Consider the following 144,179-nt stretch of genomic DNA (forward strand, 5'->3'; position numbering starts at 1 on the left):
GACAATGATTGTCCCCATCAATGATATCATTGAATGTCAAATTCATACAAGAGAAAACTGACATTTACATCAGAGATAATGTTCATGACTATAAAATGATCACATAAGTTTCTCAGATGTTGTTAGCAAACATTCATATACTCATATCCATCCACATATTGAATTTTCAGTTTTTTTATCACAAATAAATCACAGCATTCTAAAGGACACATTGCTTTATTCATATAGTTAGAGATAATTCTGGTGGTATAAATGAGTTTGTTGTGGAAAATGTCATAGTGATTTTTAAGTTTCAAATAATAAGTAACACTTTAGGTAGATGATAGATGGATTAGATAGATGATAGATAGGAAATTACAATGTAAAGTTCAGTTTTCACATATGTTAACAACTCAAGATTGACCCCTTTTTTGTTTTCAGTCTTCTACGTTTCTGACAATGAATCATTTATTCTCTGATTTTAACATATAAACCATCTTTTACTCACTTCTTTTATCTTCCATATTCACTAGTCCCAAGAGGTATTGGATTCTTTACTTTTTGGTATGAAATGACTTAACTGTATTGCTGAAACCATTGTCATGGTTCAGTTCCTTATCATTTTTAGCTGTTCACACCTGGATTTTTACAAGAGCCATAAAATTGACCCTCTGACTCCAGGACCTGTCCTTTTCCAACTGATGATGCAAATTCCTATTGATCTTTCAAATTCTTTCTTTAATTAAACCTTCAAGGATTTAAAATTTTTGTTCTATCTTACCACATATAAACTGATTTGTTTGTTTTATAAAGATTTTGGGGTCAGGCCTTTTCCTGATTAGCTATTCTTGCTCTAATATTCCACAATTCAAATATTAATTTCAAATCAATGGATTAATGAACAGATTTTTTCTTTTTTTTTTTTTTTTTTTTCTGCTATTGAATCTCTATTAGTTCTCCCAAGCCTAGAGATAGATACCTTTCATAGAACCTCTGACTGGTCATATATCATTTCCTACTTAGTTCTTCTCAAACACTAAATTTCTATTATTCCCTTCCCAGATTATACTAGTTTAACTTAGTCTTAATCATAAGTGGTCATCTTTTATCTTATCAGTTAGTGTCATCCCATAGGTATTAATCTTATTTCTTCATGAATCTTATAAAATTATTTAGTATAGAAAATTATTAATGCTTACTCTAGAGAAAATCACATGGGTGCTTCTGAACATCAAGATAGCCAAAGGTACAAGGTTCTGACCTGGTCTCCTATCTTAGCAGTACCATAGCTAATAAATTACCTTTTAAAACTCAATATTCTTTGAGTTTCTACTTTGTGCTGAGCACTGAGACTTCAATATTGATCAAGATGTATATGACACTTATTCTCACATATTTTATAATGTAAATAAAATTGTTAAGAGAATGAGCTTTGGCATTAAACTGTTGGCATTAAATGTTGAAATTCCAACCTTGTTATTATTTTAGAAAAAGTTATTTAGTCTCTTTAAGTTTTTCCTTTCTTACCTCATAAAGTAGGCTTAATGGCATCTTTCTTATATGGTTGCTATAATGAATACATGTAAATAGCATATTCCATTGATTCCTAGAAGCTCCTCAAATTTCAGTATCTTTGAATGTTATGTATAATCAGTGAAGTTTTTTGATTATATTTGATAGTGATTTCTATACAAAATAAAGGTATTCCATATTCCATGATATAAGGTAGTATATATTGAGGCATTACCACAGAGCCTGAAACATGATATGAGTTCAGTAAATGGTAGCTATTACTCATAGTTGGGAGAAAAAAAAGACTGTCAAACAAATTATTAGAGTAATATATAATTAACAGAAAATTTTTAGAAAATGGAAAGCCAAGAGAAACCCAGTGTTACATGAGCACATTGTAGAGCACATAATCTGTACTTAGGGAAGCTTTTCAAATGTTGTTAGCAAATATCTTCATACTCATATCTATCCACATATTAAATTTTTAGTTCCTTATCACAAATAAATTACAGTATTCTAATAAGCATGAGACATGTGACTTTTAATATAATAGATGACAAGATTTAGCATGAAAAATAGTAACAAGCACATAAGACAAAAGGAAACAGCATGTGCACCCAGAGGGTGTCATGTTTAAATTTTTTTAAAAAAATACAATTTAAAAATGGGAAGAAGACATGAATAGACATTTTTCCAAAGAAGACATACAGATGGCAAACAGACACATGAAAAGATGTTCAATATTACTCATCATCAGGGAAAGACAAATCACAACTAAAATGAGATATCATCTCACACCTGTCAGAATGGCTAAAATTAGCAACACAGGAAACAACAGGTGTTGGTGAAGATACAGTGTAAGGAGAATCCTCTTATACTATTGGTGGGAATGCAAACTGTTATAGCCACTTTGGAAAACAGTATGAAGTTTCCTCAAAAAGCTAAAAATAGAACTACCATATGACCCAGCAATTGCACTACTAGCTATTTATCCAAAGGATACAAAAATATTAGTTTGAATGGACACATGCAACCCAATGTTTAGAGCAGCATTATCAACAATAGCCAAATTATGGAAAGAACCCAAATGTCTATCTGCTGAAGAATGAATAAAGAAGAGTTTATATATATACCATATGTGTGTGTATGATAGAATATATATGATATATATATGAATATATGATAGAATGATAGAATATATATATGATAGAATATTACTCAACTGTAAAAAAGAGTGAAATTTTGCCATTTGCCATGAAATGGATGGAACTAGACTGTGTTATGCTAACTGAAAAAAGTCATAGAAAGACAAATACCATGATTTCACTCATATGTGGAATTTATGAAATGAAACAAATGAACATAGGGGGGAAAAGAGAGAGGCAAACCATAAAACAGACTCTTAACTATACTGAAGACTGGTGCAGGGGAGGAAGGTGGAGGGATAGGAAGATGAGGATTAAGGAAGGCAATTGTTGTGCTGAGCAGTGAGTGTTATATATAAGTGATGAATCACTAAATTCTACTCTTGTAACTAATATTACACTATATGTTAACTAACTAGAATTCCAATAAAAACTTGAAACTAAAGAAAAAAATCAGCATTGCTGGAGTATACTGACAATTGGTCAGAGATTAAGTTGGAGAATTAAATAAGCATCAGGTCATAAAGGATATTTTAAGTTGTTTTGATGATTTGCAATGTTATATGACAATACTGGGGAGACATTGAAGTATTTTCAGAAGCAGTGGAATTGTGACAGATAACTTAGACTCTACAGAGCTTAATTACTTAACTGCCTACTACTAGATTATGGCATAAGGCATTATCTCAATATGAGTATTATGAATTTCTAATCTTTTATGAGAAAAAATAAAAAGCACAGGATTTAAAAAATAGTTTCTCTGCATTGAGCTTTAACCTATATTTTTCAACAGAAATACGAGTGTGTGTGTGTGTGTGTGTGTGTGTGCATCCTCATTTTATTTTGGTAAATTGCAAGCTCTGATGCAGTAGCAGGATATCAAAAGAAAAGAAAAGAAAGGCAGAATAAAGTTGACATGCCTACCTTGAGTTCTTTTTTCAAGAAACTCCTTGAAATACATTTGAAAATCATTACTTTTGAATTCCTTAACCTCTCTCTAAATCAAAATTTAGCTCTGACCTCATTTCATTCTCTGTTCCCTAAAGCATTCATCTTATGTCCTTTGATCATGGAATACTTATTAAACTGTGTATATATTTTTCTTACATTTATTGTGTACATGAAAGTGTCCTAAATATGACCATACAAAATTATAACCACACTTCACAGAAAATTATACAAATGGAAAGGCACAAAAATTCTGTTTTTATATTCTCTTTTCTATTTCTCCATGTTTTTCTCTTTCTAGATCCCTAAGAAAGGTATAGATATAACCAGGGCGATTTTGTAAATGACACTGAGGAAGATACGAATCACAGCCTTCTGTGCTGTTCTTGGAAGTATTTATTTTCCAGCTCAAAGAATGTGACCTTGAAATTTTTTAATAGACAAGATGATTTGCTGAAAGATTAAGAAAAATCATTTAAGAGCAGGTAGAGTATTCATAGTATCTGTGGTTTATGCCTGCCTACAGGTTTTTAAAAACTACAATATTTTATGGAATGTAATAATTCCCATATTGTACTCAATGATTTGGTCAGTATGGGCAATTAATGTAAGCAGAGGACCACAAAATCCAAAAAATGTATGGGAGGATTGAAACTACCAGCAGCCCTGAGGTCATTTGGAAATCACTAATGACATAAAACTTTGGTTTTTAATATTTTCATGGGCCCCACACAAGTTGGGAAATCTAAATAGAGATAACAAACAAACAAGCAAACGAAGAAACAACTATGGCTTCTGGAAGGCAACCCCCTAATGAAAGGATAAAATAGAAAAATAACTTTTCCTAAAGTTGTTGTATCCATAAACAAGATTTGACATTTTAGTTTTTGACAAGTTTGCCCTCCCAGAAGTTTGTTATCCAAATTCATACCATTCAAGTCTTCTGGAAATCTTTCATCTGAGAATATATTTTAGACTGTTTCTAAATTCAGGCACCTGGGAGAAACAAACATAAGTCATACCAAAGATATGAAAGAATTTCTTAGATAATGATTTTTTAAATTACAAAACATATGGCTTGTTATTAAGCACAAGCATTAATGATCAAAAAAAGAAACAAAAGCAATAGAGTGGGATTTGCAAACACTTATATGAAAACTACCATATACAGAAAAGAAGCATTTAAGTGTTAATAGACGGGCAAGTGGACATCAATAGATTAAGAAACAGACTATAAGATACGACCCAGCAAATTGTCAGCTACAAACAACTAGCCTAGCCTATGGGTGACCCCCATTGTGGAGCTGCACTACATTGATGGCATTACAGGCACCTGAAACCCTGAGGGAAGAAGAGCAGAAAAAAGAGGTCCTGTGACTCCCATGCGATAAACTCCCGGTTTTTTCTTGGTGCTTGTTCAGAGGATGTGCCCACTAGCACAGTACTGCACTGAAGGGCACAGGACTATAACTTGGAGAGGAACCTAGCTTTCAAGCCAAAGGACCAGGAAAAGCATCCTCTGGGAGTCAGAGTGTGGGTGAGGGTATTTAGTGTATGAACCAACAGAAGTTCAGTTCACCCCTGAGCTGTGCATGTAACAGACAGACTCAAAGTAGTCTAACAAAAGCTCTAAAACATGGACTGACGTTAGAACCACTGCCTAAGAAGCTGAGACAGTCTATACAAAAGACTCTCCGTTATCAGATTTTAATAGGACCCAGAGACTTCATAACATAACAAATATATCTGAGACATAATCCAAAACTCATCAGCGTGCGAGGAACAAAAACATTCTTAAAGGAAGAGATTATCAAGATAAAACATACACTCTTAAATAAAAAGGAAGGTAGAAATTGTCAGAAGAGAAATAGAAACAAAAGCCAAAACACAAACAAATGGATATGTACCAAACTATCCGCAATACCTGGATTGCTGGATGCTACAAGCTGTAAAACATTATGCAGGAAAATTAAAGAAGACCTAAATAACTGGAAAGATATATCACATTCAAGGTTGGAAAGATTCGATATTGTTAGGACACCAGTTCTTCCACAATTGAAAATGTAAACGATCTAAAATAGCCAAAATACTTTCTTAAAAGAGCCAACTTAGAGGACTTCAGCTAGCTGATTTCAAGAATTGCTCTAAACTTCAGTCAAAACAGAGCCAGATATTTTCAAAAAGTTACATATTTGATTAGTGGAAGACAATTAGAAACCCACAAGTAGATTCTGACATATTTGGTGCAACAAAAACTATATTTTTATATGAATAAAAAATTGACTCTTAACCTCATATCATACAGGAAAATTAATTGGAGATGGATTATTGACTTAATTGTGAAAACTAAAACAGTATCATTTCTAGAAGGAATCATAGAAGAAAACTTTTGCAATCTTGGGGTAGGCAAATATTTATTATATAGGACTGAAAACATACATATACAAAATTAACAAAAGGGACTTTATCAGAATTAAAATACTTGCTCTTTGAAATACTTTGTTAACAAAACATAAACTAAAGAAAAATAATGGGAAAAATAATTGCAATATGAATATCTGTCAAATAGATGTATACAAAACATATAAAGAACTCTTGGGGGCTCCTGGGTGGCTCAGTGGTTTAAGCGTCCAACTTTGGCTCAGGTCATGATCTCACGGTTTGTCAAGTTTGAGCCTCGCATAGGGTTCTGTGCTGACAGCTCAGAGCCTAGAGCCTGCTTCGGATTCTGTGTCTCATTCTCTCTCTGACCCTCCACCACTTGTGCTCTGTCTCTCAAAAATAAATAAATGTAAAAAAGAAATTTAAAAACTCTTGAAATGCAGCAATAACACAAATAACCCAATTTAAAAATAGAATATCTAAACTGTTAAAAAAAAGATATATGGATAACAAATAAGCACTTGAAAAGATGCTCAGTACCATTAGTTATTAAGAACATACAAACATAAACCACAATGTTTATGTTCTCACTAGACAGTTAAATTTTTTTAACTGACAATAAGAACTGTAGGTGAAGATATATAGCAACTGAAACTCTCATGCACAGTGGGGGAATGTCAGATGGTACAATAATTTTGGTAAACTTCTTGGTTAGAATATAAAGTAAAGGGGTGTCTAGGTGGTTCAGTTGGTTAAGCTTCCAACTGTTGATTTCAGCTCAGGTCATGATCTCATGGTTTGTGAGATCAAGCCCGGAGTTGGACTCTGCACTGACAGTGCAGAACCTGCTTGGGATTCTCTGCCTCTCCCTTGCTTGAGCTCTCTGCCGCTCTCAAAATAAATAAATAAACAAAAAATCAAATACATAAATAAATAAAACTAAAGTTAAACACACATGCACTATATAGTTCAGCCATTCCACTTCTAGATACTTCCCTGAAAGAAACAAAAATATAGTTTGCCCTTGATTAATGCAGGAGGCTAGTGGTGCTGATTCCCCACATAGTTGAAAATCCACCTACTAGTTTTGACCCCCCAAAATCATAACTACTGACCAGAAGCCTCACTGATGACATACACAATTAACATATACTTTGTATGTTATGTGTATTATATACTGTATACTAACAGTAAAGTAAGCTAGAGAAAAGAAAATGTTATTAATAAAATCGTAAGGAAGGGATGGGGTGCCTGGGTGGCTCAGTCGGTTGGGCGTCCGACTTTGGCTCAGGTCACGATCTCGCGGTCCATGAGTTCGAGCCCCGCATCGGGCTCTGGGCTGATGGCTCAGAGCCTGGAGCCTGCTTCCGATTCTGTGTCTCCCTCTCTCTCTGCCCCTCCCCCGTTCATGCTCTGTCTCTCTCTGTCTCAAAAATAAATAAAAAACGTTAAAAAAATATTAAAAAAAAAAAAGAAAATTGTAAGGAAGGGAAAATATAATTACAACATCATACTGTACAAAATCCATATATAAGTGGGCCCATGCAGTTCAAATATGGGTTGTTCAGGAATCAACTGTATATATGTCCACTAACAATACATAAATATGTATTACTTTATGCATAATAGCCAAAAAAAAAAAAGGAAACACCGAAATGTTCATCAAGGGTGAACGGATAAACAAAATGTAGGATATCCATCCAATGGGGTACTTACCAATGGAAATATTGAACTACTGACAAATATATGTATGAGCATGAAAAACATGTTGAGTGAATAAAAGGCAAAAAAAGCATATGTGCTATATGATTCCATTATTTATGAAATTTTAGAAGTTAAATTTGCCCATTTACAAATTCAGCTGATTCTGGGTTTCTTAGTAAATATATAAGTGCGAAAAATGCTAAGACATTTAAAAAAATGAATTAAGACTTTACTTTGCTAGATACCATAGTATATCATATAGCTATAGATATTGAGTTAGTATGATAATAGTTCACAAGAAGGAAAGTAGATCAGTGAAATTTAAGTAAGGTCCAGAAATAGTTCCATGTAAATATGGGATTGACAATTTATGAAAGTGACATTTAGTATCAAAAGTGAAAGTATATACTATTTATTCAATTGTTCTAAGAACAAATGAAAAAATAGGATTAAGAATGGAGTGTTGAAAAGGAAATAAGGTTATAGTCCTGCCTCTCAGATTATACAAAGTAAATCCACATCAATAAAGTATGTAAGTAAATAAAATATTGAATGATTGAATTTTAAAATTGGACAACTTTTACAATTATTAAGGTTACAATGATTTTCCAAAAATGACAGGAGACTAAAACACAAAAGGAGAATTTGGCACCAAAACTATATAACAATATATATTTTATGATAAAAGACAGCATAAATTATATTAAATGAAAAATGACAGGATTGAAAACTTTTTCATAGTGCCTGACAAAGTATATCTAGAGTCTATAAATAGTACCAAAAATCAATAGTGAAAAGCCAAAAAAATTTTAACTAAAAAAAGTTCTGAAAATATAGAGTCACTTACATGTTAAGCCAAAATATAATTGTCTAATCTTTCCTGAAAAATTCATAAATTCAGTTGTTGCTAAGGGATATCAGTAAGAGTATATAGGCAAAATATTAAGAAATATTGAAAAGTAAAAATAGTGTGGGAAATTATCTCACACGTAAATGAATGCTGAAAAGTGCTAAAAAGTATCAGCAGGGTGCTTTGGTGGCTCAGTTGGCTAAGTGTAGGACACCTGCTCAGGTCGTGATCTCGCAGTTAGTGAGTTTGAGCCCTGTGTCTGCTCAGGGGAATGCTAAGCCTGCATGGGATTCTGTCCCTCTCTCTGCCCCTTCCTTCCCTGTTCATTCTCTCTCTCTCTCTCTCTCTCTCTCTCTCTCTCTCTCTCTCTCTCTCTCTCTTTCTCTGTGTCAATCTCTCTCTCTCAAAAATAAATAAGTGAAACACTTAAAAAAAAAAAAAAGGAAGAATCAACCAGCTGTTAACATTGGTTGCTTGTAGTGAGGTAATTGGGATTCGGAGGGACAGGACAAAGGGGCCTTTCTTTTTAATACTACCACAGAATTGTACTTGCTGTTAGGTAGTTCTCAGAGAGGGAAAAGCAGCAGCCCTTAAGGATGATGAATATGCATCCATTTTTGGGTAAATTTACCACTGTGTATCATGTAAATATTTTTCTATAATTTCTCTTCTGTGATCATAAATTAACAGAAGCCAAGGCGTGTGTGTGTGTGTGTGTGTGTGTGTGTGTGTGTGTGTGTGTGTGTATTTGTCCACAGAGATTGATTGTCTGTTTTATTTTTGTTTTTGTTGTTTTACTTTTAATACTCGCAATTGTCTCCACATGGTATATTTTCCATCCAAAACCGGCCACAGGTTTGTACTGGATCTCTTCAGTTTCCAGTTACTTTGCTGTTCCTTAAAATAAATTTCTGGGTCTTTTTTGGTTTTAAGCACGTACTGACATTCATGACAGGCAAGCATAAGGGTTAAAATAACTGTATTCACACATATTATATATATGCGTGTGTATGTGTATGAATATTTATGTATGTGTGTATGTATATATGTATACTATTATCTATAGATAGGTACTTAAATATGACGATAAGGTTTCAAACCATTTAAATGTTCCCAGTTATTCTGTTTTTTTTTTTTTTCCTTGATGACCTTTCTTAGGTGGTACTACAAAATTCCATCCAGTACTCCCATCTTGTGACTTATCAAATCATTTTTTGCTTAGTTCCCCACTTTTGTTTAGGTCTACCCGAAAATTCTACCTCAAAGACATTTGTATCTGAAGCAGGTCTGATAACATAAGACAGGAGACATGAATGGCCCAGTTATGCTTTTCTTTTCTTTCTCTTTTTTTTTTAAACATTTATTTATCTTTGAGAGACAGAGAGAAACAGAGCATGAATGGGGGAGGAGCAGAGAGAGAGAGGGAGACACAGAATCTGAAGCAGTCTCCAGCGTCTGAGCTGTCAGCACAGAGCCCAATGCAGGGCTCGAACCCACGAACCATGAGATCATGACCTGGGCCAAAGTTGGACACTCAACCAACTGAACCACCCAGGCACTCCCTAGTCATGCTTTTCAAAGTGGTTGCACAAATGTTTTCTCTGGGACTGTTATTTAATTATTTTATTTCATTTTTCTGTTAATCTATATTCAACTTTAAAAGGGAAATTTCTTCATAAACTTGAAAACAAAAAACCATATACACCCACAGGGTTTTAGGCACAGTTTGGATCAGGTTTAAGATCTTATTTATACCAGATGCAGCTCTTCTCTAACTTTTGAGGATAAATGCTAAAGAACTGAGGTTGACTTAATAAATAAATAGAAGATGTCTTCATGCCAAGAGAAGGGAAAAGGAGATTATGATTCATTGTACTAACACAGGTTTTCACTTGTTCAATTAATGGTATGGAATGAAAAATTGAGTTTTTTATAATAATACATAGCTAGGTCCTGTAATTTTAACAGAAATTGAACCATAGGTTAGCACCACATTTGCAGTGTAATCAACTACTTGGTTTTAGCTAAACAACATCATCTGACATAGCAGATTAGTATTATTACTTTTAGTTCAAATTTGAATATTAGACATTTTACATTTATTTTGTAATTTTTATTTTTATAATTCCTTTGAACTGTAAGTATGAGCTTATAATTCATCTTAGGTTTATACATATTCAAATAAAGTTAATACAAAATGATTTAAGTTAAATGTGGGAGTCCTTAAGAAGTCCTTCTCAAATGGATCTGCACTTGTACCTAAGAAACACTTCGGTGGTTCTTTAACTTCTTAGTATATTTTTAATCAACTATTATGTTCGTTCTACTTGACACTTCATCTTCCACATTCAATAGTATACTGGAGACCCAAATTGAATTTTGCAATACATGATGGTTGGAGGGATGATCTTAATTGCTTCTGTGAAGACTATATGCCATTCATAAAGCTTTACACTCAATAGCATTAAACTCAACCACTTAATGTATGCACAATAAGTATAGTAGTGTGTTAAAAATAATAATAATAAAAATAAGTATTTTAAAAAGTGCCTTTCACATATTTTTAAACAAGAAGAAAAAAAGGAAAGTTTATTGTCATAAACAATGTTCATGTGGAATGAAGTAAAGATCAATGATTAAGGAATGCATATGTATTTTCTTGTTGAAAATCAGTAAAATAGGCCATTGGGAAACTGGTTTATTAGGGATCTTTCATATTAATAAATTTTATTTGTCTAACATAGTATCTTTCTGTACAGAGTTGGAAAGAAATGATTTAGTATTTAATTTTAAGTATTTAAAAATTCACCTTATTGTAAATGTTACCTATATTTGGTGAAACTTAATTAAAATTTTAAAATTATAAAACTTTTAGGGGTGCCTGGGTGGCTCAGTTGGTTAAGCGTCTGACTTCGGCTCAGGTCATGATCTCATGGTTTGTGAGTTCGAGCCTTGAACAGGGCTCTGTGCTGACAGCTGAGAGCCTGGATCCTGCTTCAGATCCTGTGTCTCCCTCTCTCTCTGTCCCTCCTTGCTTGAATTCTGTCTCTCTGTGTCTCTCTCAAAAAAATATAAACATTAAAAAATTTTAAAAAACACTTTTAAATGTTACAGGACAAAAATTTTAGATCCATGATTTTAAGTATTTCAAACTTCACAATTAGTTTAAAATATCAAGGATACCAACTTTCTCATCTGCCGATTTAGAAACATTAGGAGAATAGGTATTTTTATCTACAGAGCAATATCAACTATCATTCTCATTCAATTTAAAAATGTAATAAGCAAAAATATGAGGGAAGAAAGGTTAATCCTTTATAGTGAGCAAACTTAGCTTCATGAACAATTTACTGTATCATTCTTATTTTTCTCTTTTGGAGAGAATTGGTGAAAATTTATACACTAATCTACTAAAAGACTTCTGAGAAACTGTTGTAGTAAATAGTCCCCACAGAATTAAATAGCAGCTTTACAGATTCTAAGACTACTTTCTTAACCATAGTCCCAGAATGCAGAGCAAGGCTGGCTGTCTATTGACCATTCTTCCCACAGGTTTAATAAAAGATCTATAATATCTTTGCTGAGATATAAACCACCGGTTTAGAATAAGTTTTAGGAGACCATGTCAAGTCTTTTGACCTTTACTCTCATTAAAAATATTTTAATTTAAAATTATTATATTTTATAACACATTTTAGTGTTATAAATTAATAATTTATACATGTGTAGAAAATAATTCCTACACATTTTAGTGTAGGAATTGACTTTTGATTTTAAAAATCTTGGAAAACATTTAATAGAACTTTTGTAAAGCACCATATGATATAAAGACATAGAAATTTTTATTTTACTTATGATTTTTACTTTTAAAGTACACACTAACAGTAATCCCACTATTTCCTCCATTGTTGAACATTTTATATTTTACAGCAAAATGTGAGATCATAAACACTTTGAGCAAAATTTCATTCTGCCACAAGTTAAATATTCTCTTGCTATCGTAGGTACTTTCCTTGCTTTACTAGTTTAGCTTTTTATTTTAAGAAAAGTTTTCATATGAACAATTTCTAATAGACTTTCAGATATACAGCACTTGTTAAAAATTCATGCCGGCCAGAATACAAGAAGGTCAGAAAATGCCTTTGAATTTATGCCATGGTCTTTTCGATAATTCATTTGGGTTTTAAAAGGGAAATTCCTCATTAAGTAAAGGACCTAATGCTTATTAATTTATATGCTTAAGCAAGGGACACCACTAATTCATTTATTAAATATCAAAGACCATATGTTTTCACCCCTTGTCCTTGCTTATTGATTAATTGCCTTAAGCCAATATAGATGAAAGCAGAGGGGGGGAAATACAGTAACCTAGGTAGATTTCTGATCTCATTTTTTAACCTAATGAAAGATGGCACTTCTTTACATTTCTTTTCAAAAGCCCAGATGCTACAGTTTAAAATGAGTTTTCTTGTGTAAGTGTGAATTTTTCAATACTTGAGAAATGTGGTGCAATCACTTAGATGCAATGGAGATGATATGAAGAAATGGAGGAAATGAATGTTATAGAAGCAGTAATCCACTATGGGATGTCAGTTCTCCAGATGTAAGACATTGCTCTTGGATACAGTTAATCCATCAGAACATGTTGCTCAAAGCATGCTAACTGGCACTAATAGATGTTCAGGAGACAAGGAGGGGAGGCGGAATGGGAAGAGCTTTTTGATCAAATCAGGTAGAGAAATACCGGGTAAAACATAAACAGATTAGGAGTTCCTGGGTGGCTTAGTTGGTTGAGCATAGGACTCGACTTCAGCTCAGGTCATGATCCCAGGGTCATGGGATTGTGCCCTGTGTCAAGCTCCATGTTGAGCTTGGAGCCTGCTTGGGATTCTCTTTCTCCCTTTGCCCCTCTCCCCATCTCACACTTGCTCCTTCTAAAAAAACAAAAACACGGGGTGCCTGGGTGGCTCAGTTGGTTAAGTGTATGACTTCAACACAGGTCATGATCTCATGGTTGATGAGTTCAAGCCCTATGATGGGCTCTGTGCTGACAGCTCAGAGCCTAAAGCCTGCTTCAGATTCTGTATCTCCTTCTCTTTCTGCCCCTACCCTGCTCATTCTCTCTCTCTCTCCCTCTCTCTCTCAAAAATAAATGAATATTAAAAGAAACTAAAAAAAATAAGTAAATAAAAATAAAACAAAGACAAAAACAAAAACCAAAACCGGGGAAGATAGATGGTTGATGAAAGACAGATAACTAGGTGGGTAGGTAGGTTGGTAGATAGATAGATAGATAGATAGATATAGAGATGTATAGATACACACGCACACACACACACACACATATTTCTTTCCTGGAAGGTTGGCACGTTGTGTGTGTATTTGTGTTTGTTTGTTTTGCTTATGTTTATCAATTAGGTTACTTGCATTGCAAGCAAGAGAAAGACATTGCCTAAATTAAGCAGAGCTGGAATATAATGAAAGTAGATCTTATAGCTCACAGAACTGACAAGGATAGAGAATAAGTTTGGAAAATATAGAAGCAAGGATTGGGGTGGTAAGAATTTATGAAAAGTCTTATCAGGAAACCAAGGTACTGCATGAGCCCCAGTTGTTTTTGATTGACTGTTTCAGTCCTTGAGACATTCAGGTTAAGTTTCAGACTCAGAAGAGATAGGCTTCAATCGGTAGTTTGGCTTACATATTCACCCCTTTTATAAACAAAGGGCTCCTTTTATTTATAATCCCATCAGGACTGCACAATAGAGGAGAAGTAACTGTGGAAAATAGATGAAGGTGCTGTTTTCCAAAGGAAGGGAATTCTGGATAACCTTAAATATAATGAAACTCACTACAGTGTAGGGATCCCAAGAATATTTTTACAGGTGTGTAGAGAATAAGTTTAGGAATTTCCTAAGTTTGCACCAATGGGTTAATAAAGCATAAAGAATTATTATTATTTTTTTAAATATATGAAATTTATTGTCAAATTGGTTTCCATACAACACCCAGTGCTCATCCCAAAAGGTGCCCTCCTCAGTATCCATCCCCCACCCTCCCCTCCCTCCCACCCCCCATCAGCCCTCAGTTTGTTCTCAGTTTTTAAGAGTCTCTTATGCTTTGGCTCTCTCCCACTCTAACCTCTTTTTTTTTTTCCTTCCCCTCCCCATGGGTTCCTGTTAAGTTTCTCAGGATCCACATAAGAGTGAACACATATGGTACCTGTCTTTCTCTGTATGACTTATTTCACTTAGCATCACACTCTCCAGTTCCATCCACGTTGCTACAAAGGGCCATATTTCATTCTTTCTCATTGCCACATAGTACTCCATTGTGTATATAAACCACAATTTCTTTATCCATTCATCAGTTGATGGACATTTAGACTCTTTCCATAATAAGCATAAAGAATTAGAAAGCCATAGGATGTACACACCCTAGTTTGGGTAAACAGGATTGGGTAAATAAAATTATGTAAATGGAGCACAGGCCCCCAGTATAGGTAAACAGGGCAAAGGCCCCCAGTATAAGTAAATGGAGCAAAGGCCCCCAGTATAGGTAAAGTGGGGCAAAGGTCCCAGTATAGGACAAAGGTGTAGGAGTAGGGAATCTCAGGATGAAAATATCCAAGATGAGGTAAACAAGATTAGGTATTCAGGGCAGAAATGCCCCCCAACTTAGTATGATAGCAGAAAGCTGCTTTCACAGGAAGGAAGGGCCAAATTAGGTAAACAGGTAAATAGGGCTGTAGAGGGCTGCAGGGGGAAGTAGCCAGAGAACAGAACTAATTAGCAAAAGAAAGGTGCATGAGGGAGTATGCTCTGTCTTTCTTGTCCCCTAGGCAAGTTTAGGTAAACAGAGGTGGGGCCTCATGTCTACTACAAACAACCTTCTTCCCTGTGCCAGGATTTTGTTTTGTATTGACCTAAACCCCTGACACCGCATATCTTCAAAACCCCCTTTCCCTCACACCCATGAATTAATGTTCACGATTTCATTGTCTCTTTGTAGATGCCCATCACCACGTTTGTAAGCCTTCTGATCCTAATAAAAATGAGCAAGGACCCTTACTTGGGGCTCTTGTCTTCTCCCAGACATTAGCCTCTCTTGCATTTTTAATCCTGCATCCTGCTTTCTTGCTGGACAAGAGAGAACTCCAGCCCCAGAGTCTACAACACAGGTGTTGTTTCTTAAGTTTATTTGACATCGAAATTTTATTTTTGTTTTTTTATTTTTTCAGAGCATCTATATGACAAGTAATGTTTTAAGATATTGCCTGAGGATAGGGCTGCCTTATAAGCACAGTTCTTTTGATCACACTACAATGTCAGTGGAGAACATATTTGCCTAAATGAATCATTGCTATTTTTACAAAAGGTCTCCCTTAAGACTAAATCTTTCGAATACCTGTTTTTGTGCATAATATAGGTATGCACATGTGTAAGTGGGTAGGAGAGTGAAATTGTCTTTGTCAACTTGGGCTGCTGTAACAAAATACCATAGACTGGAGTTACTAAAAACATGCTATTTCTCACAGTTCTGGAAGCTGGAAAGTCAAAGGTTAAAGTGCAAGCAGATTTGGTGTTGGGCGAGGTATGACCTCTTGTCTTCTAGTCAGCTGCCTCTTCATTGTGTCTTCACATGGCCTCTCCTCAGTGCATGAGCAGAGAGAACTTTCCTGTCTCTTTCTCTTTTTATAAGGAAGGGTATCAATCCCATAATAACCTCATCTAAACTTATTTTACCTCTCAAACCTCCCCCCCTTCAAATACTGTCACACTGATGAATAGGTTTTAAGATATGAATGAGAGAGGAATACACATTCAGTCCTTGACAAAAATGGTCTATATTTTTTGTGAAAAAGCAAAGAGAGATTCTGTTTTAGAGGCTCTTTTACCAAATATGTATCTTCTACACTTTTTAAATAAAGAGTCAAAAGAAGATGTGATAGTATAATAATAGTAACTAACGTTTATTAAGCATTTCCTATGTGCTAAGCCTATCTTGAGCATTTTACATTCGTTATTCTATTTAGTTATCACAACAACCCAATACAGAATATACTGTTACTAATATTCTAACTTTACAGATGAGAAAATATGAACACAGGATCACATAAACTAATAAGGTAGAGAGCCATAGAAGGACTTTTTATTTGTGAATATATAAAAAATATCTTATTTCAGTGTTTATGCTTTCTCATTCATTTATTTAAATAATATATAGTGAAAATCTAGTGAGAGGTATTGATAGTTTTAAAGACTTAAATGTTACCATTCTGTTTAGGATGTTTGCATAACTATAGAGTTTCACTGGCAAAGACTTTGCTTGAAAGTGTATTTATTAAAGTAATGGAAAAAACACTTTGTCAAACTGTGTATAAAAATTGTTGTGGCTTTTGGCATATATTTCTGTTCACCTGATTTATTAGCCTTTAGAAATATGCAAAATTAAATATGTGCAACTGACACCTTTGTAAAGATTATGGTTAATTCATTTTACAATCACATCTCAGGCATTTTATGATAGCTGGATGACTTAAAATCCAATGTGAGATATAGATTTTTCATGCATTCCATTTGATTATGGTCACTAGGTCCTGAGCCATGGAAAGAACATATATTTCCTGCTTAGTTTACTAAGGCAATATTTATATATAGTTACCTAGAATTTGAAGTTTTTTTTGTAGGGAAATGCCAAAGCTTATTTCTCTTTCACAGCATGTTATAGATTTCAAAAATAAATGGAAGTCATTAAGGAGTTATTTTCAACAATCTTATATTTCGTTCATTCAAAGAAAAAAGAACTTGCTTAAGGCTATCATTTCTAAAGCTAGTATTGTGACATATTAATAAGTTCTGATAGATCTTAAGGCACTCCTTCAGCTGCCAAATATAAACTGTTATAAGATGGTATAAGGTGTACTTTTTACCTTTTATATATACATACATGACTCTAAGTTCAAGTTCATTAGTTAAGATTGAATTGCTTATGACTTGAAAATTGACAATGTATATTAAATTCTATTGCAAGGCAGAAAACACACTTGTACATTTTTCATAGTCTGTGGCCATATGAAATAGAATATAGGAGGATAAAGGTGATGAAAAATATATATAAATTGGCATATATAACGATTTTCTTCCAGAAAAAAACAACTGCTCATATTAGAAAAGGATTAGAAGTCGCTTTTTATAATTTTATTTCTGGTATTAAGTACTTTCTTAATTTTAAATTCCTTGCTCTTCTGAACTGTATTTAAATAAATTCTTGAACTGTAAGGAATCTAATAGGAAACGTCCACTGTTGGCTATTCTTCCAGCCCCTGAACCTTCACTATTTCTCAAAAGAAGTACCTTTCCTTTGGTTAAAAACTTCTAGTTGTAAGAGAGGCCCTTATCTTAAGGACAAGTCATCGTTGCATGTGAACAATTAGAGGCTATGTTTGAAAGTAGATCTTAGCCTACTAAAATATTTTCTAGTTGTGTTCACCACACCCACACAGAAATCTATCAAAACTTTTCTGGCATGAGAACCCTTCAATATTTGAAGATGATTATCATGGATGATGGTCATGGACACATTTACTTTTCACACACATTTACTTTTCAAGTTAAAAATTTCTGACTCCAGGCGACAGGGTGGCTCAGTCAGTTAAGCATCTGACTTAGGCTCCGATCATGATCTCACAGTTCATGAGTTCGAGCCCAACATTGGGCTCTGTGCTAACAGCTCAGAGCTTGGATCCTGCTTCCGATTCTGTGTTTCCCTGTCTCTCTGCCCTTCCCCCACTCATGTTCTGTCTCTCTCTCTCTCAAAAATAAGTAAAAACATTAAATTTTTTTAAAAGAGTCTGGCTCATTGAATCATTTTAAAAAATATCTCCACCCTTCAAAATCCTTTTTGTCCTATTCATTTTTCTTTTGACAAGCTCTTTTTTAACAATATTAAAAAAAATCTGACATCCTTCCAAATCCAGTATGACTTGAGCAGAGTGAGAATAATACATATTCTGATATGGTGACTATTCTTTTAATGCAGCTAACTTACATTGGGGATGGTTGTTTTGTTTAAGTAGCCACAATACTCCAATGGTTCCTATTGAACATGCAAACTGCTAAATTCCTACATATGTTAACCCATGAATTGCTCAGCCACAAGACCATTATCTTGTACTTTCAAAACCAAATCTTTAACTCAAAATCCAGAGTCAGCCTCTTTTCCTCTATTTAACATTATCATTACCACTCTAGTATTATAGTTATTTTAAAAGTAGACTTTTGTCATGTATTATATGTTGTTCCTAATATCATGACACAGTAATTTTTAAGTCAGCCTCCTAGTCACATCACTAATAAAGATTCTTTAACTGCCAAATGGGAATTAGACCATATAGAGCACATCACAGTTCACACACACACACACACACACGCACACACACACACACACACACACACAGCTTTAGATATAACTTGGGCAATAGTTTAACCAGATAGAAATCAAACTACTATTATATAGCACTCATTAAAAAAAAAAAAAACTTTCTGTAATATAATCAAGATTTATTAAATGCCTTGCTAAAATCAGCATTCAGCATGTTTGTGATCTTACCTAAATTATTAGTCTGCAAATTGTTTCAGAAAATGAAGTTGGATCTAAATATTAGATAATTCATTTTTTAAGTACCTTCAAGCATTTGCTAATAATGTATTCTACCAAGTGTGTTGTTCTGGAGCAGAGTTCCCAATGTTGGCTGCGTATTAGAATCACCAGGGAGTTTGGAGAATATACTGATGTCCAGGTCCCTTCCAGATTAACCAAATCTGAATCTGTGCTAAAGGGGCCTGAGCACTGATATATTTTAAAAACTGTCCAGGTAATTCTGGTGGGTTTTAAAGGCATTTTTGCCCAAAACAAAGCATAATACCTCTGGCTCTCTTTACCCAAACTTCAAATTATCTCATGCTATACACTGACTTAAGTGATTATTAATTGAATAATTAAATGATATTAATTAGAAGACATTGAATCATTCCTTTTTCAATTAAAAAATTACATTCCATCAAGAAGGATGTCTCAGTCTGGTACTAGTGTTTATTTAACACTTGTTGTAACACTTGTTAAGATTCCTATTTTTTTAAAAAGAGAACTTAGACACAGTTTTGGCAGGCAAGAGCATCGACAAAGAGTTTTAAAATGTGATTTTAAAATTCATCATCATTTTCTATTAGTAGTGACACTTGGTTTCTGTTTGTAACCAAAACACCCTTCTTAAAACAAAGGTAACATAAGTAACATGAGTTCATTCCTTGGTGAATTGCAGGTAGAGACCACAACCAGGTGGAGTTGTCACACAAAGAAATGTTATTTGCAGCAAATAAGTAGGTCACAGGGAATTACTTCCAAAGCCTTGACTCCCTAATCAGGGTGAGTGGGTTTCTTTTATTTAGAGTTAGGATGAATATTCAGAAAAAGGAGTTTTGTCATCATATGTAGAGGTGGGCATAAGGTGGCACATACATTTTAAGGAATAATGTCTATGCATACATTGTATATTATGTTCATAAGGTTTGTGCTCCTCCTTAGGCAGAGATTTTAACATGATAATGAAGCAAAGGTAACTATCAGACAAGGAGAAGGGGCTATGGGCATACTCCAAGGGCCAGTATAAACTGATGGAGCCCTGGGCTCCTTATCTCAGGTAAGGAATGCAGGATCTTTCTTATTTTTGAAACAGCACTGGGAATTTTTACCACTGATTTATTGTCTCTGATACAGTTAGCTAGACAGCTGTTAGTCTCTGAGTTCCCTTCGTTCCCTTTAAATCCTCAACTATTGATATTTTTGCATTTCTTTTTAATTCTGACACATCCTAGGAACTTCTACAAGAAGCGTGCTTGGGCAAGTAGGGCAGAGATCACAGATCTCTGATAGCCAAAATGATTTCTCTGTGCCATGAAAGCTATGTCTGTTTTTCTTTTTCTGGAGACCCCTAAATCTTTCTGCTTCCACAGATACTGAGTACACAGATATGGGTGAAGTCCTGACAGTTAAGCAATTGACAGACGGTCGGGAAGTAGTAGTCCAGATTGCTGGAATTTATCAATTTATCTCTTCTTTTAGAAATATCAGGATGAGGGGCACCTGGGCGGCTCAGTTGGTTAAGGGTCCGACTTCGGCTCAGGTCATGATCTTACAGTTTGTGAGTTCAAGCCCTGCATTAGACTCTGGGTTGAGAGCTCAGAGTCTGGAGCCTGCTTTGGATTTTGTGTGTCTCTCTCTCATTCTGCCCTTCCCCTGCTCTCTCTCTCTCTCTCAAAAATAAATAAACATTAAAAAATTTAAAAAAAGAAATATCAGGATGATACTTTTCAGGTCTTTTTTCTTTAGGTTTCTCAAAACTGCATTCTGAATTGTCTGAAGTATTACTTAATAAGCTTGAGTATTTCATCCTCTAGGGCAAGAAATAAGGCTATGAGAAGGGTTCTTGCTGATTCTTGCTTAGTATCTTGTCTCCTAGGTTGGTGTTCAATGTCCCTTGGTCATTAGATTTTAGCTCAACATAAAAACATTGATTTTAGTTTTGTTCCAATTCAATTAACTTCTTAATCATGTTTGATTTTTTAAGTTAAATTAGGAATAGAAATTATCCCTCCCAGATTGCAATTTTGTGTTTTTTAGTATTATTTTCAAATTTTTCTGTATTTTAGAGTTTTATGTACTATAAGTTTATTTATCCACTTTAAATAGGATATTTTTAACAGATAACTCTATTAAGTTTTAGTTAATTTTTCATAGGATTTGAAATTTCTTTTCAGATCTCAAATCCTATTTTAGCTTGGAAATCATCCTATCAAGTGACCTTAATTTATAGGTAAAGAAATGAAAGCGAAGAAAATAGTAGTAAATAATTTGGCAATAAGAATGAAATACGGCCTTTTGTAGCAACGTGGATGGAACTGGAGAGTGTTATGCTAAGTGAAATAAGTCATACAGAGAAAGACAGATACCATATGTTTTCACTCCTGTGTGAATCCTGAGAGACTTAACACAAGACCATGGGTGAGGGGAAGGGAAAAAAAAGGGAGAGGGAGGGAGCCATACCATAAGAGACTCTTAAAAACTGAGAATGAACTGAGGGTTGATGGGGGGTGGGAGGGAGGGGAAAGTGGGTGATGGGCATTGAGGAGGGCACCTGTTGGGATGAGCACTGGGTGTTGTATGGAAACCACTTTGACAATAAATTTCATATTAAAAAAAAGAAAAAAAAAGAAAATAGTAGTAAATAAAAGCTGCTATTTACCCCACACTTACCATTGCAAGTATTTTACTAAGTGTTTTAATTTTATTATTGTACCTAATGTCCACAGAAATATAATGAGGTAGATATTATTTTTAATCCTTGTTTAAGAGGTTCATAAAAAGAACCCTCACAGGTCAACAGCTAGTATTTGGTAGACTGAATTTTTTTTTTTTTTTAATTTCTGCTCTAATCCTTATTTTTCCCTTCCTTGTTCTGGCTTTGAGCTTCATTTGTTATTCTTTTTCTAGCTCCTTTAGGTGTAAGGTTAGGTTGTTTATTTGAGATTTTTCTTGTTTCCTGAGGTAGCTATATACTTCCCTCTTAGGTCCACTTTTGCTGCATGCTGATGGTTTTGGAACATTGTGTTTTCATTTTCATTGCTTCCATGTATTTTGAAAAATTTTCTTCTTTGATTTCCTGGTTACCCCATTCATTGTTTAGTAGCATGTTGTTTAACCTCTGTGTATTTGTGATCTTTCCAAGTTTTTTCTTATGGTTGACTTCTAGTTTCATAGCCTTGTGGTAAGAAAAGAAGCATGGTATGATCTCAATCTTTTTGTATTTGTGGAGGCCTGCTTAGTGACCTAGTACGTGATCTATTCTGGCAAATGTCCCATGTGCACTTGAAAGGAATATGTATTCTGCTGTTTTAGGATGTAATGTTCTGACTGTATCTGTTAAGTCCATCTGGTCCAGTGTGTTATCCAAAGCCATTGAGTCCTTGTTGATATAGGTTGAGAATTTGAATCTTACTCTGTTATTCAGAGCCCAACTCATGACTACTGGAGTTCTTCCATCTCAATACTATAAAAGGCTGTAGATACTAGGCCTGCTGAATCCAAATCTGGCATTTTTACCATATAAGCATTGCTCTCCAGTTTCAACAGGGACTTCCCATATAGCCATGATACTTTGTTTTGATATTTCCCCTTTTTTCATTATAGTAATTTGTAATTAAAAAGAAAACAATCTCACATATTCATGGAACTATGTTGTTACCTAGATCAGGTTTTTTTTAACTTAAATTCTATTGAGATTCTGTGCTGAATAATGATTTGTTGGAGCAAGGGGCAAGGGGGCAGTTCTGTACATTGTAAGATTTTTAGCATCATCTCAAATGCTAATAGTATCCCAATAGTAATAGATTCCAATAGTATCCCCAAAATTGTGACCGTAAGAACTATCTTCAGACAGTGGCCAATATCACCTGGGGGTAGAGTTGCTCCCGGATGAGAACCAATGCTCTACAAAATTCAGGTCATAGGAATTATACATTTTTTCCTTTCCCAAAAGCTGTCTGTGTGTTCCCAAATCCATAGTGATAGTGTCAACCACATTCTGTTCTTTGGCAAAAGTCTTATAGATTTTTAGAAGGATGAGAAACTTTTTAAAGAAGCTATTATCATTTTACAATACCTCTTTCTCTATTTTTTCTCCATTTAGGATATTACATATTCATAAAAACATCCTTCAGTTTCTTTCTAAAATATTTGAAAGAGAACATTATTATCAAAGCAAAACAATCCAAGAATTGATCACATATTGAGTTTTATTTAAATGGAATTTCTTTTAAACCTTTTTACTAAGACCTTTGACTGAGTTATTTAGAAATACAAAGACATTTAGTTGCATTCTAAGGGCATTTACTAGTTTTTCTTTAGAAATCGTAGGTATCCACACCACTGTTTTCCTCTCTGTATTACTTGATACACATCATTTTATTTATTATTGACCTTTCCTCATGGCAATTGCCTTCCCTCTTGAGATTTAAGAATCTTGTTGATTATGTCAGTGAATGTCCTGAAAAATATGTCCTCTCCAGACCCATGAAATGCACTTTGTCACTGCAAGAGCTAGTGATTTTGTTAGCATAATTATGTCCAAAAGAACCAAATTCTGTCCTTTGATGTCATTTATGCAACCAGCTGTTCATTTCTCATAACTGCTTTTCTATTGCAAAGGTATGACCTTCAAATGGGGAACAAAGATGAACACACCACCTGGACTCCATGCCCTTCAATTCCCTACATAATATTTGACAGACCCGAGTTGTTTTTGTTTTTTTTTTTTTTCTTTTGGTAAGCTCCAGTATAATTCTCCTGTGTTTCAGCCCAATTGGGTAAAAGGTTAATGAGTTTTTGTTCTTAATCCTGTGTAAAATCTCTCTCACATATTAGTCCCATGTTCCAAGAAAATAGGCCAGTGCCTTGTCAACTGATTGGCCTTGAGTCTATTTGCATCTGGAAGAGAAATCACTAATCTTCATATCTGATCTCTTCTCACAAGTATTCTTCAAGCCTAGCCAAATTTCCAAAATTTTGTATTTTTATGTGAAATGTGGAATATTATGTATCCAAAAAACCAGATTTACTCTTGATAGAAATACCTTCAGATGGTATATAATTTCAGTGATTAAGAGAGAATTCCTCTCTGTCAGTATTTTGACTTTTTTGGCTTCCTTCTACTTATTGAGTAGTTTTTTTTTTTTTTTTCTCAAGGCTTGCTCTTTGGATTACTTCTTCATCCTCTCTGAATAAACTGACCCAAAGAAATTATTTAACAATGTCTCTTCTTTTTTATTATTTTTACAAGTAGTGTTTCCAACCTCATATTGGAGACAGACAGTAAGAAAGAGCTAGTATACATCCAATAAGTCCTTTGAAATGATTCCTTACTGTTCTTTACTTCCATAGATATGGTTCTTCACAGCTTCTCCAAGAATTTTTTCTTTCATTCATTCATTCTGCACCTATTTGTAGAGTGACTACTATGTTTCCGTTACTAGTCTAAACTCTGAGGATTTGGCTGAGAACAACATGACAAGAACCTGGTTCTCGTGGTGTTTACATTTAAGAAGAGATGAACAGAGGGTGGAATATAACCCAATACATACCGTAATTTCACATAGTGATAAATAAAACAGGATAATATGTGGTAGAAAAGTGTCAGGGTCCCCGGATGCTTAAGAATTCTGCCTTGAACATAACCTGGCCAGTTCTGTCTTCCTGATGACTTCTGAAAATGCATTAACATGCTGGTCAATAACACACCTTCCCTAATTCTGGAACAGCCACTCCTCCTTGAATATCAGCTAAAAACTCAAGAACCTCAAATATGAATATGAATATGTTTGTTTATTATTCCTGAGAGTTGTACCATTGTTGAAATTGATATACATTTCATGCATATTCAGAAATAAAGGTAAATGTCCCAGTGATTAAGAGAACAAACTTAAGTATCAGATAAAAATAGTTTGGTTTCCCTAGTGGCCACATACTAGTTGTGAGTTTGAACAAATTTCCTTACTTCTTGGAGCCTCAGTTTTCTCTCCTATAAACTAGAGCAATCCACTGAGCCATCTATGTCCTAGATTTAGAGTGAGAATAAAATGTAATATCTAACCTAAAGTTCATAACTGAGTACCTAGCATATGCTAGACAAAATGTGTGTTACCTCTTATTTATACTTTTTTGTTATGATACCGCCTTCATCTAGAAAAGTTCTAAGACAGAAATATTTACTTGCAGTAACAATAGCCCTTTGATTTTCTAGCAATCTCAGTTCATAAATTTAATTCCTTTTTTAAACTAGGAAGCCTGGCTTAGTTTCCTTTGGTTTTCTTTTTGAAAAATATTAATAAATTACAGATACTCCAAATACATGTGGTTTGTATATTGATAAACAAGTCTTGCTTTTCCTGTTTTCTTGTCTGGCAGTACTATCTTCTGTACAGATGATTTAGAGGCCAGATGCAGAGCAATTTGAGACGTAGATGCCACCTACTGTGAAGCAATTATTGCCCTGGAGGCTCTTATCATGCCTGGTTATAATTTTGTTATAAAGCAAACAAAGTTTTTACTGTAGAATGTTTATCAACCTGTAGCAACAGAGTCATTATGGATGTAAATTTACATGACCAGATTGGTAGACATGCTGTAATGGTCTGCATCATAGCATTCATGGTAACAAAGTCTAAAGTTTTCTCCAACTACATATATTATTAATAGAAGCTTATTTGCCAGCCTTTTTTTTTGTTCTTTTTGCTCAAAATGCAGAAAAAAATTCTCTGAAAACTCTTTCAAGACATGAGCCTAAATATTTCAAACTATTTAAAATCCTAAATAAAGAGTCTTAGCAGTAACATGCTAAGAAAAAAGATAAATATACAGAATTTTAGATAAAAGAGAAATTTTTATTGAAAAGGGAAGGAAATGAGGTAAGCTGAAAGATGAGTTGGTACTTTAACCACATAACATCTATAAGTCCTATCCCTGAAAATAGAAATATAGGCCAAAAAGATTTTGATTATCTTTCTGCTTAACCTCCGCCCATGGCAAGACAATGTGTACAAAATTTTGTAACACCATCAGATATACTACAAATTTAATTACTGTTTAAAGGAAAAAAATATGTATTTTAAAGGGAAAAGGGAAGTCTGAATTTTCCATTAACTTTTGGATAACTGAGAGGACACTGAAAAGAGAAATGCTATTAAATTTCAATTTAAAAAAACATATTTGTAAAAAAAAATAAGTCAAATTTAAGGTAGGAGGGGACTTTGAAATTTTGTGAGGATAGCATACAAAATAATTTTAATACAATATATGATTGTATGTTTTTATTTTCTACTGCTTATGAGAACATCAACAGCTGTTAGTAAAAAAAAAAACAGATTGTGGGGTGCCTGGATGGCTCAGTGGGTTGAGTGTCCAACTCTTGATTTTGTTGCAGGTCATGATCCCAGGGTCTTGGGATAGAACCCCACATCAGGCTCTGCCCTCAGCATGGAGTCTGCTTGAGATTCTCTCTCTCTTCCTCTGCTCAGTACGCTTTCTCTCTCTAAAAAGAAAGAATTAAAAAGGCATAGATTGTTTTCTGAAAGATTGAGTTTAAATGAGAAGTAATATATGTTGTAAGTTCATATTTCTAAACTTCTCATTTTACATAAACGGCAGGCACTTTTTTATGAGCAATATATTCAAAATTCCTAAAATAAAAAGTTAATACTTTTGGATGAAAAATATTAGCATAATTGTGAAATGAAAAACCAACATCAGCAAAGTCAAAATTTCTTAATATCAGCAAGACAGTACAAGAAGGATACTTAAACCTAAGTTAACAACTTGCTTCTCTGACAATCATTCATCATAAGGAAAAGGAAAGGAGGTGGGATCAGTAAAGAAATAATGAAGAAAATATGTCTAACCATTTTTATTTGTCAGCTACATTTCCTGCTGATCAAGCTGGCTGTTGTGAATGGCCAATGAGAATAAAATGAAGATTGAAGTGCAAGAAAAAAAATTAAGAGATTTATCTCCTTTTTTATTAGAACATACGGTGAGAATATAAAAATAGGGAAGAAATAACACTTGACATCTTTTTTAGCTTCAAATGATTTGTTTACTTTAAAAAGAAATAACACAGGGCTGGCATGTAAGAAGTTTGGAAATCACCACCTTATCCTAACAACAAGTAAACACTGAACAAATTGGAAAATCAACAACCATTCTTAGATCTATAAGAGAAGTGAGGTCAGATGGCAAACCCTAAATTGGAGAGACAGACAGGTGAATAAAAAGAATTACAACTTACTGGAAAAGAAACCCATGACTTGAAACCTCTGTGGAACCAGTGCAGGAGTAGAGAAAGCTGAGTTGTAATTGGTGAATTGTTGGAGGCTCAGTATGGTCAACTTGGAGTTAAGAACTTCAGGGAGATGGAGTCATGGAGAGCCCATACTCTTTTTTGAATTTTAAACTCTGGAGTTCTATCAGGTTCTCACAGTGACTATCAGAAAAAAATTTCCCTCAGGCTTCCTGAGGAGAGAGGGGATCAGTTTGAAATACATCAAAATATTTTTTTTAAACATGGTCTTCCTTTAGGAGAAATTATTTAACAGAACCTAACTGCTGGGATCTTATCACAGCCTCGCTGACCTGGGAATAGGGAAATATCCAATCCCAGTTAGACCTAGACATTCACTTGGATGAAGGTGAATACCCAACTCTACCCACTATAGCCATCCTGTCCCACCTAAGACGGGGTGGGAAGGGGACTGAAATGCACATGTGAAATTCACAGTCTAGAAGCACAGGCTTACTAAAAGGTACTGAGATCTAATCATAGGACTGTAGAATGGCTCTCCTCCCCCACATATTACCACCACATTATTAAAGGCCCATTTTTTAACCTGGTAAATCAAGAAAAAAATCACACCTGGATATCAAGAAAAAAATCACAGACATACTAAAAAACAAACAAACAAACAAAAAAACAGATTGAAGAGAAAGACTTTGCATCAAAACCAGACTCAGATATGACAAGAATGTTGGAACTTAAGACCAGAAATGTAAAAAGGCAATGATTCATATACTAAGAGCTCTAATGGATAAAGTAGACAGCATGTAAAAAAAGATGGGCAATGTAAGCAGAGAGATGGACATTTTAAGAAAGAACCAAAAATAAATGCTAGAGATCAAAAACACTAACAGAAATGGAGAATGCCTTTATGTGTTCATTAGACTGAGATGTCTAAGAAAAGAATCTCTGACCTTGGGATATCTCAGTAGAAACCTCCAAATATAATAAGCAAATGAAAAAAAAAAAGATTGGGAAATAAAAAGTTAAAATAATATCCAAAAAATGAGGTAACTACAAAAGATGTAGCATATATGTATTGTGAATACCAGAAGAAGAAAAAACTCACCAACCCAGGATTCTATACCCTGCAAAATTGTCCTTCAAAAGTGAAGAAGAAGGGAAGACTTTCTCATAGAAGCAAAACTTGAGAGATTTTGTTGCCAGTAGGCCTACTTTGTAAGAAATACTAAGAAAAGCTCTTTAGAAGGAAAGAAAATGATAAAGGTCAGAAACTTGGATCTATATAAAGAAAAAAAAAGAGCATTGGACAGGGCATAAGTGAAGGTAAAATTAAAATTTTTATTTGTTTATTCTTAGTTGGTCTAACAGATAATAGTTTGTTGAAAAATAATATCAATAGGGGCACCTGGGTGGCTCAGTTGGTTGATCATCTAACACTTGCTTTTGGCTCAGGTCATGATCTGACATTTTAAGGGTTCCAGTCCTGCATTGGGTTCTGGGATGGCAGTGCAGAGCCTTCTTGGGATTCTCTCTCTCTTCCTTTCTCTCTGCCCCCTCCCATTCACATGCACATGTGCTCACTCTCTCTCTCTCTCTCTCTCTCTCAGTAAATAAATAAACAAGCTTAAAAAATAATATCAACAATGTATACAATTATATATGCTTATGAGTAAATATTATATAAGTGTATATATATATATATACACACACACACGCATATATATATATATATATATATATACGCACACACATATATATATATATGCGTATATATATATATATATATATATATATATATATGCCCATTCTATTTATATTTAAGTGAAATGAAGGGTTGAAATGGTGCAAGGGACAAAAGGAAGGAATTAGGATTGTGTCATCATTAAAGATGCTCACTATATCTGTGAAACAGCATAGTGTTATTTGAAAATGGATGCAGATTAGTTGTAAGTGTATATTGCAAAATCTAGGGCACCTGCTAAAAAATTGAAAAAGAAGTATACTGATATACTAAGAAAGGACAGAAAATTTAATCATGTGGGAACATCTTAAGAAAGAATACCTACCAAACATCTACACCTAACTACCTAACTCTATATTTAATGGTAACAAACCTGAATCTTTTCTACTAAGATCAGGAACAAGGAAAGGATGTTCCTTCTCACCGCTTCTTTCCCACATCTTACCAGAATTCCTAGCTAACACACTAATACAAGGAAAGTATATGCAAAGTGTGTAAATTGGGGAGGAAAAAATAAAACTCTGCCTGTAGATAACATGATGGTCTATGTAGAAAATATGAAAGAATTGACCCAAAAAACTCCTGGAAATAAGAAGCTATTTTAGCAAGGCTATAGAATACACAATTAATATAAAAATGTCAATTGCTTTCCTATATATCAACAATGAAGAAATGAAGTTTGAAATTAAAGATATCATTTAAATTACCACACCCCAAAATGAAATACTTAGGCATAAATCTATGAAAATATAAGATCTATAAGAAGAAAACTATAAAAATCTGATGAAAGTGATCAAAAAAGAATTACATAAATAGAGAAATATTTCACCTTAAGGGATAGGAAGACAAAATATTGTCAAGATATTAGTTCTTCCCAACTTGATCTCTAGATTCAGTGCAATACCAATCAAAATCCTAGAAAATTACTTTGTGGATATTGATATACTGATTCTAATACTTATATAAAGAGGCAGAATACCCAAAATAGCCAGCACAATATTGAAGGACAAAGAACACAGTGTGAGGACTGACACCATCTGACTTCAAGGAATATGATAAAGCTACATCAATCAAAATAATGTGGCACTGGTAAAAGAATAGACAAAGAGATTAAAGGAACAGATTAGAACTGGAGCTCTCTAAATATAATTGACTAGTCTTCAAAAAAAGAGCAAAGGCAATACAATGGAGCAAAAGATAGTCTTTTCAACAAAAGCTGCTGGAACAATTAGGTAGCCACATGCAAAAATGTTAATCACAGACTTAAATCCTACACAAAAATAAACTCAAAATGGATCAGAGACATAAATGTAAAATGTAAAATTATAAAACTCTTAAAAGATAACATAGGAGAATATCTATGTGATCTTGGGTTTGGTGATGTCTTTTTAGATATATTCGTAAAGGCATGATCCATGATTAAATGAATTGGTAAGTTTTTCTTCACTGAAATATTTTTTTTCCCCTCAGGGCACCTATGTGGCACAGTTGGCTAAGTGTCCAACTCTTGATTTCAGCTCAGGTCATGGTCTCATTGTTTGTGAGATTGAGTTCTGTGTCAGACTTTGCTCTACCAGTGTGGAGCCTACTTTGGATTCTCTCTCTCCCTCATTCTCTCACTTTCCCTCCCCTGCTCATGCATTCTCTCTCTCTCTCTCTCTCTCTCTCTCTCTCTCTCTCTCTCAAAAATAAGTAAATATTTTTTTTTTTTTTGCTCTGTGAAAGACACTGTTAAGAGAATGAGAGGACAAATCACAGTCTGGGAGAAATATTTGCAAAACATATATCTAATAATAAAGGACAGATATCCAAAGTGTACAAAGAAGTCATGCTCAACAATAAGAAACAACACAATTTTTAAAAAATGGGCCAAACATCTTAATAGGCACCTCATCAAAGAAGATGTACAGATGTCAAATAAACATGTGAAAAGATGCTCCATATGCCATTGTGGAAATACAAACGAAAACAATGTGATATTGCTACACACCTATTAAAATGGCCAAAATCTGGAACATCTACAACACCAAATGTTGGCAGGGCTGTGTATAAACAGAAACTGCCATTCATTGTTGGTGGGACTAGAAGATGGTATAGTCAGAAGATAGTCTGGCAGTTTCTTACAAAACTAATCATACACTTACCATAATATTCAGCAATTGCACTCCTTGGTATTTACCCAAAGTCTACACAAAACTTATGTCTACACAAAAAGCTACACATGGAAGTTTATAGCAGCTTTATTAATAACTGCCCAAATTTGGAAGCAACTAAGATGTCCTTCAGTAGGTAAAAAAGATTAATAAACTGTGGTGCATCCAGGCAATAAAATATTATTCAGTGCTAAAAAGAAATGAGCTGACAAGCCATTAAAAGACATGGAGGAACCTTAAGTGCATGTTACTAAGTGAAAGAAATCACTCTGAAAGGACTGCATACTGTTTGATTCCAACTATATGACATGCTAGATATGGCCAAACCACTGAAACAATGAATAGATCAGTGGTTGCCATTGGTTAAGATGAGAAGGGATGATTAGGCAAAGCACAGAAGATTTTTTTTATGGCAGTGAAATTACTCTGTATGATACTATAATGGTGATACCTGTCATTATAAATTTGTTAAAACTCGTAAAGTGTATGACACCAAGAATAAATTCTAATGTAAACTATAGTCTCTGGGTGATAATAATATGTCAATTTAGGTTCATCAATTGTAACAAATGTACCAGTATGTTGGGGAATGTTGATAATGGGGGAAGATAAGTTATGTGTTGGGGTAGGGAGTATATGAAAATTGCCTGTGCTCTTATTTCAGTACTGCTACAACCCTAAAACCGTTCTAAAATGAAGTCTATTAAATTAAAAATTATGGGGGAAAATAACACCAGTTCTCCTCTAAATCTTTTTTTTTAAAAAATTATTTAATTTGAGAGAGAGAGAGATAAGGGGAGGAGAGACAAAGAAAGGAGAAAGAGAATCCCAAGCAGGCTCCACACTGTTAGCATAAAGACCCATGTCAGGCTTGACCCTGTGAACTGTAAGATCATGATCTGAGCTGAAATCAAGAGTGGACATTTTACTGTCTTGGCCACCCAGATGCCCTCTAAATCTTGATAGATACTAATCCACATGTTCTGTACTTAGTATAAGTAAAAGGCCAGCCACAAACAATCCATTTGGTAATGGCAATCCATTTGGTGAGATTACTTATACCATTATGATCTATTTTTATTTTGTTGTTTGTTTGTGAATAAATGACTACCCTTTAGGAAAAGACATAGCACATTTTCTTCTGGTTTAACTGGGGCCAAATTTACAGATTCTTTTTTCCCCCTCTAAGCTCTAAGAATCCCACTTAAACAGAAAGCTGAGAATGTCTGAAGAGAAGTAGCTATTCAGAACTCCAATTAAAAATGGATCTTTTTGATGTCAATGTAACAACATGCCAGGAAAACTGCTGTTCACCATGCTGTAAAGAAGTCTTGAAATTGACTTTATATTTTAATATGTATTGTTAAGAGTTGAGACTGATCAGAGATTTTACTCTACTTTCAAATTCACAGTTTAATGAATACTAGTAGAAGACATAAGACCCCTGGGTCAGAGACAAAGGATGACATTGGTCACAGCGTAGCAGGAAGAGACAGAGTGTCATTGTGAGGTTCCTAGCATTCCAATTCCCACAGAGCAATATGATAAAAGTCAAGTGATGCCAGCATATCAGGCAGATGGGATATATTAGACCTTTGCAAAGGTCTTTAGATAACCTGCAAAGATTTCACAAAGAGGGACTGCATATGAATTTGAGAAGCAATTCTTAAAGTGTGGCCCCAGACAAGCAGCATTGGTATCCACTGGGAACTTGTTAAAAATGCAAATTATCTGGCCTCACCTCAGACTTAGAACATCAGAAACTCTGGAGTGGAAGCTCAGCAATCTATGTTTTGAAGCTTCCAAATGATTCTGCTAGGCACTAAAGATTAAGAATCATTAAATTAAAAGAAAAAAATAAAAGCCTGATTCACGAACTTATAAATCATGGTTCTGCTAACATTTTATGAGATATTGTCATTTGCTAGAATAATTACCACAAGTATATCTTGAGTATAAGTGTGTTTCATTCATTCACTCATTTATTCATTCATAAACTTTTAAACTCAAGAACTATTAATTGAGCACTCGTTATGTGCAATAGTACACAGGCTTTGGAGATAGCAGTGAACACAAATCACTCATAAACTGCTGTAAAATACCACAATATTCAAATTCAGAGTTTTTCATGAAGTATCAAAGAATTTTAACTTACGCACAGCAACAAATATTTGAATAGTTTTTATCGACCCTTAACCATATATTAAACTTACCTAGGAAGCTTGACTAAGTTTAATTCTGAAGCCAGTTATGCCAGAAACTCTTGGAGCTGTGACTCTGTTCCCCTAAGTGATTCTAATGCAAGCTGAAATGAAGAAACACTCACTAATATTATCTTATTTAAATTGTTTGAGAGACCTTAATTACTGAATGTGATTATTGATATCCTCTGTAGTACGACATTAACCAATGTTCAACCTTAGTCATATTGTCATGTTGCTAAACATTAGTGCCTATAAATCTCCTCAGACTTTTTCAGTTAAAGTCCAAATGTTCTATAGAACAAAGACAGTCACCTTGAAGATTCAAAGAAATATTTCTTGTTTCCTACATCAAACACAAGAAGACATTACATTTACAGTAAGTTCAAATATCTTTTTAGAATATATCAATGTAAAATCAAGATGTGTCATTTCTAAAGAGGAAGGCAGATAAGATCTCTGTTGACATTTTTCCAGAAGTTTTATTTTCTTAAGTCATGCTAGAAGATGGAACAAGAAGGTAAGAAAGAAATGTTAAAATTGTATGAACTTAAAGGGGATTCCCATTGCAAAGGAAAATGAAAGTTGTGATTTTAGTTGCCTCTAGCAAAATTACCTTTAAGCATCTAAGAAACAGCTATATTAAAACAACTTCAGAAACAGAAAAAAATTCAGGAAGATTGTTTACACATGCAATGATAAAAAGCACTATTCTGGGAGTAAGAAATGTTAGTTTATTCCTAGCGCTGCCTTCACTAATTAGATTTAGAAGACCTTGTACATGCTTCCTGACCTGAGGAATTCTCTCTGGCATTCCTCATTTCAGTATCAGTGATCTATTGCCTCAATAACTGTGTGTGACAGACAACAAAACCTTAGTGGCATGAAGCAATAATTTATTAAGCTTATATGTATGAAGTTCAGAGATTTAGGGTAGGCGGTTTGGGTCTCAACTGGGCTTTCTTATATGTCTGAGAGTCAGCTGGCTCCAGGCTGGGGACTCAAGCATCTGTGAATCAGCTGGCTGCCAGCAGAGATGACTGGCCGCTGCTCCACACTCTTCTCACCTCTCTGGCAGGCTTGCTGGAGCATATTCTCATGTTGAAGACAGATGAAAAAGAGCAAGAGTACATGCTGGTGCTTTACAAGCCTTAAGTCACATGGAAGATTACTATAAAGTGACATGACAGAGTTCATAGATGAGGGAACGGCAAGAATGAAAAATTTTTAGTCTACTACACCCTAGCCTCTAACACGATTGTTAATTATTTCCACATGTAAAATACATTCATCCATCCCAGAGCTCCAAAAGTTTTATTTCATAAACTTCATATCTGACTAAAATCCAGATGTTATGAGGCTTTCTTTTGATCTGGACTTCTGTGAATGAAAAAAGTATGCACAATAGGTTCAGCAATCAATGGTCAGAAGTAATTCTGGAATTCTCTGGGCAAATATTCTCTCATATACAAAGCAGCTAGGCTATTCGTTGGCAAGGTCAGTGAAAAACGTGGGCAGATATTGGTTAAATGTACGTGAAATGTATAGAAAATAGAGACTGAGACTTCCCACAATAGTATTTAGAGAGAATCGTCTGAAGGCACTTTCTATAATAACTTTGTCATTTATTATATGGTGTAAATCTTAGACTACTATTCAATAACTTATTTTTTTATCAATACATTTCAAAGCATGAAATAATACTTTTCAATAGCAATTTGTTCAATAAAAATCAAAACTACATGTTTGGTGGGGAAAAAAAACACTTTTCGTTTTTAAATTTGATGATGAATGTATAACTTACACAACGTAGAGAGATGTCAGAATTTTCCATTTACCAAAGAGACCTTATGGTATTAGTGACTCTGTGGAAACCAGAAAACAGGAATTTCTTTCTTTTTTTTTTTTTGCTGAAAAAGCATCACAATATTTTATATAAAATAATTGCTATAAAAATGAAAATTGTAGATGACAATTTACTACCTGTAGCTTTAGAAAATGTATTTACAAATTTCTCTATGAAGCATGACTTTCAAATTTAAATAATTAGTTTTTGAAAATACATGTAATCATTTTCTATTTTAAGCTTTCTTTTGCACCTAGAAAAGTAAAGCAATAGTTGTTTGTTATTTGGTTTCATTAGCAGAAAAAAGAAATTACATAGATAATTATACCAGTTTTGATTTTATTAGTGTCACCAGATATTTTAAATAGAAATCAGTCAACTTAATTCTAAGAATTTTTCATCTAATTCATAAAAAAATTTTGAATGAGGCTTTAGGAAATTAATTTTCATGTATAACATATGAAAATATTATGAATAATACAGCAAATTAAGTTAAAATTCTCAAAATTTAGAATAAAATTGTTTACCACGGCGGGGGTGAATGAATTTGCTGGAGGAAAGGGTCTATATTGAAGAAAATAAATTGTTTTCAATGAGTAAGAAACTAATTGAATAGAATTGTACTTGGGATTGTTGTATTGTTATAAATCATTATTCTCCCCATGTGAATGATAGATTGTACTGATCAAATCAGAAGCTATAATTGTGAAAATTTTTAAATACTTATATACTGATATGTCTATGTATAGTTTATATGTTTACCTATACATAAGTAAATAATGATATTGCAGACATTAAGACAGATAAAAATAAAGATATTGTCATCAGAAGATTTAAATTAAAGAAGAATTTAAGAAACAAAACAGATGAACGTATGAGAAGGAACAAAGAAAAAAAACGAGAGGGAAGCAAACCATAAGAGACTATTAAGATAGAGGACAAACTGAGAGTTGATGGAGGATGGTGGGTGGGGTGAGCTAAATGGGTAATGGGTATTAAGCAGGGCACTTTTTATGATATGTAAGTGATGAATCAATAAATTCTACTCCTAAAGACAATATTACAGTATATGTTAACTAACTAGAACTTAAATAAAAATTCAAAAAAATAAGGAAAGAAAATACTACAGCATTTAGCTAGAAGAAAAATCACAGATTGAAGCTAGAAAAACATAGTTAAAAATGAAGAACAAAATGAAGTCAAATATGCTGCTAGATTTAAATAAATAATGGCGCTCTATAATAATGATGTGTTTTGTTATTGAATTATATATGTATATATATATATATTATATACACACACATTACATGTCAACATTAGCATACAGGTGGGTAATAGTAATTGAAAGTGAAATATTCAAAGGTATTCATACTGTCTGGGAGATAGTAAGAGTACAAAATTATTTGTCTTTAATAAATTCGTATAAAATTTTGTAATACCTATGTTTTCATTACAGTAAAAGTAAAATTTTGTTCCACTAAGAAGGTAATAAAATAGAAAGCAGAAATAATCATAATACTTAATCCCAAAGGAAAAAAAAGGGAGTCAAAAGTAATGATAAATATTTAGGACAAAGAGAAAATCAGTAGCAGGTCCTCAGAGTTAAACCCAAACATATTATCAATTACATTAAATGTAAACAGATTAAATATTCCAATTGAAATATAAAGATATATGGCTGAATACCAAAACAAAATCATATATATGCTGCTAGAAAAAGAAAACTTATAAATACTAAGGATATAAATGTTGAAAATAAACAGATATATACCAGTCAATACTAACAAAAACATAATTGGTTTAACTTTAGTGATATCAGGTGAAACAAACTTTAAAGCAGAAAGGATTAGTAGAGACAAAGAGAAATTTTATAATGGCAAAATGATCAATCCACCAAGAATATTTAACAATCCTAAACTTTTATGACACTAATATAACCCGAAATGTATAATGCAAAAATTAACGGAACCAAAAGGAGACATAAACAAATATACAAATTGAAGAAAGAGTTTTAACAGTCATCTCTGAATAAATGCAAATATAGGGAAGAAAATAAAATAATGCTCCTTTTACACACGACCTATGATACATTTTCCATTTTAGTACTTGTAGCTTTAAATTTATAATTCATTTAGCAGAGTTTATTAAAGTAAGTGCAATAAGCCAGATTAGGATACAGAAGGGAATACCACAGTCATTTTCCTTAAGAAACTTACAATAAATAGGGGGGATATAAATAGATTACTAGTTACCAAATAAAAAAATTTGCAGTTGTAGTGGAGGCATGGGAAAGGAGTTATAGGATTCAGAAGAGACACTTTATCTTGAGACAAGGAGAATTATTTCAAAATATGAAATCTTTCTCCTGAAAGAAGAGCAAAACCCTTTGAGAACAGTCATTGTTTCGCATTTATTTTGAATTACCGGTGTTGAGCACATCTGAGAACAGTTTTTCACCAGAAACAAATGGAATAAAGACTATTCCAGGAAGATACACATTGTCATAAGAGAGTGGGGAGCTTCAGGGATTTGCTGGTTTTATGGAGCCTGCAAAGAGAGAAAGAAGGAAAGTTCAGCTGAAAACCACTTACTGAAGAAATTCATATAATTAAGACCTCTTTAAGGTTAGGAGTTCTTCCAGAACATAACAAAAGGCAAGGAAAGATTCAGATTATCTCTTTTTGAAAAACATATTTCATAGGTCAAGTGTGGAAAAAAAAGGAATGAAAGATGGGCCATTTTACTATCAAGTATTGATTCCAGTAGAACATGTAGAAATTTTGAGTATTGAGTTTTAAAACTCAGGAAAGTGTTTAATAAGTACATTGAAAATTTTCCTTGATTTAGAAATGCCAATATTTTTCTTTTGTATAATTAATTAATTAATTAATTAATATGAGACACTTGTAGGTTCACATCTAATCCAAATTTTTGACTGAAATAAATTTTTGTTGTACTTACTTTAAAAACAAATATATTAAATAGGACCTGATCTGACAGAATCCCAAGCAGGCTCCATGCACAGTGCAGAATGCAATGCAAGGCTTGACCCCACGACTCTGGGATCATGACTTGAGCTGATATGGAGTCAAAGGCTCAACTGAATGAGCTACCCAGGTACCCCTCCTTTATTAACTTTAAAACATGAATATCTTTTGAATCAAAATTAGAAAAATACTTTATACTATTTCATATTGGAAAAATACATCCAAAATCATGACCTGGATTATAATTGACAAAATTACAATATAATGAAAAATTTGTACAGTATTCACTTATGTATTTTATTGGAAATTTACAAACATTTGCAAAGGTCCATAAGGTTCTCAGTGACAAACATAGTTATGTATGTTGTGAGGCTCAGGACACACCCAAAATATGGCGCCTTGGCATATTGAATTTAAGTTTGAAGTAGTGTCAGAAAATGGCAGGGGTGCCTGGGTGGCTCAGTCAGTTAAGCGTCCAACTTTGGTCCAGGTCATGATCTCATGGTTCGTGGGTTTGAGCCTTACCTCAGACTCTGTGCTGACAGCTCAGAGTCTGGAACGTGCTTCGGATTCTGTGTCTCCCTCTCTCTCTGCCCCTCCCCTGCTCATACTCTATCTCTATCTCTCTCTTTCAAAAAATACATAAACATTAAAAAAAAAAAAAAAGAAAGCAAAAGAAAATGGCAGAAGCAAGAAGGTAGCTTTGACCTCCTTCTCACCTTGCCTGTCAGAAAACCCAGCTGTGAGAGATGCCCTTTCTATAACCAGAGAAAAGGAGTACACTTATCTCCAAAGATGAAGGGACATCAAGAAGAATCTTATGAAACAGGCCTAACTTTCCTCCAGTTTACTGAATCTACCGAATACTCCTTAACCTGTCCAATTTATACACAACCTCACTCTCTTCATCAAACTTAGCATAAAAATACACAAGTCTGTTTCTTTGGGTCCTCATTTCCTTATGAAGTCTCCTGTGTCATGTGAAACTTATATTAAATAAATTTGTATGATTTTCTCTGTTAATTTGTCTTTATCAGTTTAATTTTTACACCAAGACAGGAACCCTAAGAGGGTCAATAGAAAATTTTTCCTCCACTACACATGGAAGACAAATGTGTAATGGGGAAGAAGAGAAGAAGAAGTACCAAAAAAGAATATCAAAATTAACCAAAAGATATTGAAAATAGTATCACATTTAATTCTGTTCATAAATTATAAATGCATCCTATAAATGTACTTCTTGTGATAGGATATTTAATTACCTGATAAACTGTAATGGCTACTTTGCATCAATAATCAAGTCAATAATCTGTGGTTTTTAAATTCCCTAAATGTGCATTTACAGGATATACTATAACAGCTCCAAGACTTTTTGGTCTACTGGACCATTGACCTGAAATTTACAAAGTCGTTAAATATGTATTTCCATGATAGGCTGGAAAAGCTTTTGCACCAAGTCAATGATCTGTTTCTTCAAAATGTTTAAGAGCATATTTACATGAAAGATCATGAGGTTTTTTTTTCTTTCTTTCTTTTCTGTAACAGCTCTTTGTATTTCCTTTAGAGCCAAAGGGTTATGTCCTATTTTGTCAGTAATGTGTGAAACAAAGATTGACACAAATTTTAATGGGCCCCTTGGAGATATTATCATACTAGTAGGATAATACTCCCATGTTTAAATAAACAGGCAGAGTATCTGTTTTATCTGAAATACCATAAAGCTCATATATGGGTCTGTCATTTTTGTTCCGTAGTGTATTTCACTACAGCACTAAAAATACTCAGCTAGTCAATATTCATAAAACTTTAAACATTTATATGCAGCCTTGCCCATGTCCATCAAATTATGTCTTGCTCAGAAATTTTGGGAGACATTTTTTGCATCTTTATTTATCTCTTATAAATATTACAAATATTTCTTTGTCATCAGTGGATTGTTTTTTTAACTCAACACCTGTCTTATTTATCTGCCAGGATTCATCTTCCTATACTAAGTGCTAAATAATTATTTGCTATATTTTGTTATATTAAAATACTTTCAATAAATTATCAATGAACTTTGTAACATTTGTCTCCATAATATCAATTTAATTTTATTGTAATAAATTATTCAAATTATCATATCCCTCTTATACTTTGTGATAGAAAATGTAGAACTACTTAAAAATTTTATTGCAGGTACTGATAGGTGAGGAGAAGTAAATTACACTGGCTTTACTCTTTTATTTTCTTTTGTTTTTTTAAAAAAACTTTTAATTTGAGTATAGTTGACACATAATGTTACACTAGCTATAGTTGTACAACATAGTGATTCGGCTTCTCTATATGCTCACCACTTTTATTTTTAAAAATGAATGCTAAATTAGACTGGACAAAAGACCTAAACTATTCCTAATTTCAATTGGGACTGGTGACTTCATTTTTTCTACTCTAAAAAGCCTTAGAAAAGGATCAAAGGGTACAAATATCATACAACACAGTGTATTTTGTTGACTGAAAGTTTTGTTTCATTCCTAGTTCATTAGAAAGTCCTTTTTGTTCGCTTTTAACATTTGTCAAAGACTTTTGAAATGTGTGTCAGCAGTACTATTTGTTTTATTATTTGTATCTGTAATGAGACATGAAATAAAAATAAGCAAAGCAAAAAAAAAGTTCTGTAAATTTTTAAAAGCTATTTTCATGTTTATTTATTTATTTTTGAGGGAGGCAAAGAGAGAGAGGGAGAGAGAATCCCAAGTACGCTACATGCTGTCGGCACAGAACCCAGCTCAGGGCTCGAACTCACGAACCCATGAGATTATGACATGAGCTGAAATCAAGAGTTGGCTGCTTAACCAACTGAGCCATCCAGGCACCCCTTGTAAAATTTTTTATTAAAAATTTTTATTTATGTTTGGATACCTGTAATCATTATACTGTTTATGTAGGAAATTTAATTTATACTATTTAACACTGAAATTTCATTCCTCTTATTATTATTCTATACCAGCTAGTAGAATAATTTTGACATTCAAACATTTAATGCAGAAAACGATCCAGGTCAATTGAAGATTTTTATGTTTGTTTTTTTTTTTTTCCCTGGGTTATAGCAGTTTAACATCTGTCAAAATTAGGAAGGCTTAGGAATCAAATGTGTAAGCGAGTTTTTAATAAGTGCTTTAAAAATAAAAGTGATTTTTAGAATACATAAATAAGTTTAATTAGGCCTCTGAATTTCCAGAGGCAGAACTGCTGATCTTTTGAACCCTCTGTTGATAAGCATCTCTAAACAGGTCAAAATTTGCCACACAATTATTTGGCAGTATTCCAGTACATGCATTTTGGAAAAGTGTAATATTGACTTTTATTTTTCCTCCTCTGGGTGGTAACATTTGAGAAGTGTGTTACATTTCTGTCAGTCAGGACCCTCCTATCTCCTATTTTATTTAAACTACTAAAGAAAGTATATATGACCATTGTGTTTCCAATTGCAAAACTATTTCTACTGGGCATGACAGTTATGCAATCTCTTTTCCCATTCTTACCACATAATTCCATTTCCACTTTTCAATTTCTTTCTTTCCTTCCTCTTCTAGTAGTCATGCCAGAAAACAGGTAATGGAAATTAATAACAGGGGTGCCTTGGTGGCTCAGTTGGATAAGTGTCCAACTTCAGCTCAGGTCATGATCTCACTCTTTGTGGGTCTGAGCCTTGCGTCAGACTCTGTGCTGACAGCTCAGAGCCTGGAGCCTGCTTCAGATTCTGTCTCTCTTTTTCTTCCCCTCCCCATCTCATGCTCTGTCTCTCAAAAATAAAAATAAATGTTAACAAATTAAATAAAAAGACGTTAAAAACAAAATGAAAAAAATCCACTGTATCTAATAATCTTTGTCAACCTAAAACTAGTTCAAGAGGCATTGTATTTATTTGGGATCAAACAAATGTAATTTGGGGTAGACAGATTTAGGTAAGAATCCAAATATTGTCTCAATTACCTGAGGTGGACTCAAGGTTTTTGTGGGGGAAAAAAAAGGATTTGGTAAATATTGGGTTTCTTACATTTTTTTTTTTTTTTTTTAGAGAGACAGAGTGTGCAAGTAGGGGAGAAAGAAAGAATAGGAGAGAGAGAATCTTAAGTAAGATCCACACTCAGCACAGAGCCCCCATGTGGGACTCAAGTCAGAGCTCAGTTCCACAGCCTTGGGATCATGACCAGAGCAGAAGTCGAGTCAGGCACTCAACCCACTGAGCCACCCACGTGCCCCTAGATAAGTAGTTTTTAAAAAGAGTTTTTGAAGCTGAGAAGCAGGGTTAGATTTTTTTCGTCATTTATTGGTCAGGTGAAGTGGTCAGTCGGCAAAAGTTCACTTTTATTGGTCTTTTCACCTGGATTTTCTCATTCTTGCCGGACTTCTTGGCATGTTGGTGGTTTGGCCCAGGTTAAAGGTTTACAAAATAAGAAGTGCAGGGCAGCTCCGTTAAAATGGCTCGTCTGGCTTTATTTTAAAAATGTCTCTACTTATGTCATTTTTCACAATCTTAAAAACTAAAATGTGTTTCCATCAATTCTCTTTTCTGGTGAATTTTATGGAGGGTGGATTCAATCTGTGGCAGGTGTATGCTCAGATCCACCCAGAATCAGTGGTTTGTCTCCCATACATAAGCAGTTCACCAAGCCTTGAGTGGATTCAGCATAAAAGTAGACTGTTACCTCAAGCCAGAAAAGAATTTTTTTTAAGTACTTTGCTATCTGCTGATAAAGGAATTCTGAGACTTTAAATCTTGCATTATTTATGTACTACACAGCCCATGAAGAAAATGATCTGCCATAGTATTAAGGATGAGATAATAAATTCTTTAGCTTTAAGGTAACAAAATAAAAAGGCGGTGACCTTTAGCTAATAATCTCTTGTAAGAAAGGTCAATAACTGCCAGGGAAAAAGAAAGGCAAGTTTTAAGTCTATTACTGAATAAAAAAAATCTAACTTTGAAAAGGTTTTGTTTTATTTTGTCAAATAGGAAATGACTCTGAAGTTGTAGTATTAATAGAGTATTTAGTGATACATACTTTAGTGAGAAGATATAATAATTAAGATAGTAAACTATATATTTGATATAAAAATAATTAGAAATAAAAAAGTTAATAAACCATGAGGTAGAATCTTAAAGATCATCTGAAACATGTTTCTTTTCAGAAATTAAAAAAAAAAAAAATTGCTTCTAAAACAGTTGGTAGAGGGGCCCCTGTGGCTCAGTTGGTCAAGTCTCTGACTCCTGATTTCGGCTCAGGTCATAATCTTCTGGTTAAAGAGTTCAAGCCCCACAAAGGGCTCTGTGCTGACTATAGTGGGCCTACTTGGGATTCTCTCTTTCCCTCTCTCTCTCTCTCTCTGCCCTTCCCCAACTCTCTCTCTTTCTCTCTCAATAAATAAATAGACATTTAAAAAATAAAACAGTTGGGAAAAATATCACAATAAATATAAGAGCCAGAATTATTTTTCAGTTTTAAAAATTTGAAGGCACTTTGAATTTTTTGATAGTTTAAAGGAATATTTTCTTAATTAAAGGAAAAAAAAACCCATATGTGGTCATTTGAACGGCAAGCTCTACCACATGAGCTTCTATGTGACCCAATGAGAGACAAACTAAACGATCAGAGGCCACAAGAGTAAAAGACATTTTTTTTTTTTTTCTAGGAGCATCAACCTTTTTTAGTTAGCTTTATTCATCTTCCTTTTTAATTCACATTAAGGTCATGTCTGTTCACAATCAAGCCAGTTGTAATTTCAGTAAAAATGACATAATCTATCAGTGGTAAACAAAAATAGGAATATATTTAATTCCTTACTTAAACTTTAAACTCTATCTACTGTACATAATATTATAAGGTAATCCTGCAGAGGTGCCCGGGTGGCTCAGTTGGTTAAGCATCCGACTTCAGCTCAGGTCATGATTTCACGGTTTGTGGGTTCGGACCCCACGTCAGGCTCTGTGCTGACAGCTCAGAGCCTGGAGCCTGCTACGGATTCTGTGTCTCCCTCTCTCTCTGCCCCTCCCCTGCTCATGCTCTGTCTCCCTCTGTCTCAAAAATAAATAAAAACATTTTAAAAAATTTAAAAAAAAAGGTAATCCTGCAAATCAAACACATTATCAACAGCAACATATACAATAAGGCAATATACAAATATACTTGAAAGATACTTGAATACTTGAAAAAGGAATAAATATAACCAGATACCCCAAAAAGAATTTTTAAGTATAGATGAACAATAAATTCAGCACAGATTGTCATGGCAGCTTCTATAAAAAGGGAAAATACTTTGGGTTAATGTACTCATTGTTTGTGTGAGAAAGCAGTTCATGTCTGTTCTAGTACTGAATTCAGGTGGGAACTTATTAAATTGAATCCATGTTTGGGGCGCCTGGGTGGCGCAGTCGGTTAAGCGTCCGACTTCAGCCAGGTCACGATCTCGCGGTCCGTGAGTTCGAGCCCCGCGTCAGGCTCTGGGCTGATGGCTCAGAGCCTGGAGCCTGCTTCCGATTCTGTGTCTCCCTCTCTCTCTGCCCCTCCCCCGTTCATGCTCTGTCTCTCTCTGTCCCAAAAATAAATTAAAAACGTTGAAAAAAAAATTAAAAAAAAAAATTGAATCCATGTTTTATAGTTATTGAGGAACATAATATATGGCATTATTAATGTATTTAAAAAAATTTAATGTTTACTTGTTTTTGAGAGAGAGACGTAGAGCACGAACAGGGGAGGGACAGAGAGAGAGGGAGACACAGAATCGGAAGCAGGCTCCAGGCTCTGAGCTGTCAGCACAGAGCCTGACGTGGGGCCCGAACCCACAAACCGTGAGATCATGACCTGGCTGAAGTCAGATGCTTAACTAACTGAGCCACTCAGGCACCCCTGCATTGCTAATGTAGTTTTTTGAAAAGATAGAAATGTTTTCAAAATGGAAGGTTGCATATCTTTTTGAAACTCTGCCCCATGACACGTTAGGGTCCTTACTGATTAGGGTATAGCTGCTAACATTGACATAGGTATTAATGTTGAAAGAGAAGCAAAAATAGACCACAGTCTCTTCAGTGACTTCTGAATTTATTTATTTTTTAATATTTATTTAAATTCCAACTAATTACCATACAGTGTAATCTTAGTTTCAGGTGTACATTATAGTGATTCAACACTTCAGTACAACACCTGGTGCTCATCACAGCAAGTGCCCTCCTTAATCTCCAACACCTAATTAACCCTTCCTTTATTTCACCTCCCCTCTGGTAACCATCAGTTTGTTCTCTATCGTTAAGAGTCTGTTTCTTGGTTTTTCTTTCATTTTTTGGTTTGTTTGTTTCTTAAATTCCACATATGAGTAAAATCATATGGTATTTGTCTTTCTCTGACTTATTTGGCTTGGCATAATACTCCAGCTCCATCCATGTCATTGCAAGTGGCAACATTTCATTCTTTTTTTATTTATTTGCCAGGCATGAAAACATACGCCAGTGAAGAACTTTACCTAGCAATTCTTTTTAAAATTTTTTTTTAATGTTTATTTATTACTGAGAGAGAGACAGAGCATGAGTGGGGGAGGGGCAGACAGAGGGGGAGACACAGAATCCAAAGCAGGCTCTAGGCTCTAAGCTGTCAGCACAGAGCCTGACGCAGGGCCCAAACCCACAAACCATGAGATCATGACCTGAGCTGAAGTCGGTCGCTCAACCGACTGAGCCACCCAGGCACCCCTACAAAGCAATTTTTTGAGGGAAAAAAATCAAGGGTTTTTACACCATTAAAAGAAGAAATTTGTTTTCTAGGTTTTTTGTTTCTTGCTAGGTTATGCAAGGCACATCTTGCACCTTGGATTGGGGTGAATGAATGCCTATTTATTTTTTATATTTAATTTATATTATATATATTATATATAATATTATATATTTATATTTAATTTATATAGTATAATATATTAATATAATATTATAATATATTAATACATAACATATATTAATAATATATGTTAATAATATATATCGATAATATATATAATATATACATAATTTATTGTCAAGTTAGCTAACATACAGTGTATATACAGTGTGCTCTTGGTTTTGGGGGTAGATTTCCGTGATTCACCACTTATATACAACACCTAGTGCTCATCCCAACAAGTGCCCTCCTCAATGCTCATCACCCTTTTCCGCCCACCCCACCCCCCATCAACCCTCAGTTTGTTCTCTGTATTTAAGAATCTCTTATGGTTTCACTCCTCTTTATTTAAAATGAGTACCTATATCAGTGTTTATGTATCAGCAAAGAGTCTTCCATGAGGATGTGTGAAGCTCTGCTTGTGTTTGAATTGTTCAAAGTACTTAGTGCCGTTGCTTAGAACCAGCATCCAGTTTTGATGTTTCCTAAATAAGTCTTGCTGCAAATGGAAGTTCTTTTACACAAGAGCTAGGAAGCAGTCTCCAAAGACTAATACAGCATGAAAGCAATCAGAGAGTAGTCAAGACAGAACCAAGTTATTGAAACTTTATCTGTTAAATTCAATGCTTGTTGCTATTAATAAAATCTTATGTATAATGTAATATATTTCTGTGTTGTCTTTCTTACAGCTTTCTATTTTATTTGATAAAGATTATTTTTTGTCCAAATACATGATTGACTTTTATTTTGTCAGATTTTTATTGAAGCATAGTATATGTATATAAAAGTGCACAGTCCCCATCAATGGACAATTACTAATCTACCTTCTGCCACTATAGATATGGTTATTTCTTATATGGACATTACATGTATATGAAACCATACATGCCCTTTGACAATACAGGAGTCTCTGCTTAGCCTTGGTCTCGCTTTCCACAGTTTCATTTCCCCTGGTCAGCAGCAACCTGGAAGCAGACGGCCCTCTTCTGGCCTATCTTCAAAAGGTCAGTAGTAGCCTACTGCTGTCTGAACGTCTGTGCCATTCACCTCACTTCATCTCATCATGTAGGCATTTTATCATCTCATATCATCACGTGAAGAAGGTTGAATGCAGTGCAATAAGATATTTTGAGAAAGACCACATTCACATAACTTTGATTACAGTATATTGTTATACTTGCTCTATTTTATTATGAATATTGTTAATTTCTTCCTGCATCTATTTATAAACTTTAAACTTTATCACAGGTACAGGCATACTTCAGAGATATTATGGGTTAGGTTCCAGGTCATTGCAATAAAGTGAGTAACTCAATAAAGTGAGTCACATACATTTTTTTTGGTTTCCTGGTACATGTACAAATTATCTTTACACTATACTGTAGTCTATTAAGTGTGCAAAGGCATTTTGTCTAAAAAGATGGACATGCTTTAATATTGCTAAAAATTTCTTACCATCATCTGAGCTTTTAATGAGTTTTAATCACTGATTGTGGATCATCATAACGAATGTAGTAATAATGAAAAAGTTTGTAGTGTTGGGAGAATTACCAACATGTGACAGAGACATGAAGTAAGCAAATGGTATTGGAAAAATGGTGCTCATAGAATTACTTGATTCAGGGTTGCCACAAACCTTTAATTTATAAAAAATGTAGTATCTGCAAAGTGCAATAAAGCAAAGCACAATAAAATAATGCATGCCTGTACATATGTTTAGGAAAAAGCATATATATATGGGGTGCAGGATTATTCATGATTTCAGGCATCCAGTGAGGGTCTTGGAGCATATGCCTCTCAGACAAGGGGGAACTACTCTCCCACATTGACTTGATTATACTGGCTTCTAAATATGTATTATCTGATATTTAGTAAGACAGACCACTTGCCCTCATTGTTCTTTACATGCTTATTCTTCTTTTTTTTTAAATTTTTTTTTAACGTTTTATTTATTTTTGAGACAGAGAGAGACAGAGCGTGAACGGGGGAGGGGCAGAGAGAGAGGGAGACACAGAATCGGAAGCAGTCTCCAGGCTCTGAGCCATCAGCCCAGAGCCTGACGCAGGGCTCGAACTCACGGACCGCGAGATCGTGACCTGAGCTGAAGTCGGTCGTTTAACCGACTGAGCCACCCAGGCGCCCCAACATGCTTATTCTTCAAGATAAAATTTAGTAGCACTTAATTTAATTCTAAAGATGAGAAAAGGTGTTGATTTTCTAATTTAATTATATTAAAGTTATATATTAACTTTGGGAAAATCGCTTTTTTATTGTATATTATTCACACCCAAGAAAATGATTTGCTTTCCATATTCAAATATTGTTTTATGTCTATCAATAAGATATTTGTAGTTTTTATAGATTATCATCCTCTAATATATTACTAAGTATTGTTTTATTCACTCTTTGATTGAAATATTTTATTTTCCAAATTTAATTCCTGGAGGTTATTACTATTAAAAATAAAAACATTGTTTTTTTAATATTAATAATGAATTAATTAATCCATATTATAATATTCTCTCATTATACTTATGTTAAAGGTGTGGGGTTTCTATTTGCAAAAATTGTACATAAAATTTACATTTCTGTATATAGAAAAGTGAGATTAAAATTTTGTGATACTATCCCTTTTCTAGACTCATAAAATTAATTAGGAGATTTCATCTTTCCTATTACAGATAGTTTCAATAGTATTTAAAGGTCTACAAATGCATTAAATATGATATAGAATTCATTTGTGAAACTGTCAGGTTCCAGCGCCTGTTTTAAGGTTGACCTTTACTCATCTTCCCATTCATAAAGGTCTTTTCGAGTTTTTTTTACATCTTCTTAGGTTTATTTTTATAATGTAAATTGGCTAGAAAGTTATCCATTTTCTTTAGGCTTTCCAATTTGTGTCTAAAGACATAAGCACTATATATGCATTGCACTTTAGGGTATGTCTTCCTTTTGCATTCCTAATCTATACTGTTTCTTTAGCCCTGAGATCCTGTTGGATTTATCTATTTCCTCTATCTTTTCAAAAGAAAAATATTGGATTTACCTAAACTTTGTATAGTTTGTTCTTGCTAGCATTTTAAATTTTCAGCTATATTCCTATTAATGTGTTCTTCCTTTCCTCTTTGTTTTATTTTTAAAAAATAAGTGGACAACTTCTTTTATTTTTATTATACTACTTACTACTAAAAACACTCATATCATATATTTTCCTATGAGTGCAGATTTTGCTGTGACCCAAAATTATGGTGTGGCATATGCCACTTTTTATTGCTTTCAAAATGATTTTAATGTCTTTTTAAATTTCTGTGTTGATCCAAATGAAATATGATGAAATGCTTCGTGATTTCAAGTGATTCAAAAAACATATTTAATTTTATTTGACTGTAAGCAGAAAATAACCATATAATTGTCAATTATTTTACTTGATCAAGATTATTTTTTGTCCAAATACATGATTGACTTTTATTTTGTCAGATTTTTGTTGAAGCATAGTATGTGTATATAAAAGTGCCCAGCCCCCCATCAATAAACAATTACTAATCTACCTTCTGTCACTATAGATCTGGCTATTTCTTATATGGACATTACATGTAAATGAAACCATACATGTTATTTTGTGTCTGGCTTCTTTCACTTAGCATATTTTAAAATTCTTCCATGTTGTATTATGTATCAGTACTCTATTCTTTTTCTTGATGAATAATTATATTCCAGTGTATGGATATAATGCATTTTGTCCATCTCATTCACTATTGATGAACATTATAGTTTTCAGTTTTTCCCATTATTTAAAATGCTCTTGTCAATACTTGTGTACAAGTCTCTGTATGGCTATATATTCTCATTTCTCTTTGATAGAAATCAAGGAATGGTGTTGCTGGCTCATATAGTAACATAGATTTAACATTTTTAAAAACTTTCAAGCTATTTTCTAAAATGGTTGTGACATTTTACGTTTCAATGAGCAATGTATGAGTGTTCCAGTTTCTCTACATCCTTGACAAAACTTGTTATTGCTTGTCTTTTTTTATTATTGCCATTTTACAGGGTGTGGTTTTAAGATGCATTTGCCTAATGGCTAATGATTTTAAGCAACTTTTCATGTGCTTATTAACCATTTTTTATATTATTCTGTGAAATGGCTATTCAAATAATTTGTTCAGCCTCTAGGTTTGCAGGACTGGTCCAGTACTGGGACAGGCCAAGAGCCTGGTTTCCAGGGAGTTTGGGGTTCCTGGGGCCAGTCTGGCACTAGGGCAGGTCTGGAGCCACTACCAGGCTAGATGTTGGGTCTGTGGGGACCATCCTGGTGCTGGGGCAGATCAGGAGCAGGGGCCACAGAGGTTGGTCTGGCACTGAGCCTAGCCAGGAGACTAGGTTTACAGGTGCCTACCTGGAGTCTAGGTTTGTGTCGGCTGATTGGAAAGCTGGGACTACAGGGCCCTGTAGGGGGTCACATGGTGCCATGGGAGTTAAAATGGTGCCAGGTGGGTCAACTCTGGGGTCTGTGGTAAAGTTGGCATTCATATCGCTATCCTCCCATTGGAAGGATGTCTCTTCATGCTGGGCTGCCCAGGCTTGGAGAGAAAAGGTGAATGGAGGTACTGTGAATCTTTCTTTCTTACCCTCCTTTTTGTATCTTTTTTTTTTTTTTTTTTTCCAATTTCAGTGCCGTAATCCCTGACCTGGAATCCTTGGCTCTTGTGTGGTATTTTTCAGTGGACATAGTTGTTCAAATTGATGTTTCTGCGAGGGCACTATCATTAGATAGTCTCATGCCATCATTTTGCTGACATCATTTACCTGCTCCTATTTTGCAAATGAAAAAGACTTCATTTTACCTTTAGTGATAGCTAGTAAAAACTGTGCAAATAGGCAATGTTATGGAAACATTAAGCTGAAGACACCTACATAAAATTCAGGTGGCAATCGCATTCAAGTTCTTGTCAAACTCATTCAGAAGTTGAATGACTAAAGTAAAAAAATTCCCTTACCACTAATTTCCTTATATCTTAGTCTAGGACACTAAATATCATCTTTGAAAAGACAGAGGCCATGTGATTCCAAAATGTTATATATTCTGTCCTTAAAATCACATTTTGCTTCCCTAAATGGAGAATATTATAGGTTAAATCCCATGGGACTTAAGAACTGTTATAATTTTTTTGTATTAAAAAATGTATTATTATTTCTAAGTTACTCTATGTTTATAAATTAATTTGTATGATTAAGTAAACAAGGAGATTTGTGGTCATATAACCAAGAAACTTTCATCTGCATTCTGTAATTCACTTTGTGGAGCATTCACATAGGGGTACAGACTTTACATACATAATCAACCGATGACATCCTGACCTGGGACACAGGCATGCCTGGCCTGTGACATATATAATACTATTGCCATTTTACAGCTGAGAATACTGCTCAAGATTATATAACTAAAGAGCTACCTTAATTGCTATATTATTACATATTTCTTTTGAAAAAAATGTAAAGACAAGACCAATTCCCATATTGTTAAATGTGTGGTAGGTAAATGTAGTAGGTAGTATATACAAGCAGTTATTGATCACCATTTTAAGAATTTACATTACTGAATTGCCAAAAACAAATGCACCTAATGCAATTTCTTGACATAAGGAAAATGATCCAAGAACAATAATACAGGGAAATTTAATAATTTCTAGCCAATTACATATCATTTTAAGATAAAGTTATATATTATCTAATTAGTAGTCGAATAATTCAAACTGAATAATAATGCTTTAATGATTATTATAACTTGAATGTACATTTTAACAAATTAATTACAAACAATTAATAATTAAATAATTAATACTAATAATGTTATGGACTGAATGGTAACCTCCCCCAAATTCATGTATTGTAGCTTAATCCTCTACGTGACTATAATTGAAGATAAAACCTTTAAGGAATTAAGTAAGGTTAAATGAAATTGCAAAGGTGAGGACCTATTCCAATAGAATCAGTATCTTAGAAGAAGAAGAAAAGACACCAGATCTGTCTCTCTCTCTCTCTCTCTCTCTCTCTCTCTCTCTCTGCACATGCATACAGAAAAGGCCTGTGTGAGGAACACAGCAAGAAGGTGGCTGACAGCAGGCCAGGAAAACAGGTCTCACCAGAAACCAACCAGCATGTTTATCTTGGACTTCAACCTCTAGAACTGTGAGGAATAAGTTTCTGTTGTTTAAGCCATCCAAACTGCGGTATCTTGTTATAGCAGACTAAGTAGACTAATACAGAAAACAGGGATTCTGTTTCTTATTTTAGCATATATATGATATGTTACCCAGTTACTTCGGAAGAGTTAGGCAAGATTATATTGTGGCAACATATGCCAAATTCTTAGTGGCATATAACTACAATGGTTTATTTCTTGATCATATTTCACAACCACCATAGGTTAGCTGAAGCTTTGTTCAACACTGTCTTTATTCCAGGCTAACAGAGCAACCCTATCAAAGACACTGCCCATTTTGTGGCAAAGGAATAAATAGACACGGTGAATGATGAGCTAGTTCTTAAAACTTCTACTTAGATATTACACATTTTACTTCTGTATACATGCCCTCAGCCAAAGTAAATCATACACCCACTGCTTACATCAGAGGGTCAGAGAAATATAATATTCCTACTAGGAAAGGGACAAAATATATAACTTGCCATGGTGTAGTGAGTCATATTAACCACCTCACCTAGCAAAATTATAACACTAGTTAAAATCAACTCTTCTCTAAATGTCCTTACTCAGGAGATGGTTGAATAAACTATGATGCTTCTACAAAATGGAGTATTAAAAAGCTGTAAAAAGAATTAAGGATATGTTTATGAACTAATGTGATATAGAATTCAGATATATGTTGTGAAACCAAAGCAAACTGTATATTGTGAAAAATAAAGTGCAAAAGTATGTCTTTTGTATGATATATTTCATGTAAGAAAAAAAGAATGTAAGAAAATATTCATGGGGTGCCTAGGTGCCTCAGTCGGTTACGCATCCGACTTTTGACTTCGGCTCAAGTCATGATCTCACGGTTTGTGAGTTCAAGCCCCACATCCGGCTCCGCTCTGACAGTGTGGAGCTTGCTTGGGATTCTCTCTCTCCCTCTCTCTTCTGCCCTTTCCCCACTCGTGCTATCTCTGTCTCTCTCAAAACAAATTAACAAACTTACAAAAAAGAAAGTATTCATACATCCACTTGTTTGTGCAAAGAAATACAAAAGGGATAAACCAGAAACTAATGAGATTGATTATCTGAAGATGTATGTGGGGATAGCTTAGAAAGAATTGGGTAAATGGGAATATGTTAATAGGGATGAAGGGAGGGTGAAGTTTCTCTGAGTACACCTTTTTGTAGAGCTCTGACTTTTAAAACCATGGGAATATTTCACATACCCCAAAAACAAATAAGTAATTTAAACCAACCACGATGTGAGGGAAACTTAAAATGGAATGCAAACAGTAAGAGATAAATTTAATTGTATTATAAATGAATAACATAAGCAAAATTAAGTAGGTGCAAATAAAAGAATTAACTTAACTTTGGAAAACCAAAGTTTATACGTTTAAACTTCATACTATAATGCTAAATTCAAAGGAATTGTACACAAATACTGTGCTCTAGTTAGTATTTTTCCCCACAAGGATACAAAGTAGCAACTCTGAAACTGCTTTATACATATAATAGGATCAAGTAAATAAGTAAATACCTTTTGGACAATGAGAAATTAGTTCTAAATGTGGGAAAAAAAGAGCTACACATATTGAAAGAGAGAGGTTAGAACAAACCCTGTAGCATTAAATCAGAATCGGAGACATCAGAATGAACTCAAGCTTTTACATACACACAGACACATAGATAGTAGTTACAGAAATAGATATTGTATTTCCTAGCACCCCCCACTGAAATGGACTATTAGCAATAAATATAACTAACACACAGATTTTGGTTTATAAATGCCATTTACTAATAAAAGGAACCAGAGATCTTGAAAAAAGTCTGATTCTAGGACTAAAGCAGAGAAAAATACAAGATGACCCTGATATATCTTATGGTTCTAGAAAGTAACAATATGCTCAGAAAAGAATACAGGCATGTTGGAATGACTCAAAGGAACTTACAGTGGCCAAAAATGGAACAATTCAATCAACAAAACATAGTATTTAATTGTATCTATAGAATACATTTTGTATATTTATAGCATATATTTATTATATACAGTCTGTTTATTCATTCTGATATAAATAATTAATTGATTAAATTAATGTGAGAGAAGGGACATCTCTTCTTTACAGTAGTACTCCAATTAGTAAATATGCAAGGAATGATGTAAATAGAGAGTCACCATTATGCTAATATCACAGTAACACTGCATACAAGAACCACTAAAACTTGGTGCTAAAGGTAGTGGGCAAAATTATGAGAAATGGGACTTTTATGTAATCTCAAGATATTCCCACCCATGGCACCTATTTACTGCAAAGATGAAAATACCAGGTTTACAGTGGAGAAACCTGGCAAACACCACCTGAAACAAGAATCAAAGCCAACATGACAAGTAATTTACAAGTCATGTTTATATCACGTACCACTAATATGATGATCTGAGAAGGCCATGACATCACTTCAGTGGTATTTTTGGCAAAAATACATGATCTCAGTCTGACCCTGTGAAAATATCTCGACTCAGGTCAAGAGATTATCTACAAAATAACTGGCCAGTACTGTGAAGGCACTGAAGAAGCACCCTTGTCTCATCTCAGATTCAAAGTCAGGATCTTCAAGTGTCCCTATAATGTTGCACAATCATCATGATGTGGGTTTTCATTCATTTATTCCCTCACACTCCTTGATGAATATTTCACCTTATCCTCTCTTCATCTTCTAAAAATTCCTGCCCCATCTTTATTCTCAATTTATGGTCTTGCTTTCTATTTCACTAGGAAAATCAAAGCCACCAGAAAGAAACTCCCAACATCATACATTGGTGCCTGTTATCATCTGATCCCACACAATTGCTTCTCTTGTGTTATTAGAGTTGAACTGATTGTGGTTATATTTAATGCCAAGCATTTGAGTTACACTGTAAAAAGTTCATTCTTTCTCGCCGACACTAGTATGTCATTAGTACTTTCCCATTTACTTTCTACATCATCAAGTTTTTTCTCTCAGCTGCATCATTTCTATGAGCAATTATCCTGCTAATTTACCTGTCTTTTAAAAAGTCACTTTGATACAACCACTTCTCTATTTCATCATTCCCCTTACAGCTAAATCCCTTGAAAAAAACTGTCAATAGTTTTGCTCTCCAGTTTCTCTCTGCCCATTGTCCACTGAATCCACTCCAATATTGATTTTGCCCCTATCAGTCCATCAAAATTGTTCTTGTCAATTCAGCAATGACCTCGACATTGCTAAATCCAATACTCAATTAATAGCTATCATAATACTTGACCTGCCTGTCAAGTTGATCTGCCTTCCTCTTTAAGAACTTTTTATTTTTTAATTGGATTTCTGGAACCACAAAATTATGGTTTACTTTCACTGTCACTGAGGTAAAATTCTGTAGAGTTCACCACACTATCCTTGAACCTCTTATTTTCTCTTCTGCATCATTTCATCCGTGGACTCATTCATCTGCCTTCATTTAAATAGCACCTATATGCTAATGACTCCCAAATACACATTTCTGTCCTGGCCTTCTCCCCTGAGTCTCTGACTGCCAGTGTATCTCTGACTGCCTACTCAGCATTTTGGATCTCAGATATCTGGAAGCTAGCATGTTTGTTAACTTATCTCTCCAAATCCACGTTATCTATTCCACTTAATGGCAACTTAATCTTTCTAGTTAGACAAGTAGAAGACTTGAAATCATCTTTAAATTCTCTCTTTTTCTCATACCCCAAATCCAATCCAGCATTAAAACATGTTTGGTTTTACCACTTCTCATCACCTATACTGCTCAATCCTGGTACAAATAACCTGGACCTACATTATGCCAAGAGCCACCTGAATCTCCTGACCATATCTTTTCACACCTACTGTCTATTTCTACACAGCACAGGGAATGTTTTCTTTAAATCATAAGTTAGATCGTATCACTTTAATTTGAACCTTCCAAAATTTTTGCAATGAATTCAGAAAAAAAGCCAAAATCCTCAAATGCCATAAAAACCCTTTATATTTTGACCTTGTTACCTCTTTGACTTCATCTACTATTCGCCTCCTCTTTGGTCTCACCGACTTTCTTACTGTTTCAGGCACAGATGTTAGCACCAACTATACATTGTGTTAGAAAAACATTTCCCATGTATCCTTATGACTCATATCCTTACTTCCCTCAAGTACTTATCAAACATATGACCATTTCTATTTGAAACCCTTCTAACACAGCACTTTTTGCTGTTTAACCTGATATATATGTTTTAACATAACATACAGTTTATTATTTTCATGTTTTTTGAAAGTCCTTCTTCTACCCACTACAAATTATAAGATCCATAAAGATGTTTATGTATTCCTTGTATCTCTACCACATAGAATGGTACATAGTAGGTGCTCAAAAAAATATTTATTTAATCAATGAATGAATGAATAGCCTCAGCAGCAGCATCAGTCACATTGAGACAATTTATGCTTCAGCCTTCTTTCCAGATAAAACAAATGCTCTTTTGCAGGTACAAAGTGTTGTGCAAATGAGTGATAGTAATATATTTCTCAGTAACTATTAATGTAATCCTCTGAAGTGACTTATTGATGATTTTTTCATTAGAGTCAAGATATACTATGGATGTGGATGATAAAACACAAACAACTAAAATTAATAACTTATTCTTCAGACTTTTTCAAATACTGTGTACATTCAAATATTGAAAATCATATTTTTAATAAGCCTACATGGGATATAATGGTTGTCTCCCAAGAAAGAAATATGGCCAGTAAGAATTACATTCCAAACAAGGTCATATTCACAGGTTCCAGGTGTTAGGATGTAGACATATCTTTTTTGGAGCCACAATTGAACCCAACCAGTAATAATAAAATTAGACATTCCTTGTTCAAAATTATTTTATTGTTCTACACCTTTTCTCTCTCTTTGCTCCTTTTTTAAATGTATATGTCAAAACCAAACAAATTTACTCACTATGATATTTCTTACCTTCAAAATTACTTTTGGACAGATGAATATCCTAAACCATGTAGTTTTCCTGTTAAGTAAAAGGAGAAAGCTTTTAAGCCTTGATGTAAAGATTTACATTTTTCGATACTGTTGAAATGCACTTTAGTATTGCTAGTAATAGCTTCAATTATTTTCTTAAAGTCTTTAAGGATTTCTCAAAGTACAGTAAACGCACTTAGGCTAAAGACATGTCCAAATGTATAAAATAGCCAGTTGAAGGCTGCCGGCAAACCTCGATTTAGTACGTGAAGATGAGCATTTGGCAAAAAAAAAGGTTGTGACAATGGCTGTACTGAAGAAGATGAAAGAGTAGTCACTGAGTAGCACAGTTTTAATGAACTGACCCAGCGTATAAAAAGATAATTAGAGTCATAATTAGAGAACAGTAATTCATACTGAAATTATATGTGAATACCTTACAGTAAAATGCTAGAGTTATTGGTGGAATCGATGCAATACTTTAAATGTAATCTAATGTTCACTGTTTTTTGTGAGCGAGACAAGACTAAAACACCTTATCTTCCCTCAAAGGCAGCACTGTGAGCAATGCCCTGTGTAGAAGCAAGTTTTTTAAAAAAAGAATGTTAGCTCTCAGGGATCAGCACCTGAGCTCACAGTGGAAGTTGGCTGCTCCTTATAACCTATAAATACAGTACTTCTGAAGAGTATCTCAGATACCCAATGCTACAGCTTTAAAGTTAGCCACAGTTTAAAAATATCCATTTTCATTGGGCAAACTCATTTAGCAGATATCATACATAGCATCATGATTTCGAGAAATCCTGATTATTCCCGCTGAAATCCCTTAAGCTTAACATGAAGCACACACTCTGACACCAAACCGTCCATAGCAACTCAGAGACGGATGCCAGAGAACATGCAGGTTGCTTGGGGCAGCAAAATCCACCACTAGGAATTAACAGAGACTATCTCATTTTCTTATTTAATACCAAAGAAACAGATTTTGCTTTTAACTTGTTCCTCAAACCCAGGCGATTTGTGGTTTCTTCTCTTTTGTTTCTGCTCTCCAATCCATTCTTCCAAATATATGGTTTCTTTATTAAACCAACATTTAATGAATGTCTACTATGTGCCAGGCACTAGGTAAGTAAATTACAAAGCATCTGATTTCACAGGTATTCATTATTAAATCCATACTGCTTTTGCTTATTGAGCACTTTACACGGTGTCCATTGTTTCATGATGATTAACTGGCTTAATGCTTACAACAACCTATGGGTTAGGGGGCATTAGTACCATCCCAATTATATACGTGAGAAAATCATGGCTTGGGGAAATTGAATAACATATGCAAATTCATGAATTCAGAAAGTGCAAAGCTGGCTTTGAGCCAAACTACCTGGCTCCGAAGGCAAGGTTCTCACTGACGGTGTGGTAACATTCTTTCAGCATGTTGCTCACACTGGCTCTACTATACTTCCCCACCTTCATATCTACCCTGATGTCAACTTGCTCCACAAAATTTACCTGTTTTATTCTTGATGGCAAACTGCTGGTGATCATCCAACAATAAGCTTGCCTTCTCTCTACAATATTTTCTACTTGTTTCAACTATTTGGTTCTCTTTTTACTACTCTAGAAAATTTCCACTCTCTGTTAGTGAATATAGTGATCCTAACAAGGCAAAAAAGGTTAGGATTTCCTCAGAGAGGCAGGAAGAGGAAAGATGGAAGAATGGTATTTCAATCAGAAGGGAGCTGAGCTGGTGAAAGTAGGGACAAGAAATATCATTCAAAGGTTGGGCAGGATCTAAAAAGGTAAGTGGTGTGAGATCTTATTTTTAGTGACAATTTTTGGGTAATCCACTTGGTCTAAATCAGATCTCACTTATAAAAGTGAAAGAGATGAAGTGGACGTTGGTGTCTTTAAAACAATTACTATATTATGTTTGTACTAGAGTCTTCAGAGTTGATCTCAGTGTGGACACAGAATATTACCATTTCCAAGAAAGGAATGAAACATGAAATTATCCATTTCAGGTATTGCTTATGTCAAGCCAGTATCCCTAAAGCAGTATATTTGATGGGACACAGACGCAATCTCTGAAAGCAGCAATGAAATGCACGTGCCTGATGATCTTCATTCTTCTCTGAGCAACTCTGTGTGTGGCAGTGAATATGCTGATAAGCTTAGATTGTACAGATGTTTCTGCCAGGCAAAGAGAATCAGAAGAAAGAGTTTTCCATTTATATCTTAGTAGAGCATATATTGACATGCAAAGAGAATAACAAAACAGTATGCCATAAGGACTAGAGTTTAAGAGCCATGCACTTCTTGAGCAGATCTAGGCATTCTGAATTTAGATTTTAATAATATGGCAAAAAAACTCAGTAAGGATACAAACTTTTCAGTCAGAAACCCGGATTCAAATCCAGTCTCCATTGCTTACTGGCTGAGTGATCTCAAGTGCATTGTTTGACTTCTAAAGTCCAGCTTCACCCTGTACCATTCATAAATGAATGTAACAATATCTCCTCCTAGGATAAATGGAATAATAATAATGTATGTAAAACATCAAAAAGAGTACCTAACTCGACTGACAGTCAATACTAGTTCTTTTTGTTTATTTTATGCCATAATAAGAGATGCTAATGTAATCTTTTTTTTTTTTTTTTAAGTTCTAAATAAAAGATAGAGGACAGAAAACTTCAATTTAGAATTCCAAAGCTTCTCAGAACTTTTTCACTGAAGACTGGGTTTACTCTCCCTGGAGTCTGGGTAGCCATGTGAGACCAGCAGTGGAACAGACCTCAGAAACACCATGTCAGGAGGGGTTCAAGTCCATGACAAATATCAGATCGGGGCCAGCTCCCTCAGGGCAAGCACCCACCTCGGGGAGATTCATGAGGCCTGTGGAATTTTTGATGTCACTAAGCTGAACTAGATATACATGCAAGGCTCTACGGGGGAAAAAAGTAAAACTTTTCTTTTGACAAGAAAAGAGGAACGATGTTAAATCTTTGCTAGTTCCACTGAAATTAAGACACAGCCCCCACAGCCCCCAGTTCTCTAAGCTATAAACCCTTCAGCACTCTGCCAGGAATGCTTATAAATTGTGACTCATCTTGCAGCAACCATTAGCAATCTTCAGTGCTAAATTGGTACTTTCAACATGATAAGTGCCTTTCCACCCTGTGAAAGAGCATCCACTTTCCCTTATACTTACAAGTGAGCTGGAGGAATTTTTTTGTTGTTGAGCTTTACTGTTTTACCTGATCTACTGGAGAATCTCCAGCAAAGATTCCTGATAGCTGCTGCTTAGTGGTGTATGATGAAACTAAGTCTTAACTCTTTCATATTCATCCCCTGTACTAAGGTAAATAACACTTGTTTCAACTCATAGTTCAACTTCATCCAGAGAACGTAAATTCTTGGCAGACTTCAATTTATTATACATATTGCATTTGATGGATGATCATCTTCAAACTGGGAAATGGGGCTATTGGGGATAGGAAATTTCTTGACACTGATTCACGCAATAAAATAGAGTTGCTTCTTTGAAGAGCATCAAAACTTGCCATCAATACTTCTAGTTTAAGATCAGAACCCTTCCATAAATAAAACTCCAAAGTATTTTTTGCTCTTTTCTTTAAATGACCCTATACTGTTGTTGAGCATGTTTTTTTGATGATATCTCTAACTATTCGATAGGTAAGAAGCAAAGAAAGTACAAGTTCAGTGGTAACTAAGAGTTTAAGGGGCACTTTTAAAAATCATCAATGTTGTTATAACAGAGAAAGAAAATGATGAGCAAGAGGTTCAGTAAAACTAGGTTAATCTCAAAGTTGTATGCTTTCCAGAATGGAGCCAACAGAGACAGGAAATTATCTGTACTCCTAAGAGCGTCATTAAACCTGCAGGGGAAAAGAATATACAATTTATGAAAACAAAGATAAAAAAAGACACAATTTGTGGGAGAAAATCAGAATAGATAGAAGATATACTTCATAACTAAAATTGGCAAAGAAAGATGACAGTCTAGCAGGCACATTATCATAGATAAATAAAAAAGAAATACGAAGGACAATGAAAAAGAGACATTCCAGATGGGATGAAGAGAGTTAATGACAAAGAAATAATGTATCATTTGAGAAATGAAATTACAATTAAAGATGAAAAAAAGTCCAAAAATAAATGAACTGGTATTATTTTCATTTTTAATCTCAGGCATCAATACGGTTAAGATAGAATAGTATTAGGGGCTTAAGAATTGCTTTAGGTACAACTCCAGTTCTATTTGAAAAAGGGAGATGGAGGGAAAAGACCACTGAAAATCCAGTCCTGAGAAAACAGTTTGCTTTTACTTATTGGATATAATATCACAATCAGATATTATAGAAGGTGCTCAGTAACATTCTACCTGCCCCATGATATATTTTCTTCAACACCCAGTGTTCAAAATGAACAAATATTTTCCTCACTGAACAAGATAACATGTTCCTTGCTGACAATACTGTGTAAGTATCGGTGGTTGTTTATTGAGCACACATTAATTACTTTATTTAGCTCTTTCACCTATTTTGTCTATTCCTTAGAACAACCACACATTTTTCTCTATATATAAATAAAGCTGACTGAAACAGAGGTCAATAAACTTGCTAAAAGAACACAGCTTGCAAGGGCTAGAAATTAAATCCATATCTGTGTGACTTAGATCACTTAATTCTTAAACATGTCTGGCAGAAGGGATTATGTATGTTTCATTGAGAGACTTATTTACACGATAGACACCACATTATTACTTCCATATCTTTCCATTTATTGCCTAGTTAACTCACATGGTTATTACCTTAGCTCCATTTTGGAGGAAGACAGAGTAAATAAAAGTTCAAATTAATAATAGCAAGATAAATGATAAAAGCATTTTTAGAAATCTCTCCAGATAAGCTGTAGTTTTCTTAAAAAACATTTTCTATTCCTTTGTCTACTTCTATAATAGATCGACTAGTATAAAATGCAGAAGATATCCTCTGTAAATACTCATTAAGACATTCTGGTCATTCCTATGAAATTTCCAAAGCCTGACACATGCAGAACTAATAAAATTGATCTCTAGAGATTACAAAAATAAATACTAAGACTCAACAAGAGACAGAAGAATGGAAAACAATGAAAAACCGATAAACATGCATGGTACTTTAATAATAATAGGTAGTATTTATTGACATTTACTTTGCACCAGTCATTGTTCTAAGAACTATACATGGATTAACCTCTTAGTGTGCATTATACTTCTGTGAAGAGCTAGGCCAACCATTATTAAATTACCAATATTCAAACTTTATTTTAAGTAAACTTTTCACCTTAGAATAGGCTTAGATTTACAGAAAAATGGCAAAGATAGGACAGAGTTCTCATATATTCCACACCAAGTTCTTCTTATTAACATCTTATATTAGTATGGGTAGTAGTCAGCATTCTCCAGAGGAACAGACAATAGGAGATAGATAGATAGATAGATAGATAGATAGATAGATGATCGATGATAGATGGATGCATACATACATACACACATATATACATACAAACATAGCTAGATGATACATAGATTTATTATAAAGAACAGATTCATGTGATTATGAAGGCTATAAAGTACCATGATCTGCCATCTACAACCTGGAGACCCAGGAGAGCTGACAGTGTAAATTCCAGCCCAAGTATAGGAGGAGAACCAGGTCTCATTTCAAAAACAGTCAGAAAGAGCAATTTCTCCCTCATCCTGTCTTTTGTTCTATTCAGGCCGCCAATGGATTGGTTGGGACCAACTGGGATTGGGCAGGGCCATCCACTTTACTCAGTCTACTGATTAGTATGTTAATCTTATCCAGAAACACCCTTATGGACAATGTTTATCCACATATCTGAGTACCCTGTGTCCCAGTCAAGTTGACATATTAAATTAACCATCATTTAATGAACCAATACTGATTCTTACTAATTCTAAACTCCATGCTTTACTCAGATTTCCTTCATTTTTAACCTAATATTCTTTTTCAATTCCAAAATCCTATCCACGATACCGCATGACACTTGGTTATCATATCTTCTTCAGTTCCTCTTGACTTTAACAATTTCTTTGATTTATCTTGTTTTTGATGAACTTAATTTTGAGGAGTGCCAGTCAGGTATTTTGTTTTGTGACTTACTATTGGAATTTGTCTGATGTTTTTTCTCATGATTAGACTGGGATTATGGGTTGTTAAGTGGAAGAACACAGAGGTTAGCTACCATTTTCACTGCATCATATTAAAGGTGCATAATATCAAAATGATTTACCACTGTTGTTATTAAAGTTGATGACTTGTTTAAGATAGTTTTTGTTTTTGTTTTCAGGTTTCTTTTCAAAGAAATGCTCTATGCACAGCCAACACTTAATTAGTGGGGAGTTATGTTTTAACTCCTCAATGTCAGAGTGGCTACTTAAGTAATTTGGAATTCCTCTGCATGAAAGATTTGTCAATTTTTCACCATTTATTGTTATTCAGTCATTTATTTATGTCATGGATGGACTCAGGGTACATATTTTATACTCTGTGTTGTAATCCAATGCTACTTTATCTTGTTGCCCAAATTATTTCAGCTCTGGGGATCTGGAGCTTTTTACATTGCCTCCCTTTTTCTTTACCTGGATGTAAAGCCTATTAAAAAATGTGGGTCCTCCGATGACTGCTGACCCTGGGAGTTTCTCATGCTCTCACTAGTCCACACTCAGGTCTCATAATTCATCCAAAGTGCCATTTAAGTGTTCCTCAAGTTTATTCCTTCAGCAATTTCTGCTGCAGGTAAGCAGATCTGGTCTCTGACTCTCTGGCTGAGACTGTCTCTCCAGATTTCAAGATGGCGGTTTGCCCCGCAACTTCAGTTCTCTGATAGGTTCAAGAAAAGTAATTGGTTTTCAGTTTGTTTCACTTTTTCATGTGAGCACAGAAGTGTGGCCTCTGAGCTCTTTACATATCAAAGCTGAAGCAGGAAATATTCAACTATTTTTGACCTACCATTACTACCTCCCCCCTTTTTTTAAACGTTTATTTATTATTGAGAGACAGAGAGCCACAGAACGTGAGCAGGGGAGGGGAAGACAGAGAGGGAGATATTCAAAGCAGGATCCAGGCTCCCATCTGTCAGCACAGAGTTCGACGTGGGGCTCAAACTCACAAACTAAGAGATCATGACCTGAGCTGAAGTCGGTGGACTAACCGAGCCACCCAGGCACCCCTATTACCCACCTTTTTTTAACAGATGGGGAGATTGAAGTCCAGAGAGCTCACATAACTCACCCAAGGTTATGCTCTAGGAATTGCTGTGTCATGGGTTGAACTCAGTCTGATGCTTGTGGTCGTGATCTTAACCACTATATGGTACTCCTTCCATATCATATAACATAACACTATTAAAGATGTGAATAAAATTGTGTTGGAGCAACAAAAGGGAGGGATTTTAGGAATTAACACTCTAATGGAAAGCCTCAGGAAAGAGGAGACTAGTGAGCTGATGCAGAGAATGAGGAATTTACAGGGCAAAGGAGGGTAGGGGCTTCTAGGCAAAGGAACACCAGGTATAAAGGCATAGAGACATTAAAAAGAATGTCATCTGCTCTAATTCAGTTGTTGAAGTTGAAGATGTACATTCAGGATATTGATAAATCTGGAGACAGGCCCTCTGCCTTGTGAAGGACTATCCTAAGGACTGTGCGTGGAATTTATAATTGACAGAGAATGAGTAGAGCCTTTTAAAATTAAAAAAAAAAAAAAAAAAAAAAAGATGCCTAGAAGATAGCCCATTATAGGTGGGAGATGGGTGGCAGGGAACTTATTTGTGAGATTTTAACTGTGGCAACAATAAAAATTGAGGGATATGTATTTATGTACCTGACAGTTATATGTAATATTTAATTCCCAAAACAAAAGTAGCAAAACACAGTCTCAAGAAACTGATGCAAATATTACTCAGCTGTCTCTGTTGCTGCTTAAGATTCTCATCAGTACAGAACACCTTGGGTAGAAGACCTTCAGGAGAAGTTTTCTTTATGGCTCAACTACTGACATCACAGAGATTTAAATTCATAATAAAGCTACTATTTACTACTTCCCTAAACATTGTTATGATCACTTATATAAAAATCATGTCCTGTTATTAAAACTACACTTGTAGTTAAAAAATAACAAGTACCATAATCTCAAAATATTCCTATAGTAAATGCTTGAACACAGTGGGGAAAAGCAATTTAAACAAACAATAGACAATGCACTTAAAACACACTTTCTTTCACCTAAGCACACTTGTTTTGAATATGACTTACCATCATGATATATATATAAAATGGAATCTATTTTCACCTTTTCTGTAAATTCTGTAAGTTTCAACACTGTTTGTGCCCCCCTCAGCAATGATCTTCCAGATCACATTTCTGTAGAATTTATGGTGAATGGAATTTTGCATTCAGTTCTTTGGCCAGCTACAATATTGACACTCATTCGTCTCCATGCTTTTCATACTGTTATTGCTATTAGCATTATAGAGTTTATCTGTATATCCATGCTGACGTCAAATAAAAATTGAACCTCCAAGGAAAGACAACGATAATTGTTTGCCACCTTTGCATCTTTTTCCTCCCACCCTTTAACAAGAAGCTTAATACTTAAAAATATTAAACGAAAGCCTAATGCCTAAATAATTAAAAAGGAACTATTAGTGGTCAAAACATAAGCTAGTATAAAAGATACTAACTCATTTACTTTTGGTAGTTATCAATTTGTAAGAGAAGCAATTCCATACAGTAATTTCAAGCATATTCCATTGCATGATTTTTAAAAAATATAATAGGAGGAGTGGGAAGAAAGAACTCTCTCGGCCTGGAAGTATACTGTTTGTTTATTTTTCTATAGCACTGCCTGAGTAAGGGACTCTGACCCCCACTTTTTGGACACGATGAAACTAAGGAAGGGTGAAAAAACACAGCTAGGTAAGAAGCCAAAATCAGTAACCCACAAAAGGGAGCCAAAATGAATAACCAAACCAAAATAAGGTAAAGGGGGTAGGAAGAAATAGATGTAAAAACAGGAGCACAGGAATGCCAAGGCTGGGTATAAAAAGAAAAAAGTTACTTAGTAACTAACTACCTGTATTTATTATTTTTTTATTTAAAATTTTTTTTTCTACATTTACTTATTTCTGAGAGACAGAGCGTGAATTGGGGAGGAGAAGAGAGAGAGGGAGACACAGAATATGAAGCAAGCTCTAGGCTCTGAGCTGTCAGCACAGAGCCAGACATGGGGCTCAAACTCATGAACTGTAAGATCATGACCTGAGATGAAGTTGGATGCTTAACTGACTGAGCCACCCAGGTGCTCCTTAAGTAACTACCTTTAAAACACTTAGCACCAAATTAAAAATGTGGAAAGCTAATAAAACAAAACAAAACAAACAAAACACTCCATTTTCTCTGTGTCTCTGTCTCTGTCTCTGTCTCCGTCTCTGTCTCATGCTGGCATATGTGGGAAAATGTTCATTTGCAGAAAAAAGAACGCATATGGGCCAGCCAAAGCTCAGAGGGAAGCAGGATTTCAGGCTCCATTGGACTAGCAAAACTAGATGCACAATCATCATTAAACAAACAAATAATAATAATAACAGTTCTACTAGCAATGTGAAATGTAATTAGTTCACATTTTTGTAACTAACAAGTTAATTTTAGTGAAACAACAACCAAAAACATATTGAAGCAGAAAAATCTCAAATGACCATGGGCAATGTTAGTGACATATGAATAGTTTTAAAGGGAAAGCTCTCAACAAGCTACAATATTATCTAGTGTGAAATAAGTTTGCTTGACTGATGAATGGTAAAGTCTCCTCAATGACTGCACTATAAAATCTACAACATAACATATGATATATTCATTGCATAAATAAATATTTAGTATGTCAAACATTAAATAGATTACCAAGGTTGATTCTAAGCAATTTAATAAAATTCAAGGAAAGCATCCAAATTAAGAAACGAAATGGATAGGGGAAAGTTGTAAAAAATGTAAAGAGATGTGAACATAATGGGTCAAGTAGACTTTATCTGCTCAGAGGATTTTGCAAGAATAAACCTATTAAAAGAATAAATTTACTGCAAATCTCGCTCTATACTTTCTGTAGTTATAATGAAACTCATTTAAATGAATATTTGATAAATGCATAAATGAATAAAGATGAAATGAATAAATGAATGGAAAGGGAACATAAATACTAAATGGTGGAAATTAAATGAATAATTCTCTTGAATAAATCAGCTTCACTCGAGGTTGCCAGCATTCTGTATAGAGTAATACCATCTAAAATGGTAATTTTGAATGGATCACGGTAACGAATTTATCTACACAAGAAGTATATAAATTTATGGCTGTAATCAATATACTCTAAATACACTTCGTTAAGTGCTCTGTCCTTTAAGTGCCTTCCCACATTATATTTAAATGATATTTTCTTCACGGAGTTACATTATCCAACATTTCTTTCAGTCACTTTTTAACATTGAGAATACTTATATTCCAGGGAATAGGAGAAATCTTTCTCCATGTGTTTTCTTCTCAGAACATTAAACATATTAACCTAATTACTCTCCTTTTTTTACCATTCTTCTTCTGGAACCTTTCCAATTGTCCTTTCTATGGTTGTTTTTGATTAGATCAGTACAAACCATATTAATCCTAATCCAGGCTATGCTGTCAAATTTAGGATAAGGAAATGTTTTGTGTTTGTCTTCTGAGTAACCAAGCATTTTTGTTTTGTTTTGTTATAACTCATAATCATTTAAAAGGGGACTTGTGCATTAAAAGAACCCATTTTTCAACCACAAAGAAAGGTGACTAGAATTATTGGAAAATTAAGCTTATGAATATTTTATAAACAGTTACGGTTTCATACATTGAAGAAAAATCATCTCTTGCAAAACAAAGTTCTCAGATCCTACTCAAATGAATAGATAAGCCTCATGTGTCATTAGAAGAGTGATTATTTAGAGTTCAGTCAGTATTTTTTGCATCCATGAAAAGTTTAAACAATTAAAAAGAGAATCCTTTTTTTAAACTTTAAATCTTAACACAATTAATTTGTTTAAAGTACTTATTCATTTTAAATAGTACAAAGGTAAACGTTAGCCTGATTCACTTTGAATTGTTGCCAAGCCCAAATTAGTGGGCTCGCAACTTAAAAATTTTAATTCTAGGTTTAAAAAAAATAAATCTTACAAAGTTCTAATTATTAATCCAGCAAACTGAAAGGTATGTACTTTTTGAAAATGCACCAGGTTAGCTAGTGGGAAACTCTGTCCCTGTGCCAGATCTGCAATTGACTATACAACTTCAAACACATTTTATAGGTTTTGTCTAAATGTTCCAAGTGGAGAATTATCAATATATTTTTAAATATGTTTTCTTCATTTGATATGTAAAATTGTATTTGTTTTATTATTCTAATGTTATCATTAATGCATATCAAGAAATATATAGCCCTGGGGCACCTGTGTGGCTCAGTCGGTTAAGCAGCCGACTTCGGCTCAGGTCATGATCTCACGGTCCGTGAGTTTGAGCCCCGCGTCGGGCTCTGTGCTGACAGCTCAGAGCCTGGAGCCTGTTTCGGATTCTGTGTCTCCCTCTCTCTCTGCCCCTCCCCTGTTCATGCTCTGTCTCTCTCTGTCTCAAAAATAAATAAACATTAAAAAAAAAAATTAAAAAAAAAGAAATATATAGCCCTTAAAAATTAAAATATATAATAATAACATCTCTTTCTTTGAATACCTCCCAACTTAATAACTAGAGCGTCTCCCAGTCTTCGTGCTTTCACATATGTCTTCCTTTTCATCGCTTTGCCCTGCCTAACCCTAGTCCCATTTACAGAATAATATGAAATGTTAATATTTTATTAATATTAAATATCTCTTACATGTGGCTAAACCAATTGTCACTTCAGTCAGTAATGTCCTCTCCAAATTCTGGTATTTCCAGACTATAAGCATCTGTCAATCTACTGGGTGAAAAATAATATCTCATCTCATTTCAATCTTCATTTTGTGATGAAGGGTAAGATTGAACATCCTTTTTATGCTTAATCACCATTTATAATTCTTTTTGGCAAAATTTGTGTTCGTGTAATAACTCTTTTTTCCCATTGGTTGTCTTCTTCATGTTGATTTGGAAGAGTTCTTTATGCATTCTGGATAATAATTCTTTATTGAAAATATATTCCCATTTTCTTTATGGTGCCTTTTAGTAAACAGAAGTTCTTAATTTTTAAGTATGCAAATTTGTCAAAATTTAATGATAGGTGTCTTTGTAAATTGTTTAGGAAATCCTTTTCAATCCCAAAATTATAAAGATATCCTCATTTTCTGTAAATAATTTCAAAGTTTTGTCTTGCTGTCTTTATTCCATCTAGAATAATTTTTTATATGGAGTAAAATAAACACTTAGTTTTATTTTTCTCCATATGGATAATGAATTATTCCAGTATCATTTAGCTAAAGGGTTGATGCTATTCCCAGGAATTTTCAAAACCAGTTTTGATAAATATCAAGAGTGTAATAAATTACTTTGGTCAATTTTTCTATCATTTTCTTACTCCAGTGAAAGTAAATGTTGATATTTGGTGGGGAAGTCATCTGGCCTTACCCTTATTCATGTGTATCTTGGCTATTCATGGCCCTTTGCTTTTCCATACATGTTTTAGAAAGCAAAATATTTTGGGGGATTTTATTTGAAGTACGTTCAATCTGTAGATAAACTTTGGGGACTTGATCATAGCTATAATAAGTTTGTCAACATCTCTCTGTCCTTTTATTAGTTTTTCTTTATATGTTTTAATCAATTTATTAGATACACCTAAGTATGAATCTGTTATGTTTTCCTGAAATTTGTAAAAATGTAATAATACTTTCCAGCCCTAATAATGCTTTTGTCCTTAATTAATTTAATGTGCATGTATTCAGTGTTCAGTAAATGCTAGGAGCTTGAGATGGAACACAAGTTAACTGAGCATCACACATTTGGACCATTTTCAGTAGTTCTTTATGGCTGACTCCTTATATGTGCCGTAGGTAGTGAAGGAGTTCCAAACATCCGTCTAAAATATGCCACTTTGGTACTTTGACTCTTTTGAGTTGAAAGCACATGAAAAATATCAGATGTAAGAAGAATACTCTAACCTTCCTTCTTTTTTCTTAAAAGCAGGAGATGAAATTCCCATGTGAAAATGTCTTCCCTATAGTAGAAGAAAAGTAACATTCTTATCATCAAGGATGAGAAGTCAAGAACGAGAGAATTTTATACAGGCTTTGTTAAAATAATTTTTTTTTAATCTTCCTTTAGCTTTTCCACATAGTTTACTTACTTTTCCACAATAGCCTCTCTGTTCACCCTAATATAAAAGCATGCAAGTTTTACCATTTCTTTGGGTCTTCATTCCTTATGAAGGCTCTTGTGTCACATAAAACTTGCATTAAGTAAATTTGTATACCTTTTTCCTGTTGATGTCTTATATCAATTTAATTTTCAGGCTCTGCTTATAAAAAACAAAAACAAAAAACCTCCAAGAACATAAGGTATAATTTTGCTTCCTCAACAGTAATGAGAGATGTTAGCAGTAATAAAAATCACAGGGGGTCCTGAGAGCCTTGTCAAAAAGATCAAGTTTTTCTGAAAACGGTGTGTATCTAGCTTACCCGTGCCTCCATTCATGTCACTACATATGTGATCAGGGCTCATATTCATCATTCTGCTCTGTTCACCCAGGACATTTAAGTCTATTTATATATACAGTCAACATTATTAGTTGGCAATTCTGCATCTGCACTGCTTACACATTACTAATAGGAATTTTCTCAATAAAACTTGATTTTCTTTGAAATTCACACTTTTCATGGGACCCCATTAGTGACCCCACTCCCATCTCCATGGGTGGTTCCAATAGGCTTAAAATTAATTCAGTCTCTTTTGATAGTAATCGGTTCAGAAATAGGCATGTGATTCAATTCAAGTCAATGCAACTCGAGGAAGGGTTTTCTGAGGCTTCTAGAATGACCTTTTATTTTCTGGAAATACCTAGGATGGTATTTGTTGTAGAGAACTTTGTTCATCTTCTGGATATTGTTTTAACCAGATGAGTGACTGGAACTATTGTAATTATCATAATTGTAATTGTGTCAGGATGAAAGGACATGAAGGGGAGCAGAGGGATGAGAAAAATACAGAAATGGAATCATTGGATTTAAGCCACCCTTATTCCTAAACCAACACTCATTGGCTATATTTTTGAGTTGTATTTTCTGTAGAGTTATTATTAACCACAATTTGTCCCAAATAAGTTGGTTAACAGCTCTTGTCTCAGCAAAGTTGGAGTTCTGTCCCTTTTATTGTCAAGATTGTCTTGGTTTGGATGATAAATTATGTAGTGATCAGGGTCTGCTTCATGGGTGCTCAACCAGTGTGGTAGCACAGGACCTTGCCCTCAGAAGGATGCTTCTCTGGGGCTCCTGGGTGGCTCAGTTAGTTAAGCATCTGAACTTGATTTTGGTACAGGTCACAATCTCATAGCTCATAGGATCGAGCCCTGCATGGGACTCCAAGCTGACAATGCAGAGTCTGCTTGGGATTTTCTCTCCCTCTCTCTCTCTCTGTCCCTCCCCAGCTCTCTCTCTCTCTCTTTCTGCCTCTCCCTCTCCCTCTCAAAAATAAATAAATAAACATTAAAAAGAAGAAGAAGGATGCTCCTCTTGGGGTTTAATGTTCTGAGATTGTGTCTTAAAATTCTTAAAAATTTAATCTTTGATCTTGTGTATTTTATGTGAAGCCCAGTGACACAACAGAGCATGACCCAGGGATGTGGAGCTCATGTCCATTCTCACCTCTTAGCACCTCCCTGGGGTGGGTTCTTGGCCACTTGCTTCGGGCTCTTGCCCAGCAGCCACTGCCAGCATCCACTCTGGGCAGAAGGTTGGGACAAACATGGAGGATTGAAATTGGTGCAGTAAGTTTTAGGGAAGTCCCCAAGTCCATTTAAGGGTCTGCACTTCCGAGTTTCTCTGCACCTGGAGGAATGTAATATTAAATAGAAAATTTGAAACAACAACAAAGACAAAAACAACAAAATACCGTGACAGATAAGTAGAGAAACAGTGGAAGAAAGGAAAAACTTTTTTCCTGTTTGTTTTGGACAAGGAACACTACACTTTTATTTTCCAGTTATGTAGCTGGCTCTGGCAGTCATATTAATACATACCTAAAGTCATATTATGTGACACAGCAGATTCTGTATCTGTCGACCTCACAATTACCAGACAAGGTCCGGGTACAGACAGCAAGTCCTCCATGATGTTCAATCACAAGGTTACCATTCACATGCTACTTGGTATGAATGGCATTTGAATGTCACCCCTTGGAGTTATATAACACATCGTACTAAGATCCATGTACAGAAGAGCATCTTTACCAAGAAAAACAAGTTAGACATAATAATTTTAAGTCTAAAAAAATTTTTTTGGCTTCTCTATATATGTACTTTTCAAAATTTCCTTCAAGAGTGAGTGATGCATTTAGTTTTATTCAATTAAGAAATTTGGTAGGGGGCTGGTGCCAGGTGGAACCAAAGTGAGGCTACTGAGCAGGGGCCAGTAGCTCCAGGAGTAACTGTGGCATGTAACAGACTCATGGTGCCTCTCATTGTGATGAATGTGTTCTGGGGCTTCCTCGGCTTCTTGGTGCCCCGGTTCATCCCTAAGGGTGCCAGTGAGGGAATTATCATCACCATGCTGGTGGCATGTTCAGTGTGCTGCTATCTTTTTTGACTGATTGCAATTCTGGCCCACCCAACCCTCTCTTTGGACCGCAGTGGGAAAATGAGACCATTTGATACCTCAAGTATCATTGACCTTGAGGAGGAAGACCCACTCTCCAGCGCTCAGTCACTGAGGTCGCGAAAAAATTCCTCCAGATGCAGACTCAACTCCAAACACTGACCACCTTCTTTGACTTGCCTATTTTGGCCATCAGCTGCCTTAAACATTCACACCACAATTGAATAACTTATTCTACAATGCAGCATTTTTTTCCTGTCACCTTTTCCACATTTTAACAAATTATGTGCCTACTTAACCTGAACTCTGCTGACTGTGTAAGATGTTTATGCACTCTTCTGAGATAGAAGGTGCTATTCTTCTGAGAAATACAGTGCTCTCTCCTTGGAACCTATGGATTTGAAGATGGGTCCTGCCTGGCCACAACATAGAAATCAGTGAAGTGTTTAAAAACTGTCACAAGACAGGGAGAGTCCAGCAGGGCAGTCAGTAGGAGAGCATGTTCAGAGGGAATGTCTGTCCCAACAGAATTACACCAAAGTATATTTTCAGGATTACTTTCTTGTTTATGCCATCTACTAGAATAAATTATTTTTCTGCTTTCTGTGGAAAAAAAAGAAATTGGGAGGGGATTAAGTTTTAAGATGGAAATAAAATTTATCTTGAATCCTCTACAACTTGAAACTATTATAATTCATTAAAACCTATATTACTAATACTGAAATACATTTAAGTTTTTCTGTGACCATAGGTGATGAACCTTTTGGCAGAGGTGTCATTATACTATGATTATTTAACAACTGAAGAATGCAATGCCACTAGAATTAGATTTTTCTCTCTCTCTTTTTATGTTATTAAGTATATATTGAGTATTTAATTTTATCTTCACTGGATTACCATTGATTTCTAATATTTTATATTTGAGGATTTTTAAAGTTCAATATTTTTACCTACATATGAAGTGCATTTAGTTATGTAAATCATTTAAAAAATTATGATCAGGTTAGGAAGAAAAGCTCATTAATTCTTCAAAAACTTACATATCTTATTCCCTAAATCCAGAAAGACCAAACAATAACCAAACACACACACACACACACACACACACACACACACACAAGAAAACCTGAATCTTTATAGGAAAGCAGTCTTTAGAAGTAAATATACTATGGTTTTATAGTTTTGAGTAAGTGAATAAAATAATTTTTTGACTAAAAAAAGAAAGAGAAAAAAGATAGATCGATCTCGGGAGAACAGTTCTTAAGACTTGCTGACTGCTCTGCTATGAATCAACTTGGAACAGGAGAGTGTTAGCAGTGTTTGAAATACATAAAGCACTCTCCACATGATATATGCTAATTGAGTTAAAGTCTCACCTCACATAATTAATTGGAGAATGATAAAGGTCATTAAATTTCAGGATTGCTGTGTATAGATAACAGACAGAACCATAGAGAGATGGAGCAACAAGAAAATGTGAAACAGGAATATGCCTGGAACAGGGAAAGTCGAACAAATTCTGTATAGAGGTTTTGCCACTAATTTTATAAGTCATCAAGGGGAGCCCAAGGCAAATATTACCCCTTCCCACTCTTAAAACCTCCTCTGCATATCTTGTGTCTTGATAGGCATCAACCATCCCATCTTTTCAGCAGAGAACAAATCAATCAACTTTTTCTATGAATAAAGTAAATCTTAGGCAGTAAATCTGGAAGAGAAAATAGACATTCTTTCTGAAATACCAAACATCTGGATTAAATTTAATTTTTTAAAAGAGCATTTTAAAGAAAGATGCAAATGGTTTAGAATAAAACAACCTAAAATTATTGAAATTTACTCACAGTTTTTTAGCTTATTTATATTTTTCCATTGTTTGGAGTAATGTGAATAGAAACATCTCTATAAGCAGTAAAGCATATGATTGACATTTTTTGTAAGTGCTAAAGACTTTTTTGAGTTCTTACTCTTGGTTATGAGAATTCAGGATTTATATGTGCATTTCATAGATCTCAGTAAGTCTAAAGGATTCTGGACAGAACTCAAATATACCCACCCCCCGCCCGCAAACAAAAAAAAAAAACCCAAAAACCAAAAACCAAAAAACAACAACAAAAAAAACCACTCTGTCTCTCTAGGCACCTTTGTATTTAGGCACTTCACATAAAAGGAAATCAGAGTAGAAGATTAAAAACTCCAATTCTGTGATCCAAAAATTAAAAAAATAAATACAAGGAAATAAAAAGTCCCAATTACAGTTTCCTATTAAACCTTTGGAAGTATAGATATGAAAGCTACTTGAGAAAATTCTATAACAGCCTTCCAAAATACACTATTAAGACATATTCAGTCCTTTTTAATTGTGGATTTTCAAAATTATTGTTGTCAAAATAACCTGTCATGGTATATTGGAAGCTTCATTTGGGGAAGTAACATTGCTTTCTTGTTCAGCTCTGTGGCCTAGAGCCTAACCAATTCCTGAGTGAATAAATCCATCTCCATTGAAAACACAGGTTTATTTGTCAATAACAGAATGATCACAACAAAATCCACATGACAATTTAAATGCAATACTGAGTAAAGATGAACTAGAGATTTTTCATTCATTTAAATTACGAGAAACTGATGAATGTTGATGTCTCAGTTTGATATTTCTTAAAACTAATCCAGTAAGAATATAAGCATTGTTAGTTTTGACATCTTCAACATTTTGTTGTTATTTTAATTTAACAGAGGTTTGCTAATATATGCTAAGTTCTACTCTGAAAATATGATTGAGTACTCTGGTTTATATTTATAAAATAAAGGAAGTCCTTCATCATGTTGACATAACCAAAATTACTTTTAAAATGACTCTATTTTAAATCTAGTTACCAAATACCAATTTACATCTTTCCACTAAGGAGACCCATTATTTGAGAAAGTTTTTAATCAAGATAAAGACTTCAGTGTATTAATATAGCATATAAAGGACAAAAAAGGACACGGACCTCTTTCAGGATATTTCTTATACGAAAAGTTATCAGGATTGCTATAGCTCCCTGTCATTTGGTCAGCTTTTTAAAGAACGGTGTTGATATTTAAACTCTTCTATGGATGCCAAGACTCACTGTTTAAATATTCAGCTGTAAAACTATTGCCTAAAGCTGACACAGATGCTATTTCTTTTCTTTTGAGTGTATTTGATTTATAAAATTAACTTGAGTTAAAAGTAAAGTGATTTTTTTTTGCCAGGATTCAATAATACAACCAGAAACTTCACCTCAAACTTATGTAATATTTTTTGCACTTATCAATTCTTCTTCAAATAAAATTTTTACATTTTTTGGTTCATGCTATTCATGTAGAAAAGCTTCTTTGAAAATGAACTGAAAAGAGGGAAATATTTTAATGTCATTTCTATTAGAGTGCAAAAAACTTGCTTATCAGTTTCCTGTCCTGATTCTTTACACATTCAGAAAGCCTCTGAGGAGAAGGGCATTTTCAGAAAAACTCTGGGAGAATGACATATGCAGAACTCTGAGATAACTACATTTCCCTTAATATCAGTCTGCCAAGGAGTAAACTTAAATTAATACACTAACAGAAACAAATAAGTAATGTTGGCTAATGATTATGATATTAAATCAAGGCTTCTATAAAGATCACATTCACTCATATTAGAATATCATCTTGCAGTATGTAAATTCACAGAATTTAATAAGTGGACACTGAAATTATTTCAGCCACTGCCCCTATAAGTTCTGTTTCCTTTGATTCAGACATAAGTAATACCCAAACTTTTCTTCCTTGATTTTCTTTATTTCTTTCTGAACTTAGAATGGCATAGCCTTTTCATTCATTAGTTTATCTTTTCTAAGAACTCAGTGTCACTTTTGCTTTGGTGATCTGGCCGCCATTTTGGTTTCCCAGTTCTGGTACAGCTTTCATCACATACCCCTTATAACTTTGGGCAAGTTACTTGAACTCTCTATCCCTCAATTTCCTTTAGTATAAAATAGAGATAATTAAAGTACATACACATAAGATTTTTGTGAGGATTAAGAAACCAAGAGCATAAATCACTTAGAATAATATTCAACACATAGTAAGCTCAAGCCACCATTATCCTTAGCACAGGCTCTCAATGTTATTTTCCTCACAAAGCCTACAAAATTTCACACTGCCCTCTCTTTTTGAATATTTACTGCATGTTTATGAAGTAGCATATAATCTATTACTTAATTATGAATTAATTTTCCATATTTGAATCTTGTTACATCAAGGCAATTGCAAATCTTTGAAAATAGTTCATCTTCTTTTACTTGGTGTTTGCATTCTATAATGTTTGAGCATACAATATCCTTGATAACTTATAATAATATAATAATATTTATACTATAACTATTAATGATATTTATTATCATAACAAAGATAGCTAGCATTTATTAAACTTTTACTACTGCCAGGCACTTTAGTACTTTACTTGCATTGCCTTTTTAAAATTCTCACAACAAGGGTCGCCTGGGTGGCTCAGTTGGTTGAGCGTCCGTCGGCTCAGGTCATGATCTCGCGGTTCGTGGGTTTGAGCCCCGCATTGGGCTCTGTGCTGACAGCCCAGAGCCTGGAGCCTGCTTCGGATTCAGTGTCTCCCTCTCTCTCTGTCCCTCCCGTGCTCATGTTCTGTCTCTCTCTCAATAATAAATAAACATTGAAACAAACAAAAAGAAAGTAAATAAAATTCTCACAACAATACTCTGAGGTGGATTCTGTTTTCACACCCATTTTACCAACAAGAGAACTGAGGTTTGGAAAGGTGGAGTCATTTGCCCAAGGTCACATAATTACCAGTAAGTGTGATAATTGCAGTACCTATATGGGTTGTCACGGCCATCAGCATAAGTCAAGTCACTTCTGATCCACTTTTATAGTCCCAATGGTCCAGGAATTTCCTGTTCTTGAATTGTTGTATAAAGTCCTCACTCTTATTTCTGTAATCCTCTCCAGTCAGTTCTACATAGCACTACAAGTTCAATTTTTTATAGCTTTAAGTTAGTGATCAGTGATATTTTAAAGCCTTCTTGTCAAATCTCTACAGGATTTTTTCTGTTCAATGAAGGAGTGTAAAGGGATTAGAGTCTGGCAACATCCTATCAGTGTTTATCTATATTGGCTCTTTAAAATTTGTAACTACTTTCCGTATTTGTATAACAATTGCTTCATTAATATGGAACTCTTTCAGATTTTATTTTTCAGCTTCCTAACAACAATTTGTCACAGAACAAAATAGTCAACCTCATAGAATATTAGATTTGGATGTGATTTTAGAGACTATAGTCCAGTATCCTTAGTCAATGAGGAAACCAGAGCCTAAACAAGGGTTTTTCCCATGTATCTTAGTTAGGGTAACAGCAAGCTACTGTAATAGAAGTCCAAAAGTAGGGGGACTATAAAAAAAAAAGTACTTTTTTCCTCTCTTTTCTCTGCAGTCTTTATGAGAAAGGCCTAGATCATCAGAGACCCTTTTCCACTTTGTCAGAAAGCCAGGTTTCTTTCAGCTTTGCTCCAGTTTTTCCTGCAGTATTTTCTTCTTGTCCATGACAGAAGATGAGACACTGCCTCAAATATATCTACAATGAGGAAGGGGAACAAGAGTATATTATAAAAGTATCTTCCATCTAAAGGCCCAGATCCCAAGGGGTACATGACACACTCACTCATATCCTATTCTTGAGCTTTATTACACAGTCACATCTAAGTTCAGGTGAGACTACGGAATGTATTCTAGGTGGACAGCTATGTACCTACAGACAATTTGAGCACTATGGAAACAGGGTAACTGAGCTTTGATGAATACCTGAAGTCCCAGAGGGCCACAGACAATAGAGATGGAAGATCTATACCACCAAAATAGTGATTTACACCACAGTATGTTGTATAAACCTGTGATGCTAATGTTTTACAGTGCATTGGTTCAGTATTATTCTTTTCCTGCTTATGTTATACATAGTTGCTACTTTGGCACTGTTTGTTTCCTACTAAAGTTTTTCAGAATAAAAGCACTGTTTCCATCAAAAACTGTTCTATATCTTAAGGACAGCAGACTTTTTAGGGAATCATGCTGTGACTGATTTTCTTTACGTAATAAAGATACACATACAAAGAGCTATGCTTAATCTATACCCAGAGCTTTTTGGAGATGAGGAGAACAACAAAAGAGTTCAACAGTTTATATCAATCAGCAACATGCAAGTCTTTGAGTCATAGACTACAGGAAGAGTTATCCTTATATGTGTGGGTTGCATAAATAATTTCATTGGTGGGGCGCGTGGGTGGCTCAGTCAGTTAAGCGTCCAACTTCGGCTCAGGTCATGATCTCAGAATTCATGAGTTCAAGCCCCGCATCGGGCTCTGTGCTGACAGCTTGCTCAGAGCCTGGAGCCTGCTTCAGATTCTGTGTCTCTCCATCTCTCGACCTCTCCCCTGCTCATGCTCTGTGTCTCTCTGTCTCTCAATAATAAATAAACGTTAATTTTTTTAAAAAAAATTCTAAAATAAAAAAATAAAAAAATAGTAATTTCATTGGACCCCATGATGAGATAAATTATTCACATTTGGATGGAGAATATTTTGAATCAAATTCAGGAGGCTGTCTGTCTTATCTCTATATTTTTTTATAGCAGTGATTCTTTATAATGCCTTGATTTCGTGATAAAACCTAGTCAGAATTAAACTTAAGGAGTTCAAAACCAAATAATTATTTGAATTGGGCTCCAATAACTAATTGGCTTAAAACTGACTGCACAACACTATACATGGTTACAGCAGGGCAGAGGATAAGATGTGGTTAGATCCATTTGGCCCACTCCTTCATATGTATTTGTTAGTTTATCAAGATATTTTTGTACATAACTCAGGTGGGAGTCTCCAGAATTTGTCATTTGACCCACAAACCCTACTTAAACTCTCTAAACTTTACTTATCCAAACTAACTGATTTGTTACAGTGTTCAGTACCCATGTGGAATGTAAATAAAACGGGAATGTAGACAAAATGTCTTTCAAGGTCAGGGAATTACATATAACTCTGGTGTATCATTAAAACAAACAATAGTAATGATATTGTCATATAATGACTCTATATTACCTATATTGTTAATAAATTCCTTAAGTTAGGAGAGTTGAGATTATGAATTCTAACTGAATATCTGTCCAATGAATTTCTGCTCTTACAGATGCATTCACATATGATACATTTGTTCACCAGTGGATAATTGTTTATTGCCAGTTCTGGAATTTGAGTGATGTGAATTCTAATCCAAGCTTACTCACTTGTAAGATATGTGGGTTGCTTAGTTCAGTTACATTCTCTGATTTATGCTATAGAAGAGGAAAGTGATACTTAAAAGCTTTTAAGAGGTGGCAGAAATTGTTTTAAGAAGATAAAAAGGTCACTAACAGAACTACAGATATGTGGTATGCGTCCAACAAATGGTAGCCATTTCTGCTCCATCCCTGATCCCATATTTTCCTGGGCAAAGATTGAGTCTTACTTATTTCCATATCTCAACAACTTCTAGTGAAATGCCTTATACACTAGAAAGATATTAGTTGAATTAACCTGAACTGAAATAGAAGATGAAAGAAAATATCAGCATAATTCAAGAGAAAACATTTCCCTTGGTTTATATTACCTGAATATCTCAGGTGAAAAATCTACTTTATTTTCTTTTCTGGCCTGAAATATCAGGTAATGACCTAAATTCTCCAACTTAGTTTGTGTGCAAAGACTTCTTCTAAGATGAATATTTATGGTTTTTCTTAGGAACTAAAATGATTTGGCAGTTGTTCAATTCACTAGACGTGCTCTTAAAACAGTATAACTGATTCAGCAATTTCATTCAGGTGCAGGTTTGCCTAATGTTGGAGACCTCCTGCAATAATGTGGAAAAATAAATAGGAAATTCAGAGGTTACACCAGTTACATAGTTATTAGGAATAGGCTCCATAGTGACTTGAAGTGATTTTCTTAATTGTAATTTCTCCCTTTTTCCTTATACTTGAGTTTTAAATTATAACCGACTACCTTCTTCAAGTTTTCATGACAGGCCTCATGCAGACCTTTAAGTATACATAAAGAAGAAAACAGATGTTAAATCTCTTCCTCACCTAAAATACGAGTAAGGACAACACACAATTAGCACAAGAAAAAAGTCAGCTGTATTTATCAAAAACTGTTTTCCTCACACTTTTTTTTGGTAAATTTTTATTTTTATCTTGAAAAAAAAAAATTTTAACCCATTAAAGCAGTGTTCACCTTAGAATTTACATATCGTATTACCTGACAGTCTTTCAAAATGTAATACTATAAGTACATACTTCATCAATGTAGATGGTAAATATGCTCTCATTACTTATATTTCTAATGCTTAAGAATCCACTGTAATTGATTGTAAGAATTCCAGTATCTCTCTTCACTCACTCCTCCCATATCGATGCTCACACCACCCAAAGGTGAGGGTAGAGTCCCGTTTCTAAAAGCCAGCCAGAAAGCCTTCTACTTGAATCATTTCTCATGACCATATAAGACTACAGAAACACGGAACTGCTCTGGTCCCATAGTCTTTTTTATAATCTACAACAAACCTCCCTAGTGATCTGTATCAATGCTTCAACTCAAAGGTTCCCCAACCTGGGGATTGCCTTCCCAATTCTCTTAGATTATGATCTGTTTTTCACTGTTCCCCAAAGAAAACAATAAGAGGTAGGTTGAGCTCTAAAGAACTAAACCACTCCCAACAAATGGTTAGGGTAACACGTTAGCCTGAATCACTAGTTTAGACTCTCCTCTCCCCGTGGATTGTTATTGTTTTATTGATTTATTTTTAATGTTTTATTTATTTTTGAGAGACACAGAGAGAAAGAGCATGAGTGGGGCAAGGGCAGAGAGACAGGGAGACACAGAATCTGAAGCAGGCTCCAGGCTTTGCGCTGTCAGCACAGAACCCGACACAGGGCTTGAACCCATGAACCATGAGATCATGACATGAGCTGAAGTTGGATGTTTAACCAACTGAGCCACCCAGATGCCCCTCCTTGTGGATTATTTTTAAGTGTACTGGTCAGGCTAGTTACTGTAATGAGTTTCTACCTTGAAACTCAGGAATCAGGGATTGGGAAGTTTAGCTAAATTGATCCAATCCCTCTTTAAATTTGTATTCCAGAGTTTTCATTAAGTGATAGCATCTTTTGAATAAAAATAAATGTTATATATTTTATCCTGTTTTTAAATACATTGTTTCAAAAATTTTATGTATTCAAATAATTCAAATAATAAGTATTCTTAAGTCTTTGAATAGATATGAACTAAAATTTTAACATACTAAAGAATTGGATGATGTCAACACTGGTAGACAATTGAATTATAGACTATGTTTCTGTTATTGAACTATGGTAGCATCATGGGAGCTATAAATAGAAATATTGCCATTTTGAGGGTGCCTGGGTGACTCAGTCAGTTAACTGTGTCCAACTGTTGATCTTGGCTAAGGTCATGATCTCACAGTTTGTGAGTTCAAGCCCTATCTCTTGCTTGGGATTCTGTCTCTCCCTCTCTCTGCCACTACCTCACTCTCTCCCTTTTTTCTTTCTCAAAATAAATAAATAAACTTTAAAAAAGGAAATATTGCCATTTCTTATCACAATTAGTGGAGAATATCCTCTCCTGTTCCTTTGAGAATGTGTTGGACTTAGTGACTCAACTCCAAGAAATCTAATATGGCAGAAGTGAACATGTATGACTTCTGAGACTAAGTCATAAAAATCACTATGGCTTCTTCCTTGACCTCCTCTCTTAGTTTGCTCTTCTGGGAAAATCTAAGAGCCATGTCATAAGGATATTCAATCAGGCATATGGAGACAGCCTCATAGTGAAGAACTGATGCCTCCTGCCAGCAGTCAGCAAAGAAGTAAAACCTATTCCAATAGCCACATGAGTGGGCCATTCTGGAAGTAGCTGATTCAGCCTCAGTTGGGTCTGCAGATGACTGTAGCTCAGATGACATCTTGACTAAAATTTCATAAGAGACCTGTAACTAAGAACCAACTAGCTAAACCACTCACAAATTTTTTAACCACATAAACTGTGAGATAACAAATGTTTATTGTTTTAAACCATGCTAACTGTGGTAAATCTCACTAAATTCATGGGAAACTTTTCATGCAGTAATAGATAACTAACATCATCTTCAGATGGTAATTCCTTGCACTGATTTCTACCATTCTTTAACTACTTATCCTAAATTTTGATAAATAAATCAGCTGATCAATTGCTGTTCCAAAGTTGTTTTTTTTTTTTCAGAATTATTTTCTATACTCTGCATGGTAGAAAATCTTTAACAGGTGATTTAGTTTGATTATACATATTGCAGCATATTGTTTGCTTGTCCCCAAACTTCCCTTCAGTGCTGATAAACTAGATAGAGTGCCACAATTTGTTATAGACTTTTGGCATCAGAATAAACTTTAAGGGCAATCTACTATAGCCTATCAATTAACCAACTAATGCCAAAACTAAAACATCCATTCAAACAGTCATCTCTGTTTGAACTCACAATATCCAAGGAGCAGGCTTATTTCTGTAGACAGCTCTCACATTTAGAAAATCTTCTTTTATATTAGGTTTTCTTTAAAATTTTTTAGTAGTTGGGGCACCTGGGTGGCTCAGTCAGTTAAGCAGCCGACTTCGGCTCAGGTCATGATCTTGTGGTCCGTGCGTTCGAGCCCCGCGTCGGGCTCTGTGCTGACAGCCCAGAGCCTGGAGCCTGTTTCGGATTCTGTGTCTCCCTCTCTCTGGCCCTCCCCCGTTCATGCTCTGTCTCTCTCTGTCTCAAAAATAAAAAAAAGTTAAAAAAATTAAAAAATTTTTAGTATAGTTGACACACGTTGAATTAGTTTCAGGTGTACATCACAGTGATTCAATGTCTCCATATGTTATGCTATACTCACCACAAGTGTAGCCACCATCTGCCACCATGCACCACTATTACAATACCGTTGGCTGGTTTTGACACTTTCAACCTCGTGTACATTTTGAGGTCAGTCCTACAGAATTTCGCTTCAGAAAATAACTCTTCCCTTTAAAACCCAAGGATGAAAATCTATTTTAACATCTAACACCTATTTCTGGAACATCTACAGAGTTCAATAAATATGAGTTATTAATTTTACCATAGAAAACTGAAAAGAAATACAAATCATCCTCAAACACAACAGGGAGACTGAAAGAATAGAGGAAAAAAGAAAGCAATTAAATAAACCACAAAAGATAGCAAAAAAAAAAAAAAAAAAAACAAGGAGAAAAATAAGCTGATGGGACTCAGTAGCTCAGGAAAGGGATGGAAAACAAAATAGTCATCTCAGAAGCAACAAAAACTACACAGAAGAATACAAATGATAGTCAAAGCAATAAAGAATCAGCCTGAGGAAACCATCCAAGTATTAAGAGACAAAGAATGCCAATACAAAAAAATTACCCAATGATAAATAAGAAAGACAGGTAAATGAATTCTAACACATACATAATTGTTTCTGAAAAAGAAAAAAGAAAAAATGAAACAATAAAATACATATACTCAAAATGAAATAGAAGAAAAGTTTCCTGAAATAAAAACTTTAATTTGAAGGGCAAAAAAATACACATAGTAATCAAATATAAGACACACCATGGTGAAATTGAACTGAACTTCAGGAATGAAGAAGCCTGTAAGTAATCTAATGAGCAACAGGGAAGGAGGGAAGGCAAGAAACATAATTATTGAACCATTGTGTAAGAAGTTTTAATGCAAAAAGGAAAAAAACTCAAGAAATTTATACCCATCTAACTTCCTTTGATTAAAAGGCAACAAACATTATCAAGTATGCCAGAATTGGGGGGAATATAGCATGTAAGAGTCTATCAAAGTAAATTTTAAAAAACGGACTACCTCCTTGGTTGGCCTTTGAAGTGGATTGGAGGCTGGGAAGAACTTGGCCTGTATGGTGGCAGTAACAAGGAAAATGACTTCTGGTTATAGAGGGCACCAAGCAGAGAAGAAAGATACAATATGGAAAGGGGAAGACTAGATTGGACCCAGTGGTGTTAAATTGTAATTGGATGTGTAGGTGTAAGTTTTCTTTTTACTTACTTCATTTCCTGAATTTTTCTGTGACAAATTATATATATGAAAACTCCAACTGGAACAATTAAGCCATCTATGCTGGGCTTCATTAATTTCTTTCCAACATTTACTTTCTGTTTTTTAGTGTACAGACAAGTAAGCAAAAGGGATGCTAACAATTCTACTTTTGATGGCCACACACATTGTGAGTACAAATTGATCAAGCAAGGAAACTTTCGGTTAGTCACTCCCGAAATGGGAGTGTTTTCAGGGGATGTAGTAACACTATCCAATGGCAAATTTTTCAAGTCAAATCCATATAGGAAGTCATATTTTCCACTTAACTGGGTGGAATATAACCTTCTCTTTCTTTTAAAGTAGCAGATCATATAGCTTTAGGCAGAAAGTACAAATACAGTACCATAGAGGGCCTCTTCATGTTGAGAAAACATGTACATGTTCAATTCTTAGAACTTCCTGGTAGTTTAAAAAATAAAGACATAATAAAAAAGGTATATAAAACTCATGGAATATTTTAAATGTTTGCATTTAATATAATCATGCATTTAATACACACACACACACACACACACACACAACAAGTACAACAGAATGTTGTTATCCACTAGATTCTTAGAAGGTTTGTATTAAATATAAAATTAAATATCTAAACTGTGAGACCTGGGCTAACTGGCTCTCTCACAAAACCCAGAAAACACAGAGGTGTGAACTTATGGAATTAAGCTTGATTCTCAGTCAAAAATTTGCATTATTGGAAGATGCTAACCTTTGTAAAAATCAATTAACTTTTTAGGCCAAAGTAATTTCGTTGTTAAAGGAGAAAGGTCTGCAACTGAAAATAAGACCCTTTGAAACCACCAATGCCGATCTGGTGGAACAGAAAAATTACAGTTTGTGTAGTAGAGGATCAATCAAACCTGAAGAAGAATCCAAATTAGACCAGAAACAGAGCTAAGTGTTGTCAATAGTTCCCATTTGAGGCAAAACTGGATATTGGTATCAGAACCCAAAAAAGATCCATTTCTCATCATATATTGTTATGCTAAGTTTAAACATTATGTAACTAAATGTTATGTAACATGAATTCAATCACTACCTTTTTAATGTGTGTTTATTTTCTTCACCTCCCAAGTAAACTTCTTCCAAATATTGTAGAATATGGAAAGATCTCAACTGAATAAAGAGTAGCTCAAGAATCTGATATTTAAAACACATTTTCTGAATTATCCATCAGCTCCAAATAATAGACCTTATTGATTCACTCAGTAAGCACTTTTTCAGAATCTTTAAGGTCCAAGAAATTTGCCAATTACTGTAATTGCAGAAATGTACAAGGCACACATTGCCCTCAAATGATCCTAAATAGTGCTTCTTGTCTTGGGATAGAAACATAAACCACATGTTATGGAAGCATAGAGGATAGCACTTAACTTAAACTAGCATCATTATAGGAGTCTTAGGGAAGATGACATTTAAAATGAATGTTAAACTATGAGAAGGGGGTCTCATGGGGGCATGCATGAAGATGTTGAGGAATTAGAGTGTGACACACTTTGAAACCTGAATATTTTAAAATCTTAACAACTTGGAAGGATAAAAAGAAGTCAATTCATGGAGGATCTTGAATATCAGCTAAGGATTCTTTCTGCATCTCACGTACGGAAGAAAAACTTCAATATGTTTTGGAAGCATTATTTGTTAGCACCTTTTGAAGGAAAGCACAGTGAGAATCTTCATGCACTTAGCACAGGCAAAGCTCAAACACAACCTGGAAGAATTTACCAAATCAGTATGACAAATATTTGGGGTCCATCTATTTCAGTTTTATCCCTAGATATGGAAAATGATCTCTTAGTGTCAACTATGGCTTCTGGCATCTCTATTTCTGGTTTCCCACAAATCTCCTTGTGACCTCAGACCTCTAAAGTCTTTGTTGCACAGTTTTTCTGATACCAGTGTGCTTTCCCCACCAGATGGTTTAGAGAATTTCTTTCCTTGTTTTTCTGAAATTTCAAAAGGACTTTTCTTAGGTTATGGTATGTTTCATGTATGGCTATACCGTGAGCTCCAAGAAACGCTTGGCATTTGGAGGGCCCATGCATTTTGAACAATAGAAATTCTCTACACAGAGATCAGGAGTTTTTCTTTCAGTAAATTCTTGATTATTGCTAAATCTCAATTTTCTTTAAATTCTTGACACTTTTTTAGAACTTGTTAGACTTTCTGAATTTACTCTCTGTGCCACTGAATTTTTACTTTTCATACCTTCAGTTTCTTTTTTATTTATTTATTTATTTATTTATTTATTTATTTATTTATTTATTTATTTTAAGATGAACTTTACCCCCAGTGTGGGGTTTGAGCTCACAACCTCCAGAACAAGAGTTGCATGTTCTACTAACTGAACCAGCCAGGGTCTCCATTTTTTTTTCTTTTCTTTTCAATTTGTAGTCTGGAGATTGTCTCAATTTGATCTTCCAAGGCATTATTTTTGACTTTTCAATTCATCAGTATTTTTACTTCTAAAAGCATTATCTTTCTGACAACATGAATTTAAATACTTTATTTTATTTTCAATGTCCCTTCATGTACATCTTCATCCTCTCCTGTAGTTACTCTTTTGGTCATTACAATCCTTCTCATTTGTTCTGTAGGTTTTCCTCAAAGAGCAAATTTTGCCCATTTATTTCTTAGCAAGAAAGGCCTAGGATTTTAAAATTGAGAGCTGCAGTAAATTTTCTCCTCTCCTCTATGGGTAAGTTTTCCCCACCACCATGTCTTCCTTAAACAGGAGGTCTGACTTGGAGCTCTGCTTCCAAGGGAGGATTATGCCTTAACTCTGAACTTGACTTTGAGTAAAGGAGCAGGCCAGCTGGCTGGGCCACACTCCCTGGAGGCCACACTCCATACCCATCTCTTCTCAAAAGCTTAGACAGTGGTCTCCTGGCTTTTGCTTAAACCTAAACAATAGGCTAATCAATAGTCGAAATGGACTGGAAGTTGTTCCAGAACTTAACAAAATTGGGCCTTGAAAGACTAGTTTTTATCTTCCATACTCTTCAATATTCTGATGATAGCATTAGCCTTGAAATCTTAGCTATCTGTCTGCAAAAATTTAATGTTCACTTTCTTAAAATTTAAGAAAATGTCTGATTCATTTTCTCACTGCCCATCTTTTATAAACAGAGTGAAACAATAGCATGATTTCAGTGCATATAAATAGAAATCATTTCTGCTATCTTCCTCAAGGAGAGGAGGAAAATTGTCTCTTTTCTATCTCTGCACACACTTGATGTTTGTTTTTACTCATATTTATGCATACATTGTATATTTTGAATTTTTATTTTCTTTTTAAATAGTGTATGTTCACTTTAAAATGTATGCTAACTTAGAACATTTTCTTAGATTTAAGAATTCACAGTTTAAGTAAATTAGATATACATCCAACAAATTTTTCAAAAAGATTAGTAGACGCATTGAAGAATAAAATATTAGCAACTGGTTCATTTAACAAGCTTTTTTGAAACTCTCATGATTTATTACTATGGTCCATATTTGAGATTAGTATGAGAGATTTAAACTAAAATTATAATGGAATTCCTTAATCACACCAGTTCTATATCTGATGCCAATAATAATAAAACTTTTTAAATATCAATCTTTCTCTCAAGACATTGTTAGAGGTTCCATTCATTTCTTTTATCCTCAGTAGGAAAACTGAGGATTTTTCTCCTTAAGAACTTAGGGATTCTTCCTTTCACTTGGAAGTCATTTGACGGGCCTCTTTTCAACTACTTTTATTTTCTTTGCATCAGTAACAAAATCATTATTATTCTCATCACCAAGCTCTAGTTCATTATCTGATAAAAACAAATATTCCTCACACTCAATTTTGTATATTTGATTTTTCTTATTTAAATTTAAATAATGCCTATTTCTCAATAGGCATATTCTCTCCACTTGCTAGAAATGAAAATTCATCTTTTCCATAAGAGAATGATCATTCATCTCATTCGTATATCTTGATTACCATTTCCCCCTTCATCACGGATACCTAAGATACTTATTTGTCTGTTACTTTTATTATTGTAATTAGTTACTATGCATCCTAAGTGTTTCTGGCATTTTCTGATATTTAACATACACGTAGCACAAGAAAACAATGAACCAATGTATAAATAAACTTCAGCCCTAAGAAAGAGTTCTGGACTTGACAAGGATAATTGGATTATCCCCTTCTATTTAAATGAGACCAAAAGCATACCAAAGATAGAACATTTACTTAAGCTTTATCCATTTACCACAGTATAATATAACAATTTGTCCAACATGTAAGAGATTTTATGAACAATGAACTTTCTTTAACTGAAACCAAAATAGCATTAAGATCTAACATGAGAACTGGGGCAGGGGGAGAGAAGAGACAGGAGTAAGGTAGTAGTTTCATAAGTATCTGAAATGTCAGCTTTGAAAATAAGCATTAAACCAGACAAATTGATTCCAACAATAACTTCCCTTCTAGCCTCGGCTGATGTGCTTGCAATCTGGTTTGTTGGTTGCTGGAACCAACTAAAAGATGCAGTTAGCCACCCCAGAAGAGATATTCAATGATGTTGTAAAGAACAAGTGAAATTGCTGTGTTTAACTATAGAACAGTGCTTCCAGTGACCCTCTGGGAAAAAGTCAGTCATGTGCTCTGGACAGTAGAACGATAAGCATGAAAAAATATTTTTATAATTCCAAGCATAAGATTCCAGGAATATGAGGGCAGAGGGTTGAAAAACTTTTTTGAAGATGCAATTTTAACTATAAAATCAGGAAGAGGAAAAATTGGAGAGCTATCAAACACACACACACATTTGAGTCATTGAAGCTATCTAATAAAGAATTTTTTAATAAAGCAGTATCATAAGGTTTTCTCCAAATATACTTCTTAAAATTATAAAGAAAGTGTATTTTTGTATATAGTCAGTGTAGAGTCAACCAAAGACAGTTCCTTTTACTGAATAAATTATTTTTACTATAATATAGATAGGGATGTATGAGACAAAATGTTTGTTGAGAAAAATATATTTATAAGAAGCTATGCAGACATAAGTACAAATATATTTATTATGTTATATACATTTTACTACTTTAACAGTAAATATTATCTTCTCTCATAATTACTGATTTGATATGTTCATACAAGAGGATGCTGTTCACACTGTTGTCATCAGTAGTTTATCAAGTTATTTATCAAAATGTCTCAATGATGGAATCATGCAGCACTCTCCTACTTAACTTTAGTAACTAGTTTTTAAGATTCTGATTCTGGGAGCGCCTGGGTGGCTCAGTCGATTAAGCGTCCAACTTTGGTTCAGGTCATGACCTCGTGGTTCACGGGTTCAGGCCCCGAGTTGGGCTCTGTGCTGACATCTCAGAGCCTGGAGCCTGCTTCAGATTGTCTCCCTCTCTGCTCCTCCCCCATCATTCTCTCTCTCTCTCTCTCTCTCTTTCACGAAAATAAATAAAACTTAAAAAATTATTTTAAAAGATTCCAATTTTGGAATCTAGAAATATAGTTATCAATTTATCTCCCAATATGCTTATGAATAACATGGGTAAAGGTAGATGGAATGAGTGTGACATTAGGTATATTTGTAATTGCCAGACTCCTGTGTTCAAGTATTGCTAAACAATGGACAGATGGCTAACTGGAAAGTGACTTTTACCACTCACTGTATAATCTTCCCTCAGTTTCGACCTGTTCAACACATATTTTTGATGTGAATAAAGACCTTGATACCAAGTATTTCAAATGTCACAAAGCTGAGAAAGAGTTTATATTTTGGATGACAATACTAGATTCCAAATGAATCAAAAGTTGTAATATTAAAAATATCAAAAATTTAGCAAAAAATCCAATAAAGCTAGACAATTTTAAAATATATTTAAAATATCACAATAAAAATAATATTTATATTTGAAAAATACATTAAGATCCAAAGAGAAAAATATGACTCAAAGTTTGTAAGAAGAAAAAATAGTTATTGATTTTGGTTGACTGCAGGTTGAAGGTAAGATACATTATCTCTACAAATACATTTTTTTATTTTGGTGACAAATTTTCTTTCTTTATTGAAGGCACAACAAATCTATAAACCAAGCATTAGGCCTTAAGTTGGCATAGTATAACATATAAACTTGTTGAATCACTAAATATCTGTACTATTATATTAAATACTAGGATTCAAAATTCTAAATGGATATTGATAGATTGAAGGCATTACCAGAGAATGGCAAATAATATTAAGTAATCAACTTATTTACTCAACAAAAAATTTCTAAGTCCCTATTATATACTTCTTCAATCTGATGGTAAGCAAGGCAAGTATAGGTGGGGGCAAATATTAGATAATCACTTAATCAAGTTTGCTATGGAAGCTGGCAAAAGAAATTAAGTATATTTTGTAATGTATTTAGAAAGTCCTAGATTGATTTAATCTAGGAGATCATCTGGCATCTGCAATCTGCTAAAGGGTTTACTTGGGAATACATGTTGTCATACTAAGTCAATCTTCATAAAATAAAAACCCTTCACCATTTTAGTTGTATGGTTTTTTAGTGATAAGTATGTTGTTGGTTCAAATTATAGCAGTGTCTACATGCACAGAAGCCAGTGGTTTGACATTACACATTACAAAATGTGTCATCCAAAGTGGAATCTCCCTTCACAGAAAATAAGAAGGACATAAAAGGAAATTTGGAATGGTAAGATGAAAACTGGAAGTGGTATCAGGAAAACACAAACAAGCTCTCTCTTCAGGGATCCAGGATATTTGTAGAATGAACCATTTGGGGGGAAGGGATTCATGAGGAAGGTGTTCATTGGCAACTTATAACAATCTTCCAATAAACTGGCACAGGCTTCACTCATTATGTTTGATAAATAACAGCACATGTTTTATCATATCAGGAGTTATTCAATATGTAATCACTAGATTTACTTTTTTTACTCTTTTTCCCAAGCTTATTAAGCTACTTTCTATAACCATTTTTGAATGTTATGTATTGGGTTATGCCATTTAATATTTTCCCCAAATGTTTAGGTTGGGTGCAATATAAACTTCAGTGAGATACAGTTAAAATAATATAATTTTAGTTAAAATGTCATTAGATTTAGTTAAGATAATATAATTTTAGTTAAAATAATATAATCTATAGATCTATGTAAACAGCTATCAACCGTGTAAAGATGTGCCATTTCACTATTTGCTGAAAGAGATTAATGTCAGCTCTGTTTATGCAAAGGACCCTGCACTCTTCTCTCAGAATATCTTTATATGTTACCATATGAAGTATGATTAACATGAGGGTATTGCTGATAATCCTTATCCTAAATATTAGTAAACTTAAAAACTTACCTAAATATAGATTTTTAAAATCTGTACCTAAATAATATTTTCCTCCTCCATTTTATCACCCATTACACTGTGCGGAGCAATGCCCTGTAGAACACCCAGCATAGGAATGCAACCATAGGCTCTCTGGGATTTTTTTGTTAGGAATATCCATGATTTTATGAGAACCACTGTTATATCCTATCCTTTACAGAAAACCACAAAAAAAGTTGATTAGCTACCACATTATGCTGAATTGTGAATATAATTTGATATGCTTTGAGCATATTGCAATAGCATTATCAAACATTTTTTTCTATTCTCAAAATCAGAGAAAACTAGTGCTTCCCGAGAGTAAGTTTGTTTCTGTCTTACGAACACTTGTTATTTCCCTGTTTGTCTTAGCAACATATAAGCAAAGGCACAAATTTGTGGTCAGATTCTAGCAAGTATGTTAAGCTTATGAAAAGTTTTCTTTGTGCAATTCAGCTTGCTCTTGGCTTACCTATGTTCCATTGCTTACTCAGATCCCTTATTTATTTAGCTTATCTTTTGGTACTGATTTCACCTGATATGAATATGGCTATAGCAAGCTTCATTTTGTTTTATCTTTTATGTTTTTTCCATTCATGTCTTTTATATATATTTTTTCTTATGAATTAGGTATCACACTCGTAAATGGTATATAACAATCTTTTAAATCCTTTCTGACAATTTTCATTACTATTGCCAGTCTTAATATCTTTATATTTATTGTGATTTCTATTATATATGGATTTACTCCTATCATCAAATTTTAGGCTTCCTATTTGTTTAACTTTCTGTGTCTTTTTTCTACTTGCTTTCTTTTATTGATTGATTCTATAGAAGTATAATTGACATAGAATATTTTATTAGCTTCAGATGTACATCATAGTAATTTGATATTTTTATATGTTACAAAACGATCCCCATGATACATCCTGTTACCATTGTCACCATGCAAAGTTTTTACAGTATCATTGACTATATTCCCTGTGTTGTACATTACATATCTATGACATCTATTTTATGACTGCAATTTTGTATGCCTTAATCTCCTATTTTTCCCATCCTACCCCCACCCCTCACCCTTCTGGTTACCAATGGTTTTCTGTTTCTGTGAGTCTTTCTGTATTGTTTTATTTGTTTGGTTTTTTTAGATTCTACATATAAGAGATATCATGTGGTATCTATCTTTCTTTGTCTGACTTACTTCACTTAGCATAAAACCCTCCAGGTCCATCTACTTACTTTATTTTATATTGAGGTTTTATTTGCTTGACCTGTTTGGAAGTTGAATGTCAATATACTTCCTTCTCTCCATTTTGGCTTTCCCTTGCTTTAGACTACTCTAGTTCATCCTTTTACTGACACTATAGCCCTTTTAGTCGCAGTTTGGAAGGACATCTCCTCTTCATGGTTTATCTTCGTAATGAACATACATTTTTTTTCTCTTACTCTTTACAAACTTGCATATCCATCAAAACTGAATATGAAGATCACCCAATTTCCAAGGCCTATAGGAATATACAAAGCTATATACAGAGGAAGCTGATTTCTTCACTTTATAGCTGCAGAGGATTCATTTCTGATTATTTAGGAAAAGTTTTGTTATATTTTTAAATTCAGGCTTGTCGGTGATTTTCAGTGGTAAAAAGTATATCAAGTTTGCCATGCTTCTAGGAAAAGAATCACTTAGGAGAATTTAAGAAGATAAAAAAATAATTGTCAGTGCAGACTCAAGAGGGTAACGTTACAATGATTTGTGTCAAGTATACATTCCTCCGTACTCCCATTTCTAGAGTTCCTGGAGTGAATATTTTTACTTTAAAACTTTTTAGTACACACTTTGATGGGATTAGTACACATTCTAATTAACAACTTCAAAATCTTTTTTCTTCCATAAAAGAAATGTGCCTTTTAAAGCTGTAAGATTTTCATGACTATTTTTCATCCTGAATTCCTTTTCTATCTTAGACACTCCCTGCTTATTTTATATGAAAAATACCTGATCTGAGCCTTGCAAGTGGTCTTTAAAAATTCAATTAGCTTTTTAAATTTATTTCATTCATTTATAGCATCAAAGAGCCACAATACTGCAAATTAATTTTGATGATGGTCTTCTCTACAGCTGTTAGTTCTAGGAAGGTATAAAAAGTCAATTTCAACTCAATTTGATTTTTGCATGTTCCAGAGAATATGTAATTCTTAAATTAAAAAAATAATACATATCTTGTTCATACTTTAAGTGAAGACAAGTAAGTGAAATGGGTTTAGGACTATTTACAAACGTTTTGTTGTGATTTAACAACGTAAACATAATATTTCCATTTAGCATTTTACAATAGAGAAAATTATAAAATTTATGAATGGCAATGACATAATGGCATACATTGCCTGTTAATATTTTATAAAAATTTGATTGCAAGCACTTACATAATTGTAGAAACTATAGGAACAAAAGAGACCAAATAGCATCTACCATCACATGGGGTTGCATTCTGCAAATAAAACTGTTTACAACCATTTGTGAATTTCTCTGTTTGAGAGATAGAATAGGGGAATCTCATGCACAATATCCTAGGGGGGAAAAACATGTCAAGTGTTTTAAAAAGATATTAGGATGATTGAATATGGACCTAACATCTGAAAACAATACAATGCTATGATAATCATTATAGGAAATACCCAAGTTCCTTGGGTTACATAACCTGAATTTCAAGAAATGCATGTGTTGATTTCTGTCAGAGTCCTGAGCAACAGTAATCTTATCTCTATAGGGACAAAAAAATGTTTCCTAAGGCAGTCAGAGAACAAGTGTTCATTGTTCTGCTTGCTCCCAGGACATTTTAATAATTTTTAAGAACTGGAACAGGAGAAAAAGGGAGTCTGTAAGGCCATTTCAACCGTATAGTAGGTATCAAAGTCCACTGGATCTGAACCAGACAGGTCTCACTCCAAAATCTTTGACATTAGACCAACACAAATATTTGCCTTGGGGGGAGTACAAGGGTACCCTAAGGAATGGGAAGAACAAAATTTGGGAGGAGTGATGAAATATATCAGTGGTTTTTATTTTACTACCTCTCACACCTCAGTTTGGGGCAGCGAGCCCTGAGAATATGGTGGGTGGAGAACCAGGAATGCTTACACTATTGAGAGCAATGAGCTAACAGCTAGTATAAGACTTCATGGGATTTCTCTAATTTTCTTGAAAAAGGAGAGTTCACCTAAGAAATAGAAAAACCAGATTACTATTAACAGAAAGGAATTTACATGACTATTGTGTATATATATGTGTGTGTGTGTGTGTGTATGTGTGTGTGTATATATATATATGTGTGTGTATATATATATTATATATGTGTGTGTGTGTGTATACACACACACACACAAATATAAAAATATTTTTTGCATTTTCAGTAGACACCCATAGAATGACTTAATAAAATCCAATTTATACAATACGTGACTTGCTTTGTTTAAACCGTAACTTGAATTTATCCATGCCTTCCTTCTCCACCTGCCCTCCTGTCCAATTATCCTGTGTAACACAGAGTTGGTTTTAGTCAACTAGTATGCCTTAGAAAGTATTTTAAAGATATGTGTTTGTCTACATACATATCCATACCTAATTCATTGCACATTAATGGTACTTTCCATGATTTCCTTAGCTCCTACTCAATAAAAGAGTGGTAAGTAAATGTACAAAACAAAAATGAAAAAAAAAAAGAAGAAAAGCAAGACACTAATATAGAAATAAGCTAGATAAGTGAGTAAGAAAAGGAAATCATAGCCATGTTGATAGTCAGGGAGTAACTCAACTATATGAAAGCAAAGATATCTGTGAGATAAGAAGTGACTAGAATCTAAATTTTTTTAAATGTTTATTTGTTTCTGAGAGAAAGAAAAGGCAGAGCATGAGTGAGGGAGGGGCAGAGAGAGAGGGAGACACAGAATCTGAAGCAGGCTCCAGGCTCTGAGCTGTCAGTACAGAGACCAATGTAGGGCTCTAACCTATGAACTGTGAGATCATGACCTGAGCCAAAGTTGGATGCTTAGCCAGCTGAACCACCCAGGCACTGCAGGAGTGACTTGAAACTAAAAGCAAACATACAATAATTTTTTTTTTTAATATCAAGCTATTTTGAAATTACTTGCATTGCTTCCTTTCTTGCTTAGGGCAAATAACAAAGATTATTATATAATTAAACTTGTATTTGATAGAAAATCTCTTTATTTGTAGATTAAAAAAAAAGTGTGACATCATTACTAGTATCTTATCTGACTGAGTTTGCTCTAATATAATTAAGCAGATTAGGTTTTGATTTTGTTTTGTTTGTTTTTTTTTAGAAGCATAATACTCATGGCTTTGTATGACATTCTCTAGGACCCTGATTAAAAATAGCATGTATATGTTTAAAAAATATGCTTAAGGAGCACATTGCCAGAAGTTGAAACAATAATTAGGTTTGCAACCATGCACATAGCTGTATTGCTACTGCTAAGAACATGCCCACTACTGGAGAAACTTGCCCAATTCTTTCTCTTGGCATATGGGTAGTCATCGTTGAAATTAGTATCTCTCATTAAATAAAAGGATGGGTGTTTATGACATCTAGTTAATTATGAAAAAAAAAATTTCACCTTTCTTCTTTAATCTGGTCTGCTTTTATACATTCAGTAAAACACCTGGTCAAATGTTCTCATCTTGCATGCCTGACTCTGATAATCATGCATCTCTCTGATGAAATCTGATGACCTGGAATAGGCCCTGTTCTCCCCAAGTCTCCTCCCCATTGCCTAAAGACTCTACAACAAACCTCCTTTCACACTTGTGTTCAATTCTATTCTATAAGGTTCTGGTTCTTCAACCATGCCTCGCTTGTTTTAATGCATTAAGGTTTCACACAAAATTTTGTTATGAATTTAAAAAGAAACAACTATAGTGCTGCTAAAAATTAAATAGCTTGAGAAACATTTCAAAATAAATGCATTCAAAATTTCTATTGAAATGTAAATATTAGGTGGGAAGGACAGAATATCCTATTGAATACTACTTATGAACTCCTTATCAGGAATAATTGGATCACATTGAATCAAGGCCTGACACAGTCAGTTTTGATGTCACGGAAGGAAAGTTGCAAAGCGTTTGATTCATTCCATTTTCTGGAGGGTGGCTCTTGGCTAGGATTCACAAACAACCAGGAGATAAAACAGAAAGAGAAAAAAAAAAAGAAGAAAAAGAATAAAATTTGAAATCCATCAACATTACACACAAGATCAGGTGTATTAAAGTTGCCAAAACCAAGTGCCATAAACTAGGTGGATTAATACAACAGAAGTTTATTTTCACACAGTTCTGAGACTATAAGTCTGAATCAAGGGTGTCAGCAAGGCTATGGTCTCTCTGCCATCTGTAGGGAATCCTTTGACTCTTCCAGCTCCTGGTGGTTTGCTGGGAACCTCTGGCTTTCCTTGTTCTACAGCTGCATGACTCCTGCATCATCATCACCTGGTGTTCTCCCATGTTCATGTCTTTATACAATCATCTTCTTGTAAGGGCTCCGATCATATCGAATCAGGATTCCCATCCTATTTCTAAATTGTACTTCACATTCTGAGGTACAGGAGGTTAAGACTTCTTTAGGGACGGGGGAGAAAATAAAATTCAACCTATAGCACCAGGGTTTATTTAGCAAACTACCTATGGGACAAATTCAGTCACTGTTTCTGATAAATAACACTTTATTATAATACAGCCAACCAATTATTTTATGTACTTTCTATCACTGTTATCAAGCTACAAGTAGAGTTGAAGAGTTGTGACAGAGAATGAAAAGTCTCCTTAAATATTTACTATTTAACCTTTTATGCAAAAAGTTGGCTAACATCTGCATTAGACTAGAGTCAGCCTGCTTTTTTGTTAATATGTTAATGACAGCGGAGAAAGAAATAATTTGGGGGGAAGACACTGTGGATCGGATTAAAACACACTGCCACAATACTTTGTAGCTCCTTCCATCAAAACCTGAAGACTATTTATCCATCCCTTGAATCTGGATTTAATTTACAACTTGTTTTAACTAACAGAATGTGGCAGGTGATAGCATCTGAGACATAAATTCTATGCCTCACTAGATTCTCCAGCTTCCTTTTGCCCTACTAGGATGCTTCCTTCACAATGACTGGATTAGACTCACAAATGACGAGACCATGGGGAAAGACAGAGAGGCCAACCAACAGGCAGAAGCAAGCCTCCAGATACTTAAGGAGGCTGTGTTAGATCCCTCAGCCCTGCCAAGCCCCCAGATGGCTTTGGGTGAAAGGTGAAGAGGCACTCCAAGAGAGATCATCATGAGGACCATCCAGCTCAACACCATTCAACCCACAGGCTTGTGAGAAATAATAAATCATTACTACTGTAAGCCACTAAGTGTAATGTTGATTTGTTACATAGCAGTAGATAACGGAGAAACACCAAAACTGTATGAATACCTTTTTTTTTTTTTTTTTGAAATTTGTTTCAGTGCAAAATACATTAGCTAGTTACTTTGTGGTTCTGAGAAAAACAGAGATCTTCCCAGCTCTCCACCAGTTTGCTGTTCCTCAGGGAGATGGATGTTTCAGTTGCCCTCTTTCCTTAATTTTAAGTCTGATTTAAATTTTCTTTGATGAGTTAACCAAATTCTTTAATATAGTCCTACATAACACCCTATTTCCAAATTATGAAGTAAAAACTATGCTTGTTTATTAAAGTTAATTTTTGTGCAGCGTGATTTGTATTAAATAATAATACTGTTTCATTTTTATGCTAAATGACTTGTGATATAATCCAACAATTAATTTTGTTATAATGTAATCTAAGCAAATAATGTGGAGACCATGGCATTGCATAAATTTTTTGTCTACAGAATTTAAAAAATGTATTTATATGCTCTCATAATAAAGTAAAGAACAAATGAAGTTTCCTTTACTCAAGTGTAATGAATCAGCTATGAATAATGTCGCATTTCAAAAAATATTTCATTAAAAAGACTTGCAGCTATAGTAATTTTTCAAGAGAATAATGGCACCTACCTACTAATACCCCAAAATACAGATTTAACAATAAATATTTACAGAGATTTCAGCTATTTAATTATTCTTCTTTCTGCCTCCATGTGAAAGATTTATATAGAAGAAATTTGTACAAATTAATGTCCTTTGTATGTATGTGATTTCTTTCTTTTTTTTTCTTCTTCTTCATCCTTTTTTTTTTAAGTGGATGGTTGTTTGGTTAGTTTTATTGAACACACCATAGGGAACACTAACTACAAACATAAAATACATGTTCTTAAATTAGACATAGAAGACTTTCCCTGCCTTCATTCAAGCTGCAATATATCATGACAAAGGCCTTGTTTGAGACAACTAGAAAGTTATTGTGACCTAATGAAGACAGAGGATACAGGAGATGTGAAACTCACTAATACAGAAATAAGTCAGTGCTGTCCATTTTAGATGCATGAAAGTATCTTGTTTAAGTATTCACAGAGGGCAGGAGGGGAGTGAAGTGAATAATATCTATTCTATCCCAGTGCTGATAACACTGTTAAAGTCCACACTTGCTAAGAGTCACAAATCATGAATGTTAATATGGAGAATAAAAGGAGAGTTGTAAGTTAAATTTGCAAGTGCCTGCCTCTGTAACATACTTGGTAACACTTTTAACCATTTTCATCCCTGACTTTGTGTTTTTCTCATTTTATGTATACATATGATATTTTTCCCACTTGATTGTAAACTTTTCTATTAGATAATAAAAGAAAAGTGGAAGGAAAGGGCAATCTTCTATTCGAATAAAACTATCCAAGTCAATTTTACTCTAAATCTTAGCAGTATTCAACTATAGTAAATGGAAAAGAACATTCACTATCTAATAAAATGCTAACAAATTAGTAATGAGTTAAGAAGGAATAAAGTACTAATAGTAAACCATATCTCTCTTGTGTACATGTTCATTTTACAGCTCCTCATTTAACATAATCTTTTAACCAGTTAGTGAGTAACCCCTGCATATACAGCTAGATTATAGGATTCTATTTAAAGGGGGGCCTGGGTGGCTCAGTCAGTTAAGTGTCTGACTTGGGCTCAGGTCATGATCTTGCAGTTTATGTGTTTGAGCCTCACGTCGGGCTCTGTGCTGACAGCTCAGATCCTTGATCCTGCTTCGGAGTCTGTGCCTCCCTTGCTCTCTGCCCCTCTCCCACTCACATTCTCTCTCTCTCTCTCTCTCTCTCTCTCTCAACTGTTGAGAGTGCTGCTTCTTATCTGCATCAACTAAGATTAGCAGTGGTAGTAGCTATCCTTAATCTGTGCATTCCCAACACTGGTAGTCAACATGGTCACACTACCCCTTTCACAGGTTCCAAACTATGCATAAAGCAGTTCTCCAGAAGTGGTCATTCCTATAGCCACAAATTATCAGGGCCATTTTTCAGTAATGTCCATGAGCCCTTCTGATTGATACATTCTGTTTCCTCCAGTTGCTGTGGTTATGTCATGTTCTCTTACATCAGTCTTAAGAATTAAACACATGAGGGATAGAAATTCTCTGTGTGAATGGAAACTTTTTTCTCAACCCACCCATAAAGCCCGTGCTTATCCTCCTTGTTGATAGTAGTTTTTTAAAAGCAAGAAACTATATTCTCGGAATACAATAACTGTGGCCCAAAGAGTTCATAAGAAGAAATGGTTGAAAAATAAGCTGTTCTATGTTTTCACTATAAAATTCCAAATGGCAAATTTAATATAAAATTTATTAATATTAAATTATCAGTCACATTTCCTACATATTCTGGTTAAGACTTAATATTTTTGGTCATCCTAAACAAGGCATAGTGATCAATTTTGAGAGAGTCACTGGAAGCCAATATTCATGGGCAACAATAGGAGTGCTACTATCCTGAGGTTAATGTAACAGGAATTAAATAAATGGTATCAGGGAATTGAAGAAGCAAGAAGTTGTATATTTCAATGAAAACAAGATTGTGGTTTTTTGTTTTGTTTTAAGTTTATTTATTTTTGAGAGAGACAGACAGACAGACAGAGTGTGAGTAGGGGAGATGTAGAGAGAAAGAGGGAGACACAGAATCTGAAGCAGGCTCCAGGCTCTGAGCTGTCAGCACAGAGCCCAGTGAGGGGCTCGAACCCACGAACTGTTAGATCATGACCTGAACTGAAGTCGGACGCTTAACTGAGGCACCCAGGTGCCCCAGAAACAAGATTTTGAAGAGCCATGGCATTGTGAGTCCACCTGGTATTTTTTAATCTTGATGATCATACCTATAATTACCAAGACTGAATTTTTTCATAGCAGTCACTCTTGTGTTATGGATACCTTCTCAAATTTCTCTGAGAATGTTAATTATACTCCTGTCATTATTCGTTTGTGTTTGTTTGCAATATAGAATCTTTCTTCTTATGTACTGTTTATTAATTAGTTGGCTTTAGGCCTTCTGTTAATAATTATCATATTCAGGACAAGAGTACAGACAGAGGCCCATATACCACATGTCTAAATATTTGAAAAATTGTCATCCATTTAACAAACATGTTAATACATTAGGTTAAATACATTATGTTTCATATCCTTACCTTACTAAGTATGACTTCAGAAAGATAAAATTGAAAAACTTGTGTAAACCTAGGTTTTTAGATAGCTAAAGTTGGTAAAATATCAAAGACTACTGTATTTTTGTTACTACATGTGTCCATGTTTGGAGAAATAGGTGAAAGGAATTAAAGAGTACACTTATCTTTATGAGCATTGAGTAATGTATGGAATTATTGAATTGCTATATTGTATACCTAAACTAACATAACACAGTATACTAACTACACTGGAATTAAAATAAAATGAAATAAATTAAATATTATTTTTATAGATATAATACCATTCATAATTTTGGCACTCAATGTCTAGCAAATTGCCAATGTAAAGAATCAGTATTGGGACACTTAGGTGACTCATTGGTTTAAGCATCTGATTCTAGATTTTGGCTCAGGTCATGATCTCATGGTTTGTGAGATCGAGTCTGGCATCAGGTTCTGTGCTGACAGCAGAGTGTGCTTGGAATTCTCTCCCTCCCGCCCTCCCTCTCTCTGCTCCTCCCCCACTTACTCTCTCCCTCTTTTTCTGTCTCTCTAAATAAATAAATAAATAGAATCAGTATTGGGCTTCATACATATTAAAGATAGAACAAAATATAAACTAATGTATTAGTAATATGAATTAGTATGAAAAATATTTCTCAGTCACAAATATTGTACTATCAAAACCATAAATTGAAACAGAGAAGCAAGAAAAAGACACTTTGCAATGCATTCTTTATGTAAGGTTCTATTACATTGGTGATATCAGAAAGGATTGATGATTATTTTTTTCCTTTATAATTCCTAAATGATCCTATAGCTCAAAGCCTTGCCCTACTTCAAAGAAGAGTCTGTCACTGGCATTGACAGCAAACCTCACAAAATTTCACTGCATTTGGGCATTTGGGCATAGTTGCCTTTTGTTTTGAGGTTATGAAACAAAAGATGTGTAGAAGTTTCCTGGTACCTGAAAGGTAATACTCAGCAGCATGGCAGGAACTTTAATGTGTGGTACCCTTTAAAGTGGGGGATCATGGGCCCAATTCTAAGGGTTGGCTCTTTAAATGGTTTTAGTTTTCTTGAATTATGTGTAGTATTCAAGAGTTATCTGGCCAACATTGCAACTGACACAGTGTAGACTGTGTTAGTCAGTAGTGTAGACTGACAGTCCAGGTACAATCTCCTCGTATTTACGAGAATAGTAGAATTTGAAAATGGGGCTGGGTGGGGCGTCTGGGTGGCTCAGTTGCTTAAGCATCTGACTTCAGCTCAGGTCATGATCTCCCGGTGGGTGAGTTCTAGTCACACATTGATCTCTGTGCTAACAGCTCGGAGCCTGGAGCCTGCTTTGGATTCTGTGTCTCCCTCTCTCTCTGCCCCTCCCTGCCCCCTCATGCTCTGTCTCTGTCTCTCAAAATTAATAAACATTAAAAAGAAAGAAAAAACAAAATGGGGCTGGGTATTTTTTCTTCTAGGGTTATGGTTTCTTATTATTTGGTGTTGTTTTAAGTTACCAAGGGCAAAATTCTATATCTCTAATGCTGATAGTCTGAGTATATCATGAGTTCCTGTTTATCTCATTAACATTCCATCTCCCTCTTAGATTTCAGAATTTATTGGGGGAGAGGAACAGCAGGGTGGACCCAATCAACATCATTATTCCAATATCTGTTAGTCCATTGATGTCCTGACGACTGGTCTAGTTTACCTCCTTGCTTTAGTCTGAGTGGGTACTTTCTCCAGAATTGCTCTAGTAACTCTATTTCCCTGTGTAATTATTTTTTTAATTGTTTTTTATTTAATGTTTATTTATTTTTGAGAGACAGAGCATGAGCAGGGAGGGGCAGAGAGAATGGAAAACGCAGAATCTGAAGCAGGGTCCAGACTCTGAGCTGTCAGCACAGAGGCCGATGTGTGGCTTGAACCTACGAACTGTGAGATCATGACCTGAGCTGAAGTCAGAGGCTTAACCGACTGAGCCACTCAGGTGCCCCATTCTCTGTGTAATTCTTTTATCGTGATATCCTCCAGCCTATATATCAGCTATTGTTTTTGCTTTTTTTATTTACTTCATGAGCCATTTCCATGTCTGTATGTCTTCAGGAATTTCTGAAAATGGTACCTGTCTTTTTTATAGTTTTATTTTTTATATACACACACACTATACAAATAAAAATAGATAGACCAATAGATGAATATCTATGTATATATACGTATATACACACATGTATGTGTATATAAATACAATACATACATATTTCTGTTATTGCAATACATTTGGCCTGAAGAGATGTTAAATATGATGACTTCATATTGCAACTAGATGTGATTCCCTTAATCTGCTTTAATGAGTAGCCTACCATATGCAAGGTTTTATTTGGAATAAGAGTTTTGAAGTTATGAAAAGTGCTAGAAAGCAAAATATCTATTTTATGGATGTGCTATCTATTCTGCTGGGAAGGTTTTGGTTATTTTATGGAGAACCTTCTCCAGCAAAGCCTACACTTGGAAAGTTATGCTGGGGTTTCGCTACCTGCAAACTTTCCCAGATTTGGGTTAAATTAAGAGGCCTTCCAGGAGAGCTTTATCATAAAAGCTGCATGCAAGACTATTTTACAACCTCACCAGGTACAGTAGAGAGACACAGAGTTGCTGTGGTGTGGAAGCAGAAATGCTTTCACTGGGCCATAGATCCCATAAGTAAACTTTAGGCTTATGCATAAGTTCCTCAGTGTTCTAATTTTAGGTAGCGTAGGGGCTGTGAAAGCATTGTGAATCTTTCAGCAGCACCCGTGAATGCAACATACTCTCTTAAGACCAACTTCCTTACAACTTCAGAACTGAATGTCATTTTTTCAATAATTGAAGACAGATGATTGACATCAAGCTTTTCAATAAGCCTGGAAACAGCTGATCCAAGCTAAAACCTTGCTCACTTTTTAAAATGGATTCTGTATTTAATTGTTTTATCCTACTTAACCTGCTTCCCAGTTCTGTTGTCTTAAACTTGTTACGTTTCCTAATCTCTATAATGGGTTTTAAGTAAGATTTATCTCAAGTAATTGTTGTAATGATTGATACAATCCATATAACCTGATTAATCAGATAGTGATGCAAAGCTAAGAACACATGACCTACTACATGGTAAGTGCTTAATCAATGTTGTTTTTTAGTCATTGGCCATTTTTAAAGACACTGTGTGCATAGCACTGGTTGAATAGCTGTGTAGTTTACCTGTACCATCCATTATCTCATGCTTTTAACATCAGTCTTTACAAAATGAATTTGGTGCATGAAAATGGTACAGAGTGGCAGAAAAACGTGTTGCAGACACGATGGTGTAAGTGACCTCTTATTTTCCCTATGACCTCAAGACACAATAAAAATTTAACTTACAATTCAGATTGCCAATTGCTGCATTCAGTTCACCAAAGAAAGAATGTATAACTAAGAAAGGGCAGGGTAAGAACATAGATCTTCACTGTATATAGACTAATGTATACTTAATAAAATGACATCATCAAATATAGGTTGTCTGATCTATAAAAATAGATGATTTGCACATATAAATATGAAAGGGAAAGGTTTTCAAAAGGTAAGAAACATTTTAAAGAGAAAGATTTAGTCAATTTTATTATAGCGTTCAAAATATTTTAAGTTACATACTTTCAGTTTGGTATGTATGAGAAAGGGGGGAGGGAGTAAGAAGAGAATTCAAGATGAAAAAGCACATGTAGTCTCAGTCCTAGTTACATTTTTTGTCACAGGTAAGTAGCCTCCCAACAAAATATCTCTGGCCATAACACTAAGATCCTATTTGTTTGTTTTATTGGTGGAAACAAGGCATTCGTACTCATCTTTAAAAACTCTTAATCTGCAAAGTAGTATTCTTCCCACCTTACTGCAAAGGATATAAAGGTTCAAGAAGGAAATTACCTAGTGATAAGTGGATTATATATGAAGGAATTGGTACACAAACTTGAATCTATTTGATTCCAAATCCATTTCCTTTTCACAGCATTATGCTGCCTTCCCTGGAAAGTGAGCACCATCTGTGTAAATATCACACCTTAATTTGTGTTGTGTTTTGTTTGTTTGTTTGTTTCACTGACACCTAAGACAGTGCTTTAACCAGTCACAGGTACTTATTGGGAATTTGGTTGAAAGAATAAAATGGATAAAACAATGAAGAATTACAGTGGCAAGAAGTTCACTAGCTACAAGGCATTTAATTTCATGTTCATGCAGTTCTAAATATTCAAAATGTTCTGTCATTGGATAACGTATTAAAGTAAAATTGTATTATGAAATTTCTCTTTGGCACTCTAAAGATAGGAACCATGTGTTATTTTGCTTTATTTCTACAACTACAGTGACTGGAATTTCAGTGAATATTTCTTGAGTTGATGAATAGCTTAATATGTGGGTCAAATAGAGAGCCAAGTATGTATAGCAATATATTTTGCATTTGGGACATTGTATAAATATTTTTGGATGCATATGTGTTTACTCATAATGAAGAATGTCTTTAACATAACTGTACATTAACAACCACTGATAAGCACAGGCAAAAGTTATAGACTACTTAATGCCCATCAGCAAATATAAAATGCATCATGTCTATATTTACTTCTATTCATTGCATCATAATTTATTTAGATAATAAGATCTTCACCTAAGGCAGTTGCCATATATAAGTAGTGTTTAAATTATTAAAAAGTCAAACTAAGGAAGCAATATAGAAATCCAGGAACAATTTGTCTCTTTATCAACATCATTACAATCACTATTTTGATGTGAGATGTGGTCTTAATAAGACTAGCAGCCAGCAGTTAAATAGTAATACATCTAGGCTCTAAGCAAAAATACAGGTAGAGGGAAAATCCATAAGTGTATTTATTGTTGATAGACTCACTTTATTATTTAAGTTGAATCATATGAGATTGTGATACTTGGTCATTTTTTACCTATAAAAACATCAATTTCATAGGGCTGTACAGAAGAATAAGGGGCATTTTGTTGTTGTGTTGCTGTTGTTTTTTTAATCTCTTGGGTTCAGAGTTGTAAAGACGGGGCCTCAGTTTTCTTGTGGGGATTGAAGAACTGTTGGAACATAGAGACAATTCAATGCACGGTAGCTATTATTTTTATTAACAATAAATTAGACCTTTAGCTATCATGCTGTCAAATGAATACTTTTACCATATGAAGGAACTAACCTACCAGTGTTGGTCTTTTGCTAAAATATACATTATGCCCATATTGTTTCTCAGATGTTCTGAATATGAACTAATCCAGATAAAGAAAACTGCAGACCTTACCAAAGGTTTAGTGTTTGACTTTCATTTCTAAATGTCACACACACACACACACACAAAAAGATTTCCTTCAGGAAAATTCCTGAGAAGAAGCCCAAGAGGTTTCTTGCTCAATTCCTTGCCAAACAAAACCTCCAGACCTTTCAAAATTCGTTTCAGATGTATTCCCAAGGAGCACAATTGTCTGATCTGCACCTTGAATGGGTTATAAGCCACACTGACCTACATTGTGTATGCTGAGTGTGGATCTGAGACCGTGTCGACAGAAGTTTTGTACATAACACAGATTCAGACTGTACAAGGGAAATATGCATAGAAGAGGCATAAAATGCATTTTTGTTTTAAAATGATGCCAGTGCCTCTAAGTTTTCAAGTGTCAAGAAAACAAAATAAGGAAGGCAGTATGAACTACAGTTTTGCAAATGCAATAAACTGCAAATCAGTTATGAAGTCTAATCATATAAGAAAAATTGTCAGGTCAGAAATAAGCAAAAATGGCCTTGACCTAATTAAACCATCATTGGTATAATAATTTAGAGTTAGTTTGCTACTTGTCCCTCTTGTTTTTATCTCTCTGCTAACCAAAAGTGTCACTCAGCAACATATTCTGGGTTTATTTTCCAAGTACTGATTTACACACATCACGTTTTATGCATTTTTGTCCTTTTCCTTATAAGACATCTTAGTTTTTCCTCAATACTGGGCCCTCTGAGGCATGTGGAAGATTCCAAACCCAAACTCCTGTCTTGGCATCTGGCTCTACTCTGACAAAGAAAGTTGTGCTGGAATTATTTTTCAGTTCTTGCTTCTATGACTGTTCAATTGGTTATTTGTAAAAGGTCACCCTTTCCCTCCAAAGCATTTCCTAATTTGGCTGTCAGCTTCTGAAAGGAATGTGGGAAGGGGCACTTAATACCAGTTACCTGCAAAATCTTGAAGCCAGAAAAAAATCAGGCTTCAGTGACTCAAACTTTCCATGTGGAATGGCAGCTTTGTAGCCTGGGTCATTTGCTAAGGACAGAGAAGAAAATAGTACCTGAGTAGTTTCATGGCACAAGGAAGCAAAGCTGTTAAGTACAAACAGAACTGAAAACAACATTTTGCAGAACCAGAAATCACTGCTTGAAATTAAGATGCATGACTGTAGGTAGGCTGTCGGTGGTGAGCTATCTTCACCCACAAACTAGCATTACCTGCACAATAGACACACAAAGGCCATGCCAAGCTTAGCGAAGGGAACTGTGGCATGGGCGGACCTGGAAGAAACCCACAACACAAAATTTTACAAGAGTTAAGAGTCCTAAAATACCCTAACCATGAAAGCAATTTTAGTTTTTCCAAAGATGGTCTCTACATTTTAACCACATTTCTATGCATATGTAAACCTTAACTGAAGGAAACTTATTGGGTTAACTCATTATCATGCATTATCACTAGAGTTGGAATCTGAACAAGGAGACTTAGGGCTGTTAAATTAACCTAAAACCAGATTGTCAGTTCTGTGAGGTACAAGCTTCATTTACTTGATCTATGAGAATGATTAAATGTTAGAACAGATGGGGGCCTGAGGGACTCAGGACTCCAGTCCTATGACTTTTCTTTTCTTTCTTTCTTTCTTTCTTTCTTTCTTTCTTTCTTTCTTTCTTTCTATTTCTTCTTTCTTTCTTTTCTTTCTTTTTTTTATGAAGAAATTGAGAATGGGAGTCGAAGTGACAGGGCAGGAAACAAGCTGACCCTTGCATTGTGTCCACGGCTACTTCTGGGCCTGTGGTCAAATCTTCAGCTTCTGTCTTCCAAAACAGTTTCTGTTTGCTATTCTTTTTGCTCTTTTAAGAATCATGTAATGGGGCACCTGGGTGGCTCAGTCAATTAAACATTTGGCTCTTGACTTCAGCGCAGGTCATGATTTCATGGTTTGTGAGTTCAAGCCCTGCGTCGGGCTCTGCACTGACAGCTTGGAGCCTTCTTGGGATTCTCTCTCTCTATCTATTTCTGCCCCTCCCTGCTCTTTCTCTCTCTCTCTCAAAATAAGTAAACATTAAAAAAAAAACGTGTGAGAGAAATGTTGTCTATACTTAATATAGCTATATAATATTAATGTATTTGGCTATTTTATAAGTGTGTTTATATATAATTATTATATGAATATAATATGCTCTGAGGTTCTAACAATACACTTATATAATACACATAGGTATATATATACATAAATACATATATATGCTTCTGTGGTTATATATATATATATATATATATACACACATATATACACATATATGTTATATGTTATATATATATGTATATATATATATATATATATATATATATACACACTCACACACACACACACACACACATATATACACACATATATATACACATACATACAGGATTAGGGTCCCCAAAGACACTTTCAGGGGTCCATGAGGTCCTTCCATTTCCAACTTCACAGCTGTGTGAGGCTAGATTTTCTTCATAAAAAAACCTTCACAACAAATTGAAATCAGAGGCAGATATGAGAGTCCAAATGATTAAAGAGATTTACAAAAACGTAAGACAATGCTACTCTTCTCATTCAGTTTATTTTGGAAATTATAAGGATTTTTTCAGAGAAATATGCTGTTATGTAAATATGTGATAGATTTTTATTGTTACTTTAATAAAAAAAGTAAATATATACCTATTTTTTAATTTGTCAGTTTTAATATCTAATACAATGCCTATCAATAGAAATAAACCATCTAAACAAAACATCTTCAGAATCTTCAATAATTTATAACAATATAAAGAGGTCTCAAAACCAAAAAGTTTGAGAACCTCTGGGCTAAATATTAGTCCATGAAGTGACCCAGGGTGAGAATTCTCCCACCCTGAATAGTGACTGGTTGCCCAACAAATCCTTGGTTTTGCAGGGTTTGAGAGGAGCCAATTAACAATACAGAATGCAGAAGACAGAAGTTCACACAGAGAATGATCAATCGAAAGCCAGAATGCAAGAAATCCACTATGAATGTTCCAAGGACATGAGTAGCAAATAGATTAGAGGAAGAGCAGGGCTGGTCTGGAAGCAGAAGAAGTACAGACAGCTGCCAGGTCAGTGAGCAGTGACCACACCCTTTCTTTGCCAGTACAACTAGAGGCATTGAAAATGAGTTAAAAACTGAGAACAAACTGAGGGTTGATGGGGGGTGGGAGGGAGGGCAGGGTGGGTGATGGGTATTGAGGAGGGAACCTTTTGGGATGAGCAGTGGGTGTTGTATGGAAACCAATTTGACAGTAAATTTCATATATTAAAAAATAAAAAAAAAATAAAAATAAAAAAATAAAAAATATGTGCAAAAAAAAAAAAGAAAATGAGTTGCTGTGTCCCATCAGGGAGAATTCAATTTTCAGGGAAGGCCCCATGCGTGGCCACTGTCCCCTGCTCTTCCTTATTTTCTTGTATACCTATAATTCCAGCAGAACTTAAAAGAAATCATAAAAGCCACTTTCTGTGTCCCACTGATTCTTATACTTGGTTGTGGGATCGGTCATTCCTCCACTCCTGCATACACACACAGGCAGTCGCAAGGCTACAGAGCACTCTGAACCATCTCCCACTTTAAGCTGCAAAAATGACCTCAACAAAAATGGTCAAAAAGTCTGGTTTAATGTACTAACCAGAACTCCACCTAGATCGAAAGTTAAATCTTCTTTTCCCTCACTAGCTCACCAATTTAAAACTGGCTTGGAACCAACTTCTTGCAGTAAGACAAGTATTGTTATCTTTCTCACTTTCTGCCACCTACCCTTACTCCTTGCCTGGCTTGTAAATGCTACTTTCTGACCTTTCCATTGTTGCAGCAGGAGTACCAATGTCAAGAGGTTTTATTTTCTCTGGCCCTGGCAAATATTTAGAGCTGATTCTCACATGGGGACACTTTTATGGATTAGCTGGGGATTTTTCTTTGGCAGAATCTCTTTTCATGTAGACAGGACATCTTAAATTGGCCATTACCATTACCTCCTCAACCTCTGCTCCCTGAGGTCTACCCCATATCCTGCTGGGCTCCTCTCAGGATTTTAAAAAATTATTCGAGACTGAAATTTCTAGCACAGGTTCCAACTTTATTCTCCTGGATCATTTACTCTTGGACTGCCATCAAAGCATGGTTATCCCTTGCTATCACACAGGGCTTCGGTGAGTTTGTGTGTGTGTGTGTGTGTGTGTGTGTGTGTGTGTGTTCATGGAGTGGGGAGGCTGAAATTGTAGTGACTCCTTCCAAAAAAAACCTTTATACTCACTTTACCTTTATCTACTGCTGCTATTGGTAACAGGTTTCAAAGTAATATAACTAGTTTCTGGTTATCTAATTCAAAACTTGCTTTTTATGAGTACCTCCTTTGGAATGAAGCATCTACTAGAGATTGATGTCTTATCTGAAGCTTTCCAATTTAAAGCCCTGTTGCACTTCCTGATAATGAGCTTCTTTTAATTGAAGAAATCTGCTTCCCCTTACAACATGAGTCTTTTAACATTAAAAGTCTTATGGCATTAAATATAAAAAATATACTTAACATTATGACCCAGTACACACACAGCATAAATACGCATGGATTTATACACACGCACATTGACTGACACACCAAAATTTTCTCAAAGTCTTCTTTTTCTCTCAAACTTTATTTTTATCAAACCTTTTCTTAACCCTCATGGTGATTATTCATTTCCAAACTCTTTCTTTTTTCTCTCAATATCAATCTTCTTCTTTTAGTTCCTTCTCCACTGAGCCATTGTTTTGGCTTCAAGCCACACGGAGAAAATAAATCAGGAAGAATTTTCCCATCTTGGACCAAATCATAGTTACCAATATAATAGCGGATATATTTTGGGGGAATTAATCTTTCCTTTTAGAGTTATGAGAGACCTTGTAGCTCAGGAGGCAGCCTGAAATGGAATTTAAAAGAGTGGATACTGGGAGGCACTATTTTGAAGCCTGTAAAAAACTTTTAAAATGATAGACTCCTCATGTATTTTTCAGAGTATGTAATGGAATTTAAGTCACTGAATTTTCTTAACTACCCTAAACAATAGCTGTGGTATATTTTTGACATCTAACTGAAAAATTAATTCCTCTTCTACATCCAACCATCTAAATTATGCTTACATATTTTGATAATATGTGATAATATGTTTTCTAGGGAGCAGGACAAAGTCTTCTATGTATAATGATGGACCAGAATTAGTGACCCATGAAGATTCACATAAAGATAAATCTCACTTGCAACAGATGAACAGTTCAGAAGGGAGGAAGTAGGACCCACCAAAGCCACTATTCTCATTTCATAATTATCTCTACAACTGATTCTGCTTATACGCAAGGGTGGGCAAACAAGAATTGATGAATTTACCTAGGGCCAACTCAGGGTCAAAGGCTGTATAACATTTTGGCCCATCAAAAGGTATCTCTTACTCTGTGGATTACTTTTCAAAGACTGCTATAATAACTACCACAACTTGGTATCTGAAATCACAGAAATGTATTTTCTCACAATTCTGGAAACTAGAAGTTTGAGATGGAGGTGAAGGTAGGTTGGTTTCTTCTGAGGTCTCTCTCTTTGGCTTGTGGATGTCTGTGTCCTCTCCTGTGTCTTCATGGGGTCTTCCCTCTGTGTCTGTCTGTGTCTTAGTCTCTTCTTACAAGAATATTAGTCATATTGCATTAGGGTCTATCCTAAAAACCTCATTTTAACTTAATAACCTCATCAAAGACCTTATCATCAAATATGATAACATTCGGAGTTACTGGCGGTTAGGACTGCAACATATGACTTTTAGGAGGACACAATTCAATCCATAACACTCTCCCTTCAATTACAGACACATCTACTAAGCTTTGTTCATAACACCATACCTATCAACAATGTTGGCACTTGGATCACGATCTTTATTTCTTCCTCATTTCCCACTGTTGTCATGAATGACTTCAAGTTCATGTGGATGAAGGCTCCATTGCAGTGATCATCATTTGTACTTCTCTCTAGCAGTTCATTTCTACTGCCAACCCCGAGTGGTAGCATTTATGCCTATGTCATCACTCCATTCATGCATTCTAGAGCCTATTGTCCGACCAAAACTTCCCCCTCTTCTAATTCTCTCAAGCTTTATATTTATTACACATTTCCTTCACTCTCATCGTAATTATTCGTTTCTTAACTCTTTCTTTCTCTTCCCTTTCTTTAAATTCCTTCTCTGCTGAACCATTATTTTATCTTCAAACCACAGGAAAAAATACATGTCAGACAAACATTTCCTATCTTTTCTCCCACATATGGGCTGTTGAAAATGTGTATTTGCTTTCTATCACTGCATAATAAATTACCACAAATTTAGTGCTTAAAAGAATCCACAAATTACAAGTTCACAGTTTTCATAGGTCAGGAGTTCAGGTAAGCCTTAGCTGGATCCACTGCTCAGGAGATCACTGGACTGAAACTAACATGTTGGCCAAGATTGCAATCTTATCTGAGGCTCAGGGTGCTCTTCCAACCTCACTAGTTGTTGGCAGAATTCATTTCCTAACTGTTGTTTGATGGACGTTCCTGTTTTCTATCAGCTAGGAGCTCAGCACCTGGAGGCATCCCTCAGGTCCTTGCCATGTGGCCCCCTCCTCTCAAATTATGGCAGTTTATCCCACCTTTGATGTCAGCAGAAGAACATCTCTGTGCCATTTCATCTTCTTTCAAAGGGCTAGCCTGACTAGGTCAGGCCCACCCAGGCTAAGTTTCCTTTCATTTAAATCAGTCAACTGATTAGTAACCTAAAAATGGGAATGATACCTCACGATATTCACTCTTCTGCTCACACTAAAGGGATAATATAGTGCATGTACCTCAGAGGGTAAGATTCTTATTAATTATCTTAGAATTCTGCTTACCTCAAGATACGTGGAGAACATCACACAACCATGTGACCAAAAACACTTCAAAAGCTTGATATCCAGAAATTTACTGTATCCTATCTTATTCAAAATAACTTTAGTGTGGCTAAAGACTGAATAAACATTTGTTTAATGTATTAATGAGGGATGAGCATTATATTGTGACTCAGATAAACCAGGTTTAATCCATACTAAAGGCGTTGGTTTTCCTTGAAATCCTTTCCAAGTCTAATATTAAATAATGATGTTATTGTACATCTTTAATAAAAAGAAAAGCTGCATCCCTTGAAATCATAATAATGTATAAATCATACCCTTTAAAATTAATTTATACAACTATGTAAGTTAGTTTGTATCTACAGTAAAGAATATAGAAATGAAAATTTTAGATCTAACTGTAAAATAATATTTGGAGAACAAGAGTACATATTTATAAAATTTTTATGGGCATTTTATGTTACAATGAGAGAGAAGCAGTATGTAGACATTAACCAATCTATAAGAATTCATTAATCCTTTCACACGTTTTGTAATTTATATTTTGATTAACCTCTTCACATTGTTGTATAATTTGGGTTTTGATTATATTATATATAAATGTTTATGTGTCTGTCTATCCATCTATATATTTATTGATCTATTCTTAGATGGTATAATTACTGGGGGTAAGATCTATGTCATAGAAATTACTAGTTGTTTATAAAATTTTAAAAAATGAGTTAACTAATGAGTAATTTGATGTTTAGAACACTAAAAGAGCTTGCAAATGTAGGATATTTTCTTATTTCGTGATAGATTCAAAAAATTATTTCTTCAATGTCAATGTATAATGATCATCAATTGATTCTTATTATGTGTGTGTAATTTACATCTCTATTCATTCAACAACAAAGATATTATTATCCCTTATTTTATATACAAGGATCAAAGACACATATAGGTAAAAAGAAAGGCATTTGTATATTGACCAATATGACCAATTGACCAATTTGTATATTGTCAAATGTCAAAGAACATGCATTACTCTCTAACTCAACTGCCACTCTAAAGAGTGAAAAAATAACCCAAAAGTTAAATGAGTAGTGAGTTTTTACTTCCTTTAAATGAAATTTTTGGTTTTCAAAAATTGGTTTTCTTTCATTAAAAAGACCAAACCTCTTTCTAAACAGACACTGCCATCAGGTAACAATAATGCTATTTAATATAACACCCAATGATGATTCACTGGTAGGTTCAATTTTTCTTCAAACTTTCTACAAACATCACAAGCTCAGATTGTAGGTCATAATACTAACAAGTGATTAAGTGAATGTCCACTCAAAATATTAAAATAGTCATTTCCAGAGAAAATACATTTGGAATAATTGGACAAAATATCACCTATAGTCAATTTACATCACTGCAGACATAATAAGCATTTTCAATTTTATGCCATTGTTGATGTTGGCATTTGGATTGATGGTTTGGGAGTGGTTCAGTCTGCTTTAGTATCTCACAAAATTATTACTTTAAATATTTCTAGTAAAGAAAAACCAATAAGCTCTTGACATCTAATGACTTTGCATCTTCTTTTTTAAAAAAATAAAACTAAAGATTTGTTTCAAATGGAATGTTATGGTCATATGCACTTTCAGTAATACTATTAAATATAGGTTTTTCCTCTAGGTGCTGCCAGAAACATAGAAAGAGACAAAGTGAGATTTATAAGACACCTTGACACTATACCTCTGCAGTTAAGGAAACGAGGTAGTAAATACTTAATATTTATTGGGAAAACATATTTAGAGTGCAACAATAATTTATTACACACACAAAAAAACATGCTAAACTTTTATTCCTGGGAAAATGAATATTTTTCCCTATTCTTCCCAGTACCTAGAACTAAAAACCTTGGAAATACATGTATGTATTAAACAAAAAAAGATCTAAAAGGTGTAGAGAAGAAGTCAGACAGGCTAGTGACCTTGGGAAACAAAAAATGACACCATGGTGAGTTCCCTGGGTTTCCTTTTTGAGACGTATATCCCAGACTTGAAGAACACAGCCATGTGGACACTCCAATGAGAGAGATAAATGAACAAACAAATAAATAAATAAATATCAATCTTCCTCTTTCTAGCCAAAAGACCAAGAAAGCGACAGCCTTGCAAAACAAAAGCTACAGAAAAGTCTGTGATCTCCATCCCAGTGTTAAGTCAGGAATCTACTTATACTCTTTCCAGGCTATAAAGAGACACCCCAATACCTCCACTGAGATAATGTCAGAAAAGAGTGAGTCGAGAATCGGGACTTGATTCCTACCTGGTGATAATAAACTTCCCCTCTCTTGAGGTGTTAGAGAAGAATGTATGGGGATCCTGGGCTTCCATCTCTACCTGATAAAAATAAAAAAGTCATTACTCTTTCCTACTTGGGCAATGTCAGAAGAAGCCTAGCAAATCAAAACTTTCATTACTGCCAATTGGTAATAAAGACACCCTATACATACCGCACAGAAGCACCAGTGGAGGCCACACAGGGAGCAGTAAAAAGGCAATCCTATCACTCCCAGTCAGGGAAGTCTCCATAGACACTTACATGTAGGGAGGCAGAACTCTCACTCCTGCTCAGCTATAATGAGGACCCTCCCCAATCAAGGGTACATGGAGGCCCAGTGGAGAATGTGGACTTCTACCTCCATTAACAATAATAAGGGCCTACCCAGTTGTCCTGTCAGAACAGTGTGAACGAAAGCCAGTTAAAACAGTAAGTTTAATTAAGTAGGATTCAGTCTCATAACAAAAAAAGTCCAGATTTTAACAAAAAGTTATTCCTCATACCAAGAATTAGGAAAACCTTCAACTGAATGAAAAAGATAATCAATAGACATTAACAACATGGTGACAAAAATGTTAGATTATAAAGCTCTTAAATCAGCCATTAAAAAAAAAAATGCTTCCATGAACAGTCATGAACACAGAATATAGAAAATCTCAGCCAAAAACCAGATAGTCTCAGCCAATAAATAGAGGGTATGAAGAACCAAGTGGAAAATTTAGAACTGTAAAATATAAAAACCAAAATTAAAATTCAACAGATGGGTTCAACAACAGAATGAAAGTGGCAGAGGAAAGAAATAATAAATTTAGAGATAGAATAAAAATTACCCAATCTGAAAAAACAACAAAAATAATTAAAACTGAAAATAAAAGATCCTTGAAGACTTGTGAGACTAGAAGTAAAAATTGACATTATGCCATGAGAATCCTGGAAGGAGAGAAGACAGAGCTGAAAATGTACTTGAAGAAATAATGGCTAAAAACCTTTCAAAGATGACCAAAACATAAACCTGCAGATACAAGGAAGCTGAGTCAACCCCAAACTGTATACATCCAAGGAAGTCTAAGCCAAGGTTCATCATAGCCAAATTTCTGAAAACTAAAGACAAAAAGAAAAGGAAAGAGGAGGAAAAGGAGGAGGAAGCAACAGAGGAGGAGGAGAAGGAGGAGGAGAGGAAGAAAAGGAAGGAAAGAAGGAAGGAAGGAAGGAAGGAAAGAAAAAGGAAGGAAATAAAGTTTGAAAGCAGAAAGAGAGAAATGACACCTATCTATGGGCAGAAAATAATTTGAATGGCAGCCAGTTTCTTATCAGATATCATGCAGATCAAAAAGAAATCACATACATTTTTCAAGTGCTGAAAGAAAATAACCTGAAACCCGGAATCCGATATCCAATGAAAGTATACTTCAAGAATAAAAAGAAAATTAAGTCGGTCTCACTTGAAGGAAAGCTCAGATAATTTGTCACTAGACCAATTCTAAAAAAAGTGCTGAAGAGAGCTTACTAAACTTAAAACATAAGAAAAAAAGAAGGAATGTTGGAAATCAGAAGATAGAAAGAACAATGTGAGGAATAAGCATATGAGTAAATACATTTCCTTAGTTGTCTTGAGTTCCTAAATTATGTTTGATTGACAAAGCAAAACTATAATACAGTCTAAAAATAGTTCTAAATTAATTTAAAATAATTGTGTTAAAAATGGAGAATAGGACGTGACAGTTTTGTATATATAATGTACTTAAAAGAGCAACACAGAAATTTATACTAAAAGATAAACTCAAAAATGCTGTGGATTTATGGCTAATAAATTAATACTAAGTTATTAAAATTTTCAGACAATCCTAGGAAACTACAAAGAAGAAAAAAAAACAACAACAAAGAGACCAAACAGAACATAGAAAATAAAATGTCAGGCCTAACCTCTAACATATTAATAACTACATTAAATATAAACAGTCTGGGGGCGCCTGGGTGGCTCAGTCAGTTGAGCATCCGACTTCGGCTCAGGTCACGATCTCACGGTCCATGAGTTCGAGCCCCGCGTCGGGCTCTGGGCTGCTGGCTCAGAGTCTGGAGCCTGCTTCCGATTCTGTGTCTCCCTCTCTCTCTGCCCCTCCCCCGTTCATGCTCTGTCTCTCTCTGTCCCAAAAATAAATAAACGTTAAAAAAAAATTAAAAAATAAATAAATAAATATAGACAGTCTGTATACACCAAATAAAAAACGGAGATTGACAAAGTAGATTAAAAAGCATAACCGAACTCTATGCAATCTATTAGAAACTCACTTCAAGTATAATGACAGAGACAGGTTGAAATTAAAAGGATGAAAAAAGATATACCATGCAAACATAAATCAAAAAAATAAAGAGTGGTTATGTTAATATCAGATAAAGTAGACATCAGGGAAAATTATGAGACAGTAAACTACATTATGCAATAATAAAAGGGTTAATTCACCAAACAAATGTAGCAATCCTAAATGTGTTTCACTAAACAACAGACTGCAAATCATGTGAAGCAAAACACAATAGACTTGAAAGGAGAAATAGACAAATCCGTAATTCTTGTTCAGGGCTTCAGTGTTTCTCTCTCAACAGTGGTAGAACAACTAGACAGAAAAGCAAAAATAAATTAAAAAATAATAAATCAAAGTAACAAACAAAAAATCATAAGGATCTAGGCAAGCTCAACAACATAATCAACAGGATCTGAGGGCACTTGGGTGGTTCAGTTAGTTGAGTGTCCGACTCTTGATTTCCACTCAAGTCATGATCCCAGAATCATGAGCTCAAGCCCCACTGTCAGGCTCTGTGCTAGGTGTGGAGGAGCCTGCTTAAAATTCATCTCTCTCTCTCTCTCTCTCTCTCTCTACTTGTCCCTTCCTCACTCTCTTTAAAAACAAAACAAAACAAATAGGATCTAACCATTAACCAATATTTTCAGAATACTCCATCCAATAGCAGAATACACATTCTCCCCAAGTGGCCTTGAAACTTAAACCAAGAAACTCTATATCCATAAAACAAACCTCAGCAAGTTTAAAAGAAGTGAAATCATATAGACTGTGTCTCTGACCTTACTGGAATTAAATCAGAAATCAGTAATAGAAGGATAACAGGAATATTTATAAGCACTTGGAAACTAAACAACATATAGTTAAATGAATGAACTGAACCTAGTGAAAATGAAACAGAACATCTATGTATTTGCAGAATTCAGCTAAAGCAGTGTTACAGGGAAATTTATAGCACTAAATGTATACATACAGGAGACAAGAAAAAGAGGTCTCCTATCAATGATAAAAGCATTCACTTCAAAAAACAAGAAAAAGGCAAAATAAACCCAAAGCAAGGATACAAAGAACCTAGATTATTTATACATTGCTAGTAGGCATGTAAAATGCTACTTCCACTTTGGAAAACAATTTGGCAGTTTCTCAATAAACTAAACATTCAATGACCATACAACCAACAAATTCACTTCTGTGCATTTATTGCAGAGATGAAAACCTACATTTGCACGAAAATCTGTACATGAATGTTTACAGTAACTTTGTTTGTATCAACCCCAAATTACTTCAACTGGGAATGGTTAAACAGATTGTAGTACATTCATACAATGGAATACTGCTCAGCAATAAAATGTAACAAATTATTGGGATACATAACAACTTGGACAAATCTCCACATAAGTACACTAAGTAAAAAAAGAATTAATTCCCGTAGGTTAAATGTGTCTGATTCAATTTCTGTAACACTCTAGAAATGGCAAAATTATAGAAATGAAAGACAAGTTTTTGGTTGACAAAGCTTAAGACTGAGAGACAGAGAGACTATAAATGGCAACACGAGAGATCTTTGTGGTGATGGAAAGTTGTTCATCTTGACACTTTAATGTCAATATACTGGTTGTGATGTTAATCTATAATTTAAAATGTTACTATTGGGGGTAACTGAGTAAAGGGTAACTGAGATCTCTCTGTATTATTTCTTACAACTGTATGTGAGTCTATAGTTATCTCAAAATATCATTTTTTTCAGTTTTATTTTATTTATTTTGAGAGAAAGTGCACGAGAGAGGGAGAGGGGCAGAGGAAGAGAGAAAGAATCCCAAGCAGGCTCCACACTGCCAGCACAGAGCCAGATGTGGGGCTCAAACTCATGAAATGTGAGATCATGTCCTGGGCCAAAACCAAGAGTCAGAAGCTTAACTGACTAAGCCACCCAGGTGCCCCAGAGTTTTTTGTTTTATTTCATTTTGTTTTATTTCTAGAATGGAAGCCTATTTGCAAGCTGAAGAGAATGATTTAGTAGTAAGGGAAAATTTGATAATGCAAGTATGTGGGGCACGGGGCAATTTCTGGAAAGCTGTCCTTGAGTGAGCAAGCAGAAAAGGTTTGGCCTTGGATACCAGCAAGGTAGGTGTTCCCTAAGAGTAACAGAAGCAGAGGGTGGGCACAGAGGCAGGGAGCTGGATGGACAAAGTGCCACAACGTGTGGACTTGTCCTTCTGAGAGCTTCTATTTTCTCAGGGAAACAGGAAGCAAGGTCATCAGCTTGAAGTGTGGACAAGGAGGAGGTGTTGGAAACTTGAGGGAAGAGGAGAAGGTGTAAAGAAGCATCAATCAGCAAGGTTATTCTGTGGTTTTCAATGGCCACATTTTGCTGGGAAGGTGCAGGCACAGGAAGGCAGGGAATTGGGTTCAACCAGGGTTATTTTTGTTAGATAACTCCATGAGAGAGAAAAGGAAATGAAGGAGAGGGTATATGCAAATAAATAATAATGACATTGGCCAGCTATTGAATCCAAGCCAGATAAGAAGGGAGTAAGAAAATTGGGATGGGGGATGGTGGGGGCAGTGGTAGGGGAGAGATCCTGTAAAAGTGGTAGAATCAGTGGAATGATGGGTGAAAGGACTGTTGGAATCAGCACAGTAAGGGGAGTGAGCTGGGAAGAAGGAGGTACTGGTTGGACAGCAAGGTTGCTTGCACTGAGATTATGTGAAGGGAGCAGTTCTCAGTAAATGCAAGGCCTGGGGCAGCTTCTCAAACTGTAATGCCCATGTGCATTCCCAGGAGTTCTTGTCGAAAATATCATTTTGTTTGAAGAAAAAACATACCGACTTAGTTCTTTCAAATACTAATGGACAAAAAAGGGATCAAAAGAATAACTAATCAAAGTAGTCTGAGGCTCTCTCTGCATTATACCAGAATTCCAGATAAAAGTCATTGGTTAATTTAGCGAAGACATTTTTTGGTAATGTGAATGATGTTTTGAGAATGTTTATTTTGTTAGAGAGCCCGGAAATATGCAAAATCTATTTGGACCATCACTCCTCATTCCCAGAGAGTTCCCCCCAAAACAAAAAAACAGGGCAATGTTACCATTTTACCCAGAAACAAAGTGCTTGATACCTTCCAATAGGAGATAGGATTAATAGGAGGTCTAAGTGGAACCTTTCTCCTAATCCTTAAATTAGATTTTGAAATTATATCACATTAGGTAATCCCTGAAGTACTGATGACCACACCCAAGAAACTGTGAACCCCCAAAGAAAAGAGGCAGGGGAGACAATGTATGTGTATGACCTTAAAATGTCCATGCAAATGGTAACCATGACTGACACCTGGTTGTATTAGCTAAATAGCCACTTGCCCATGAAGAAGAGGCTAGAAAGTTGGTAAGGTGACAGTTCTATACAGTTGTTTGGTTCTTGACAATCACAGTTGGACTGATTTGACTGGAATTTTCATTTACAATCAGAGTATTTTGCATCAGTTAAATAAAATGACAAGAAAAGAATTAAAATATCTAGAACCCCATTCGTCTTCCATGATGCCATTACCATAGCAGCTACATGTCATTTTGAGCTCCTCCTCATCCAAGGGTCTTATCACCTGGAAGTAATACTCCATGCAAGGAGCAATCAGATTACTTAAAGCATCTGCACTGAAGGGCAGAGGACTATGGTGCAGTGCTTGAACTGAGTGCAACGAAACTCAGGAATGCCCAGTGGTAGCGATGCCAGAGGCAGGTGGTGCTCTAAGGAAACATGCCTAAGAAATAATCTGAGCTACTCTCTCTCATCTATTCCGAAAACTGGTTCTCTAGGTGTCCCATTGATATTTTTACCACTCCATAGTCCCTATGTGAATTTACTCTTCACGTAGGTTAACCAGAGATGTTACAACAGGTACTATTCAGTATAGGACAGGCAATGGATGCTCAAAGAATCTGGAATTAGTTCTCTCACCTATTTGGTCCTCAAGCTAAACAAAATCATATCGGTTTTCTGCAGACTATAACTTTCAAGGGTGAAATTTCTAATTAAATTATCAGCTGTGTTATTGAGGAATAAAATGTCCTTCAGAAGCAAGTCTTCTATAAAACCAAGTTCCCTCTGCTTTAGAACAGTTAACAAAGAAAAGAGAAATTCCAGAATAATTAAGTCAGTTTGGCTATTTTTTAAAAGGATAACAGACAGCTTAAAAAGAGAGAGAGAGATACAGACAGAGACAGAGAATGGAAAGCTCAAAACCTTAAATTCTCAATGTATATCCTGAAATCCCCAAATTTTCTATAATCATATTATAGCTATAGTTGTATACCTGCAGGAGCCAAGAGTCAAAGGCAAAATTTGAATCCACAGTCTGCCAAATTATAACACCTGTTGAATTCAGTTAATCACCAGATCTCTGAGAGGAAAGTTAAAGCTTTGATTAGAATAAGCATGAGTCCAAGAACTGGTGTCGGCCCATATGGAAAGATTCAGAGGACACTGTACATACTGAGCCCCAAATCCCACAGAGCTTCACTTGCTATTTGAAGCTGTCTTGAAGACATCTTTCTTCCCTCCTTTGCTAATGTCTTTCTTTGCTTGTAAATGCTGCAACTTTCTAACCTAAAGAAATTACACCTTTAAAAAAATTATGTTCAATTGTCTTCATTCCCTACCTCTTACATTTTGTATCTCCAGATTTTTTTTTCAAAAAAATTTTAGGGGCGCCTGGGTGGCTCAGTTGGCTAAGCGGCCGACTTTGGCTCAGGTCATGATCTCACGGTCTGTGGGTTCGAGCCCCGCGTCGGGCTCTATGCTGACAGCTCAGAGCCTGGAGCCTGCTTTGGATTCTGTGTCTCCCTCTCTCTCTGACCCTCCCTTGTTCATGCTCTCTCTCTCTCTCTCTCTCTCTGTGTCTCAAAAATAAATAAATGTTAAAAAAATTTTAAAAAAATTTAATGTTTGTTTTTGAGAGGGAGAGAAACAGAGCGCAAGCAGGAGAGGGGCAGGGAGACAGAGAATCACAGAATCTGAAGGAGGCTCCAGGCTCTGAGCTATCAGCACAGAGCCCGACACGGGGCTCTTACCCATGAGCCCTGAGTTCGTGACCTGAGCTGAAGTCAGACACTCAACTGACTGAGCCACCCAGGCGCCCTGTTATCTCCAGATTTTTAGAAAAAAATTAAAGTTTATATATTTATTGTTTTAGTTATTTCTACACCCAATGTGGAGCTTGAACTCATGACCCAGAGATCAGGAGTCACACATGTTCCTCCAATTGAGCCATCTAGGGGCACCCAGATTTTTTTATCCACTTAACTTACAGATAGGATATGACATATAACATTCGGAAATGATTATGCTATATCTAACAGCTGGAAATATTTTAATTATACAGTTTTATGACCAAAACCTGGACTCAATGACAATGCACACTAAATGAAGCTGAAATAAGATATTTTAAAAAAAATAATGGAATTCAAAGATTTAGTAGTTAGAAATGCTAAAGAACATCTATGAATTATTACCTACTATTTTCTTTTATTATGTTCCCCAGAAAGTCCCAGAAAAGACAATGAAACACATGTCAAAATCTTTGAAAGATGCTTTAATAGCTGGTTTTGTTTTGTTTTGTTTTGTTTTGTTTTGTTTTGTTTATAAGCACTATACAGTAGTGAGAGGAGACGCAATTGAAATGAGATTCCTGATAGAGATCAGAGGCATAGTGGTCATGATCACCATGGGATGAAGAAAGTAATTGTGATAACTAGCATCATCTGAGACCCTTGGTGGCAACTAATTGGGGCATGGAGTTTCATAGATTCACAATACATGGACAGTCCACTAAAGCCTGTATTACATATGGTAGGTCGGACTGTGAAAATATGTATGAAATACACACACACACACCACCCAAATATACAGTGGCTCAACACCCTGAAAATATATTTCTTGGCTAAATAACAATCCAACATGGTTCCAGGCTGGAGGTTGAAGGGAGAGGATACAGGTGTCACAAAGCCATCCAGTGGTTCAGGCTCATGACACATCTGCCAACTTCCAAAATGTGCTTCCATGGGGACCCTGAGTTACTCTGGAAGGAAAAGAATATGGAGGAGTCCATGTGAGAAGTTTTTATTGGACCAGGCTTAAAAGTGCCAAGCATCACTTGCCTAATAATTAATATTATTAAATATTAAGGTAATATTCAATTGACTAAAACTCAGTTATGTGGCCACGTGCAGTTGCAGGGGAAACTGGAACTGTAACCTTGCTGTGGTCCAAGGAAGAAGAGGAAGTCTATTTTGGTGAACAGCTAGAAGTTAAATAATAATATTAACAACAACAACAATAATAATAAAAGCCTGACTTGAATCACGATATAAGATCACTTGTAGCCATTCATCCCAATACCTGGATTATCAAACCCGCAGTATCTTATACTATGAGGAAGTGAGATCCTTTGGGAAACATTCTGAAATCATATCAAATATATGCTTGTTGAACTGAACATTCCTCCTATCCTTCCTTAGAGATCAGTAATCTTTTACAAGGGGAAAGGATTACTTGGAAATAAGTAATCTTCTGTACTTGGAAATAGGAAATATCCAAATCTTTTGAAAAATATTGATCTCTAGCTGTGAACTAACAGAATTTTCCTAGGGATATAGAATTCCACTGTGATCTCACAGCAGAGTAAGGACTCATAAACGTTAAGAAGTTATTGCAACTTTGGTGCTCAGTTGAATTATTAACACTTCTTCAATATTTCTCCAGAGTAGATAGGCAAAATAAAAGTATTTAGGAGATATCTTTAGGGAATTTAGGAGACCCCACTTTGACACCCTGAGCTGTAAGATAATAAAAAGTTTTATTTTGGAAGAAAAGATGAGGTGGGAGTATTTGACAGAAAATGTGAAGTAGAGTCACCCTTTTTACAAAAAAAAAAAAAAAAAAAAAAGGTAAATCAAGAGAATTTTTAACATTATCATTAATGACTTGAAGATACAAAATAGTGAATCCTATCACAGTTCCACTTTACTCAGACTTTGGACTAAGTACAAAATTCAAGTTGTGTCATGCTTAACACTAGATGTTAGTTCCTTATCAGAAATTAATCTGATTATAGCTGCTCTTCCAGAGGTTGTTTCCTAATGAATACAACTCTAGATAAATATTATCCAGCTTTTTATTTGAAATTGGTTTTTCCCTATTCCATGAAGTAAAAACTACCAGAAACATTGTGCATGCCTTTGCCTGGAAAGAGCTTTGCTATACCTTTACCATCTTGCCTCAGTTAGTATTTAAAATCCTCAGCTCTGGAGAAAATGTAACCATCTAATAATTTCACAGTAGAATAGACTGGTTCTTAGAATTAATGCTATCAGGGGCGCTGAGGGGCTCAGTTGGTTGAGCATCTGACTTCAGCTCAGGTCATGATCTCGCGGTCTGTGAGTTTGAGCCCTATGTTGGACTCTGTGCTGACAGCTCAGAGCCTGGAGCCTGCTTCAGATTCTGTGTCTCCCTCTCTCTCTGCCCCTCCCTGGCTTGTGCTCTGTCTCTCTCTCTCTCTCTCAAAATAAATAAACATTAAAAAAATTAAAAAAAAAAGAATTAATGGCATCATTCTGATAGGAATAGTAAAGCAGTTCATGGAAATATCCTGAATGGGTATGACCTGGCATATGGAGGAAGTTAATTTTTTTTGCAGAGTAACCTGCTTTTATTTTACTATGATGCATATAAGGAAAGACAAATATGCCAATGATACATTTCCAACTTGACAGAGCAATCTCGGAAGTATTTATGATATTTAGGAAAAGAGACACATCAATTATTAAGTAATGGAAGTTAAATTTTATGGAAACATGGTGATCTGCCAAAACAGCAAAGTGATAGAAGGAATGCAGAGACTATCAGACTCTCCTCTCAAAACAGAAGGACCGGGGCGCCTGGGTGGCGCAGTCGGTTAAGCGTCCGACTTCAGCCAGGTCACGATCTCGCGGTCCGTGAGTTCGAGCCCCGCGTCAGGCTCTGGGCTGATGGCTTGGAGCCTGGAGCCTGTTTCCGATTCTGTGTCTCCCTCTCTCTCTGCCCCTCCCCCGTTCATGCTCTGTCTCTCTCTGTCCCAAAAATAAATAAAAAACGTTGAAAAAAAAAATTTAAAAAAAAAAAAAAACAAAAAAAAAACAGAAGGACCAATTTATACATTTTGCATCCTTTCATTATTTATTATTTTTACTTTATTAATAAAAACAATGTGTTCATTTAATATATTCATCACAAGGGCTTAACAAGAGACTTAATTTAAAAAACAGAAACAGGGGCTCCTGGGTGGCTCAGTTGGTTAAGCATTTGACTCTTGATTTCAGCTCAGGTCATGATGTTACCTGCTGGGCTCTGCACTGACAGAATGGAGCCTGCTTGGGATACTCTCTCTGTCACTCCCCTTCCCTCAAAAAAAAAAAAAAAAAAAAAAAACTTAAAAAAAAACAAAACCAAAAACAGAAACAAAACAAAAATGACACCACAGTCTAAGATACAGAGTCCTCAACAGGAATGAAGGAAAGGACAGACTCTCTGAGGAAAAAACAAAGACCAAAAAGTAGAGTGACTAGACAATCAGGCAGGGTTCTTGGCTGGAGCCCTGCTTTGAGTAGGTTTCCTGCAGCTACTTCTTAAAGGCTGTAGGCTTTTTTTTTTTTTTTTTTTTCAGAGCTCAGCAGCATGTATTGGTCCTGAGGGCTATCAATGTTACAACGTTGGGTTCTCCTAGCAGGCTCTGGGGGGAAGTGGGATGGTCCTGATGGATATGGGGGATGACTATTTCTTCAGGATGTCCAGGCAGATGTTCCCCTGGGTGTCCATGGTGGGGTGGTAGCAGGGTGTTGGCAGCTGAGAATGTTAAATACTAACTGAGGCAAGATGGTGAAGGTATAGCAAAGCTCTGTAAGCATAGCCAGTGGGGAACTTCCAGGAGAGCTTATACCTCAGGTCTTCCTTCATACACTGTGCCAAATGCTCCATGGATGGCCCCCACCCATTTGAAAAGTCTGTCTGATTCAGGAAGGCAAAATTCTTACATTGCCAGACATCCTGAGGGTCATCAGATCCTGCTGTAGCCTCTTGCCCACGGTGCCCAGCTGGCACCCCCCACTGGGCTCGGCTCCTTTGCGCTGCCAGGGCTGTGGCCCCTGGGTCTGGAAAGCCATCCTAGCAGAGGACAGGGAACTCAGCATGACTGCAACTGCCCGCCTTTTTTCACTTTAGGACAAACATTTGGTGGTATTGCAATGTTTTCATTTTTGAGGTTCTAGCTTTGAATGTATGCTCAATTTTTTGTTTCTTTCTTCATTACATGAGTATACATCTTCCCAGGAACAGTGCCACAACACTTTGGTGTGATTCTGAAAGAGAAGGAATAAGGTAATCCTCACAGTGATGTTTCTTTAAAAAGCATATACACATTTTGCCCACTTTCCCTAGAAGGAGGTGTGACCTTGGTTAAAGATCCTTAACAATTCCCAAGTCGCTGGCTGATGGTTTACCCAAAGTCAAGGCATTTGGAGCAATTTAGATGAGTTGTTTACTAAAAAACTTTGCAGACAAGATATATGGTTTTAACTTTTAGAACAGGCTCAGAGTGTAAGAATATTTGAGAACCATGTAAATATTCTATTTTTCAAAATTCCTGAACTTCAGGAGAGGTTGTTCATAATCAGAGGAGTATGATAAATGTGTTGTGGATGTAAACAGGCTTTCTTCCCCAGTCTTTACCTTAGTGTCTGTGCTCACTCAATAGGCTCATGAACAAATGGCCCGAGATGCCATGGGTAACAGGTTCAAATATGGCATGGTCACCATCAATGATTGCTCAGTCGACAGCAACAGGAAACAACTCTGATTCTCCAGGGCAGCGCCATGTCCCATGGGGACCAGCCCTGTGATATTGTGTGATAATTTAAATCTCCTGGAGTCTAGGAGCAGTAAAACATTTTTTCTTTACTGAAATAGACACTGGATTTAGATTTACCTTCCCTGCCCATCAGGCTTCTGCCAGCTCCACAATATGTGGACTGATTGAATGCCTTTATCCATCATCCAGTATATCACAAAATATTTCTTCTGAGGAATTAATTTTAACCATGAAATAAATAAAGTATTGTTTTGAGTTCATGGAAGACATGGTCTTCTTTTATATCATATTTTCTAGAAATAGTTGGACTTACAAAATGATAGAATAGCTTATTGCAGTTCTGTCACCAGCTTTGAGATACTTGTTTAAATTGTTGTCATGATGAATAAAGCACATACTCTTAACCAGGAAATAATACATATTGTTTCTCCAAATTAAAACAAAACAAAACAAAACAAACAAACAAACAAAAACAAACAAAAAACAAAACCTATGTCTAGGAACCAGAGACAGAAATAGGAGTGTTGTCTATCCTGATTGTAACTAATGGCCTACTTGAGGAAATCTTGCTTTCCGTACCCAAGACTTGCTTTCTGCTGATTGTGGGTCTATGTACCAGTAGAATTCAGCTACTAAGAGGGTTCCCAATGATCCATGCCTCCTGATATTCAACGTCCTTGAGTGATCCCTTCCCCTTGAGTGTGTGCTAGATTTAATGCCTTGCTTGTAATAAATAGAATACAACAAAACTGGTGGGATGTCATATTCTACCTTAAGTTAAAAAAGATTCTGGCTTAGGGGCACTTGGGTGGCTCAGTTGGTTAAGCTTTCAACTCTTGATTTTGGCTCAGGTAATGATCTCACGGCTCATGAATTTGAGCCCAGTGTCAAGCTCTACACTGGCAGTGTGGAGCCTGCTTGGAATTTTCTCTCTCCCTCTCTCTCTGACCCTCACTCTCTCTCTCTTTCTCTCTCTCTCTCACTCTATCTCAAAAATAAAGAAACATTAAAAAAAAGATTCTGGCTTCAGTTTTGCTTTCCTCTATTACTCCCTCCCTTGCTTCTGATGGAAGGTGGCTGCCATGTTGTAAGCTGCTCTATAGAGAGCATTACATGGCAAGGAACTGAGGCCCTCAGTCCAGCAGGCCATAAGGAACTGAGTTCTGCCAATAACCATATACATTAATTTAAAAGTGGATCTTCCTTCACTAGAGACTTCAGAGAAGACCACAACCCAGACAATACTTTGCAGCCTTACAAGACATTCTGAGTCAGAGGACTCAGCTATGGTACACCCGAATATAAGATATCCCTATAAGATAGGAGATAATGAATATTATTGTTTTAAGTTGCTAAATTCAACAGTATTTTTATTTTCTTATGTAGCAGTGGATAACACACAAAGTACCCAAAAGAGAAATGCTTTCATAGTGTACATAATATTAATTGTTGAATACAATTTTGAGTTTCACATGCTTTGGGGGCAAATAGACAAAAAAAAAAAAAAAAAAAAAGGTTAGGTTTTGGCTCAGAAAATGTGAATATGAAATTAGTCATGTAAAAAGAAAATTACAACAACTAATTATGATTTATAACCAATTCTGTAAAAATGAAACTATCGCATTTACTATATTTTCATTCTTACGAAAATGCATATTTACATATTTTATATAGATAATTTTACTTTTCTTTCTCTTTACCACTATAAGACGTTGTTGATAAACTTTACAAGTTTCCACCCCCCTCACACGCACACACACACACACACACACACACACAGACACACATTTCAGAATATTGAATTGGGAATCCAATGGATGTAGAGAAGAAATGTATATTAATCAGAGATGAATTATTGAGCATCTCTCTTCAAGGCCAATGTGAGTGTATACAAGACTTATTGTTACTTTACGTAGAGTACATTATCATTTTTTGAAATCTAATGTGAGAAGAAGGATATTGTAGATATTGAGCAACTAATGAAGTAGATTACATGGGCCCTTATTTTAATCTGTCTGGTATCGAAACATACTTTTACTCGATTGGGACCCAAGAAAGTTTAATGGCAGGGCCCTGCTTTCCACAATAACAAACAGAAGGGAGCTGATGGCCTCACTTTCAGTTTGCTGGTAGCTGTGGCACGGCTATGTGACCAACTCCTGGCATAAATGCAGAAGTTCTAGCATCTGATTTTTAACCTTGAGGGTTTGACATGAAACTCAGAGGAGGGTTCAGAATCATCATGAGCAACCATTGTTTAGTCAAGAAGCCTGTGAGTTTGGCTGGAGTTTGGAGACTCTTTCTAATATGATTTTGCTGGGCATTTCTGCCCTCGTTTTTAGACTTTGGTTCTCTAACGATTTGTTAATTGTGTATATCAATATTCCTTGAAAACATCTTTTCAACTTAAATTGGCCACAGATAGCTTCTGTTTCTTATGAATCCAAAGTCCCATTGATAAAAATAGTAGCAACAACAAAAACAACAAACAATGAAATAAAGATACTTACTCCTCACTCAATTAGAAAACGCATTTGAAAAAGACAAATGTTGCTAAAGATTACAAAATAATTTTAGCATCATGAAAAACCAGTATAATGATGAAACATAGAGGAAACCAAAGAAAAAACTGGGACTCTAATTAATAATAAATATTACAAAGAATGCGAATGGAAATAATACCCTATTATTTTTACTTAATTCAAAATATGTATATTTACCTTTTGCCAGGAATATCACTAGGTCCTTATTGTATGTTTTCATATATAACAGTCTTAACAAGCATATGAGGTTAATGCTAACATTATTTTAAAATGAACAAATGATTATCTGATAGCTATTGTGGCTTCATTATAACCAATTGGGTGATAATGGAGCGAAGAAAATGGTTTTGATATTATCTCTGAATCTAACTTTTTTTTTTAATTTCAGAGAACTCCAAAAATCAGATATTTTGCCACAATGACTAATGTGGCAGACTGGTTGCACTGACTATTACAAATAATAGTCTCTCTGTATCCTTTGCAAAAATACTTTTCAGCAACTTCCATCAAAAGATGAAGTTTATTTCTTACCTGTGAGATCTAGGCTGAACTTATAATTTGTTTTGTTCCACAAAATATGGCATAAATGACATTGTATTATCATTTCAGTTAAGTTATTAGTCATTCTGGTCATTGGTCTTGACCAAACTTAGGTCAAGAGACATTGCATGTATCTTTCCTCCCTTAAGCCCCTGAGACCATTTGAACAAACCTGGAATGATCGCCTTGTCCTTGAGACAAGCTATCTAGTCCAAGACAAAATTAGACCAGCTACACTATCCCCCTAGTAGCCCTCCAGATGACCACAAATATATGAGTGAGACCAATCTAGATTAGTCGAGTTCAGCCTGAACCACACTCTATAGCCATCTTACAGATTCATGAGAGATGATGAATGACAATTCCTTCAAGCCAGTAAGTTTTAGAGTGATTTGTTACACAGTAATAGTTAACTAATACCAGCATTAATATTTAGTATTCATGAGTATTTTAAAACACTATTACATCTATCCGCTCATGAAAAAAGGTTTATGGCCTCTGCAATCTGAATGTTATGAATTAAACACCTTGAGGTTTGGCATTCTGTGGAAAGTATTTATTCGTCCATAATTTTATGATTAGTCAAAACTAATTTAAATAACTAGTATAGGGAATTAGGATATTTTTATATTTCCAAGAATTATGTTAAAAATCTATACACTGTAAATTTCCTTGGATTGGGATCAAAGGAAAAAAAATATATTCAATGTATCCAACAACAACAGAAATATTATAATTAGTAATATTTACTGAATGCTTACTCTGCACTGGACTCTATGCTAGGTATTTAGTCTTTATTCTCATTTTTAACCCTAAGTGACACCCAATCTGTACTTTCTACAGGGAATCCATACATCCTCAGGGTCTAGTCTGATTAAGGATAAACCCACAGAGCATGAGCTGTCACACCTCATCAGAGTCAGTTTGCAGACTGCCAATACCCAGAGCTATTCTGGGATTTGGCAGAAGCAGCTGCAGCAGCACCTGTGAAACAGAACTTCAGAGAGCATCTAGGAGTAGAGTCAGCACAATAAAGTTTCTACACAGACTTGTGCATGGACGAAGTAGTATGGAGATGTCTGGGGTCCATTGGAGGGGTTTCCAGTTTTCCTAAAAGCCCGAGGAACCAGCTATGGGAAAGACATTCAAGTGAGGCTTCTTTCTAGGTCTCAGGAAGCTGAACTATTGCTTAATGAGGTCCAAAGCTAACACACGGGGCCACTAGAGGAAGCAGTTTTCCCAAAAAAAAGGAACAGCCCTTTTAACCCTCTATCTGTGTATTCTTAGCTTATTCAGAATCATCTGAGAAACATGTTTAAAAGTACAGATTGCTGAGCTCATTTTCTGCATTTTCAGATTCAGTAGATCTGAGGCTGGGCTCAAGAATTTTTTGTTTTTAATAAGGACCTTCATTGAACTCTCTAGTGAAGCAAATATGGAAAACATTACTTAGGTGGTGAAGGAATTAGAACATCTAAATCTCTGGCAGCAGGCAGCAAGGGAGGATGAAACTAAGTAGCAGGTTTGCAAGGTTGAAATAGTACAACCCCAGGCAAAGCTAAAGAGACTAGAAAGTGGAGATTGTGTGAAGCAGGGGCAAGTATTAACAGAGCAAGAAGAACCTAGAAGCAACTGGTCTCCTATTTCTCTGTGTGCCTAAGTAAATGGTTCATTAATTCATGGGTTCTTCATATAGTGAGTGTCACCATGGATAAGGGACATTTCTGGTTTCACCAAATTAAAGGTTTGGTTATAAATTACCCTTGCCTTCAAGGATGTCACAGTTTAATAGAAGAAATAGACACATAACCAAATAATTGAAAAACTCATGACATTGATGCTGTGATAGATGTATAAACAAAATGAGATGGAAGTAGAGAAGGGAATTAACTCTACTGGGAGAAAGGAGGGGTCAGGAAAGACTTTGGTAGGGCTTGGTCTGGAAGAATGGGTAAGAGTTTATCATAACGCATAAAGGATGAAGGACACATTTCAGTTAGAAGAAACTGTGTGCAAAGGCAGTGACAGAATCAGACATTTTGAGTGAAGCATATAGAAACATATTTTAGCTAGAAGGGAGAGTGCCAGAGGGGATAGGGAGATAGAAACCAAGTAAACTGGGATCAGGTACTAAAAGTATCTTGTAATCTTATGCTAAGAAATTTGAAAATTATCCACAACTCCATGAAAAACCGATTCAGCCATCTAAGCATTTTTTAAAACAGAAAATAATTATCAGATTTATTTTCTACATTTAAAGCAACACATACACCACATGACTTGAGTATATGCTAAAGATTGAATTGTGTCCCCAAAATTTGTATGTTAGAAACTTTAATCTCCAATGTGATGGTATATGGAAGTGAGGCCTCTGGGAGGTAATTAGGTTTAGATGAGGGTGTGCCCCATTATAGAATTAGTGTCCTTATAAGAAGAGAAAGACCAGAGTTCCCTTTTTTTTTTTTTCTTGCCATTGAGGACTCAGCAAGAAGGCAACAGCCTATAAACCAGGAAGAGAGTTCTTACCAGTAACCAAGTCTGCTGGCATTTTGATCTTGGACATCCTAGCCTTGGGAACTATGAGAAATAAGCAGCCCAAGCTGAATAAGACAATGTACAAGTTTGTTCTGTTCATATTTCTGTGTTTGAAATATGTGCAGAAGGCGGATGGCGGACCCAAAGAACAATTAAGAAAGTCAAAGAGTTCCCTCATCCTGGAAGTCAGGATTAGAAGCCTCTTATATTGCAGCCTACCTGATTACAGGTCATCATATGGGGAGATTTAAAAGATGTTTCTGTTCCCCTATACCTCATCTTGCCAAATCCATAGACAAACACAATTAAATAAATGAGATGAAGGAATATGTGAAAAATTGGGATGTCACAGAGTAGGAAATTGGAAGTAAAACTGAAAAAAAAGAATTAAAGTAGAAAAATTATTGAAAATAAAGTGATAAAAATAGGTAATTGCATGTTAGCTGATTCAGATTGTCTCATGGTGACAACCAGGAAGGCTGTGACACAACCACTGCATGTTCATTGTTAATCTTTCTACTGTTTTCTTTCTTACACCAACATTTCCATTTGAGGGACCGTCTATAAGGGCTATTTCTATTTTTATAGTACGCCCAGTGTCAAGATTCATGAGGTCAGATGTGAAGATGAATTTGTTGGTTAAGCTGTTCTTTCTTAAGGGCAAGAAGCTTAATCATTTTTTTTGTACTGACCTTGTCTTGTCTGGAGATGAATCAATGAATCAAGTTAGAATGGTAAATCATGAATAAGTGATTTATGCTTGTCTTGATCAAATATGATAGATTGCTTGGGTTCCTGACTATTACTGTATATAAAGATTTATATAATATACAAGTGACTGTGGATTGGAGAAAAAAACTGAAAGTTTTCTCCAAGGATATAGTCCTACATAACACTGTAAATATTATTCCTAGTGAGCTACTTCTTGAACAAATGATGACTGGGTATGATTAATTCAATACAATTTTTTTTCATAATGAAAATATCCCTCATTTTCTCATTTCTTTCCTTTCCTTTTCCAACCATTGTTTTCTTGTTTGTTTTCTTTTTAAGCAATCACGTCAAAATCCTATAGGCAACCAATAATACAAAATCTACTTTGTAATGGCTCTTTCTTACTGATCCACTCATTCAAATTTCTGGGAAAGTCTTTACAGTCTTTTACAAGCAATGAACAAAGAAGAAATTCACTGTGGTCAGGGATGCCATCAGAGATAAAATAACTGCTAAATGATTGAATTTCCTCTGGATAAGCTCCAGTATGCCACATGTTTCTTGGGTAGAGGGAAATGGATGTAGACAAGATGGCAGTCTAAGGAAGTGACATTAACTCATCTTTTCAGACTAATACCTCTGAGAGAAGATCCAACTGATTTTCCAACCTGGTTTGCATAGTTTTCCACATGAGAGACTTCTAAAAAAATAAATCAAGAGCAGATTGACAATTGATTGTTTTACTCCGGAATTGGGAATGTATGTCATACACACGGTGCTGGAAGCAGAGATTTAGTATAGAAAATATTTTGCTTTTCCTCGAAATTGAAATAAATATAGTTCTTCATAAACATTGTTATATAATGAAAAGCACTGCATGCCATGAAAGTTACTGTCATTAACAAAATAGAAATTATGGTGATGGTTTGAATTATGTGCTTGGCAATCTGAGTACCCTATAAAATAATTTTTCTTGGTCTTAAAAAATATATGAGCAGTATTCAGTGTGAGACAGAAATCCATATTCTATATAATTTTTTCATTCATTTGCTCAAATTTATACAGAATAAAAAAAATAAATGTGTTTTTAAAGTCTTAACTACACCTTTATGTTTTAAGGGAGGATGAATTAATTTGACAAGATATATTAAGTGTATTTAACCTCACTTTATGTAGATCATAGAAACATCCTTTGTTCTAATGAATAGTAAGAAATAAAGGGTTTTTGTTCAGTCTTTTTGGGGGCTTTATTTTCTTTTTGGTATTCTCATGTTTCAGGTTCCATTCTGGACACTTTCGTGGACCTTTACCTTCGAGAACCATTTCATTTTTAAAGTTCTCAGGCTCTAGAATTTGTATATGAGCAAATCTTCAGAAACTAAAAGGCAAGGAAATTTCAAAGAACATTTCAGAAACAATCTAAAACAATTAACTGAGTTAGGTATGCAAAATTCCAAGATATGGCAAAAGTGAGTGGATTCTGCAGATATAATTCAGGTTCCTGATTGGTTTTACTTTGATTTATATCAAAGGGGGGTTATCTTCACTGGATGTTACCAAATCAAGTGAGCCCTTTAAAAGAGTGCTCTCTTTTGGAGACATTTTTCTGCTGGCCTTGACAAACAAACCACCACGAGTTACACAGCTTCAAGAAAGCTTCCACAACAACCACACTTCCGATGTGCTCTGAAGAGGATTCCAAGCCTCAAATGAGACTGCAGGCATGGCTGATATGTTTTTGTAACAGTGGACCTAATTATGTTGTGCCTGGACTGCTGACCTACAGAAACTGTGGGATTGTAAATGACTCTTATTTTTACTTGCAGTTTGTGGTGATTTGTTTATACTACTAAAATCTCGCACAGGAATATCAGGTATATATTAGTCCAGAAAAACAAAACAAATAGGATATATATAGGGAGAGAGAGACAGAGACAGAGAGAAAGAGACAGAGCCAGGAAGTAAATTGTTATGGAATCTGAGAAGTCCCAAGGTCTACAGCTGGAGATCAAGAGGGCTGATGTGTAAATTTCAGTTCAAGTGTGAGTCTGAGGCAGGAGAAGACAGATGTCCAAAGATAGTCGATCAGAGACAGTGAATAACCTTTTAATTTTTTGTTGCTGTTCTACATGGGCCTCCAATGGATTGGATGAAGCCACTCACATTGGAGAGGGCAATCTGCTTTCCTCAGTCTATTGATTCAAATGTTAATTTCATCCAGAAACACCTTCACAGACACTTTCAGCATAAGATTTAACCAAATATCTGGGCACCCAATGTCCCTGTCAAATTAACCCACATAAATTAACCATTATGAAAGATAACAAATGGGTGACTTCATGCAGATACTAGCTATTTTCTGTTGATCTGCTTTAAAGTAATGTCCAATACATTGCAGAGAATGAATGAACATTTCCAAGATTTGTCTACATGTCTAATTGTTTATTCCATTATTTTTTGTATTAATATTTATATTAAATTGTCCTATCCTTAATTTTCCTTAGAACTTAATACTCATTCATCCTCTCAAGTAAATTAATAACTGAACAATTAATACCATGTGTAAAAGTCTGTAAATCAAACCAGAATTAGGCACTCAATACCCTTATTCTTTAAGACATTTAAAGTACTATGTGTATTATTTAATTTAGACAAACTCACATAATTATTAGGTGCAAAATAATGTACAATGTGCTATTAATAATATAAATAAGTAATAGAATGAGGCTTTATTACTGAGAAACTACTATCTAGTGGGAACAGAGCAGACATACACACAGTAACACAAGCAGACTACAACAGAAGTCTTAACATTCCTTGAGATTGTAGGAGAAGAGATTAATTCTGTGGGGGAAGATGAGTTGTAATTGGGGGATTGTAGGTTTTAGGGGAAAGGTCATATTTGAAATCAGCATCGAAAAGATAGAAAGTACTTTGAAATGTGGAGACATTGTGAAATGTATTATGTTAATAAAGGACATAAATGGCCTATGTTGGTTGTACACTTTTCAAGATAACAGGGCAGTAAAATAAAATGGTATTTGAGGTTGGAAGATTTCAGTTTGCATATAAGTTAGTTCACTTATGATCAAGCTTAACTTTTCTGAGCCCCAGATTTCTTGACCATAAAATGGGGATAATATAACAACCAACACTCATGCTGTGAAATCAAATGAGAGCATGTGATTGGTTTGATTAAAGTAAAACTTTAATTTTCCCAGTTATTACTTCCTACTATACTCTGTCAAATTCTCATCAACAACTGAGTAAGGAGCTTCCTAAAGGACATCTGCATGTGACTCCATATCTCTTCTTATACTCTCATTAAAAAAAAAAAAACTAATTTCAGCAGAAACTTTGTTTCAAACTTTGAAAAATTACAATCATCTATTTGAATCAAAGCTTTCCTCCTGTACACAACACATGGACTTTCAACTCCAATATCGTGGAGCATAAATAAAAGGGACAAGAAGGTTGGGTGGTATCTCTTTGTCTTCCATCTTCCTTTATTTTTCCTCTCATGGTGTTCTTTGTGAGACAAGGCAGATAGAATGATAAATTCATCATTCCATAGCTAGAGAATAAGAATTATTTTCTACAGAATTTTAATAATCTGTAGAGAAGTTGTAATCCTTTATTAACGTTTTTTGTTTTGTTTTGTTTTTTTACTTAGTAGCATCTTTGTACTCCTGTTCTTTTTTGTTCTCATAAATATATGAGTTGGATTTCCTTGAAATCTTAGCATATGACTTCTGAAGAGAAGCAGGGAGAGCCCCAACTGGCTTTTCAGACTTCAGGCTCAAGGATTCCCCACTCCCTTCTAGATCAATAGATTATTTCCTTCTGATAATCTGGCATCACTAAATATCCCCTCCTTGATTCTCAGAAGCCATCTTGGTTCAGAAGGGCTTATGCCCCCAGCTCTGTTCTTTCATGATTTTCTCACAGTTGCCATTAATAAGTGACCCAGATCTTGCCATATTTTTTCTGATGTTTTCTGACCTCTAACTCCTCTTAGTCCCCTGAACAATGTGCAAGCCTATTTATTCCTTCTTCCCCCAGGGCTTAAATTCTTCCATCTCAGCTGAACTCACAGTACTTCCTTCTCAGGATAGGCTTCCCTGTTCTTTCTGGGTGTGAATATTTTCTAGAGATTTTTGATATCTTCCATTGATTAAACCTCTTTACAGTCCCTTTTTTCCTCACACTATTATTTCAACTTCCTGCATGGGCTTCGTGCCCGCCTCTGACTTTGTTTGCTTACATGCAATTTGAAGCTACTAAATTTTCTTCGAGTTTAAATAAATACATAATTTGTGAGTGCTTTTCATCTTTCTTTTTGCAGAAGAATATGAGAATATTTAGATCTAAGCTTCTGCCATATTCCTACTTGAAGCACATGACTTAATTGAATTTTATGACTACAATATCCTCATGTATCTCTCCCAATTTTAAATATATTTAATATAACACTCCAGTCTGCTTACTTTTGATAGTTGAAATTCTTTTGTAGACCCTTTCATAACTAATTTGTATAGACTGAGTGGCAGGGGTGAACAGAAGGCAAGTTTGTGGGAATGCCAAAACGTGTTAGTGTAGAGGTATAGACCAAAGTGTTCTTCTGAGCATGGGTACTCTCTATATGTCCCTGGTATGGACAATCCTCAAGTCTCTCTGACTCAGTTTCCTCCACTCACAGCTTAAAGATGGCAGACACTCAGGTGGGGCTGTGTGGAGAAAATGCTGCAAGTGTTTACAGATGCTGACCTACCTGGAAGCGTTATTGGTCTCCAATTTTCTCTCTCTCAGTTGCTTCTGATTCTCCTCCAGCTCTGGATATCCTGAGGTTCTAATGCCCACTTTTTTGATACTAGTCTTTTCTATGTACTTTTGGATTTCTGGAATTTTCATGGTTTGAGATCCACTCAAGGAACCTCTTTCACCTTATTTTTTTTTTTCTTTTTCTTGTTTTGTTATTCATTTCTTTCCTTTCAGTTTTTGGCGATACAAAATGGATCAGAAGGCCATAATGTATCCTTAGATCGCTATCTTTTAGCTGGAAACAAACATGTTTCCTTCACTTTTCAACATTCTGCTCATGTTCCTCTGTATAAAGTATGGCTTATCAGTGTTCTTCTTTTAAATTGGTGCATGGTACTGAATAAAATGTTCTCCTTGCTCTGTCATGAAAAATAGGTGGGCCATCACCTCCTTGGTGACACACACGCAGTATAAGACTATATTAACATATTTTGACAGTTACACCACATTTGCTTTTACGGAAATTAAATCAATTAACACCACTAGGTGTTTTTTATTTTTATTTTTTATTTTTTGTAGATATACTGATGCTAAGTCCAATCTTTTTGGATTTGGTTTTTTATATAGCTTATTACTTACCAATTTCTGTTTTCATATAAATTATGATCAATATGACCAAAGCTAAAAATAATGTTTTCAAAGAACCACTACATCTTTTTGTTGAACATACAACTTACATATTACATCAACTAAAAAATTAAATTTCATTATTTTCAGTACTTTTCTAGAGAGACTCTTTATTTTTTTCAATAAATATTTATTGAGTAACCAGCCAAGCTCTAGATTCTGGTGATAGAGCAAGTAAAAAGAAACTTCTCATGCGCTCATGGAGCTTATTGGTGAGAGGGATGAGAGTCTATACACACACACACTTCAAAAAAAACAGTATCAGTGAGATATTATTGTTTTGCAGAGGATTAAATAAGATGATTTGATAAAAGAAATCTTAGGCAACTGTATTTGTTATTTATGGTAAATAACTGTATTTTTATTTTAAGGAAGAGGCAGTGGTATGTACTCATAAAATGTCTTCTGGCACATTTAACAAGAGAAAATCCCAGAACGATTTCTAGATACAGCCTTTCACATACCAGGTTGCCCTAAAGAGACTACGGTTTCAAAATATAATTTTATCAAGGATCTCTAGACAGGGAAGTCCATAGGTAACTAAAGGAAGTAAGAATTATAGTTCCCAATTAAGCTGATGGTGTTATGTGCATCATAAATTTAGTTGCACCCATTAAGCAAATAGAGTCAATATGTTTTATACTTTGATTATGATCGAAATACCTCCTGACTCTTTTACCTTGAAAGATCTAAATAATTTCATGTTAGAGAAATTGGGCCAATGGTATATATACTGATGTACGTGTCTTCTATAAATAATTACTTTGCCTTAGCAAAAATTGAGTTTATAGCTTTAAATCTATTTACTTCCTACTTGCCTCAAGTTCTAATGTTATTTCAGACTGTGTGCCCTATATCTGTTTGCAGTGGTCTTACTTTTTAACTGTATAGTATTTCTTACACTTTAATATCCCCATAACATCTCTTCTCTTTCATAATTCCCATTCATTGTTAGGTATGAAGAAAATATGCCCTTTTCACTCACTGTCAGTTGCATTAGAAATTGGTATTTTTGGGGGCGCCTGGGTGGCTCAGTTGGTTGAGTGTCCAACTTCGCTCAGGTCATGATCTCTCGGTGTGTGAGTTCGAGCCCCGCGTCCGGCTCTGTGCTGACAGCTCAGAGCCTGAAGCCTGCTTCAGATTCTGTGTCTCCCCCTCTCTCTGCCCCTCCCCTGCTCATGCTCTGTCTCTCTCTGTCTCAAAAATAAATAAAAACATTAAAAAAATTTAAAAAAAGAAACTGGTATTTTTGTAAAACAACTTGAAAATAACTGTAGAATGTAGAACGCATGAAGATCTTCCATTTCAAGATGGCAGATAAAACATTTTTCCCTTAGCATTTTAACTCTCCATTAAAATGATAACAGCAGTTAGAAGTAGATGAAATTTTACATCAACAAATAGAATAGAAACAATGTATCCCTGGACAAGAGTTTTCCACAAATTTCTTAAAGTAGAAAATGAAGTGATTTCCAAGGAAAAGGTACATAAACATTGGCCTCTAAAGATGGAGGTGGTATTGGAGGTGACTTGAAAGAAGTGCAGACACTGCTCTCTCTTACTATTTGCTTCTCACCACCTCTTCTATGAGGGGGAGCTCTAACCACAGTGCTCAGCTTAATAGACACTAACTGGTCATGTGGACAGAACCCTCGGGTTTGTTCACATTTTCAACACAAAGAGGTGTGTTGCTGTCTTTCCTTTCTCCAGGCAGGGGGAGTAAGACCATGTAGATTTCAAGCAATCTCTTTTATTTATATATTTTTTAACCATTTATTGAACATATATATATATATATTGGATGAATACTTGGTGGCAGATACATGAAGCATTTGGGATAAAATGGTGAGTAAAAAATAAGATGTTATGTTCAAGAAACCTACATTCTGGTGGGGCCATGGATCACACACATAAATTACCGCTGTGATAATTTCTATGACAATTACATGTTGCTATGGGAACAAACAATGGGATATTTGTTATGTTTTGGCACAATTTCATGAAAAGGTGAAAATCTAACTGCAATTTGAGAAATGAGCAGGATGAGCTAACTAGCAAATAGAGAAAGTAAGAGCACCCCCAAATTGGAAACAGTATGTGTAAAGCACTGTACCAGGAGGTTCTGGGTAAGTTCAAAATTATAACAAAAGGCTAGTGAGACTAGAAAACAGAAAACTAGAAATTTAGGTATGGCCCAGATACATATTGCAGCATAAGATATGTGTGATAGTTAATATTATGTGTCACCTTGACTGGTCAAGGATGCCATATCCATGTTAGTTAAACATTATTTGTGTGTGTGTCTGTGAAGGTGTTTCTGGAAGAGATTAATATTTGAATTGGTAGACTGAGTAAAGCGGGGGGATTTCCTAATGTGAGTGGGCATCATCTAATTCCTGAAGGACCTGCATTGAAGAAAAAAAGCAAAGAAACCTTAAATTCATTCTGATTGAACTAGGACATCAATCTTCTGTCCTGGATACTCCCGGTTCTTAGGCTTTCAGACTCAAAATGGAATCTACATCCTTACCTCCCAGCCTTCAGGCCTTCCAAGAAAATCACTGACCCACTGACTGGGTCTCCAGCTCCTGATGGCAGATCATGGGACTTCTCAGCCTCTATAATCACATGAGACAATACCTTACAATAAATTGCTTTTTGGATATATATATATATATATATATATACATACATACATACGTATCTTTTATTGTTTCTGTTTCTCTGGAGAACTCTAATACAATATATTAAAAGTTAATTGCTTATAGAGTTATAGGATAAATAATTTTTCCTCAAAACTTAGAAGGGGTTGTTGATGAGAGTCTGATCCTGGCTTAGTACTCATTCCTTTGTAGGGGATCAGTTATAATTTGGCTTTCTAAAAAATACTGCTTTGTTTTGTTTTGCTATCTAGAGCTTTTAGGATTATCTACACTTGGTGCTTTAAAATTTTACAGCACGTCTGTGGTGACAAATTGTTCATTATTTTGCTGGAAAATTGGTGGGAACTTACAGGGACCATGCTTTCAATTTACCAAGATATCGTCCATTATTATGTTTCCTCCCTCCAACTGCTTTTAAGATATTTTATCATTAGTTTTCACCAGTTTGACTATGATGTGCCTTAGTGTGCTTT

General features: G+C 34.9%; 2 pseudogenes; one reads left to right on the forward strand and one right to left on the reverse strand.

The window, feature by feature from the left end:
- Positions 1–16,041: 16,041 nt before the first annotated feature.
- On the forward strand, positions 16,042–73,392 carry LOC109275110 (V-type proton ATPase subunit e 1-like; annotated as a pseudogene).
- Positions 73,393–127,961: 54,569 nt separating this feature from the next.
- Positions 127,962–128,517, reverse strand: LOC109275109 (ubiquitin-conjugating enzyme E2 C-like; annotated as a pseudogene).
- Between the last annotated feature and the right edge of the window lie 15,662 nt (positions 128,518–144,179).

Source organism: Panthera pardus, unplaced genomic scaffold (assembly GCF_024362965.1).
Source record: "Panthera pardus isolate Hobbes unplaced genomic scaffold, ASM2436296v1 HiC_scaffold_16, whole genome shotgun sequence".
NCBI classification, from domain to species: domain Eukaryota; kingdom Metazoa; phylum Chordata; class Mammalia; order Carnivora; family Felidae; genus Panthera; species Panthera pardus.